Source organism: Pogona vitticeps, chromosome 5 (genome assembly GCF_051106095.1).
Source record: "Pogona vitticeps strain Pit_001003342236 chromosome 5, PviZW2.1, whole genome shotgun sequence".
In the NCBI taxonomy this organism is placed as follows: Eukaryota; Metazoa; Chordata; class Lepidosauria; order Squamata; family Agamidae; genus Pogona; species Pogona vitticeps.
In genome coordinates this window covers 190,571,219-190,697,016 of record NC_135787.1, presented here as the reverse complement: position 1 = coordinate 190,697,016, position 125,798 = coordinate 190,571,219, and the positions used below count along the sequence as shown (strand labels likewise).

Below are 125,798 nucleotides of genomic sequence, written 5' to 3'. Positions count from 1 at the left end.
CATTTGGATCTACCCTGTTTCCCCGAGAATAAGACATAACCTGAAAATAAGCCCTAGTATGATTTTTCAGGATGCTGGTAATATAAGCCCTACCCCCAAAGTAAGCCCCAGGTAAGTTAAACCCCACTCTCCACCCTTGTGCAGCAACCAGAAGATAACATGACTGTAAAACAAAACATCTTCTGAAAATAAGCCCTAACACATTTTTGGGGCAAAAATTTAATATAAGACCTTGACTTATTTTCGGGGAAACACAGTATTTGTCCTACAGATCACAACTGATTCACCTTGAGATGATGTATATGTAGCCCATACAGTTCAACTGGTTTCCAAATATTTTAAACAATTTATATTTATTTGCCTGTGTCCAACTAGTGAAAGAAACATTGAGATGTGAAAAGTTAGTATCTCTGACCTGGAATAGCAGGGGAGCAGAGTGAAAGTCAGTGCCATCAACTACTGCTTAACCTCCAGGGTGCAAGCAAAATTCCCACCAATGTGCAGCTTAGTCTTTGCAAAGCTCCTGCCCTTCCTGCATTACCTGCTTGGTGTTGTCCCAGCTGCCAGTCACACTGGGGTCCTCTGCAACGAAAGCTGCTGTTCTAGATGTTTAAACACTGAAGCACCAAAGCATCACTTGACCGTTTGGGAAGCTCCTGGTCTGATTTGAATACGGCTTTGGGGTTTCTTCCTTTGATTTGGATCGGTTCAGAAAAACAAAATCCTTCCCGCCCTTTGTTTTGTTTTTCTGAATAAATTCTGAATCTGAAGCCCCTCCCTAGTTCTCCGCTTCTAGCCCTTCAGATATTTTGAACATGAACTCGACATCATCCCAGCCAGAAGGATCAACTCTCAGGGGTTCTTGAAGGAGAATGTCAAAAATATATGGAGACCTAACTGCAGCTTCGCGGGGGTGCAGCTTTACTGAATCAGACCCACCCCACACACAAAAAAGCTCTTGAGCAAAGCATAAAAGGAAATTGACACAAAATTTGTGTCTGGGATGAAATCCAGGCAGCGTTGACCTCAAGAAAAAAAAGAGTTTGCATGTCTGAGGAAGATCCTGGATGTGTCTGAACCACAAGCCTATTCTCTTCCTCTGTGTAAGGCAAAGCACAGAGAGATTTGCATGGCCTTTGAGCTTAGAAATAAAATTAGACAGGATCATGGATGATGGAGGGTTGTGTCCATACGGACCCAGAGATTGAAGCCAAATGAAAAGAGCATCCTCTAGTGCTATGAGGTACAACACAGGCTCACAAATATCAAATACCAAAGTCACTAGCATGCCAAAAGACAGAACACGCTTACCAGTGAAAGCAAATCTCCCTCCAATCTCCATCCTACACCTGTGTTGTGGAGAAGTCTTTATTAGGCACGTTCGAACTGTTAAACCCAGAGGTTTGCTGGAACTGCCCCAGCTAAAATGCTGCAGGATTTAGCCCAAAGAAAAACCTTTTCTGAGTGTTTCATATAACTTGCAGCTGGTGTACAAATGAGCAAAATCCTTGCATTTCTGAGTTCCAAGTCAAAGGAGCCGGCTGGCTGGGGCTAAGCTCTGTGACACTGCAAAAGCATTAGGGGTACTGTAGTCCCCTTGTTCATTATGCTCCATACAAGGTGCCTCTTGGGAAACTACAGTACCCCTAATGCTTTGAAGTGCTGCAGAGGAAGAGATTTAAAACTGCAATACATAAATATCTGAAACTTAATTTAAAGCAGTGAGTTTTAAAAGACCCCATGTCTCTCCGTAGCCTCTTGGTTCCCAAAAATCTATCAAAAGAGGCCGTTTAGAGCTACTGAAATGAATCAGCCAGCTCACCCACCTCTAGCTGCTTTTATAATCCACGAAGGGCAAAGATCCAGGATACACCTGGTGACTCTCACCTGTCCAGGGATCCTGGCTGCATCTTCAGGTTCCACAGATTGGAACAAGTTCATTAAAACCAGGTAAGCGAGAGCCGGAATACTTCATACTAGACGCAGAGTGAATAACGGTATGTACTGAACTGAAAACAGCAACATTTTCTTTAATCCAGCAAACACATAAATTGTAATGATAAACGCAGGTGAGCTCTCAAGCCCAGCATCAGCAGCAGCTTGAGGGATTGGGGATGAGAAAGAGAATATTCAAGCTCTATAATGTGCCACCTGAGTCAAAGTCCTGGTGAGACTCAAAAGCTGACCTGCATTACCCACATTTTCTTTTGTAACGTACAGTATTCAAAGATCTGGTGGATTTTTCCATTTCTGGTCCATTGCAGTGTTGTTTTGGGTAGCTGCCGCTTTTGGACGCAAGAGGGCAGCAGAACTCTTCCGAAATAAAGATAGATTATTTATTAAAGATTACTTTTTGCAGCATGAACTTCAGCCCGAACCCTGTTAAGCTGCAAAGCTCACTCGACACGCAAACTCAGAAGACAGTCTGTCACCTCCCAAAGTCATCTGGAAGCTGCCTAATGCTGACCGCGAAATAAAAATCTTTCTGTCTCCTGCTTTCTAGTTTTGGTAGACTTGATGATCTTGAGCTGTGCCATCTGTTTTTAAGGGTTGAATAGTTGTTTTTAATGCTTTTGTCTTTTTTTGTTTTGTATTGTATTATATTTATTGTAACCGTGCAGAGTAGTGCCTTTGCATTCATGACGGCTGGATATAAACGGAAGGAAGGAAGGAAGGAAGAATCAAATCTCTTGTGTTTCTTGGGACCTTCTGAAAATCAGAGCAAACAAGTTTTACTTCTGAACATGGTGATTTCTCAAACAAACCAAAAATACCACGTTGAGTATTTTGGGTTTTTTAGGTTCTTCTTCCCCCACCCCCATCAAACACATTTACGTACTTGCATGGGACGGAACTCGAGATTTTCTGGAGCCTCTTTTTTTTCCTGCTTGATGTTTGTAAGAACAAAACCAAACAATACATGGCAAGGGAGTGAAACTGAAGACCATCAGCCAAAATTCTCTTGTCTGAAAGTAGAGCAGAAGAGAAATTGTGTGCATGTGTGTCCCACTCCCACCCCTCCACACCTATTCCCATGCTCCAGGAGGCTCCTTAAGATGTGACCCATCGCATAACCAGTGAGTTCAAGAAGGGGCATGCGCTGAGGAGCCGGCCAGAAGTGGGGGATGAGGATGAGATTCGCACAGTTTCCCTTTGGTTCCATGTTTAGTCTATAGAATACCAGCCATTGTTTACAACTTTTAAGACCAGATTTGCAAACATCTTGGTTCAACAATATGCTACTCTGGGGCTACTGAAGTACCCTATCCTGGTGCATGAAGGTTGTTGCTGTTTTTTTTAATTATTATTATTATTATTATTATTATTATTATTATTATTATTATTATTATTATTATTATTATTATTATTATTATTATTATTATTATTATTATTATTATTATTATTAATAATAATAATAATAATAATAATAATAATAATAATAATAATAATAATAATAATAATAATAATAATAATAATAATAATATTATAAAATTTATACCCCGCCCCTCTAGACCATGTGTACTCGGGGCGGCTTACAACATAAAATAAATCAATATAAAAATATATAATCATATAAATACAATTGCAATATATGTTCAGTTGTTGTGTCTGACTCTTTGTGACCCCATGGACCAGAGCACGCCAGGCCCTGCTGTCTTCCACTGCCTCCCGGAGTTGGGTCAAAGTCATCTTGGTCGCTTCGGTGACACTGTCCATCCATCTCATCCTCTGTCGTCCCCTTCTCCTCTTGCCTTCACACTTTCCCAACATCAGGGTCTTTTCCAGGGAGTCTTCTCTTCTCATGAGATGGCCAAAGTATGGGAGCCTCAGCTTTAGGATCTGTCCTTCCAGATGCATGAAGGTAAACCAATATAATCACCCCAGATATGCCATATTTCCCTCATGCTTGCATTACCTCCAGCAATCAAGACCCTTTCGTTTCCTTTCTTTTGATTCCTGTTCTGACTTCCTACCCCGCAGAACCCTAGACAGTTTACAATACAAATTTAAAATTGATGCATTTTTTAAAAGCCAGTAAACTATGATACAATATTATTCTTATTGATTTTATCACATTAAAAAAACATTCAAGATGGGAAATTTCACTTACAGTATTTCTGAATTACAGCTCCTAAATTATTCTGAGAGTTGTGGTCCGAGTAAGCAGTATTTCCCATTTCTGGGTCAGAATGTGGTGAAGATGTAAGGATAAAAATTCCTGTATGGTTCTGAGAGAGTTCCAAAGTAGTAGGCATCCTTCAGTCTCGAGAGACTATGGTAACGTGCTCTAGAGCAGTGGTCCCCAATCTTGGGCATCCAGATGTTCTTGGACTACAATTCCCTGAAGCCTTCACCACCGCCTCTGCTGGCCAGGATCTCTGGGAGTTGAAGTCCAAGAACATCTGGAGGACCAAGGTTGGGACCACTGCTCTAGAGCAGTGGTTCTTAACCTTTGTTACTCAGGTGTTTTTGAACTGCAACTCCCAGAAACCCCAGCCAGCAGAGCTGATCGTGAAGGCTTCTGGGAGCTGCAGTCCAAAAACATCTGAGTAACCCAAGGTTAAGAACCAGTGCTCTAGAGGACTTGGAACAACGTCTAGTGTGGCTGAGAAGGCCAATTCGAGAGTGACCATCCCTTCCACACTGAAGACAAATACAATCTGTCCCCTGTCCAGCTCCCTGGTTTTGCTTGTTTCAGGATTGCCTCTTTGCCTCGGCCTGCTGGACCAGGGTCTCTTCAAATTGGGAGAGGCCATGATGCCTCCAGGCTGAATGCTCAGAGGCCAAGGTTTCCCATCTGTTGAGGTCCATTCCTAAGGCCTTCAGATCCCACTTACAGATATCCTTGTATCGCTGCTGTGGTCTCCCTCTGGGGCGATATCCCTGCACTAATTTCTCCATACAGGAGACCTTTGGGAATCTGACCCTCAGTCTTGTTGTAATATCAATATGTAACATGTCTTTCTCTTTAATGGATAACCTTGAAAGGAATCTCATGTGTTCCCTGTAATTAATTAGCCTTATAAATGTAGTCTGTTTCACCCTCTATCTCCACACCCTCCCTCGGACGGTGCGAAGCTACGAGCAAGGCAGAATCTTTTGAGTTTGCCTACTTATCGGCATTACCTTGACTGCTGTTGCTTATTTTGCTCAATTATATGGTATGTAATATGTTTTAGATGTTATGTTTGTTTATTAGGAATTCCCGTATACCTTTTCCCTAAGAGACTTAGATAAAGTATATTTTGAACAACTTATCTCGGTGTCTCGGAAACCTCCTTTAATATATTTTTCAACAAGTCTGAGCCAATATAGACGTCGCTGTTTCAGTTATGTATACATGCTAACAATTCCAAAATAGTCTCATTTATTGGGAAGATGAAGACTTGCTCCTGGGGAGCACAGTATGCCACAGAGACTTAAACAGCACTTAAGCCAGAAGAGCAGTGGGGTAGGAATTATGCTGACAGAACTTGAAAACTGGGGCAGGACAATCAATTCAGGGCAGAGTTTGGAAAACAAAGAGTTTGCACACGTCTCCCAGAATCACCTGTCTTGCACGGCAAGTAAGAGCACTGGCTGAGAGATTCTGGGAGTTTTCAGAATCTGTCAGTAATCTCTCCAAACAGGGAGTCTGATCATAATGATGCCATGATTATGTGCTTTCCTTGGTCGCCTTTAATTAAATCCAGCCTTCCTTCTTGATCTTGCAAAATATCTTTCAAAACACACTTAGCATCCTTCCTGTCTTCGCTGGTCACAGTCTTCCTACCGTATATTCTGCTCTCCAAACAAGAAATGTCTTAAAAGCTTTTCCAGCCTGATTTTTTATTATTATTATGTTTCTTCTGCAACAAGATCGAGGCCAGGATCCTCTCTATCCGTCCCATAAACAGTCAGACTTTCCATGAACCTCATCCCCGACTTAAGGCAAGTAAAAGGCTTCATTCATTTCTGGTTTACATAATATCAACTTGGAGACTACAGGAAGCAGTGAAGTGTTACAGCCTGCATCGTATAAAGTGCAATACTGGCCTCAATTTAGACTACCTTGCTTTATCTTATCTAGAATCCTTCTCTTAATGAGTCCCTCCCCCAACGCTCAATGTTTAAAGAATAAAATCTTACGATTCTCCGTTATGACCTGAGAAAATTATTAAAGGGCTGACATTCCTCTAAAAACAATCACACACACAGACACAGACACACACATGGCAACAAACCCCACCCAGTGAGTACTGTCATCCCCAGGGGGCCACGTTTTTTTCAAAGGAGGATCTCCCACTCTGTGTTTGATCATCCCTTACGCCAGGGGGGCATTCTAAAAGGATGTACCTTCCCCCCCCCCAAGGGCATTCCTGTCCCTCTTCCGCGTCTTTGAAATGACCCATGAACCAAAATATAGCTAGAATATAAGCCTTAGTTGTGTATCTCAGATAAGCACTAAAATCTCACTTTGCTGGGACTGAATAATACAATGGCTCACAATGAGCCTATTCAGACCAGGGGGAAGCGAAACCAACTTGGAGGATCTATCAGGGATCTCATACCGGCTATCCTAAGACTGTAGAAGCTACTTGGAAGGAGGAATGAAACCTTTCAACCGGATAAGAAAGAAGCTCAATTGCCATGATGACTCAACTTCCAGATAACCTCACCTGGATGACTGAGAATCTTCACAGATAAATACCTGACAAGTGTTTAAAGAGAAGATCAAAACGTATGTAAAATTACCAAATCACAAGGTTCTACGACCACCGAAAACTCTTTTATCTATGCTATTTGGCAAGACTGTCTTCCTTTATCTTTGGTGGCTTCTTCTTTTCCATAATTATCGTTATCATGGATATGTACCTGTCTCATGATTGACCTCTTTTCAGTCAGAGCATTCTGCCTGTTGTTGCCTCAAACATTCTAAACTCGCCAGGGCCCTGTTTGTGCAAAAGTTCCAATCCAAGCCCCATCCATAAACCAAGTAAGGACTGCATATTCCTAATATTGCCCTGAAGCCTATGTGACAGGACCCTTTTCCTTATATAGACAATCAAAAACACCATTTCCCCATATATAGTCAAGGTAGATAATTCTTTTCCATCAAAAACATCGCCTTTTCTGCAATCCATGTGGAAGAGACTCCCCAGACAATACAGTAATACAAAACTACAGGGATGAATCTCGCAACAAGCTTTTGGTCACTGCGAATGAACACACACATCAGGTGAGCAACTGTAAATGCAGTGGCTTTGAATTACATGTGATGGAGGACATGAAATGCCCCTGTCAATGGTCTGTTGACAACCCAACCACCCTTCAAGTGAGCTGATCACAGGAGCTCTCGTGCAAAACTCTGGAAGACCACCCCACCCCATATAATTCCCAGGAAAGCAGGATACACAAGTGGAGGCCTACGTAGTCATGTCAGTCCTGAGAACGGGAAGACACTCAGTATTTGTGTTCTGTTTCAAGCATTCATGCCAAGAAGATTAGAAGTTGAAGCCAGCTTCAGCAGTGGATGATCACTTCTGTTTGAGGAATGTTCTAATTTCCCACCTGTGAGTTGAGAAGCAGAGATGGTTTTCCCTTTCATATGTGCTATTAAACCCTGATCTTTTATCTCTGATTTCCTACAAATCTTAGATAAGTTCACCAGCTTCCATCCTGCTCATCATTCTTCAAAGAGTTTCCTTTATATGTTGACATATCCTTTAACTCCTGTATTGAATTGTTTAATCATTATATGGCAGGGATCAAAGCATAATATCCTTGTGTGTGTGTGTGTGTGTGTGTGTGTGTGTGTGTGTGTGTGTGTGTGTGTGTGTGTGTGTGTGTGTGTGTGTGTGTGTGTGTGTGTGTGTGTGTGTGTGTGTGTGTGTGTGTGTGTGTGTGTTGCTATCAAGACGGAAGCAACTTACAGCAAATCTGATACAGCTTTCCAGACAAGTGAGATGTCTTAAGGAGTGTTTTTCCTAGTTCCACTCCACCAGCGAGATTCCATGGCCGAGTGGGGATTTGAACCCTGGTCTCCAGAGTCCTCGTCTATCATTCTACCCACTACACCACACTGGGTTTCACAAAATATCCTTAGGAGATTGTAGTTTCTAAAGGCAAGGAGGTAAAGGACCATAATCAGTGTCTCCTGCATTGATACTAATATTCAGAGCAGAAGCAAACCAGTTTACTATCAACCCAGCCATTCCCTCATTTCCCTCACTAATGCTTCTTAAGCACAAGCTCTAACAATTATTTCTGTTCTCAAGTTCCTCCAGCTAGACTTACAAATCTGGGGCAAACTAGGTATTTTTCTTAACTTCTGCATTTGACGAAGGCCAATGACTACATCTACTTTTTCTGCAATTCCAACACCCACCCTATCTGAGTTTCTCTGTGCTATCTGAAACCTTCAGCTCCAGGCAATGAATTTCCTGCTGACCAAGACTTTATAAGGTCCCAATCACAGCACAATTCATGTAGATGCCCACCAGTGCGAAACGAGATTGGAGGCTATCGTTTGCTTTGTTGTTGCCAGAGTCTTTCAGGTCTTTACTCTGAAGATTCTAGAAACAAAGGTGAGTCCCGCACTGAAAAATATTATTTTAAAACATTGTCCTTCTGGCCCTGGAAGGGGCACAGAGAAGAGCAACAAAGATGATAAGGGGACTGGAGGCTAAATCCTATGAAGAATGACTCAAAGAACTAGGCATGTTTAGCCTAACAAAGAGAAGACTGTAGGGAGAGATATCTTCCAAGATCTGAAGGGTTGCCACAGGGAAGAGGGCATCAATTGATTCTCCATCGTGCCTGAGGGGGTACGACAAGAACCCAAGGGTGGGAACTCATCAGAGGGAGATCCAACCTGGAAATAAGAATTTCCTGATGGTGAGAACCACTAAACGGTGGAACAGCTTGCCTCCCGATGTGGTGGGTGCCCCATCGCTGAAGGTTTTCAGGAAGAGATTGGACAGCCATCTGCCCGGGACGGTATGAGGTCTGAGATGGTTTGAGGTCTCATGTCTTGGGCAAGGGGTTGGACTAGAAGACCTCCAAGGTCCCTTCCAACCCTACGACGATTTCTATGATTCTGTGGCTGCATCCCACAAATAGCTTCCTCGCTTCAAAATCTAAATTCAGGCTCTGGTGTCATGGGGGGGGGGGAATGGTATAGGAACGGAGAACTTTGCCATCCCGGGTGACAGTTCTTTCATCCAACATGAAAACGGCTTTTAAATTCTGTCACACTGCCACGGAACGACTGAAATAGCAAAAGAAGGTCATGAAGATGGTGCATCATGCATCTTATTTTCTTTCCAGGTTTTGTATCTAACTTCTTCCGTTTGCTAAAGCAAAGTAGGTACTTGCTTGGGAGTTTCCCTTTCCCGACACGTTCGATAGCGTCCTCACAGACTTTGCTTACCGCATGTCAGGATTAACTGTATACTTTATCTGTCTTTCAGATTTATCCCTCCACCGTGGTGAACAGCTGGACGATGTTATTGCTCTTTCTGCTCTGTGCGGCCGCCTGTTGTCTCGTGCCTGCAAAGGGCGAGGTGGGGCCTGATTTTACAAATTGCCTTGAGTTTTTCTTGGACAAGATGCCCCCGGAGGCATCTCTTGCCCCACCCAATGCGACCAGGATCTGCCAGTTTTACAAGAACGCCTACCGTTTTGCCACCTTGTACGACAGAGAGAAGCGCATCCCGATCTATTCTGCTTATAAGTGCAAACAGGGAAAGGGTCAGAGGTATGAAGGCTGGATGATAGAACCCCAGGTAAGAGGACATCTCACCTGTCCGCTCCAAAAGCACGTGGACCGTCCGTCTGCCTTGCACTGGGTCTTCCCATTCTGTGCCTGGCCTTTTAGACCAATTTTTTTTTAAGTAGAGATGACAGAATCCTGTTATTTTGTTATGCTGGGATAAATGCAGTGGCCTGAACTGCAGGAGCAAACTTCTCTTAGTTAATGGGTTCCGCCTGGCATTTCTTGGTGAGTACCAACTCAAATAACTGGCATACCATGAGGGATATTAAAGGCCACTTAAGTATAGGACCTTCTTATCCGCAGAATCATTATCCGCTGATTCCCTTATCCACTGATCCCCCCACAGAAAAAGGGGTTCCTACTTTAATGGCAATTCACTACAGCCATTTACGCCATCGCACTTACTCCCGTGTATTAAGCCAACAGGATTCTGGCCGCAGAATTGTAGACTTGGAAAGGAACTGAAAGGGTTGTCTGGCAAGATTTTCTCTAAGGTGACGCACAAGTTCAGATTCTGCCTACCTTCTTAAAATCAACCCAGACCTGCTGCTCTGTTTTAAGAAAACTGATTTTGGGCCTTAATACGTGTCGCCCACTACCTTTCTTTTCCAACCCCATCTCACTGTCTGTTTGCCATGAAGCTAGTTAACAAATAAGGATCCAGAGTAAAGCATCTCCGGCTGTTTTCCTACAAATTCCCAAAGGGTTGCTTTGTCAGGCCTCTGCAGGGAGCAAATTTTGGAACTGTAGAGCAAGAGAGGAGGGGCGTGGGGCTACTCAGGGATGGAGCGGGGCATTGCCCCTTAGGCAATTGACAAGAAGGTGAGATGCAACCATACCCCCCCACCTTTGTGTCTCCTGCTGTCCCTACCACTCTTCTATCCAGGTATGGGAGAGAATGCACTGCCATAGGTAAGCCCCACTGACTCAAAATCTCCTGCTGGTGCCGGTGGAAGATTTGAACCCAAAGCACTCCACTGTCTCAAAAACGGAGATGAAAAGTGGTGTCCTCCCTTCTGTTGTCAATCCGTCTCCTGTTCAGTTTTCCACTTCTGCCCTTAACTTTTCTAATCCCTCATGGGTTTCTATTTTTTTTCCTTCAGTGAGTTTTTCCACAGCACAATGGCATCAACTGAACGTTTGTTTTGCTTGTAGAGCGAGTTCAGGCTTGGTTTCGTTCAGGACCCACTCACCTGCTTTTCTCACAGTTCATGATCTCCTCCAGCACCACCTTCCTCTTCCCTTGTCAGCTTTTTTTTTCATTCCCCAGCTTTCACATGTCTGCATAGCAACACAGTATGGATGACATTAGACTTGGCCTCCAGTGACCTGTTCTTGCTCTTTCCCACTTCCTTCATAGTTGCTCTTCACTTCCTTGTTGTTGTTTAGTCATTAAGTCATGTCCGACTCTTCGTCACCCCATGGACCAGAGCACGCCAGGCCCTCCTGTCGTCCACTGCCTCCCAGAGTTTGGTACCAAATTCACGTTGGTCGCTTTGATGACCCTGTCCAGCCATCTCATCCTCTGTCATCCCCTTCTCCTCTTGCCCTCACACTTTCCTAACATCAGGTGCTTTTCCAGGGAGTCTTCTCTTCTCATGAGATGGCCAAAGGATTGGAGCCTGAGCTTCAGGATCTGTCCTTCCAGGGAGCCCTCAGGGTTGATTTCCTTCAGAATGGATAGGTTTGTTTTCTTTGCAGTCCAGGGGTCTCTCAAGAGCCTCTTCCTGCACCACAATTCAAAAGCATCAATTCTTTGGCAGTCAGTCTTCTTTATAGTCCAGCTCTTACTTTCTACACTTAACTTAGAGGCCTGCTGGCAAGTCTTCATACAATTATAGAAAAACCAGAATATGTCTACCTGGAAATCATAGAATCATGGATTTTATAAGGCCACCAAGTCCACCCCCCATGCTCAATGCTGAAATCCAAATCAATGCATGTTTTTCCGATTTTCTCTTGAATACCCCCAGTGAAGCATTTACTGTCTCCTGAGATAGCTGGTTCCATTGTGGCATCACTCAGATGAGGATTGCCGGGCCTCATAGCTGGATTCTCAGGGGTGTACTTCTCCAGTTCTCCAGATAGGGAAACAAATCTCAGCGTGAGAGATCATGGAGGAGGAATGGGCTTGGATTGTGTGTGTGTGTGTGAGAGAGAGAGAGCTGGCTTTAAAGCTCGGGCACTCATCTCAAGCCATGTCAGCTGGCATCAGGGCCTTCTGTCTTGGCATGAAGTGTGTATGTGTGTATTGTTCCAAATGGCAGACAGGCCCAAAAGCATGCATCACTGGCTCATTTCCCCATTCCCTCCAGTGTGCCACTGGGAATAAGGCAAGGAGTTGTGCACCGGTGTTGTTGTGAGCCTTCTTATTGTACAAGTTCTGGGCACAAGTAGCATGAAGCCTGTAAAGAAACTCTTGCCTGCCATGCTTCTATGACATCACAAGATCCCACCCCCTTATCTGAGATTTCAGATGAGCTGTGCCATCTCAGCGAGTGGGAGACTGCAAACGTGGTCACCCTAGAATAGATGTGACACAGTAGGCGTGCCAGCTGTGAGCTGAGAAAAATTATGCTTTCCTGAGGCTCCCGACAGGGAGACAAATCTCAAACAAATGGCGTTCTCTAAGGGTGTCATCTCCATTGCTGAGCTCAGCTACTTTTTTGGCCAATCTCTACCTACCTCTTGCTGTGTGGATTAGTTCCTCTCTAGTAAGGCCCAGCCATAAGTCATCTGGTATTAAACTGACTTACTGTAACATTCAGTGCTGCCATATGGAATACATTGGTGCCTCTCTTGACGACAATAATCCGTTCTGGTCAAATCGTTGTTAAGCGAAATTGTCATCAAGCGAAAGTTAAAAAAAAACATTGAAATGCACTGAAAACCGGTCAATGCATTCCAATGGGCGAAATACCTCATGGTGCAGCGAAGATCCTCCATAGGGCGGCCATCTTCCGATGCCTTTAAAGTGAAGAATCTGTCCTGAACACAGAGGGGAGCTATTTTGCACAGCGGCAGCCATTTTGAAAACCCGTCAATCATCTGTTTTTGATTGTCATGAAGCGAAAAATTGGTTCCCAAAGCAGGGAACCGGTTGTTGTCAAGCGGATTTTCCCCATTTAAACATCGTTTTGCGATTGCAAAAAATTCATCATAAAGCGGATTCGTCGTGGAGCGGGGTAATCGTCAAGCGGGGCACCACTGTATAAATGTTTATGAACATTATTTAAAAAATAAATGTAAAAATACAAGATTCAAAGGACACGCAGGCACATATGCACAGACATTTGAACATGGTAAACTGTAGTAGAGCAGGACTCCCATATTCATGGGATCATATCTGCTCATTCCTTTATCCATGAGCTGAAAATATTAAAAATATTAAAAGAAACATTCTAGGAATAAATATTTCTAAATATGAAGTTCTCAGAACTGGCCACGAAAGGGAGCCAGAGATCGTGGCATGTTTAGAATCCGTGGGGAGGGACTTGGAATCGATCCCCCGTGGATACGGTGGTCCTGCTGTACAATTTATCTGCATAAAAGGCTTTCCATCCATAAAAGGCTAGACATAGCTCTGACAGCAGTGAAGGCCAACAGGGAAAGGGAAGACAGCTTCACAGCTTCCAAGCATTTTCTGGTGGTTTCAAAGGGATGGCTCCTAACCATGTTTACTTTTCTGCTCATCAGCTTGTAGACCCCAATTTAGGAAAGAGCATGGCGGATGAGTGGGACACCAACATGGCTGCTGCTGAAATAGAAAAGAACCAGGCCGTGTTAGAAGATTACAGGCATGCACTGAACATTGGAAAGGGACACCTGAATCCAGTCTGCCATCAACCTGACGAAGACAGCAGAGCTGCAACGTTCACCTTGACCAACGTCGTGCCGCAGTTTAGCAAGCTGAATCAAGAAGCGTGGGCCAACTACGAGAACCGGATCAAGAAAGAAGCACACGTTTGCAAGGACCTGTATGTCATTACTGGAGTGGTGCCCGGGGATGAGTACATCTCGGACGGCAGGGTGAATAAGCCCAGCCATATCTGGTCCGCGGCCTGCTGCGTGCACGAGAAGGGTCGCCGAACTTCGTGGGCTGCCATCGCAAAGAACGACGAGAACCACGTGAAAGAAGAGAGCCTGGAGAAACTGAAGAAAGAGCTCACCGAACTTTATGGGATGGGGAATGTGGATCTTTTCAATAACGCTTGTAAATAGGGACAGGGCTGCACAAAAGAATAACTGAAAGTGACAATGGACAATAGCCATTCATTCTGATTGTACAGTAGGATCCCCTTATCTGTGGCATTGATATCCACTGATTCACTTATCCACGGTCTGAAAAGACTAAAAATGTTAAAAGAAAAAAATCCTAGAAATATATTGTTCTAAAGGTGAAGTTACCAGAAGTGGCCATTAGAGGGAGGCAGAGACCATGCTATGTATAGAGTTCACTCTTAAAATAGTTTGTTAGAATCCATGTTTTTCAGTATCCACAGATGGTTTGGAACTGATCTACCGTGGATACCGGGGGTCTTACTGTATAGCATATACAATGCAGACAAGCTGAATATTTAGATTTGTGGAAAAGTTAATATACTTCAGAATGGTTTTCTCAACTGTATAATTTAGGCTTAACTTTACCTGGACTGAAATATTTCATCGTCTTTTGTATGTATTTTAATTTCGGTGGCATTCTTGTGGAAATTAAGAGTGAGATCAGATTCATGAAGGAGTAGCTAATTCTTAATAATGAAGCAATGTTGTAAGACGTTTACAAATGTTACTGGATTTTGTCTCGGTCTGTCAAATTGAATATCTTCTTCAGAGCTCGGTAAGAAACCTAGAACATAAACAAGGCTTTCCTTTTAGATTACAGTACTATCAAAACTAAAATATTCGACAACGTCTAAGAGCCTATAAAATTAAAAACTTCTCATTTTTATTTCTGTTTAACCAAGTCAAATTTTGAATTCATTTTTTATTATTATTAAGAATGTTAGGAATCAGTACAAAATCACACATAGACAATTCTTGTTAGTTTTGGCTGGATGACACGGAGATTTAGGTCTCTGGCTGTGAAACCAGAGGTTGGCAGCTTGATTCCCCACGGCGCCCTTCTGGGAGAAGAGCCAGCCTGTGTAGCCTTGGGCCAGCTTCACAGTCCCAGGGTGCCCCCTGGAGGAAGGGAAGGGTAAAGCACTTTTGAATATTCTCTACCTGGAAAACCCAAAAAAATGGGAACATAAATCAGTATGTTTGTGTCGGCACATTTTTATATTATTCATCTACAAATGTTGGGTCTCTGGCTGCAGAGCCAGAGGTCAGGACTTCAATTCCCCACTGTGTATCTCCAAAGAACCAGCCTGTGTGGCCTTGGGCAAGCTGCACCGTTCCAGGGCTCCCCAAAAGAAGGGGGTGGCAAACCACTTCTAAGTACCCTCTACCTAGAAAACCCTGAAAAGAGGCCAACACGGATTTGTCAAGAACAAATCCTGCCCAACTAATTTGATCTCGTTTTTTGATCAGGTCACCTCCTGGATAGACAGAGGGAATGCTGCAGATGTAGTATATCTTGACTTCAGCAAAGCTTTTGACAAAGTGACCCACGATCTCCTGATTAGCAAGCTAACTAGGTGTGGGCTGGATAGATCAAGTGTCAGGTAGACAAACAATGGGCTCTGAATCATGTTCAGAGGATGATGATTAAGAGGTCCTTCTCAAACTGGGAGGAGGTCACCAGTGGGGCACCCCAAGGCTTAGTCGTGGGCCCAGTGCTCTTCAATATTTTTATTAATGACTTGGATGAGGGAGTGGAGGGAATGCTTGTCAAATCTGCAGATGATACCAAATTGGGCAGAATAGCTAATACCCTAGAAGACAGAAACCAGAAGCCGGAAATCTTAGGGATTAAGTCTCAGTCAGGTTTCCCCCAGATCTGGTCAGGTTGATTTTCCTTTCCAAAGGAGATTGAACAATAGCAAAAGAGATGTTCTTATGAACATGGCCAGAAGCAAGCTCTGTACGAGTTTCCTGGGAACAGGTGACCAGTGTGGCCGGAATATACTTCACTGCCAACATGGCCGAGAAAGAGATCTTTCCTATGCCCCAGAACATGCCAAGGAGTCCTCCGGCCACCGAGTAAGTATCACTCTTGATAGGCTTTTATTTATCGCACCTATAAAAAAAATATTTTTAGCATCACTGAAGCAACTAGGAACATGAAATTGTGGGGCTCCTTTCTCTATCAGGTTTCCCCCAATTCTGGTCAGGTCGTTTTTTTTCTTTCCAAAGGAGACGGGAATAGGGGATTGGTTTACTTCTGGCCTGATCTAAATCAGGTCCAAACCCATTTAGTGTCTTGGAGCCTTTCCTTGTTGACCCATCTCAACCTTGGCTGATGGTAGTGCCTTAGAGAAGAAAAGTCTGAAGGTTTTCCCCTTATTCGCTAAGCAGCCTGCTTTACACAGCTGTACCCCCTTCTAAGTAACCCTGCTTAAGACAGGGCTGTCGTGTTCTCCTCCCTTCGGTTCTAAGCAAACGACCGGTAAAGACAGCCACAGACGGAACAAGCAGGAGCTTAGGGTGGGCAGATCGCTTGGGCTTGGTGACTGCCTTTTGAAGGGGTCTCAACACACCATGTAAGGGAATTCGCTGGAGGTCATATACATACTTGAGTGGGAAGGTTTGCAACCTTCTCACGGCAAACCCCAACAAGCGGATTTGCGTACTTCCTGAAGCAAAATGTAGCACTCTCCAAAATCCCACCGTCTTTAGTCAAAGTCCCTGTTACTCCGTCACAGCACCGTCTCCGAGAGCCACATGGACAGGCAAGAACCTGTGTAAAAGGCAAGGTTCTGACGGATGATGTCATTGGCAGGAGTTATTGCCAGCCGTTCTAGAGGACCTGCTCGGAGGTCCAAGCTTGAAGACCACTCAACCAATCACTCTAATTACACGCAAGTGGGAATTTTTCATTAGCAGCAATCTTCCCCTATCATAGGACTGACCAGAAGCAGCAAACTGCTGGTAATTAAAGACTTCCCTCTTCGATCCCAGGGTTCACCCAACTTGCGCACAATAAGACTGATGGCAGGCAAGCTGAATGCAAGTCGGGTGCCCCTTCATCAGAGCAGGGACTCTAATTACCAGCAATATCTACCTGCCTGTCACACCATCTTTATGTTTCCTTGTTGTTTTGACCTTTTTATAACTCAGCACATTCTCAGGGTGTGTGTGTTACAACAAACTTATGCAAACAACACTTTACGGAGGTGTCATTTATTCAAAAGAATTTTGGCCAGGTTTCTCCCTTCTCATTTGCATTGACAGGCTGAGAAATCCCATTAATCTTTGAAAACATTTCTGTGGAATGGTATCACCCCGTGAAGGAAGCCCCTTGTTGACTGGGCAACACCTTTCAGTCTAGGACAGTATAAAGCGACCTGTTGTTATTGCCTTGCATCGCCTTAACACCTAGGAAGCTGAAAGAAGCCCTGCTGAAAACGGTGAGCCATTTCTCCCTTTACTTTCCAATGAAACATTATTAATTTTGCTTATAGCCCAGTTGCTCACTAAATAGGAGCGTGCATTATCTTTGATTCATCTACCTCACTGTTAGCTCACTGTTAACAGATCTCCAGAATTTCACACAATGGGTTTTCCTAATCCTACCTGGAGACATTGTTGTGTAGGGGTCCCCAACCCCCGGTCCGTGACCTAGGCTGGACCGGGCCACGGACACAGATCTCCTGCCCCCCTGGTGAGCGCCTATGTGTGTGAGCGAACTCCGCCCCTGAACTTGCTATGCACATGAGCTCCCCCTGCAAGCACCGCCATGCACTCCCTGCATACGTGCAAGTGCGCTCCACCCCCTGTGAGTGTGCATGCATGTAAGCACCCCCCTGTGCACACTGCCACAGGCATGTATGCCGGCACGCTCCACCCCCCTGTGGGCACGCCACACCCCCACAAGCGTGCCATGCCCCCCCCAAACCAGTCCGCAGTTGGGAAAAGGTTGGGGACCACTGGTGTAGTGGGTAGAGTGTCAGACTAGGACTTAAGAGATCTGGGTTCGAATCCTGCGTAATCTTAAGCTGGGTCACAGAAATTCTTAAGCGGGCACGACAATGGCAAACCAGTCTTCAAATATCTCGTATACCTTGAAAACCCAATCAGACCCATTATAAGTTGGAAACAACTTGATAGGAAGTAACACAAAGAACTGGGCCTGCAGATCCAGGAGTTTGAACACGCAGCTGCAGTTCAGCTCTGCTGCAAAGCATGTTTCTGTTGCTTTCTGCTTTAGTTCTCACGAGCTTTATTTGCCTTCTTCTTGGTTGCATTTTACAGTCATGTGAAAAAGAAAGTACTGTACACCTTCTTTGAATTGCATGGTCTTATGTATCATGGCATCATCAAAATCTTCTGGTCCTTAGCAGGTCAGAAAATTAGGTAAATACAACAAAACCTGACATAGTACTTTGTGTCATGATTGATTTCACTAAAATAACCCCCCCAAGGAACTTTAAAATAGCTCAGTCTGCCTCGGGAATAAAATAGGTCAAATCTCCCAGAATTCCCAGGACAAGAAGGTAACTTTCCAAACAAAAGTTACAAGGGTCACACAGATGTTTTTTTTTTAATCCACCATCGATCTCCTGCAGACCTAAATATGTTTACTAGACCCCAAGGCCACTTAACTTGATGTTAGATTTGACTAGGACAAGGAATGCTGATTATCAGAGCCAGAGATGTTATGACCTCCCATAATTTGTGAATTGCTCCATTTTGGGATTTTGTCAAACCCATTGCGCCTTTCCCCTTGCAAAGTCTGATTTCTCAGTCACAACAGATGGCCACAGTCATGTTTCTTGAAGGCAGCTTTAAGAACAGGTTACCTGCCCAGTCGGGCTCGCTTTTGAACAACCAGGCTTAAGACTACGGAGCCCATGTTCTGCGTCTTCAACTGTACAGTAAGATGGGATATTTTCTGTCTCTCTTTCCAGACCCACCAGCTATTCCAATGGATCCTGCAAATTCCTACGCCTTTCTTGTGAGAGGTATTCATTCTCTTGCAGTCACTGGAGATTTCAAACCTTGTGAGCTTCTGCTCACTGGAGACCGAACCCTTCCCATCCTTGTGGGTCCAGACAAGCAGGTGCTCATTGCCGCGTCCCAGTATGGAAAAGGGCGGATGGTGGTTGCCGCTCATGAAAACATCCTGCAACTTCCCCAGTTCTTGCCATTGGTTAAAAATGCCCTGGAGTGGCTCAGGCCTTCCCCAGGAGCCCAAGTGGGGGTCCACCAAAGCATGGATGCCCTCTCGGAGATGCTCCTCGGCAATGGGGTCAAAGTCCATCCAGGGGCAGCGCTCGGGGACTCCCTCGGGGTCTACTGCATCGATGCCTACGACGATTCACAGGCGGATGAGCTTGTGCGGTTTGTAAAACGAGGTGGTGGGCTGCTCATTGGAGGGCAGGCCTGGCACTGGTCTTCCATGCACGGCCAGGAGAAAGTCCTGCAGGAGTTTCCCGGGAACCGGGTGACCAGTGTGGCCGGAATATATTTCACTGGCAACGTGGGAGAAAACGGGGTCTTTCCTGTGCCCCAGAACATGCCAAGGATTCCCCTGATCACCCAGTAAGTATCGCTCTTGATGTTATTTTATTCACCTGACCTAGAAAAACACCTTTTAGCGTGACAAAAGGAACCACAATCGAGAAATTCTAGGGATTATGGTTCCTCCCAGATCTGGTCTGGTTGGTTCTTCTTGGTGGCCTCCGTGAATCACACCCTGGCAGGCACGGATCGCCCAGGGTGTGGATCACAGGGGTCCACTCGAAGAAGTACAATCACAGTTGGATAACCTGTTGTTTTTCTTTCCGAAAGAAATTGAAAAAGCGCATGGCTTGTGACTTAATCTAAATGATCTGCAACCCAGCCCAGTGTCTTGAAGCCCCTCCCTGGCTGCGGTTACCCACATAAACCTTGTTTGGTGGTAGCACCCTTGGGGGAAAGTGCATTTCTCATAAGCTATTTGTTACCTAGTATTCAGCACAGCATCCCCTTATCTCCTTAGGAGAGTCATTAGGGTCAATGATAAAATTGATTACATTGGCTGGAAAAGAGATTTGGGAGAAGCAGAGGCATAAGACCCCCCTGGGTGTCACACATTCGTAAGTGGGAGGTGCTCTAAAATGAGAGAATGGTGACCATTTTTTCTTGCAACTGTTAATATTCCTTTCGAACAAGCATTTCCACCTCCAGTCTGTGGAAGGAGGCGAGAAAGACCCCCACCAGAAACTGGGCTTTCTTGATTCCTGGCGCCATCTCTCTAGAATGGGTTTCCGGCTGAGATGGGCCTGGCCTTCTCCCTCTCAAGATTCAAGAGATTGCTGAAGACTATGGTTTTTTTAACTGAAGCTTATCAGTGCACCTTCTGGTGAAGGATGCCAAATTGTGTTTGCCCAACCGTCTACTGTTTGTGATGCTGATTCACAAATTTTGTGTCATTTATTGATTTAATGTCTCCCTGGAAAAGACCCTAATGTTAGGAAAGTGTGAAGGCAAGAAGGAGAAAGGGATGACAGAGGACGAGATGGCTGGACAGTGTCATCAAAGTGACCAATATGAACTTGACCCAACTCTGGGAGTCAGTGGAAGACAGGAGGGCCTGGCGTGCTCTGGTCCATGGGGTCACGAAGAGTCGGACACGACTAAACAGCAACAATCATAATTCTATTGTTATTGTCATATGTATTATTTGCATTGTTACCTGTCCAAAGTAGTGTTGTTAAATTCTATATCAGGCGATATAGAATTTAACAAATAATAATAATTTTTTAAATGGATTCATAACCATGGGGAATCTCAAATACTGTATAGGAAATGCAGTAATCTTTCATTGCTCCTTTACCACCTTAAACACTGTTCAGTAACATATTTCTAAACACAGAGTAAATAGCCTTTGGTATACCATCCTCACCTAACTACGGATGTGTATTGGCTTCTGCAACTACATATAGTGGGCTTCCCTCCTTCAGATCACCCTTTAATGTTGCCAAGGTCTATTCTCATTGAGATACCACCATATGTAAGACCTATCCCAGGTCAAAAATGGACATAGTGGTGGGTTTGTAAACCATTTGAAGACCAGTGTTTTAGGCCCACCCAAAGGAAACAAGAGGCTAATTCTGAGGATTCTTCGATTCTTTCCTTGTCATTAGGCATGGACTGGATCTTCAAAATGACTTAAACACTCTTCTGAACGGCGTCCCCGAGTTCCAACTGCAAGACACAGTCCCTTCTCACCTGCTCATCCACGGGGTTTTGGCATTTCCAATCAGCATGACTGATTCCTATGAAACGTTCCTTGGAGCCGCGTATTATGGAAGAGGACGTGTTGTGGTCACTGGACAAGACTTTCTGCTTGACACGCTATCAAATGAAAAGTTTCTACTCAATGCCATCCGCTGGCTTACTGCTAGGAAGGGAGGGAAAGTTGGCCTCGGAGGTGACTTCCAGACACTTTATTCCATCTTAAATCGGGCCAGGATCCCGTGTGAGCTCACCACTCTTAAAGAGGGCCTGAGTGTCTACTGCTGCACAGCCTACAGTGATGAAGAAAAGGAAAAACTCCACGAATTTGTTTCGGAAGGCGGCGGTCTCCTGATCGGAGGGCAGGCTTGGTACTGGAGTAGCGAAAATCCTAGCTCCCAGGCCATGGCTGAATATCCAGGGAACAAAATACTTAACAAGTTTGGAATCGGAATCACTGGGGAAAGTATATCGAGTGAAAGCTATCCAGCAGGCCGGGGCAGAGATGTGGCGTCAAGCTACCACTTTCGGAAAGCGCTCTCCCACTTCAGGGAGCACATCCTGAACAAGAAAGCTCTACAGCCACCCTACTCTGCGTGGCTCAAGATGCTAGCGCCAGATGCCTCCACCTTCTTAGAAATTCCAGCTGCCAACTCCCGTCCTTTCTCTTCTGTTCACGAGGACATGGTGGAGATCGTCCAGATCTGTGGGATTCCTGATGTCAGTGCGAGCAAATCAGTCAGCTCCTCCTCGGATGAAGCCGTTTTACTCCACTTCGCTTGGGGTCTCTACAAGGCCATACCTGAGTTCCAAAACCTAGTCCCCAGCCTGAATCGATATTTCACAGAACCTTTTCCGATAGCTACACCTCAGACCATCAGGATCAATGGTGCAAATGATGGTAAGACAGATCCTTTACAAAGGTTTTAATCTAGTCCATTATAATGTTATATTTCTGTTAATTTCTTTGGTATTCTGCATGGTTTGCGAGCTGACAAGGTCCAACATATTTTTTCGGGGCATTTACCTGATCACATCACTGAACATCTGCCCAGCTATGCAACCAGCACCTTGATAATGAGCAGAAATTTGCCACAAATATGTGTATGGATTTTGCTTACACAACTGTAAATCAGAAGTGAGATTCTGGCCAATAAAGGATCCATTTCCAAGTTCTGCAGCAGCTTCTTTTGAAACTAGACGGAATTATATCTCATTCATTCATTCATTCATTCATTTTGGTACTTATATACTAACTGCCCCATTATTACACAGCATTATTCTAGGTGGTTTACATAAAACCGCAAACAAACAAATGAAAAGATTTAGGAGTGATATTAACCTCACGGGTTGGCTTTCATTCTGCTTTGAGATGACTTTTCGTTTTAGGCAAATACAATGGTACTTCAACTTACGAACGTCTCCACGTACGAACGATTCGAGTTACGAACGGCTCCATTCGCAAAATGTTGCTTCAACTTGCAAATGGTGTCTTGACTTAAGAATCGGAAAAAAAAACTTTCCTGTCCTTTTTTTTTTACCTAAGTTCATCTTGGGTCAAAAGAAGAAAAAATTTAAAAAAATTCTCCCCCTAGTGGTAGAGGACGGATTAACCATCTTTTCATTGCTTCCTACGGGAACTAATGCCTCTACTTATGAACAGCGCCTCGACATATGAACAAAAAACAGCCTGAATGGATTAAATGGTTTCCAGTGCATTCCTATGGGAAATCTTGCCTCAATTTACGAACTTTTTGACGTACGAACACCGTTCCAATACAGATTAAGTTCTTAAGTCGAGGTACCGCTGTAAACATGATTGGTAGATTGAATGCTAATATAACCATGTAGAGTGCCTCTCTGTTTAATTAGTGATCCTGCATGGAGCAGTTAAGTGATCTTTACATAGTAGGGCTGTTCTGCCCTTTTCTAGGAAGTTTGAAAATGTTTCAGTCAACAAGAAGCTAAATAATGATAATATTTTCTATTCTTCTGCGTGGTCTTCTGTGAATGCACACAATAAGGGGTTAAGTCAGCGCCTGCGCTGGTCTTCTCGGAATATTCTAGAGCTCTGCAAGAGAAACATTGTCAACATTATCTATACTGCGCATGCTCCGCCCGCCCAATCCTCAGTTCCATTTCTCCGCCGTGTGGAATGGTTCTTCTTGGTAGAGCTCCTCTACTCTCGCCCTTTTTTTTGCCAAAATTCGTCAGGATTTCCCGGTTCTTCGACCATTGCATGCCTAACGACTTCGTCTCTTGCCTACTGGACTTGTTTTTCCTCAGCGGCTGCTCCGTTTACCGCTTGTGAGTCTCGCCCCTTTTCCCGCCCCTTTCAACGGCTGCTGCGAGTACTCGCCTCTCCTATGCCCCCTCCACCTTCGGGCCCCTTTAGTCGCTGTGTCGTTTGCTCGGGCAAAATCCCTTTCCAGGACGGGCACGACACTTGTCTTTTTTGCCTGGGGGAATCCCATTCCACCCAGAGTTGTGAACACTGCCAGGCGTTTACCAAGGCAGCCCTGAAGGCTCGACAACAGAGGCTAAAATTGCACCTGTGGAATTCAGCCCTGGCTGCCTCCCAGCCTTCGCCTATGGAGATTCCCTCCACCTCAGCCCCCCTTTCTGAGGGTGCTCCGGGCCTTACAGTAGCCAGTAAGTCTTCGGACTTACCTGAAAAGTCTAAGAAGCCTTCTAAGAAGTCTTCGACGTCCAAGCTCGCGCTGCCCGCGAAACCTGTGAAATCTGCAAAACAGGCGAAAACTAAGGCTTCTACAAAGGCAAAGGACGCTGTATCCCAAGCTTTGCCGGGATCTGCCGACCTTCTCTCGCCTTTACTGGAGGATTTGTCGAGAGACAAGGACTCGACGTCGGGGGCGGCTACCCCCCTTCCTCCTCGTCAGCCTGAGCCGGCTATACCCCTTGGCGCTCCCTCTCCGACGCCAAGCCAGCTTGTTCGAGCAACAACAAGCTTGGGTTCTGCCCCGCTTAGCCCCGTGTCTTCCGGGCGGGCTTCACCGGCTCCATCTGTATCGCCGTTACCTCCTCATCCTCCCTCGCCACCGAGGAAGAAGACAGCAAAAAGGAAGCATTGCTCCAGGGATCGCTCTGTCTCACCTCATAGAGACAGCAGAGACAGCCGCAAACGCTCTCGACGTCGCCATAGGTCGACGTCGGTTGACTCCTCCTCGTCCGGCTCCCATCGTCGCCGCCACAAGCGTCGGTACAGACACCGATCCTATTCCTCCTCGACGTCGACATCGACCGACCGCCGTCATCGCCGTCGGAGGGTCAGATACATTTATCTTTCCCCCTCTTCTTCTTCCTCTCCATCGTCGACCCCCCCTAGAAAACATCGACGTCGACATAAGAAGAGAGTAAGGGACGTCGTTCAACCTCCTCCACTACCAGCTCCTCCCACTGCTCCGCCTTCTACGGTTCCGTCGATGCCGACCGCGCCGCCTCCTCCTCCACCTCCTCTTCCTCAACCCGTCCCTCCAGTCATGCCTCAGCCCCCACCTCCACGTCGAACGAGAGGGCATGAGCCTTCATCTGAGGATGATGATGCTTCCTTTTCTTCGCAAGAATCCCAGTCAGAGGAAGAACCACCTCCTCAACCCACGCCTCATGAGCTACCAGTGGGAGAGACGGTGGATTCGGATACGGGCAATCCTCACGATTCCTCACCCTCAGAAGACTTTTCCTCTTACTCACAAATGCTGGCAAGACTAGCCAAGACACTTAAGCTGCGCGTCGACGAACCCGCACCACCAGAAGAAGACCTCATCTTTGGGGATATTAATAAAGAGCGGTCACCACCTCCTAGCCTTTGCTTCCTTCCTACCTTATTGAAGATCATTCAAGAATTTTGGGAACACCCTTCAGCAGCGGTACCGTTACCCAAGAGGACAGAGAACATGTATAAGATTGCTGGGGAGGATGCTAAGTTCCTTTTAAAGCACCCTATCCCAAATTCTCTTATAGTGGAGACCAGCTGCACCAAACCATCAGGAAGGGCGCATGTGGTCCCCACGAACAAGGAGGGAAAAAAGCTTGAGTTGATTGGTAGAAGAATCTACTCTTTAATCGCCTTTATACTAAGAGTCGCTAATTATCAGACCGCCCTAGGAGCATATCAAAAACAGCTGTGGGTAAAAATCTTGCCAGCTTTGCACATGCTGCCAGCAGATGCACGACAAGCCTTTTTAAACACCTATGAGGAAGCCCAGACGGTTTCCAAGCACCAGAGGATTGCAACGAGGCATTCAGTGGAAGCATCAGCTAGAATCCTCGTCACTGCTATTAACCTGCGTCGACATGCTTGGTTACGTGCTGCTAACATCCTTGAGGATGTAAAGGCTAAGGTGGAGGATTTACCATTTGATTCTACTGGTCTTTTCAGCGAAAAGACGGATAACCACCTTGAGGACTTACACAAGGCTAAGAAGACTGCTAAATCCTATTACATTCAGCCACAACCAAAGTTCAACAGATACCAATGGAAACGTTCTTCCAATCAATACAGTCAACCTTCCCAACAGTTCAGACAGTTCAGAGAGGCCTCCCGGTCCGCTTTACCTCAAAATTCTTCCGCTCCATCTACTTACCGTGCGCACCACACGTCGCAGCGTCGTCAGACCTTCAAGCCACCTGCCAAGAAACACAAACAATATCTTTGACTGGCTAGCATACCCCTCACCTGTCATCACAGACATAAGACTTCAGCCATATTATCGAAATTGGTCAGTTATTACAAACGACTCCTGGGTTTTAAGGATTGTTTCCTCCGGCTACCGCCTAGAGTTTACAGAATATCCTCCCTTGGGAAGAGTACAGTATACTGCATCAAACTCTATCCTAGAGGAGGAGGTTCACTCTCTGCTTCAAAAAGGAGCCATTCAAGCAGTACCAACAGCAGATATGCCCAACGGCTTCTATTCAAGATATTTTGCCGTCACCAAAAAGGATGGTGGCATGCGACCCATCTTGGACTTAAGAGACCTAAATACTTACCTGCTCCCTCGTCGATTTCGCATGGTGACGTTGGAGTCCATCACACACCTCCTGAAAAGGAAACACTGGTTTGTTCTCATAGATCTGAAGGACGCCTACTTTCACATTACCATCCATCCAGATCACCGAAGGTTCCTCAGATTCGTCTTCCAGAACACAATTTACCAGTACCTCGCTCTTCCATTCGGCCTCGCCACAGCGCCTCGCACATTCACAAAATGCATGGCTCCTGTGGCGGCTTACCTCAGACTCAACGGCATTCACGTATTCCCATACATCGACGATTGGTTAGTCGTCTCTCCATCCAAGACCAGGGCCTTCAGAGATACCAAGTTCATCCTACGCCTCCTCAACGGCTTGGGACTCACAGTAAATCACAAGAAATCACGCCTTTTCCCATCCAAGGTGGTACACTACATTGGTGCCAAGATAGATGCGCGGAAGGGGCGCATCTTTCTTCCACGTCAACGAATACACAAGATTCACACCGCCATCCGGAAGTTTCACCCGGGTCGTGCCGTATCGGCGAGACATGCCCAACATCTTCTAGGGCTGATGTCCTCCACGACTTCCGCGGTCTCCCACGCTCGTCTAAAACTCAGGTCCTTACAGATATGGCTGTTAACCCTTTTCAATCCTCTCCAGGACCATCAAGGGAAGAAGCTGCTGGTGTCAAAGGAGTTAGTACAACAACTCCAGTGGTGGGCTTTCCCTCCACATTTACAGGTGGGTCGTCCATTCCGCCCTCTACGGCTCACGGCTCAGATTACCACGGATGCGAGCCCCACGGGCTGGGGAGCGCATTGCGGCCACCGTCGTGTCCACGCTCTATGGTCTCATCAGGAAAGGTCATTTCACATCAATCACCTCGAGATTCTAGCAGTCTTCAAAGCACTGAAAGCCTTTTTTCCCCTAGTACGTGGCCGTGGTGTTCAAATAGTCACCGACAACACCACGGCCATGTACTATATCAACAAGCAAGGGGGCACTCACTCTCCATCTCTGCTGTTTCTCACGGTCACTCTCTGGGAATGGTGCTACCAGAACCACATATTCCCAGTAGCAGTTCACCTATCCACGGAGGACAATTTTCTTGCAGACCAGCTCAGTCGTCGTCTAGACCAGATGCACGAATGGGAGCTGGACATGTCGGTGTTCAACCAACTCTGTCAACGTTGGGGCAGGCCTCTTATAGACCTTTTTGCCTCGCACCAGAATGCGAAGTGTCCTCTCTACGCATCCAGAGCGGGGGTAGGCCGCAACTCACTGGGAGACGCATTCATGCTATCTTGGAAGCAGGGCCTGCTTTACGCCTTCCCTCCGTTCCCGCTCATACAGAGAACCTTAGTTCAACTCCATCATCAGTCAGCGGAAGCCATACTTGTAACACCCTTCTGGCCTCGGCAGCCTTGGTTTCCAACGTTGGTAGACATGACAGTGGACTCAGTGCGACTTCCCAGCTTCCCAGCCCTCATCACACAGGATGCGGGAACGGTGTTCCATCCCGACCTCCACACTCTCCGCCTCACAGCGTGGAGGATCTCCCGCAGATCAAGGAGATCTTAGATCAGTCCAAAAAGGCCTCTACTTCCACGTTATATGCCTATAAGTGGAGGAGTTTCATCAAGTTCACTGACTCAAAAGGTTTATCACCTGTCCCAGCTTCGCTTTCTACAGTGCTTCAGTTCCTTCGTTACTTGTTTGACCTTAAGCTATCTGTTGCCACCTTAAAGGTTTACCTCGCTGCAATTGTTTCCTTTCAACCCAGAGAATCACCGTCGTCACGTCTGTTCTCTCATCCCACAGTCAAGGCCTTCCTTAAAGGACTCTCTCACATTAGACCACCAATCAAACCCTTGGTACCCCAGTGGTCTTTGAATTTGGTCCTCAGGGCACTCATGTGCCCTCCCTTTGAACCTCTAACTACTTGTTCTCTAAAGTTACTGTCGTTAAAAGTTTTATTTCTGGTAGCCATTACCTCGGCCCGTCGTGCTAGTGAACTGGCTGCATTGCGAGCAGATCAACCTTTCCTACAATTCTTTAATGATAAAGTCATTCTTCATACGGACGTATCCTTCCTCCCGAAAGTCGTCTCAGAGTTTCATCTGAATCAACCGCTCGTCCTACCTACCTTCTTCTCACAACCCACCAACGAAACAGAACGCATGCTCCACTCTCTAGATGTAAGGAGGGCACTCTCTTTCTATGTCGCATGTACCAAAGAATTCAGGTTATCACCTAAACTTTTTCTATGCTATTTTGGACACAAAAAAGGTTTACCAGCCTCCTCCTCATCTATCTCTCGTTGGCTGGTTTCAGCAATCTCCTTGGCATATGAGTTACAACACAAGCCTCCTCCAGAAGGTCTCCGTGCCCACTCCACTAGGGCAGTGGCCTCCTCTACAGCACTTCTGCGTGGAGTTGATCTTCCTGATATATGCAGAACTGCTACGTGGTCAAGTGTCTCCACATTCATCTCTCACTATAGACTTGACATGAGAGCGAGGAAGGAAACAAGATTTGGGAGAGCTGTCCTTGCATCTGCCCTCCAGTGACGGCCCTCCAACCGGTAAGCCAGCTTGTTAATCACCCCTTATTGTGTGCATTCACAGAAGACCACGCAGAAGAAAGACAGGTTACTTACCTGTAACCATGGTTCTTCCAGTGGTCATTCTGTGAATTCACACAAACCCGCCCGTCCTCCCCACTATCCGTCACTGTATGTCTGCAGATCTCTTGCACATTGTATATGGCGGATAAATGGAACTGAGGATTGGGCGGGCGGAGCATGCGCAGTATAGATAATGTTGACAATGTTTCTCTTGCAGAGCTCTAGAATATTCCGAGAAGACCAGCGCAGGTGCTGACTTAACCCCTTATTGTGTGAATTCACAGAATGACCACTGGAAGAACCATGGTTACAGGTAAGTAACCTGTCTTTTAATGTCAGTCCTAGATTCTGCAACTCTGATTTTAACTAACGTCTTTGGGTTCACCTTGCAGGAGAAGAAGCCTGGAGAAGCACCGGCATGTATGTTCCTCCAGCAAAGACCGTGACTTTACTCTTCCCATCAAAGGCCTCTGGTGCTGAATTTCAGGTAGTATTATTAAGAATTTTAGTTAGGTAATGATGGAAGACGTTTAAGTACCATAGTCAAAATATGAATGGCTGGCTTTAAAGTCTAAAATTGACATGGAGATTTTAATGCACTCCCTTAAGGAATATAATGTAGAATGAAATTGTGGGACAGAAGAAGGAAGTCTTTAGTCACCAAAAAAAATATCTGTAGTTGCTGGACAACATTACTGGCCAGGAGAGATTTTAAAAACTTCTTTCCGGGATGCAGCTCCCACAGCTTCTACTCAATGAAATATATCAGAATTGAAAAAGCCCTGGGAGAGAAATAGGAAGTTTTTAATTTCCAAAAATTGCTTCCTGTGGGTCATCACATCAACTTTCTGTAGGCACTGTTATACAGCAGGACTATGGACAATGTCTTTATTAGTTCAGATCTTTTTATAGACAATAATTTGTAGCAGCAGTCTGACAAACCGAGCATCCCTTTTTCCAGGTACAGATCGGCTGCCATTCTGATAACCTGAGCGATGCCGAGAAGCTGGAACGTCCTCCGGTGGTGATAAGACGATTCCCAGTTACGAGTCAGAGGATGGAGGTGTCCAGCTTGTGGGGTGGCCTCTTGTACATCATTGTGCCAGAGAAGTCTTCCGTGGGCACCATCTCTGTCACCGTAGAAGGCGCGGCAATGGCTCCGTATTTCAAGCACGGTGAGAGAACTTCCCCTGCACGCAACTATGTGAAGGGATGACCGTTTGTGAACTGAAAACTCCGATCTGAATTCAAGGGGATTGTTAGCAGCAAATTTGCCAACTCTACCTCAATGCCCAATCTAAGGCTAGAAGCCATACGTAGCTTGACTGTTTCTGGCTTTATCTTTCCAACATTCTCTGCATAACATACTTTTATAGAGATATTGTAGACTCTTATAAAGCAAAGCTGGGCAAATGCAGAATATAAAGGTGGAAGATGAAGAATGTAACTACACAGACCAATTGTCCGGGCTTCCATCAGTCTAGACCATGCCAGATTGATTCAGCTGGATCTAGACCAATCCTCTTTTCTTTTAAAGGGAAAGAAAAGAAGATTCCTTTCCTACCTCCTCTTCTGTGCTTTGCTTAAGCCACTTAAAGATCTTGAGAAACGGGAAACATTCTTGCCACTCGCCTGCAGAAGAGAAGGGAGGGAAGTTTTCTCTTTTGTTTTAATTGCGGATAACTGACACAGTGTATTGGCAATGTTTCGAAAGGGCTTTTTAAAAAAGGTCCCTTCAAAGCACCGCTGATGCATTAGCAATAGTTAAAAAAAGAAATGCAAAACTTCCCCTCCACAGGGGTGTGCAAAGGAAGCTTCCCATTTCTCATGATCGTTAAATGCCTTCGGCAAAATGACAATCAGCTAGCCACTTTGGTTTGATACCAGCAATCTGGAACGGAAACAAAACAGAGCAATCCTTCTGACTCCAAACAAACAGTAGCCCTAAGGAGGTACCCCAAAAGGTGGAGTTAGGTATCAATCAGGGTGAGCTGGTTCGCAATGACCACAATATCAATGTGGGCTGCCAGGAGGCTGAGCAAACCAACCTGTCCCCAACCCAGACCAAACTGCAGGACAAATGCCCATCTGATCACATCCTAATGTGCTTTTATTGTTATGTGTTCTGGAACTCGAGGAAACAGTTTTCTAGAGATAAAGCATTAGCAACATGTCTGTCTGGTAAAATGATCAAATGTTTAAACCAGCAGGCATTCACTAGAAGAGTCTAAACCAAGGAGAAAAATCTTCAGAATTCCAGTAATTCTCTTGTAGATGGTTTTATTTTCTTATTTGGGTAAAGCCAACATACTTCTGCCCTGTATTCTTTTTTCAGGGTAGACTGGAGGGGCGGGGCGGGGCGGGGCGGGGCGGGGGAGTAGCCATTGTCTACAAATCCAACGTAGAAGTTACTAGGCGCTCCTCGGTGGTAAAGCCAGGTCTAGAGGCACTCCATGTGTCGATAGGGGCTAGGGATGGTATTGGGATTTTGCTGGGTTACCGTGCTCCCTGCGACCCAGCCACTTCCCTACCGGAGCTGGCCAACTTTGTCTCCGCGGCATTGTTGGGATCCCCGAGGCTTTTGGTCTTGGGTGATTTCAACGTGCACGCGGGGGCAGAGACCACGGGGCCAGCTCTTGAGTTCTTGGAAACCATGGCTTCCTTGAACATGTCCCAACATGTCATCGGCCCCACCCACGTGGGTGGCCATACGTTAGACCTGTTTTTTTCCACCAATTGGAGCAAGTGTGGTCTGGTGGTGACTGACCTCGTGTTGGTCCCCTTGTCATGGTCAGATCACCACCTAATAAAATGCAACCTCTCAGTGGCACTCCCCCCTCGCAGGGAGCAAGGACCTATTTCTATGGTCCGACCTTGAAGGCTACTGGACCCTGTTGGATTCCAGGAGGCCATGAGAGGTGATCCGGCTGACCTGGCTGGCGCTCCTATCGAGGCTCTGGTTGACAGCTGGTCCATCGTTGCCACTAGGGCTATAGAGACAATCGCACCTAAACGCCCTCTCCGTCTCAGAGCTCGGCCTGCGCCCTGGTTTAACCAGGAGCTCCGAGTGATGAAGCGACATAGGAGAAGGCTAGAGCGTAGGTGGAGGAAGAACCCGACGGATTACAATTGGATAGCTGTCAGGGTCACAACTAACCTTTACCTGACTAAGGTAAAGGCTGCATGTAGATCATTCTTCGCTAACCGGATAAGCGAAGCGTCCAACCAGCAGGCGGAGTTATTCCGTATAGTGCGTGACCTATCTGGAACTGGTTCAGGTGATAGGCCTCCCCCTAGTTTTTCCCCTGACCAGTTTGCAGCCTTTTAAAAATCTAAAGTGAAGCCATCCGCAGGGAGCGCTCTCCGTTTTTAAAAACAGTGAGTCGAGCAGAGATGTCCAGCGCTCCATCTGACTTTCGATTCTTTTCAGCCTGTAACACCTGATTCCATCTCCAGGGTGCTTGACCGCTGCCGAGCCACCACCTCCTCCTTGGACCCTTGCCCGGCCTGGCTAATCAAAGCAGCCAGGCCGATAACAACAGAATGGGCCACAGTAATAATAAATGAGTCTTTCCTTGAGGGTAGATTTCCATCCGCCCTCAAGGAGACACTCATTAGGCCCATAAGAAAGAAACCTAGCCTGGCGGCGGACAAAATTGGAAATTATAGGCCCGTTGCCAATGTTTCTTTCATGAGCAAAGTGGTCGAGAGGATGGTGGCCGATCAGCTCCAGGCTCACCTGGACGAAACAGATGCCCTGGATCCATTTCAGTCGGGCTTCAGGCCGCGCCATGGTACTGAGACGGCATTGGTCGCCCTGTACGATGACCTGTTGAGGGAGGACGACAGGGGCAAAATCTCCCTGCTGGTCCTCCTCGACATCTTGGCGGCCTTTGATACCGTCGACCACGGTATCCTCCTGGGGAGGCTCTCTGAGTTGGGAATTGGTGGCTCGGCACTTGCCTGGCTCCGTTCCTTCTTGGGGGACCGTCTCCAGAGAGTTCAGCTTGGGGAGAGCGTCTCGGCCCCATGGAGTCTCAATTGTGGGGTTCCACAGGGGTCGATTATCTCCCCAATGCTGTTTAACATCTATATGAGGCCGCTGGGTGGGGTCATTAGGGGATGTGGGGCTTCATGTCATCAATATGCTGATGACACCCAGCTCTACATCTCCTTTTCACCAACTGCAGGTGATGCTGTCCTTTCCCTTCAGCGTTGCCTGGGGGCCGTACTGCAATGGATGCAGGAGAACGGACTGAGGCTGAATCCGGATAAGACGGAAGTTCTGAAGGCGGGTGCCCCCGTGGTAGGTGGCTTGGGTGGCTCTCTCACATTTGGGGGGACCACCTTGGCCGCGAAGAGTGGGGTCCGCAGCCTCGGCATATATTTGGACCCGACGCCCACCATGGAAACTCAGGTGGCGTCGGTAGTCCACACCGCATTTTTCCATCTTTGGCGGATTGCCCGGCTGCGACCCTATCTTGACATGGGGGCGCTCACTACCTTGGTGCATGCGCTCGTAATCTCAAGATTAGATCACTGTAACGCGCTCTACGTGGGGCTGCCTTTGAGGCTGACACGGAAACTTCAGGTGGTGCAGAATGCGGCGGCCAGGCTGCTTACAGGAGTGAGAAAATATCAACACATCTCTCCAACACTGGCCGCATTGCATTGGCTGCCCATCTGTTTCCGTGTCAACTTCAAAGTTTTAATGCTTACTTATAAGGCCCTAAACGGTTTAGGACCTCGATATTTGGCGGAACGCCTCCTCCCAACAAGGTCTACCCGGATCACCCGTGTGAGTCAGGAGGTGAGGCTGAGGAGCCTGACGCCGAGAGAGGCCCGGAAGGAGAAGACACGAAACTGGGCCTTCTCGGCAGTGGCTCGTCGCCTCTGGAACAATCTTCCTCCGGAGATCCGCGCGGCCCCCACACTGGGCACCTTTAAAACCCAATTAAAAACATGGCTGTTTGTTCAGGCCTTCCCTCCAGCCAACTCTTGATTTTTTCTTACTTTTCCTTTTTATTTTTACTGCTGTTCTTGTTTGATTATTATGTATTTGTCTATGTTTTATTATTTGATTTTATATTTGGAAGCCGCCTAGAGTGGTCCGGTGGGCCAGATAGGCGGGGTATAAATTAAATAAATAAATAAATAAAATAAATAAAAGTAAATAATTAAAAATATTTTATAAATGAAGCAGATCAATCACATGAAAATACACCATATTTCTCTTCTCTTTACAACATACTAATCTATAATGAATTATAACAAAGTCCAACTGCTTGCATTTCCAATCAAATAGAACTGGTTGAGTATAAAATAAGTCTCACATTTCTACTGATATATAGCCAGGGAAGCAGTTACATCTGACACTTATAAACCTTGAAAGCAACCCAAAGTGTTCCCAGGACAAAAAGAATCCCAAGGAAGCTACTGGAACCTCCAGAATCGGGAAATCAGAAGCTTTTAGTTGTGTGAAAAGCAGGCAAGGCTGATGATGTCATCAGCCTTGCATGGTGCCATATTGCGCAACAGGATTCTAGCCATTATCCCTCATCTCTCAGATATATGGTTAATCGTTGTTTCCTTTTTGAATACTTGATCAGGTGAAACTAGGGTAAGCGACTGGCAGAACACCATACGCCATTACCCAGCGCCCTGGGCTGAGCTAGAAACTGCCAATATCATCTTCACGGTACCCTCGGATGAGGCCCGCAAAATGGACGATCCAGAGACCCTGCTCTCCACCTGGGCCCGGATGATGAAAGCGGTGGCTGAATTGGCCTCCATCCCTACCGTCTTCCCCAGACCTGAGAGAATTGTGACGGATGTTCAGATATTAGTTGGCAAGTACAAACCAGAAACTAATTCATGTAGTGGAAATGGTAGAACACGTGCAATAAGATTTTCCATTTTGTACAAACCTACTAGGTTCCATTCGTACCAGGTTTTGTGTCTACGTCCTTTAAAATACAAAACAAAACCACGCTACCTAGCTGGAGTTAGCAAGAAACAAGAGTGAGGTATCAATGTACTTTGGTTAAAAGAAATAAAAAGTTAAATGTATATAAAAGCATTGAAGCAAAAAAGCAACCTCCAAATCTTGAGCACTTGTGAAGATTCAGCATTCTCAGATTCTGGCAAGATGAGGGATTAGATTTTTTTTTTTTTAAATGTAATAATCAAAGTTCAAAAGGGTCATCATGGCCTTGGAGTGGAATATGCTGAAAAAGAGCAGGGCTAACTCACTGGAATCATGAATGGGGAAAATCCATACTGCAGCATTTTGTTGCAGGTTGCAAACTCTGTATTCGAAAGACCGCTTGATATTTCCTTGGTGTTTCCACCCTGCCCAGATATGTATGTCTGTGTCTGTAAATAAGGAAAACAGATTTGTATGTTGTATAGCTGGTATGCATGCATAAGCTGGGTGGTAGAATGATTGACAAATGGGTGCTAGAATTTTGGGTGCAGGTCTCAATGCTGATTGGCTTGTGTGTAAGCAAAGCAGAGTGTCTGTTGGTCAGAAGTATGTCTTGGGGCAGCCAGGAAAGAAGTCTGTTGAGAGACTGTTGCCTGGAGTCTGTGTTGCTGTTGTTGTTTAGTCGTTAAGTCATGTCCGACTCTTTGTGACCCCATGGACCAGAGCACACCAGGCCCTCCTGTCTTCCACTGCTTCCCAGAGTTGGGTCAAATTCATGATGGTCGCTTCGATTACCCTGTCCAACCATCTCGTCCTCTGTACTCCCCTTCTCCTCTTGCCTTCACACTTTCCCAACATCAGGGTCTTTTCCAGGGAGTCTTCTCTTCTCATGAGATCGCCGAAGTATTGGAGCCTCAGCTTCAGGATCTGTCCTTCCAGTGAGAATAGTTAATTCTGGAGTCTATGAGAATAGTCAATTCTGAGTCCTGGATGTAGGAGAGTCATTTCTGGGGAACTGTGTGTGTGAATACTGTAGAATATCTATTAGATTAGATATTCTGCCTGCCACCCTGCACTCTGCCCGCCCTTGGCTGCCCCATCAACCACAATGGGCACCAGCTGCCAACATCTCCTGCCATTTCTGTTATGTGCCGTCCTGTCGCTTTCAACTTATGACGATCCTATGAATGAGTGAACTAGAAAAGGCCCCGTCATTCGGGTTGTCTTGTCTGTATGTCAAGATCATTTAGGAACTTGAATTTCTCACTTCCCAACTCATTTTTGACATTAACGTAACACGTTTAAGTTCCATGGGGCTATTTGCCTACTTAGAGATCTCTTCATGAACTTTGCAAATGCAGTTTCACAAAATGAGTCTCTTCTTATTCACAGACAGCATGAGCAATGATAACCACAAAATGCTACAATTTGTGCACCCACGTCCTCAGCCACAGCACCAACACACGAGTTGCTTGTAGAATTGACAAAGCTCATGTATTCTTTTGAATTCAAATTCAGACAAAAATCCAAGTTTTCCTCAACTGGGTGAGGAATCCATAACAAAGAAAAATCAGTTCCACATGCAGAGTCTTCGAAACCCTAAAATAAAATATCAATTCAATTGGAAATACATGAATTCACTATGTGGATTCACCCCTCCAACACACACATACTGTAGAAGAATTACGCCTAGCCCAAGCTTACCAGGACAACAGTTTAATTAGGAACAACAGCTCTGGCCTTTTCAGCTGTCCTGCTTTTTCTGATTCAAATCTCCACTCACAGCCCCTCTCTTCTTTAGTCCCACTCCATTGGGCTGAAACAGCATTTCATAGCGGTTACCATTAACCGTGCTGGAGTAATAGCAAACTTGCATGCACTAACACTGGGTATCAGTGGGAAGAGACTTTCAGCCTAGTGTGTTTGTCTTTTTCCACTAGCTTGATCGCTGAAGTTCTTTCCCCACCTCTGGTCTTTTTTTTTTGGCAAGTCCTCACTTTCTCTTCCTAGATTACTTCCATTGTCTTTGTTATCCACAGCTACTTTCTTCCTCTGACCTCCAACTAAGCAACATGCATGCAGGATCTCTCCCGTGTGCTGAACACTCCATTTCTCTTTTTCTTTTTTTCCTTCTGATTGTATCTACACATGGTAACTGTAAGTAAAGATACCTTTTTCCCTACTTTGAATGCTGCCAGCATGACTTTGTCATGCAAAGCTCTCTGATCAGTTAATTGTAATAAATGAATCAATCAATCAGGCAAGTAAAGCACTACTCTGTTTGTAGAGAAGCCAAGGACAAGCGTGCGAGTTGATGAGACTGAGCTGAGCTCTCCATGTTTCTGTGTTGTTGCATCATACTCTGTTCATTTAAAGGAATAACCAAAATTATCTAATACACAGAAGGAGCCACCTTTTCCTCTTGCTGGAGGAATAATGCCTTCCCCAGGAAACTCCACTTCACTTCCTTCTTCATGATCTTCCATAGTGGTTTTTAAAAGCTCCCTCTCTAGAGAGCTCTGTAATCTACTACAGCCTGGCCTGCTTCCATCACAACAATCATCTGTAATGTTTGGTCTTGGTATATGGGTTTTAGGTTCATGGATTCCCAGGGTTGAAGACTGCCTTATACTTTCGTATAAAGAAACAAAGAGTCAGGATTGCACTTCCTAACTTGAGTCCTTTGACGGCATCTTCCTTCCACAGGTTGGATGCACGCTGGCTACCCGGTCATGGCAAATGTGGAGGCGATACCAGAGATTGTGGACGTCCAGGCCTTCCATACAAAGGGGATCTGGGGCCCTATCCATGAGCTGGGTCACAATCAGCAGAACGAGGGATGGGATTTTCCGCCCCATACCACGGAAGCCACCTGCAATCTCTGGTCTGTTTATGTCAATGAGATGGTGCTCAACATCCCCAGAGGGAAAGCCCATTCAGACCTTCAGCCAGATCTAAGAAAGAAAAGGATTGAGAAATATATACAAGAAGGAGCTCAGCTGAAGAACTTTGAAGAATTCACTGCACTGGAACCCTACTTACAGGTAACAGACAGCAAGAACGTATTAATGCAGAATCTTAAGAGCCTCACTAGACAAGATGTTGGATCCTGTATCTAGAAAGAGTGCTCCTCCAAGTGGCCAAAAAGGCATACCTCTGAAAACATATTAAAAGTGGCAGGCTGTGTGTCATTTGAATTATTATCACCTTCCTTTGCCCTCCTGTCTTCCACTGCCTCCCGGAGTTGGGTCAAATTCATGTTGGTAGTTTCGATGATACTGTCCATCCATCTCGTCCTCTGTCGTCCCCTTCTCCTCTTGCCCTCACATTTTCCCAACATCAGGGTCTTTTCCAGGGAGTCTTCTCTCTTCTCATGAGATGGCCAAAGTATTGGAGCCTCAGCTTCAGGATCTGCCCTGCCAGTGAGCATTCAGGGTGGATTTCCTTCAGAATGGATAGGATTGTTCTCCTTGCAGTCCAGGGGACTCTCAAGAGTCTCCTCCAGTACCGTTGCATACTTACCGTATTTTTTCATGTATAAGACCCCCATTGTATAAAACAACCCCCAATTTTGACCCTTGCCGGAGGTGGAGGCGAAGGAGCAGCCATGCTCAGCTGCCCTTTCACTGCTGATGCCGCTGCCGCACAATCTCCTCCTCCAGTGCATTGCCCCCTTTGGGCAGGGGACAAAGTGGTAGCATAAGCTGGAGATGAGCCCTGCGAGTGGTGCTGGAGGAGGTGATCGGGTGGCGGCAGCAGCAGTCAATGGTCAGCCGCGAGAGATGGCCGAGCGCGGCTGCTCCTTCACCTCCGCCTCCTTCCATGTATAAGACGACCCTCAACTTTTCCTCTAATGGTTTTAGAAAAAAGTGTCATTTTATACATGGAAAAATACGGTAATTGGGAGATATAATGAAGAAGATGGTTGCTAAGAAGAACACAGTGTAAGAAGAGGAATGTGTCATATTCACAAAGGCTTTAGGTACTTAATTGGAAGCCGGTCCAATTTAACTTAATAGGCAACTTACTGATTAACGAATATTTCTAAGATTAGGGTGCAACATTTTAATTTTGCCCCTATTTTCTCCTATTTGGATTTATTTTCAGATAAATTTATTTAAGACTGACGCCTGTCCCCACCCCACCCCTAGTCCGTATTCAGTGTTTTGTCAAACAAGACAGGTCTTTAAGTCTGTCTAGTTTATCCTCCTTTTTGATATAAGAAAATCTAGAGGCAGCTCCCACACAAGAGATCTTGGTCTACTCACTATCTAAAACAGAGAACATCTTGTCACTGGCTGGTTCTTCTGTGGAACCATTAAAATGTTTCTCCTGATCCACAAAACATACCCCTTTGGTCTTTTAAGCCCATTATATTTCATTGAGAAATCACCGAAAGAATAACAGGAGTATCGATATAGAATGAAAGGACGGTCAAGTTGGAAAACGAAGTCATGTCCAACCTTCTGACAAAGCAGAATAGTTACAATGACAACATACAGCAGATGGTTTTGTGAAGCCAGAGGTTGGGGGTTGACTTCCCCCGCTGTGCCTCCAGGAGGGAAGAGCCAGCCTGGGTGACCTTGGGCCAGCTGCGCAGTCCCAGAGCACCCCTAGAGGAAAGGAATGGGAATGCACCTCTGAATATGCTCTACCTGGAAAACCCTGGAAAGGGTCGCCATAAGTCTGAATAGACTTGACAGCACAGGGTTATTATAATCAAGAGTCATCACCGGTCATTAAACAGAATGGTTTTGGAAAGCAGGTTTAAGAAGCCTATTTCCTCTGTAACAAAACAGTGCAATCTACGATTTATCATTCACAAAGCAGTCCAAATGTATCAGGTGCTGAACACCATGTGGTCAGACAGTGACTGCATGCTCATTATATCTAGAAGACAGGAGGAAAGGGGGATATAAAGGAAGAAGGAGAGGAGAGCAAGCCAAGCCAGACACCAGCTCTCATAGCGGACCTGTTCAGAAAGGGTCCAAACTTGCACTGAAGTGAGCAACGGGGGACATCTTGTGCTTTCTGTTCCTCTGCTGCAGTCAGATCCATAATATGATGGTTGCTCCTGCAACTTTACAGTTAGTTGCTGGAGCTAAGGCTGCAACCTCTGCCCACTGAATTCTTTGCCAGGGTATCTTTAATATCTCTTCCAGATTAGAGCCAGCATTCAGTACAATCAACACTTAAGATTTTCTGCACTGCCTTTTGCACCTTTAGGTTTATCTCTGGTACTTTTCGCTACTGTGGGCGGTGCAAAAGAAGAAAGCTATCCTATAGACATTTAATGTTGATTTGGAACACAGATGGGGAGCTCATCGGTTGCCTATAGCCCTTGGTGACCCTAACCTTGGGGATACCCAATCATTTCCCGTAACACTCACCAAAACGGATCAACGCTTTGCTGGGCGGCATGCATCCCCCCCCTCCACTGCCCAGCAACTTAACCTAAGTAGTTATTTCCTCACTAGCGCCACCTCAGACACAGGAATTGTTCTGCCGTCCTTTAGAAAATAATGTAATCTTTATTCTTTTCAGCTTCAGGAGGCGTTTGGGTGGGAACCGTACAAGCGTCTCTTCGCCGAGTACCGAAAGATGACCAGCGTTCCAACCGACAACAAACCCAAGATGAATCTCTGGGCAGAAAAGTTTTCCCAGGCAGTGAGCAAGAATCTAGCCCCTTTCTTTCAAGCTTGGGGGTGGCCCATTGAGGACAACGTTTCTCAGAAGCTGGCCAGAACCTACCCTCCATGGGAAGAAGACCCCATGAAGAAATACCGATCTCACTAAACAACTAAAGAGGAAGCTAAGAAAAATCATGTCGAATTCACCAAAGGATCCTTCCATGGCTTCCACAACTAGCGAAACATTTAAAAAGCACTGTGCTGGCTTTCCTTGGCTTTCTCGTCTTTCTTTTCACCAATCTTCAAATCATTCTTCATACGTTTCAGTTCTTTCCTCTGGATACATTTGTTTTCTAATGTTCTTCTTCACCTGTGGCGACCTGAACTCCATGTAGTAGACCACACGTGGTCAAGCTAGTACAAGGTGGTAGGTCCAATGTCATGGGGGGTTTTTTTCCATGAATCTGGTCCAGATTTTCTTCTTTAAAGGTGCTATCCAAGGTGCTGAAACTTGTAAAGTTCAGAATAACAACCAGAGCAAATTCACTGCCCCCATGACATTGGGGTCACCACCCTGACCAGTGCCAATGGGACAAGAACGGCTACTTCCCATGCTGTGGACTCAAGACTTCTGCCAAGCCAAAACATCGAGGTGTCTGGGGTTCACTGTATCAGTCAAGATGGAGCCTAAATTCAGAACCTAAATTTACAAGCCGTAACACAAATAATTGATTGTGATGAGATCAAGAGGAGTCTCACAACCCTCAAGATGGGCTGCATTGCACCAAAGACTCTCTCTTATAACCAAGACTATGTAGTATCACAATTTGGCTAATTTGTTTGGAAAAACTGCAACTGGTTCCTTGTCTCCCAATTTGATGAGGGTCATGGGCTTGACGAAATTCAATCCATTTTTGGAACCAGTTTCCAGCAGTGTAACTGTGCCACACCTTTGCAATAGAACATGTATTTTAAAGATTGAGAGTATCTCTGTTCATGATTATGCTTTGCTCTGTCTTATACATTCTAGTGATTTTGATTTTACTTTTGTCATGATTCCAACTCCCTCTCCCCATTTCCTAAATTCTATTTTAACGCTTGATCCGACCCCGCAAATTGATTGTATTCTCCTCTTCTGTGTTTTAAAAATATTATTGTGAGCCTTTTGTATCTTCCTCTGGCAGAAGAAAGCATATGAATGCAATAAATAAATTCAATAATCTTACAACCAGCTGTTTACTTGACTGGATTAGTTCCAAGTCCAATTCACCATTATTTAGTTTGCTACCGAACATCTGGAATTGGACCATCTGCTTGTGGAGCCAGGGATCCATGAGTTCAAATTCCCACTGTACCTCCTAGAAGAGGGGCCAGCTGGGATCATCCACAGCATGTGTATGTCCTTAATGGAGTATCTGCCCTGCCAACCGTGTGACCTTATGTCATGAGTGCTTCCGAAGATCTGGACCCGGAAGGGTTAACTGTGGCTGAGGAGAATGTGACAGGTCTCAAATCAACCTTTAGGAATTGTTCACTGCAATTCAGTAGATAAGTTATGACAGGACCAGAATTTAGTGAGCAACATGCACCAAAGTAATACAGCTGGGTTAACTGAGACAGCTGTGGGACAACCAAGTTGATTGGAGCAACCAAGAATAAAGCTAGCCAAGCTAGCAGACACAAGTTGTTGGGTAGTTGGTGGTTGTGTAGTTGAGAGCTGTTTATTTGGTTGATAAGTTTCATTGATTGTGAAAGAAATTTATGCTGCATCGCTGGATGAAGACTTGCTACATTGCAAGAGGAAGGTCCTGGAGGAAGACTATCTCCGTGGTGAGAGGAGAAGACTTCGTGGATGCTGGACTATATTGGTAACAATCTTTGGATACTGAACCTGTAATTTACTATTGCAAACTGAAGAATTACTGTGAAAGACCAGGACTGTGTAAAGACCAAGAGAACTTGTATTTTGTACCTGTATATATGAACTTTAATGTAAATAATTCTACCTACACTACAACAGTGTCTGTTTGGTTTCATCTCTGAGCAGTTCATTTCACCATAGCGCCCCCTGGCGTAGTCTGGTAATGCCGCACCTCTGTCAATTGGTTATGGGCCCAGACAGCGCACCAGACTGCATCCAGGTATAAATTTAAGAATCTATTGAAGAAACTGCTGACCAGAGAGAGAGAGCCAAGTAGTGTGGCGACAGTCTGTGGTAAAAATGGCCAACGAAATGTCTATGGCTGGACTGTGCATAAAGAAGTTGAATGGGGAGAATTATTCAACTTGGCAGCAGAAGGTTCAATTGCTATTACAAAAGGAAGCATTGTGGGACATAGTAGAAAATCCCCCAGCAGTGCTAAATGAGAGAAAAAAGAAACTAAATGCAAAAGCACTGGCGATTATTGGGTTAACTCTAGAGGACCGTCTTCTTATCCAACTGAGAGGCCAAAACTCAGCAAAGAAGGCATGGGAGGATTTAAGGAGACTCTTTGTAAGAGATAACGTTGGAAGCCAGATACAAATTGCCAGAAAACTTTTTCGAACTAGACTGCAAGCTGGAGGGAGTATGCTTCAACATTTAGAGGTAATGAAGTCAATGCTGATGGACTTAAGAGAAAAGAACATCACATTTACAGAAATACAGGAAGCATTTATTATTCTGTCTTCATTGTGTTTAGTCGTTTAGTCGTGTCCGACTCTTCGTGACCCCATGGACCAGAGCACGCCAGGCCCTCCTGTCTTTTACTGCCTCCCGGAGTTGTGTCAGATTCATGTTGGTTGCTTCGCAGACACTGTCCAGCCATCTCATCCTCGGTCGTCCCCTTCTCCTCTTGCCATCACACCTTCCTAACATCAAGGTTTTTTCCAAGGACTCTTTTCTTCTCATGAGATGGCCAAAGTACTGGAGCCTCAGCTTCAGGATCTGTCCTTCAAGTGAGCATTCAGGGTTGATTTCCTTTAGAACTGATAGGTTTGTTCTCCTTGCAGTCCTGTCTTCATTAGATGAGTCATATGATCAGCTGGTGACCAATTTGGAAATTCTTCCTCAAGCAGAGCTAACAGTAATTAATATAACGAGCAAACTTTTGGAAGAAGAGCAAAAGAGGAAAGATAACAAACAACTCCGAGACTCCAAACTCACTAATCACCGTGATAAGCTGAAAGAAAGTGAGGAGGAGGTGGACACAGCTGCGAACATTCATTCTAGAAAACGCTATTTTTCCTGTGGCTCAAGAAAACATCTGATAAAAGATTGTAAATTTAAGAAAGAAAAAGAAAAACAAACAAGACGCAAGAGAGAAACACTAAACCTAACTGAGGAAATTTATAACTCTGAACAACAACAAGAGTGGATTGTTGATTCTGGAGCAACAGCCAGCATGTGTAAGAACAAAAAGCTAATATTTAACTACCAACCTGTATTCAACCAACAAGTATGCTTAGCAGATGGTATTAGTGCTAAAATACTGGGAAGAGGTAAAGTTAAATTGCCTTATATAGCTAAACCAATAGATGTTTTACATGTTCCAAAATTGAAGCATAATTTACTTTCTGTGAGTTCATTAACAAAGAATGGGTTTATCAGCACTTTCTATGAGGATAAATGTATAATAACTAGCAAGAACAATGAAAAATTGAATTGCTATGTTAAAAATAATTTATATAGACTAAACTGTACTAGGGCTAACAATGTCTATGAGAACAAATGTACACACAAAGATTGTATTCATTTATGGCATCAAAGACTAGGACATGCAAACTACAAAACACTGAGAAAAACAATTGAAAACTCAGTAGGAGTTAATTTAAAGCAATGTAATGAATATGTAAATTGTCAAGCATGTCAATTAGCCAAGAGTAAGAAAGCTCCTATAATGAAACATAGTGATGTACAAGTGAAAAATATATTAGATTTGGTGTCAATTGATGTAATAGGACCCAAATGTGCATCATTAGGAGGAGCTAGATACATTCTCTCTATCCAAGACCAAAAGTCCAGGTTTGGATTCTGCTATCTCATGAAAGATAAAAGTACAGTACATGTAGAGTTTGAAAAATGGCTCAAATTTGTAGAGCGCAAAACAGGAAAAAAGGAAAAATTTGTAGAGCGCAAAACAGGAAAAAACTGACAATGGAACGGAGTTTACCAATGCCAAATTTCAGGCAATATTAAGAAAAAATGGTATTACTCACAGGAGAGCCGCTCCCTATACACCTACTCAGAATGCCTTTATTGAAAGAAGGGGCCAAACTCTGCAGAACATGGCTGAGGCAATGATTAGGGGGAGTAAACTGCCTGAGAAATATTGGGGTAAAGCTATACTGTGCGCAAATTTTTATATTAATATTTTTTGGCACAGTGGAATAGACAACACACCTTACACAATTTGGACTGGGAGAAAACCAAATTTAAATTTTTTACACGTTTTTGGATCTCCTGCATGGGTTCACATCCCAAAAGAAATAAGGAGAAAGGGAGAAAAGAAAGCCAAATTAATGTATTTCCTAGGATACCAACAAAATAGGAGAGCATTTAGGTTTTGATTGCCAAATACCAACAAACTTGTAATAAGTAGCAGTGCTTCATTTAACGACCACAGTAACTGGGACAAAATATGTAAACCCCCAGAAACAATAATTAAATTGCCTGAAAGGAATAAAAATAGTGAGGATAGTGGAGATGATAGTGACTCTCAAACAGAGCAGGAAATAAAAAGAGAAGTAGAACCTGTGGAAATGCAATCTGATACAGAAATTCCATCCAACTCAGAAGAGAGGGAAACTCTCGAGGAGGACAGGGAATTACCTAGGAGGTCTAGCAGAGAGAGAAGAACTCCAGACAGGTACAAGCCTGAGACCTATTTCTGTCTCAATGTAGCTGAACCAGAGACATATGATGACATATGCAATATGCCTGAGAAGGAACAAATAAAATGGAAAGAGGCAATGGAGAAAGAGTTAAATTCATTAAAACAACTAAAAGTTTATGAGGAGGTGAAACTGCCTGAAAAATCAAAAGTAATTGGATCCAGATGGGTATTTAAAAGGAAGGTGGATGCCAATGGTAATATGAGGTATAGAGCAAGGCTAGTGGCAAAGGGGTATGCTCAAACATCAAACGACTATGATCAAGTTTTTGCACCGGCTCTAAAACCAGAGACATTGAGATTTGTTTTAACCTATGCAGCCAAACATAATCTCATGACCAGGCATGTTGACATAGAAACAGCCTATTTATATGCTGACCTGAAACACACAATTTATATGGAAATACCACCAGGCATTGAAAATGAAGGTAAATGCTGGATATTGAAGAAAAGCTTATATGGGCTGAGGCAAAGTGGCCATGAATGGAACCAACATTTAACCAAAACTTTAAAAGATAATGGTTTTGTGCAAGGAAAGGCAGACCCTTGTTTATTCATAAATGAGAAAACACAAGCTATAATATTAGTATTTGTTGACGATTTAGCCATATTTACCAAGGATAAGAAAGAAGCTGAAGAAACAATTCAAATGTTAAAGAGACACTACAAATTAAGAGATTTAGGAGAAATAAGTAACTACTTAGGAGTAGAAATAGAAAGAAGTGAGAGAGGATTTAAAATAGCTCAAAAGAGCAAAATATTAAAACTCCTAAAACAATACAAGATGGAAGATTGTAAAGGTGCAGCAACTCATATGAACATTGAGTTTGAGAAAGAACATATTAATGGTCCAGAATGTGATATTGAAATATACAGATCACTGATAGGCAGCTTACTATATTTGAGTAGATGGTCAAGGCCAGATATATCTATAGCTGTGAACTTATTATCAAGGAATGTGAGCAAACCGAATGAAAGGCACTGGCAATCAGCAAAAAGAGTACTAAGGTATTTAAAGGAGGCACAAAATAAAAAGCTAAATTTAGAACCAGAGGGAGAACTTTCTATTACTGCTTATGCAGATGCTAATTATGGGAGTGATTTAATAACCAGAAGATCAACATCAGGCGTGACAGTGCATTTGGGAGGAAGTTTGGTAAGCTGGAAGACAGCTAGACAAAAATTTATATCATTGTCTTCTGCTGAATCTGAATATGCAGCATTATCTGAATTATGTACAGATTTAATTTTCTATAAACAATTGGCACAAGATCTGGGAGTAAATATAAAATCACAAATTAAAATGTTTGAAGATAATCAAGCGGTCATACAAATGGCAAACTCACCAAATGTAAGGAGCAGATCAAAACACACGGATATCAGGTACCAAAATGTTAAGCAAAGTATAGAAAATGGGTTAATAGAACTAGTATACTGTGGAACAGAAAATAATAAAGCTGATTGTTTGACTAAAGTATTGGGGCCAACTAAACATGACAAAGCTTGTGAAATGTTGGGAATGACATAATATATATATGAATGTAAAAAGAACTCTGTATATGCTAGAAGCAATGAAAAATGTAAGTAAATATGTAACAGAATTGCTCTAAACAATTGGAGGAGATTGACAGGTCTCAAATCAACCTTTAGGAATTGTTCATTGCAATTCAGTAGATAAGTTATGACAGGACCAGAATTTAGTGAGCAACATGCACCAAAGTAATACAGCTGGGTTAACTGAGACAGCTGTGGGACAACCAAGTTGATTGGAGCAACCAAGAATAAAGCTAGCCAAGCTAGCAGACACAAGTTGTTGGGTAGTTGGTGGTTGTGTAGCTGAGAGCTGTTTATTTGGTTGATAAGTTTCATTGATTGTGAAAGAAATTTATGCTGCATCGCTGGATGAAGACTTGCTACATTGCAAGAGGAAGGTCCTGGAGGAAGACTATCTCCGTGGTGAGAGGAGAAGACTTCATGGATGCTGGACTATTTATATTGGTAACAATCTTTGGATACTGAACTTGTAATTTACTATTGCAAACTGAAGAATTACTGTGAAAGACCAGGACTGTGTAAAGACCAAGAGAAGTTGTATTTTGTACCTGTATATATGAACTTTAATGTAAATAATTCTACCTACACTACAACAGTGTCCGTTTGGTTTCATCTCTGAGCAGTTCATTTCACCATAGCGCCCCCTGGCGTAGTCTGGTAACGCCGCACCTCTGTCAGAATGTGGAGAGATTGGAAACAGCTGAGCAGCCTCCAGGTTCTCCCTCCACAGCAGACAGGCTTCGGGGCAGGCTTCGGAAAAGACTCAGGGCAAGAAGAGCAGAGGATCGCTCTAAGGCTTTCCACAGGGACCTACGTTCACCTAGTCCTGAGTACTAGCAGAATAGAGAGCTTTCCAACAGCTCAAGGAGCTGTTTTAGTATAAAACAAGCTTCAGTGAAGCCAGAAAACTTTGTGGAAGCAAGGAGTCAAAACCTTGCCTGGCATCCATGTCTCTTGTTCCTGAACTCTGGACCTTGACCCTGGACTGCGCTGGTATTGGACTTTGGACCTTGGCCCTGGACTACGTACTCTGGACTCTGACTGTGTATCTGACCCTGGAATTTGACTTTGGACTGCACTCTGTAAGTTTGTTTCGGGACTCTGGCTTTGCATTCTTGGTATCTCTGACCTTGGACTAGTTTATTGGACTTCAGCTATTGTAACCCCCGGGAACGTGACACCTTAGGCTCAATGGCTCCAAAGTGTCAACAGAAGAGTGAAGGAAACCAATCCTAAGTAGTTTATACCTAGAAAAAATTGTAATCAGCTTGATGACACATGGCTCCTGTTGTGTTGCTAATTTTAAAAAAGGAGGTTTACCAAGTTTAATTTTCAACCATTTGCTCTAGGGATATAGAGATGGAAGTTGGCTTCAGCTTTGGAGACCATGGCTGGAAACGGCCATGGAGTCAGGAGAGAGAGAACGTGAAGCAGCTGTTGGTCCAGTTGGGCATGTTGGGAGTTGCCTCAGTTCCACAACAATGCCTTGGAGCACAACACAGGCCCACACCTTCTCACTTTGCTAGGGAGACGGACATTGTTCCTGGGTGTTTCCATCCGGCTTAATGCTCCACAACGGATGGGGCACGTACAGGTATGCAAGTTGAGTAGGCTTACAAGGCGTCTGCTGGATGCAGAAGGGCGGTATGAGCAGCAACACGAGATCAATAGACACAGCTTAACCTGCCTCTGATGCACCTATAACCACAGGTAGAATCTAGATGGAAGAATAAAGTCAACGTTCCCTCAGAACAATGCCTGTAACCCTGAGGATCCTCGTCACAAGGTCGTTCAAGCTGATAGCTGTTGGGAACATCCATGCGTCACATCCCTGCCACTCTTCTTGGTTCTGATGCAGCCACTTCTCCAGAGAGGCCCTCATAGGATCTGGTGTTTTGTTGCCCATTTCCTCTGCTTCCGCTTGGACCTTGCTAAGGTTTAAATAGGAAGCCCCATTGTTATTATTGAACTTTTTTACCAAGAGTTCCCACCCGTGTTGCTTATAGGCCATTCCTCTTCCTGCAGCCTCCAAGGCCCCCTTCTTCTTGCTCTTTCCTCCACCCCCAGTAATTTAGTTACAGGTTCTTTGATGGTGAGAATTCTTTATGGTGAGGAATTTAGTAAAACTGATTTTTTTTTTTGACAAACCTCCAAGCAAACCTTTGTTTCACCCACAAAAGGTACAACATTGATGCCAATTCCCCAAGTAATTGTAGAGACATCAACATTCCCATCTGCTATGGATCCGTGTTACCAGGGGATGCTGAAACCTCAGGTGATTTTACAAAGCTAACATCCTTGGCCGATTGGGATTCATTGCTAAATTTGATCCTTTCCTTGCAAAATACTTGGAAAAGCAGGATAACATTTCTGTCAGCCTCCAACTATACCTGCTTTCAGGATAAGTGAAATATTTCAGAAGTAACTTAGACAGAACTACTCCCCCAGTGAGTTTCCATGGCCAAGTGGGGAATTGAACCCTGTTCTTTGGAGTCCTAGTCTGTCACTCTACCCACTACACCACACTGAATAGCCTACTACGAATACGCCCTCTTTATTTAAGTCACAGCAGCGCTGGTCTGAACAGGATGGTTGCATGACATACACGTTCTTCCTTGCATGTGAGTGAAGTCACAGCTGAGCAGAAGAGAGAGAGGCGCAGGCAGCGCTTTTGCTGGGTATTGGCGAAGCCGTGTGGCTGCACCGACGTGAGCAGAAAGGAACACGTTGCCTGCCATAGAACGCACAAATGGCAACCAACACAATGAAGGAAGACGTGGAAATGGGAGCCCGGTCCATCTTGAGCATCGTGAAGAATAATGTCAGACTCAGCAAGGAGCAGGTGGAGGGCTTCGGCGACTGTCTCACCAACGTCTTGTGCGAGCGCTTTACGGGCCACTGGTATTCCGAGAAGCCTGTTAAAGGACAGGCGTATAGATGCATAAGGATAAACCGGACAGATCCTGTGGACAGTTCTCTCATGTGAGCTTGCCAGGATGCGGGTGTAGATTATGCAGAGCTATCCTTACCTCAAGAGTTCACTGTATGGATTGACCCTGGCGAAGTCTTGTGCAGGCTTGGTGAGAACAGCCACCCTTTCAATGTGAGTGAGGAATACAGGGGTAGCAAATCGTCTCCAGAGCTGGAGATGTCAGAGTATCCATTCAGAGTCTCCAACTCCCTCAGAGTGCTCTTCCGAAGACGAAGGGTGGGCTAAGCGTTTGGAGAAAATCCAGGCACTGCACAGAAGTCAACCCGGGAGAAGCAATACTGAACAGACTCCACAGTTTTTCTACGTCCCGTCTCCTCTGTGGGTTTGATGGCAACACAATATGGTCACCTACATCCCAGCCTACCAACCCCTTCCTCTCTACTACCTCAACCTCCTCTCGAAGTCGCCTGCCGCCAGGAAACCCAACCCGGACCTGGTGAAACAACTCACGAAAGGATCCTCCAAGTCTTAAGAAGGATGTTGGGCAAATATTTTCGGCCCCCTTAAGCCTTGCCCCAGAGCTTAAGTGGGACAAGGGTCACTCGGAAGAGTCAGGCTTAGTCTTTTCTGACCATGGGGCTCTTACCACAGCTTGGAAAAGTTACTTTTTTGGACTGAAACTCCCAGAATGCTCTACTAGCTTGTGTTAGTCCTCCATACAGAGCATGTTACCATAGTCTCTCGAGACTGAAGGATGCCATTCTCTCACATGTGGGCACACAGATTATTTGCAGGTAGAGGGGGGGATAATATTGTTGTCTGTTTCCCCCCTCTTTGCATATTTCACAGAGAGAGAGAGAGAGAGAGAGAGAGAGAGAGAGAGAGACTTCTATACTGCAATTCCTAGAACAGCTCGCTCAAAGGATTTGAAACCTACTCACTAAATGCCCTGTTATTGTGAGTGGAGGCTGCTTCCATGTGCTGGGACACCTAGATGGGAAAGGATGAAACCTCACCTTTGGTATGAAAATGCAACAAGGAATGCCTTTTTCCACAAGCACCATCTCATTGTTCAAAAAGAGACAAACAACTCATCTGACCCACCAGATTTTTGGAAGCCCATGAAACGAAACAGCCGTTGCCACAGCCTTCTGTGAGTCACACAGATTACGTGAACCGAAAAAAAACTGTTGAGTTAATAATCACCGTGACGGCCGGCTGATGCCGATCCTTTTTCAGGATTTTCCAGGTAGAGAGTACTCAGAAGTGGTTTTCCATTCCCTTCCTCTAGGGGGCACCCTGGGACTGTGTGGGTTGCCCAAGACACAGTGGGGGAATCGAACTCCCAACGTCCCTGGCCAGAGATCTAAACCACCGAGCTATCTAGCCAGCTGTTTCAGTCAATAGAACGGGAAAATATCTTGCCCTCTCACCGGGTTAAGGAGGAGAAAACAGCAATTCTTTGCCAGGATAACACACAAGAAGGAATTAACTTCCCCAACACACTCTGCGCAGGAAAAGGACCCTGTTTGCAAAACTGTACCTGCCATCTTGGCAGAGCTTTGGAGTCCTTTAGCGGCTGGAAAAGCCCATGCAGTCCAATTCTCCTCTCCTTCGTTTCCTAAGCCTTCTCCGTTCCTTTACTTCGCTAGGTCCTCCTGCCAGAGTGCATGGCCCCTTTTTATGCTCAAGGATCCAGCTGATAACATATCAGTCTTTTTTCCTGGACTGCTTAGAAAGGAGATTAAGCCATTTGTGGACCATAAAGCTATCAGTGGTGACTAGTCCTTAAGGGCAGACTGTATAGTAAGTCCAGGGTCCAGAGTGGTAGGTTTTGGAACCCTGCTGTGTACTTAACCACAATCACACAATTTCCTTTCCCCTCCCCCCAAACACACACTGCTGAATGGGACAACCATGTTTCTCCCTGTGAAACAGCATTGCATTATGAGCAGACTGGCCTTTTCTTAATGAATTTATCAGTGCCATGGTATCTGCTTCACTGTTCAAGTACCGTGTTGCTAACAGACACCCTTAAATTCATTCTGTACCTTTTGTATTTTACTTCCCTCTCCAACAGCGCTGTTTATTATCCTCTCTCCCATAAAAATCTGTCAACCAACACCTTATCCATCTGATGAGGTAAGTGGACACCTATGTCATTATAAACCTGAGGAAGTGCCAGCAGCATCAACAAGACCGTGTTGTTTCCTCATCATCGACTGAGGTGGTTGTGACGTTCCTGCTCTTTTCAGGAATATTAAAGAAGTAGGTATTGTATTTGTTGCATTTTTCCTTTACTGAACTAATCTTGGTCTCCATTGTTTCCTCTGTTAATTGACAAACAGATGCAGTCTTACACAGGTCAACTCAGAAGCAACTTCAGCTCTATTCAACGAAAGCGACTCTCAAGTAGGTGTATCTAGAATTGCTTCATAAGGGGATTTTTAAAAAAAGTATTTAGGATCGATGTTAATTATTTTCTCATCAATGTTTAATCCCATAGTTCTAACTCAACATGTCATGAGAAAGTAGTAAAAGGGGGCTCATTACAGGTAGAAAAATGCTGAATATTCTCTCTGGAATTGTTGCCCTCTTTCACCACACACACATTTGCTTAATGCTGTTCTTTTTTCCTTCTTCATTCTTAGCAACTCAGTAGCTGAGCCCAATTTCTAAGAGCTGAAACTGTTATTTCAATGACCTTTGCTTTCTAAAAAAAAATCATTCTTTTTTGGGGGGTGCTTTTTTTTTAATCAAAAGAGAGAAAAAATTCTCACTATTGCCAGAGTGTGGAAGGGCAGAAAATCAATTAATAAATGGATGTGTGTTATGTACTGTCAAGTTGTTTCTGACTTACGGTGACCTGAATAGAGTTTCTGAGGTATTGGGAGGGACTGAAAGAGTAGTTCGGGAAAATCCTCATAGGTTGGGGTTTGTTGCAGTGCGAATGTGGCTGAATTGACTGAAGACAAAGCAATTCAAATATAAACGAGAATCCTGGTGCATAAGAGCAAACACACCAGCCTGCGGGAGGCATAGGGTCAGGCCACCCCTGCTGGTTGTGGGATTGCTTGTGTGACCAATCATGAAACCAAAAACTGGCAAAGCACAAAAACCCCTGGCACCATGGCCTTTAAATCTGTAGCTTTCTCGCACCAAAATTCAGGTCGCGTTTTCCGAGAGGGGGGAAAAATCAGGACAGCATTTCGTTTTTCTTTCACAGAGCTTCAACATGGAATGGTTGCATGTGATTCATGCTGAAGTTATAAAGCATGAATAATAAAGTTTATCTAGTTCATTCTTTCAATTTCCTTCAGATTTCCCTTTTCGGCACTTTTAGTGGGTGTAACAACAACAACAGCAATTCTGTGCTCTCGGGTTCGTTCCAACGTACAACCAGGGAAGTGATTCGGTGATCTGTCAACAATATTGACTGAAGCGTCACTTAAGGAGTTCAACTACTGGCATTAACAAGCTGTTTCTGAGAGGAACCATAATCCACTGGTTCTTAACCTTGGGTTACTCAGGAGTTTTGGACTGCAACTCCCAGAAGCCTTTACCACCAGCTGTCCTGACTGGGATTTCTGGGAGTTGCAGTTCAAAAGCATCCGAGTAACAAAGGTTAAGAACCACTGCCATAATCAGTTTGGAAGAACCTATCTTGAAAGTGGTAAGGTGCTTATACATTCATTTTTAAAAATGGATAGCTATTTGATCAGCTCATAACTCTCAGACCTCACACCTGCTCATTATATATAAAACGACTTAAACCAACGAAAAACATTGATTCACCGGCCTCAGTATAGCCTAACTTGACTGACAAAGTCTTTCTGCCATTTCAGGCAGGGTTTTCCCCAGCCCTACCCAGAGATCCAATTAACTGAACCAATTAACATGTCGTTCAGATCCGGTGAAACAGGCATTACAAAATCATACCAAGTAATTGCAATCTTTCTACTTTGGATCTCATGAGCTTTACTGACGATTTCAAATATTCCATCATAATTGTGGATTTTTGTTGTTGCTGCTGGTGGGAATGTAATATCAAATATTTCATTTAAGTTTCATGAATGTTTCATTCATTCATTAATAGTTCATTAAATCCCCAAAGGGAATCCTAGATTATTGAAAAAAGTAATTGCATCATATTTAAGGACTTCTGCAATGAAAGTTGCAACATTTTTTCAGCCCAGAAAACAGGGAAGTTATTTTTCTGGACAACTGAGGTATTCTGAGAGATCTATCTATCTATCATTTCCATTTCTATACCAACCCATTACTCTTATCACTCTCTGGGCAGTTCACAACATACAATAAAACCGTACAATAAAAAGCACTTCGTAATAAATACAATTCCCAGTGTGATGTAGTGGACAGACTGACAGATTAGGACACTCGAGAACAGGGTTCAAATCCCCGCTCAGCCATGGAAAATCACTGGGGAAGTCGAACTGGTAAAACCATTCTTTAAATATCTCAGTTACCTTGAAAGCTCTATTAGGGTCACTAGAAGTCGATCCCAACTTGCTAGCAAAGCACGCACACACAATAAATACAAAAAAAGCTAATTAAAACAATAAGCCTGCCTTTCAACAGAAATACATACATTGTAATCAAAGAAAAGTCAGTTTCCCAGTTTCTTGGCTCTGCTGATTCTTGGACAAGTCCCAAATAAAGAATGCCAGTCCCCTTCATACTCATTCCCAAGGAGTTAAATAGCTCACTATGTGGAGGCAATGTTTCAAACACTTTATGAGGAATTTGGGTTTCGAAGCCTGCTAGCTTTTGAGAAAATGTCTATTTAAGAGCAGCTTGACGGGAAGAGGTAAGTGGAAGCCATCCACCTGTTTCATTTGGGTTGAAGATGCTATTTTTAGATGTCCCTGTTACCTCTCCGTGTCATCTCAGGTTTCTATATGTCAGTTTCAAGAGCCATTGCAAGCCATGATCACCCACATTACTCTATTCTCAGTCTCTATATACAATGTTAAAGCTGGACACGGAAGAAAGCTGATACGAAGGTTGATTCATTTCATATATGGTGCTGCAGGAGAGGAACCACTGGCCACTCAAAATCAAAACAAGTGGGTCCTGTATCAAATCAAATTCTCTAAAAGCAAAAAATGATGAAACTGGGGCGGCCTTATTTTATGACCATCCTGAGAAGACAAGACAATGATGCTAGGAGAAGTTGAAGGCAGCAGGAAGTGAGAAAGACCAGCCATGGGTCATACTGACTTATTAAAGGAAGTTTGCAAAGAAATTTCTTTGAATTATGTCAGCCTCACCTGACAGAAATTAGGACTCTGTGGAAAGAGTGTTATTTGGCACTCTATGTAGGAAGTGTGTGTGTGTGTTGTGTGTGTGTGTGTAAACAGATTATAATATCTCCTTTCTTAATCTTTCTAAATAGATGTGGAACACCAAAAACCATATAAGTCAACAAGGGGAATGTGAAGTGCTCCATGAACTCTTGCGTAATTTTGAATTATAATGCTTTTCTTTTATACAAACACATCTGTTCATTGCCAGGAAGGGAGTGTCACATGCCATTTGCCTCCTAAAGGAATTGGGGGTGGGGAATAGAGGAATTTAAAGATAAGGAAAAGTCATGAGAAAAACAATGCTGACATTCGCTGATCTGCAAAGGTGACTGTTCCCATGAAGATGCTTATTCGTAAAAGCAAAATAATAGTAAGCAAAGTGTAATGCTTAAAGCACTCTCTGGGAGGCTTACAATTTAATTATGCATGTTGCACATAACAACAAACGCTGCTGACGGTGGAATTCTCTAGCCAGATACAGGTCTGAATTTGGAGAGATACATCTGCTCACATGCAATGTCCGGTGCTGAGTCACATCACTTTTCCACACTGTGGATCACGCACACGCCTGCAGCACCATTCACTATGTGTACTTACTGTGTGTAAACAACTAAGTGTAAAAGGCATCAGCACCACAGTGTCAAACGAGCACTGCCTGAGTTTGCTTCCTCGAGTGTGTGGTTCAGGCATTCTGGGCTTGCTCGGTGTCAGCCTTGTTTTGAGTCACTGTGAAGAAAGATAAGGGGACTGCGGTTTACTCCTTTGTAGAGGGAGACCAGCCCATTCCACAGCGTGCAACAGCTGTTCTGCTGATTTAGGAGCCTTGAAGCAGAACAAGCTGGACCATTTGTGCAATGTTAAACAAAAACGGGTCAAAGATTTTAAAACAATATATAATGGAGAAGCAGAATGGAAATGATTCTCAGAATAAAGGACTGCAATTAACGGTGAGTACAACAGAAGGGCGTTATGACAAAAGCATGGATAAGTAAAGCAGAAATATTAGATACTCTTTGGAGCTCAGCAAGAGCCTGTTTGATGGGGCGAGACCAGAAACCAATAAATTTTAAAAATGTGCTAGGGTGCGGGATTGTGCTCGCAGACCAGTTCCCCAAAGGCAATAAAAGGACATCATCCTGCATGCCCTGTATCAAATATATCATACATTGTTTTTAAGGAAATATTTTTTAAAAATGTTGGTTTTGAGAAAAGAGCTAATATGGCGAGTAGAGAGTCTTGCCAATTTTTACTTGGCAAAGATCATTTTTTAATTTTATTTGTTTCATTTGTGGGCCGGCTTTCTCCCGGATAATGCAGCTTATAAGTGACCAAGGCAGCTCACAATATTAAAAGAACAGAACTAAAAACATAGTTAGGTATTTAAAAAAATTAAACGGTATGCTAATTAAAGAAGAATTGAATAATTAAAAGTGAGTGAATGTTAGGCATTCAGGGACTTGATCCTAATTGTTAAAAGCCTGAGTGAAGAGATGGGTCTTCAGCTTTTCTTTTTTCCGGAAGGATAAGGGGAAGGGGCCCTTCCTGATCTCCCGAGGGAGAGCGTTCCATTGCCTGGGAGCTGCCACCGAGAAGGCCCTTCCTCGGGTGCCCCCATCAGCTGGGCTTGGGCTGGCAATGGGACCGAGAGGAGAGCCACGTGACCACGGAAACGGTCTACGGACAAACGCTGGCTCTACGGCTTGGAGACGGGGATGAGCACTGTTGTGTCTTGGGATCAACCTTGCTGTGTCCTTCCAGGTTTTCGTAGTAGCCTGGTGGATGCAACAGCAGCTGTTACGGATAACTTCCCTCCCTCCAATTAGCATGGATGCGGGGTAATTGGGGTGGGGGGACGGAAACCTTCAACGAGAGGCGGGGTTTTATGTATATATATGCGTATGTGTATGCATGCTCTTTTATCCAGTAAATCGTGTGGAATTACTGCTGTGTCCTGATTCTTCTTTGGGCATCCAGCGCCACAACTTAACAAGCACCATGCCCTAGAGTCAGACACAACTGGACTAAATGTCAAGGGCAACCTTTACCTTTATTCTTGATATTCAGAAAACCGTTAATGAACTTTGTTTAAAGTTATTTCCTGAACGTTCAGAACCCTTTTATTGCTGTCAGGGCACAGTAAACACCGAGTGTGCTATTTGACATGTTGTAATTTTTCACGACTGCAGTCAACATTTATACTTAAGTTTTCGTTGACAGCAGCTTTCTAAGAGGGTAACCTATTCAGTACTAATTATGCCACTTAGAGAGTATGAATTATTTCATTTTTCTTATTTTAGACTGATACTAATAGATCTCCTTGGAACAACATGGTTAATGTGTTTATGGTTTGTTTCTGTTTCAAATATTGGCCATTAACTGTAATCCAGTTTATCTGTCTATCTTAGCACTGTGTATTTTGGCTCCAAGATACTTGCTTCCAATTCCCCCCCCCCATCTTTTTTGTTTCTAAGAGAGCAGCAGCTGCATGGCTGTGATGTTAAACATTCAAAGCACAAAGCAAGTCTTCTTCTGTGGAAATTCTGCCTGCCTAAGGGTGATGATGTCACTCACAGGAGTGGATTAAAGGTAAAGGTTCTCCTTGACAATTTTTGTCCAGTCCTGTCCAACTCTAGGGTGCACTGCTCATCCCCGTTTCCAAGCCATAGAGCCAACGTTTATCCAAAGACCGTTTCTGTCGTCACGTGGTCAGCGCGACTAGACATGGAATGCTGTTACCTTCCCACCGAGCTGGTCCCTATTTATCTACTCGCTTTTTAACATGCTTTTGAACAGTAGGTTGGCAGGAGCTGAGACTAGCGACGGGAGCTCCCTCCGTCACATGGCTTCGATCTTATGACTGCAGGTCTTCTGACCTTGCAGCCCAGAGGCTTCTGCCTGCAGCACCACCACATCCACAGGGGTGGATTACCAGCAATTAAAAAGTTCCTGCTTTGAGTTTGGGGGATCACTCCACTTTCCTGCAATCACTGTATTTGTGGGCAAGTTGGGCGAACCCTGGGATCAAAGTGCAAACTCTTCAATTTGCAGCAACCTTCCCCTACTAGATGATGATACCAGAAGCAGCAAATTGCTGGTAATTAAAAGAGTGCCTGCTTCAGGCCTAGAGTTCACCCAACTTGTGCACAATAAGACGGATGGCAGGCAAGCTTAATGCAAGTCAGGTGGGTGCCCCTTCATCAGAGCAGGCACTCTTGATTACCAGCAACCTCCCCCTGCCTGTCACATTGTTTTGACCTTTTTAACCACCCCACTGAGCTTAAAGCACTCTCTGTAGGGTTTACAATATGGTTATGCAAGCAACACTTTACAAAGTTCTAATTTATTCATTGGAACTGTAGCCAAAGTTTCTGCTTTTCAGTTGAGTGGAGGTGCCTACAGACAAGGGCCCTTGAGTTCATTCCTTGCAGTGGTGCACTTTCGTTTTTGGCTTTCTGAGAAATCCCATTAAACCTTCAAGCCGTTTCTGTGGAACTGTATCACCCTCTTGAGCAAATACCTTGTGACTGGTCAACACTTTTCAGTCTAAGGCAATATAAAGAGCCCATATCTTATTGCCTAGCATCCCCTCAGTAGATAACTTCAGGAAGCTGAAGAATCCCTGCTGAAAACGGTGAGCCATTTCTTCCTTTTCTTTCCAATGAAACATTATTATAATTTTGCTTATAGCTCAGTTTCTCACTAAATAGGAAGGTGTCCTATCATTGATTCATTCGCTCACTATTCACTCATTGTCGGAGAGTCTCCAGAATTTCAGGCAATGGAGACCTTCAGAGTCAGTGTGGTGTAGCGGATAGAGTGTCAGACTAGGACTCAGGAGATCTGGGTTTGAATCCCCTCTGGGTCACGGAAATTCTTAAGAGGGCATATGGCAATGGCAAACCAGTCTTCAAATATCTCGTATACCTTGAAAACCCAATCCGACCCATCATAAGTTGGAAACAACTTTGATAGGAAGTAACACAGAGAACCAGGCCTGCAGATCCAGGAGTTTGGACATGCGACTGAAGTTCAGCTCTTCTGCAAAGCATATTTCTTGGGTTTGCTTTTTGGTTTAGTTCTCACGAGCTTTATTTGATATCTTCTTGGTTGCATTTTTATCCTGCTTTTTCCACAGTAGTTTGAAGGGAGCCTCCCTGGGTATCTTCTTCCTGCCTTTAACCTCACAAGAACCCTGTGAGATGGATCAAGGCATGAAGAAAACACCACTGACTCAGGGTTGCTCCTTGACTTTTACTAGCTAAGCCTGGAGGTTCCAACATTCAACAGTCAGACCTTGGTAATTCCCAGTACAAGAAATTAGCTTTCCAAACCACAGTTTAAAGTGTCACACAGGTGTATTTTTAAACCAGCATCATTCAGGACTGAACTCTTAAATTAAATCTGACTAGGACAGGGAATTTCTTAATAAATGCTGATTGTCAGGGCAAACGTTTTTGTTACCTTCCGTAATTTGCAAATTTGCTTGCCCCCTTTTGAGATTTCTCGTGCCTTCATGCCCTTCCTCTTGAAAGTCTGATTTCTCAGACACAACAGATGGGCCGCAGTCATCTCTCTTCAACCCTAAAGGGAAGGCAGCTTTAAGAACAGGTTACCTGCCCAGTCAGATTCCCTTTTGAACAACCACACTTAAGACTGTGCTACACCATCCTGTCTCTTCAACTATAAGATGGGATTTTTTTCTCTCTCTCTCTTTCAGATCCACCTCTAGTCTGGCCGTTCCAATGGATCCCACAAGTTCCTATGCCTTTCTAGTGAGAGACATTCGGTCCCTTGATGTCACTGGAAATTTCAATCCTTGTGAGCTTCTGCTGACTGGAGACCAAGCCTTCCCAGTCCTTGTAAGTTCCACGAGACAGCCGCTCATTGCCGCATCCCAGTACGGAAAAGGGCGGATGGTGGTTGCCGCTCATGAAAACATCCTGCAACTTCCCCAGTTCTTGCCATTGGTTAAAAATGCCCTGGAGTGGCTCAGGCCCTCCCCAAGAGCCCAGGTGGGAGTCCACCAAAGCATGGATGCCCTCTCAGAGATGCTTCTGGGCAATGGCGTCAAAGTCCATCCGGGGGCAGCACTCGGGGACTCCCTTGGGGTCTACTGCATCGATGCCTACGACGATTCACAGGCGGATGACCTTGTGCGGTTTATAAAAAGAGGTGGTGGGCTGCTCATTGGAGGGCAGGCCTGGCACTGGTCTTCCATGCACAGCCAGGAGAAAGTCCTGCAGGAGTTTCCCGGGAACCGGGTGACCAGCGTGGCCGGAATATACTTCACTGCCAACGTGGGAGAGAATGGGGTCTTTCCTGTGCCCCGGAACATGCCAAGGATTCCCCTGATCACCCAGTAAGTATCCCTTTTGATTTAATGTATCATCCTCAGTTCTGTTGGAAGGCAGATATGAGGTTCCTAGCAATGCACACTATATATGCTGTCTATTGGTGGACCAGTGCCCAGCTAAAGTCAAGTTGGTTTTCCTTTCCAAAATGAGATGGGGGGGGAACCTTGGTTTACTTCTCACTTGGTCTAAACCAGACCGAACCCATTCCAGGGCCTTGATGCCTCTCTCCCTGGCTCTGGTATGATTTACCCACCTAGACCTTGGTTGGTGATGGTGCCCTTGGGAAAAAGTGCATTTCCCAGCGACTTTTGGTTAGCTAGGATTCTGCACAACATCACACCATGTGATGGGGGGATTTGTTTTCCCCTGCCCTGCTCCTGGCTTTCAAGCAACACTGGTGTATGGCACAGATCCTGCAGTCCCCGCTCTCCGCATGGCATAGGAGAGAAAGGAGGAAGGGTGTGAGATTTCAGGACAGTTGAATGAACAGAGGGCGTAGAAAGAGAGCCAGAGAACAATGTGGGGGTTGCAATACCTGCTTTGCGGCTGAAGGATCCTTTCCAAGCAAGTCTGGAAAAAAAAATCATCAAGCAGGTATTAATTTAATAACAGGAAGCAAGATTAGCTCTTCGTGGTATGTATTCCCAAGATGTCTTCTTTTTTCTCCCCCCCAATAGAAGTACAACTCCTCCATTCATAGCCAAGGGAAACCATGGAAAGTCTTTTGTAGCTACTTTCCCACCTTAAAACTGGCTGTTGGTACACTTTCTTCACCTGCCATCACTATGTGCAACTGCACCTACCCCGTTTCCCCGAAAAAAAGACGGGGCTTTATATTAATTTTTGCTCCAAAAACACATTATGACTTATTTTCAGGGGATGTTTTATTTTTTACATGTACAACAATCTGCATTTATGCAAATACAGTCGTGTCATCTTCTTCTGGTGGCTGCACGAGGGTGGAGGGCAGGATTTCACTTAACTGGGGCTTATTTTTGGGGTATTGCTTCTTTGACGAGCATCTTCAAAAATCATACTAGGGCTTATTTTCAGGTTAGGTCTTATTTTAGGGGAAACAGGTTGGTTCTCCTGTTTCAGATCATCCTTCAATTGTTGCCAAGGACTGAGTTATGCATTTAAGCAGCAGCATTATACTCGTGGATGTTATCGTATGTATGGTATTAAACAGTGCAACAAGGTGTACCTTATCACTTGAAAGCAGCAGTTCCCCACCTCTATTTTGCAACGAAAACAACTTTCAACATGTGGCATTTAGAATAACTTTACACAGTTTGGATTATCCCAACAGATGCTTCCAAACAAGAAAAAAAAAATAAGGAAAAAGCAGAGTTTAATCAACTTTTTTCCCCAAGCAAGGGGGTAGAGCAAGGCAGACAGAACAGCTTCCTCTTGATGGCAGCTGCTTTAGCAGAGCCATCAGGCTGAGCAATAAAATTGATTTGATCAGCTGCAAAAAGGACAGGGGAGAGGCAGAGGCTTAAGAGCCAAGGGTGTAATGCATTGGTAGGTGATATGTTCTCTTAAAAGGGTAGTCCAAGAATCATCTTTGGGAACCACCTTGTCTTGCAAATTCTTAAAATTCATTTTGAATGTGCATTTCCACTCTTAGTCTATTGTTATTGTGATGCCATCATCCTTGAGACCTGCCCCAGGGAACAAGAGGCTAACTCTGAGGATTCTTCATTTTCATTTCCTTGGAAATTAGGCATGGACTGGACCTTCAAAATGATTTAAACACTCTTCTGAACGGCGTCCCCGAGTTCCAACTGCAAGACAGCGTCCCTTCTCGCCTGCTCATCCACGGGGTTTTGGCATTTCCAATCAGCATGACCGATTCCTATGAAACCTTCCTTGGAGCTGCGTATTACGGAAGGGGTCGTGTTGTGGTTGTAGCACATGAATGTCTTCTTGACCCTCTGCCAACGGAAACGTTTCTACTCAATGCCATCGGCTGGCTTACTGCTAAGAAGGGAGGGAAAGTTGGTCTCGGAGGTGGCTTCCAGACACTTTATTCCCTCTTAAATCAGGCCAGGATCCCGTGTGAGCTCACCACTCTTAAAGAGGGCCTGAGTGTCTACTGCTGCACAGCCTACAGTGATGAAGAAAAGGAAAAAATCCACGAATTTGTTTCGGAAGGCGGCGGTCTCCTGATCGGAGGGCAGGCTTGGTACTGGAGTAGTCAAAATCCTAGCTCCCGGGCCATGGCTGAATATCCAGGGAACAAAATACTAAACAAGTTTGGAATTGGAATTACTGGGGAAAGTATATCGAGTGAAAGCTATCCAGCAGGCCGGGGCAGAGATGTGGCGTCAAGCTACCACTTTCGGAAAGCGCTCTCCCACTTCAGGGAGCACATCCTGAACAAGAACGCTCTACAGCCACCCTACTCTGCGTGGCTCAAGATGCTAGCGCCAGATGCCTCCACCTTCTTAGAAATTCCAGCTGCCAACTCCCGTCCTTTCTCTTCTGTTCACGAGGACATGGTGGAGATCGTCCAGATCCGTGGGATTCCTGATGTCAGTGCGAGCAACTCAATCAGCTCCTCCTCGGATGAAGCCGTTTTACTCCACTTCGCTTGGGGACTCTACAATGTTGGGTCAATGGCGCAAACTATCTGGATCAATGGCACAAACGATGGTAAGGCAGATCCTTTTTAAAAGGTGGTCATCTAGTTCATCATCATGTTTTATCTCTATTATTTCTTTGGTGTCCTGCTTGCTTCACTAGCTGAGAAGGTTCCGATAGCACCTTTTCTGGGCATGTGCCTGATCACGTGACTGGACAAATTTCCCAGTCATGCAATAAGCAGCAGTTTGCCACCTCTAATCTAGGGAGTTTAAAATCATTTCAGCTACCAATAGGTTAAATAAATGATAAAAGGTTCTGTTTAATGTCTGCCATAGATTCTACAACTCACTGATTTTAAATAACCTCTTTTGGTTTGGCTCACAGGAGAAGAAGCATGGAGAAGCACGAGGATGTATGTTCCTCCAGGAAAGACCGTGACCTTGATCTTCCCATCTGAGGCCACCGGTGCTAAATTTCAGGTAGCGTTATGTCAATATTTGAAATTTAGGGTTTTATGAGAATCTAAAAGGATCATGGAGGGGGGAGCCCTTAAAAGGTAAAGGTTCCCCTTGACATTGTTGTCCAGTCATGTCCGACTCTAGGGCGCGGTGCTCATCCTGTTTTCAAGCCATAGAGCCAGCGCTTGTCCGAAGAGTTTCCATTGCCACGTGGCCAGCGTGACTAGGGAATGCCATTTTACCTTCCCACTGAGGTGGTACCTATTTATCTACTCGCATTTGCATGCTTTCGAACTGCTAGGTTGGCGAGGAGCTGGGACAAAGCAACAGGAGCTCACTCCGTTGCATGGATTCGATCTTACGACTGCTGGTCTTCTGACCCTGCAGCACAGAGGCTTCTGTGGTTTAGCCCGCAGCGCCACCACGTCCCTGAACCCTTAAAAGCAATGTGCAATTAAGAACTACAGCTTGGAACTGCTATTATGAATCGTATCATAACACTTTAAGTGTACTCAAACCAATTGACCATAGATCAGGACTATGTACACAATTTTATGACAGCTAAACATTGAATATCTTGCACTGAAATAGCACCATATTTTGGAAAAATATGACTAAGTACTAAAAACAAAGGTACCATTGTCCTAACGTTAAAAGATAGTCTAAATCAGTGCTCCCCAACCTTTTCCCAACTGTGGACCTTTTGGGGAGGGGTGGCATGCCCACAGGGCAGTAGAGCTTGCACACATACATGTGCATAGCACGCTCACAGTGGGGCAGAAAGTGTTCACGTGCATGCACGTGACTGCACTCGCAGGGGGGTAGGAGATATGTGTCCGCGGCCTGGTCCTAGATAGGCTGTGGACCGGGGGTTGGGGACCTCTGGTCTAAATAATATTATGTAAACAATTTTGCCAACTTTAGGGAACAGATCAGGATCTGAGTCAATGTAGATTTGTATTAGATAAGAACATGCAGAAATTGATACCATTTAAAATCCTTTGTTAGTAAAACAAGAAGAAATGAATACAATTAAGAACAGTTCTGAATGTGTTGATAAGGCACAACTTTTCTTTGGCATCCTTCACTCTCGAGAGACTATGGTAACGTATGGAGGAGCTGGAGGGTCCTCTCCAGAGCACGAAGCCTGGGTAAAATAACATGGAGAACAGGCTGTTACCCAAGCAGCAAATCCCCCCTCTCCATGTCGCTGAAATGGTCCAATGGAAAGGCAAGAGCCAATACAACTGGTTCCAGCGACATCACAGGAGTTGACAGAATGACACAAACTGCCTCCGGGACTCCGGCTCCAGATTTTGCCTCGAGTTTTACTCCTGAAGCCTTTTCCATCGGTGGATATAGCCACAAGGCAGTGGAGGTTTGAAATTGGAGTTTTCCTTCTTTTACTCAGTGGGTAAACTAAAGTCGATCTCCAAGTTTTGAAGCCCATGGCCACCTTTAAGGTAAGAATCAGCTAGGCACACTCCTTATTTTACCAACTTTGGAGATAGTTTAAGATACTGCAGTTACACACACACACACAAAAGAATAGTAGCCTGGCCACTAGATGGCAGTGACAGAGTTTAACTTCTTTGGTTCCATGATCACTGGGAGGAAAGCGATGACAAACCTAGACAGCATCTTAAAGAGCAGAGACATCACCTTGCCGACAAAGGTCCACATAGTCAAAGCTATGGTTTTTCCAGTCGTGATGTATGGAAGTGAGAGCTGGACCATAAAGAAGGCTGACCACCGAAGAATGGATGCTTTTGAGTTGTGGTGCTGGAGGAGACTCTTGAGAGTCCCCTGGACTGCAAAGAAAACAAACCTAACCATTTTGAAAGAAATCAACCCTGCGTGCTCACTGGAAGGACAGATCCTGAAGCTGTAACCCAGTGAGCTGGCAAAGGGACCTGCAACTTTTGTAAGCACAACGGAGAATCCAAAAAACGTCTGCACTTCCCACCCTCTGAAAAGAGCCGACGGGACAGCGGTGTGCCCCATTCTGCGCAATTATATCTGTCCGCTCTGCGGGGCCCACAGCCGACAAGGCCCACGCGCTGAAATATTCAGGCACTCATCATAACTCTGTGCTGCTTCTGTTGGTCTCCTGCATCTCGGTGCCTTGTTCCGGCGCTGTGCTCCTGCAACCTAGCTACCAGCCAGGTGCTCCCGCCTCTGCTTGGTCACAACGAACTGAGTTTTCTTTAGACTCGATACCCTGCATGGCAGACAGGGTCTTGGCGCCCTTGTCCCCTGGTGAGAGGCTTCCTGGGAAATCTTGGACTTTGACAGAGCTATTTAAATTGACATTCATTTGAACTCCCCAATGACACTTAACATATCTATGAGGCTGTTGGGGGAGGTTGGCAGGAGCTTTGGAGCTTTGTGTCACCAATATGAGGATGACACTCAGCTCTGTCTCTCCTTCCATCCTTCTGCAGAGGATGCCGTCCCATTCCTTGAGCACTGTCTGGATGCCGTGCTGGGACAGATGAGGGACAATAGACTGAGGCTGAACCTGGGCATGGAAATCCTGCGAGTGGGGGCCCCTAGTGTCTGGGTGCCTCCCTCTCCCTTTTTGGGGGGAAAGCTACTCTTTCCATGAAGGATGAAGTGCGCAGCTTGGGCATACTCCTGGACCCAGCACTGTCAATGGCATCCCAGTGTCATCAGTTCAGCTAAAGAAGATCTGGAATCTGAGGGTTTAATTACAGCTGGGCAATTAGAAGCACAGACAGCTGAATCACCACCAGATTCTCCTCCCCAGTAGCCGGAGTGAGGGATAAGCTTCGGCAAAGACTCATGACACGAAGGTCAGAGGTTCGCATGAATGTTTCCCACAGGAACATCAGGTCAACCAGTCCTGAGTTTTAACAGGATGGAAGGCTTTGGAGTTTGATGACTGTTTTTGCTATATAATCTGCACCTAGAAGGCTTGGAAGCTTGTGGAAGCAACAAGTCAATACTCTGGCTTGCATCCACGCTCTTGCTTATCTTGGACCTTGTTCTCTAGACCCTTGGCTTTGAACTCTGACTTCTGACTATGGTTTGTGTTTTGGTTTTGGCATTTTGGTATCTGCTTTGAATCTTCTGGACTTCTGATACTGGGCTGGCTTATTGGACTTTTGTCTGTTGAAACCCCTGGGAGCGTGACACCCAGATAGCGTCGGTGGTCCGCACTGCCTATTTCCATGTAAGGTGGATTGCCCTACCTTGACACCGGGTCTCTCACCACACTGGTTCATCCACCGGTAGGCTCAAGGTTAGACTACTGCAGTGCTCTCTACGTCAGGGCTGCCCTTGAGGTTGTTACAGAGACTCCTACGCATCCAGAACTTGGCAGCCAGATTGTTGATTGATGTTAAGAAATACGAACACATTTCCCCCACCTTGGCCGCCTTACACTGGTTACCTGTTCACTTCCGTGCCAGCTTCAAAGTGCTGCTAACCCATAAGGCCCTAAATGGTTTGGGACCTCAATATCTGGTCAAGTGCCTCCTTCTGATCAGTTCTGTCCAGCCTGTAAGATCTTCACAGGCTGGACGGTTGAGAGTTCTGACCCCGAGGGAGGCCTGAAAAATGACGACCAGAAACCAGGCCATCTTGGTGGTCACCCATGGTTGGGGAGACGACTTGAGCGCAGATGGAGGAAATATCGCTGCGACTGTGACCAAACACAGCTTAGAGCCCATTATCGGGCCTACTCTGTGGCAATACGGCTGGCGAAACGCCAGTATTTCTCCAGCCGTATCGCTTCCTCGAGTGGTCCGGGACCTTCTTCAACCTAATGGTTCGGTGGAGGTCCTGGACTCCTCAGTGGCTCACTGTAACGAATTTGTTACACACTTTGAGGGAAAAATTGCTCAGATTCGCAAAGATTTGGACTCCACTGTTGATGCAGAGCCCATGGTTGTGTCCAGTGCTCCGGACTTATGTCATAATTTATTGGATGAGTTTCAGTTGTTGCGACCTGAGGATGTGGACAGGGTGCTTGGATCGGTTCGTGCCACCACTACACAACTCGACCCTTGCCCATCATGGCTAATAAAGAAATCTGCCAGGGGAGTTTGCACCTGGATCCTGGAGGTCATCAACTCCTCGTTAAGAGAGGGAGTGGTTCCTGCCCCATTAAAGGAGGCAGTGATTCGCCCACTCCTAAAAAAACCTAATCTGGATCCAGCTCTAGTGAACAACTATCGTCCAATAGCAAACCTCCCTTTTCTGGGCAAGGTGTTGGAACGTGTGGTGGTTGAGCAGCTCCAGGCTCTCCTGGATGAAACGGATTATCTAGATCCATTTCAATCAGGTTTCAGGCCGGGTTATGGGACGGAAACTACCTTGGTCGCCCTGTATGACGACCTTTGCCGGGAGAAAGATAGGGGTAATGCATCCCTGTTGATTCTCCTGGACCTCTCAGCGGCTTTCGACACCATCGACCATGGTGTCCTTCTGGACAGACTGGCTGGGATGGGAATTGGAGGCACTGTTTTACAGTGGTTCCGTTCCTACCTGGCTGAACGAGTCCAGAAGGTGGTGCTGGGGGACAGTAGCTCTGACCCATGGCGGTTGCGTCATGGGGTTCCTCAGGGCTCGATACTGTCCCCCATGCTGTTCAATATCTACATGAAACCGCTGGGGGAGGTCGTTAGGAGGTTTGGGCTGAGGAGTCAGCAATATGCTGACGACACCCAGCTCTACCTCTCATTTTCTACCAATCCAGGTGTGGCAGTCACCGTTCTGAACTTGTGCCTGGACTCGATAATGGTCTGGATGAGGGTCAATAAACTGAGGCTCAATCCAGACAAGTCTGAAGTGCTGCTGGTAGGTGCCCCGCCAGATAGGTTAAAGGGCCATCTCCCTACCTTAGACGGGATCACACTCCCCCTAAAGGATAGGGTCCGCAGCTTGGGGGTGCTCCTTGACCCCAGTCTGACCTTGGAAGCCCAGGTGGACTCGGTGTCCAGGGGTGCCTTCTTACAGCTGCGGAGAATATATCAACTTCGCCCTTACCTGGATGAGCGGAGCCTGGCAGCAGTCACTCATGCACTGGTAACAACCAGACTGGATTACTGCAATGCGCTATACGTGGGGCAGCCTTTGAAGACGGTCCGACGACTGCAACTGGCACAGAACCGGGCTGCGCGGCTGGTAAGTGGTGCCGCCGCACGGACTCATATCACGCCGGTTCTGAAAAATTTACACTGGCTGCCGGTTGCTGCTTGGGCCCAATTCAAAGTGCTTACTTTGACATATAAAGCCCTAAACGGCTTAGGACCTGGTTACCTAAAGGACCGCCTTTTTCCATATGTGCCTGCCCGTCCACTAAGATCAGGCCAGGAGGCCCTTCTGAAGGTGCCATCCCTGAAAGAGGTGAAGGGGATGGCATGTCGGAATAGGGCCTTCTCGGTTGTTGCCCCCCAACTTTGGAACACCCTCCCTAGAGAGATCCACCTGGCTCCGACACTCTTGGCCTTTCGGCACCAGGCAAAGACCTTTCTGTTCACCCAGCATTTTAATTAATTAATTTTAATGTTTTAATTGTTTTAAGAAATATTTTAATATATGGTATTTTATACTGTTTCTTAAAATGTTTTTAATGTTTTTAGGTTTTAATGTTGTACGCCGCCCAGAAGCCACTGGCAATGGTGCGGCTAAAAAATATTGTAAATAAATAAATAAAATAGTCTCCTGCCCAAAATTAAAGAAATTATTTAAAAAACGTGGCTATTCAGATAGGCCTTCTCTGATCTTAAAACACCCTGATATAATAGTGGCTTCGATAATTAACATCCAACCTACCGCCATGTTTCCATTTCATTTCATTTTATTTTATTATGCTTTAGGTCGTTTTTAGTGTAATTTCTCCAATACATTTTACATTTTATTTAGATGTTGTTGATTACCCTTGTTATTAAGTGATTGTTTGTCCTGTTTGTAAACAGCCCAGTGTGGCTTGGCAGCCATATGGGTGATATAAAAATCAAATAAATAGATAAATAAAATGAACTTTCTTTCCCAAGAAGCTCCTTTGATATCCCCTTTCTCAGGATGTTTCTCCTGATACTGTTTCAGGAAGAAGCCTGCATATTTTATTGTTGTATCATGCGTTTGCTAAAGGTAGGGAAGGTCCTCAGACAGGCACTGTCTTTCCATGGTTGGTTGAGGAACGCTATACACTGGAGTTTGCTATACATAGGAAATTCATTGACTATCTTTATAGAATTGCTAAATTCTAGTATATATTATTATATCTCAAAGCTGCAATGCACAAGTTCTACATGACAGGATGATGGATAATGTCTATATTAATTCAACTTTTTTTAAACAAATAATATTGTGCAATATTAGCCTCATGAACCCAGCTATCCAGTTTTTCCAGGTACAGATCGGCTGCCATTCTGATAACTTGAGCAATGCCGAGAAGCTGGAACGTCCTCCGGTGGTGGTAAGACGATTCCCAGTTACGAGTCAGAGGATGGAGGTGTCCAGCTTGTGGGGCGGCCTCTTGTACATCATTGTGCCAAAGAAGTCTTCCGTGGGCGCCATCTCTGTCACCGTGGAAGGCGCGGCGATGGCTCCGTATTTCAAGCACGGTGAGAGAACGTCCTCTGCACACAAATATGTGAAGGGCTGGCCGTTTGTGAACTGAAAACTCCTGTCTGAATTCAAGTGGATTGTTAGCAGCAAATTGCTACCTCAATGCCCAATCTAAGGCTAGAAGCCATACGTAGCTTGCCTGTTTCTTGACCAGCACAGCAATTAGAGAAGAAAGGTTTAGGAACTCACTCCTTGGGAAGTGGGCATCAATTGGGGAAGGCTGGTTCACAATGGCATGTACACCAGTGTGGTTACAAAACAAACCAGCCCTGAACACAACTGTGGGACAAACGCCCATCCAATCACATCCTAAGGTGCTTTTATTGTGGTATGTTCTGGACCGTGAGGGAACGGTCTTCTAGATAAAGCATACACAATAGGCACAGCACTAGTCTATCTGACAGAATTAATAAACTAAAACCAGCAGGCATTGACTTGAAGCGTCTAAACCAAGGAAGAAAATCCTCAGAATGGCTGTAATCGGTCGTGTACTTGGTTTTTTCTTATTTTGATATCTGCTTAATTTTCTTATTCCGATAAAGCCGACATAATTCGATCCTGTATTATTTTTCAGGCCCTGCTTCAGGAGCTTAAAATAGTTTTTAAAAATTATAAATGAAACAGGTCAATCACATTAAAATATACCACATTCTTCGTTCTACAACATACTAAATTACAATAAATTAAAATAAAATCCAGTTGCTTACTATTTCCAATCAAATAGAATTGGTTGAGAAAAAAGGAGAGTCCTGATATATAGATAACCAGGGAAGCAGTTATATCTGACACTTATAAACCTTGAAAGTCACCTAAAAAAGGTTCCTTCGACAAAAAGAATCCCAAGGAAGCCACTGGAGCCACCCGAGTTGGGAAATCAGAAGCTTTTACTGTAGTTGTGTGAAAAGCAGGCCAGGCTGATGATGTCATCAGCCTTGCATGGTGTCCAGTTGCACAACAGGATTCCTGCCATTATGCAGTGGGAGTGTCATTTTAATCAGCCCTGATCCCATCCGGTGGGATTGTCACACTTCCCTATCCCTTAATAGTTCAACTCTCAGATATACTGTTAATCGTTCTTTTCTTTTTGAATACTTGATCAGGTGAAACTAGGGTAAGCGACTGGCAGAACACCATACGCCATTACCCAGCGCCCTGGGCTGAGCTAGAAACAGCGAATATCATCTTGACGGTGCCCTCAGACGAGGCACGCAAAATGGAGGATCCAGAGACCCTGCTCTCCACTTGGGCCCGGATGATGAAAGCAGTGGCCGAATTGGCCTCCATTCCTCCAGTCTTCCCCAGACCTGAGAGAATCGTGACGGATGTTCAGATATCAGCTGGCAAGTACAACCCAGAAACCAGTTCATGTCATGGAAATGGCAGAATGCATGTAATCAGTTTTCCCATTTTGTCCAAACCTACTAGATTCCGTCCCAAGAGATTCAAATCTACAAGGACGCCAGATTTTTTTTTTTCTCCTGAATATTCTTCAAATTTTTATGGGAGGTTTTCTCTTTTGTTGTGCTTTTTAAAAAAGCACAACAAAACTATATCAAACAACCTAACTGGTGTTAAAAAGAAACAAGTGTGAGGGATCAGCGTACTTTGGTTGGCAGAAATAAGAAGTCAAATAGATGGAAAGACAAACAAAACTGCACCCCTCACAAACCTAGACCAATTAAGTGAGGGTTTAGGAATTTCAATGACTCTAGCATGCTGAGTACTTAAATAAAAATTAGTGTTTGCCTTGAATTTGGAATGTTGTGCTTCTGTACCCATGATTCAAAAAGCTAGGAAATGGCCCAATATTGCTGCGTAATATTCTGCCTGCATTGCCAGGAGGAAAAAGAATGCCAAGCTTTACATGGCAAAAGGCAACCTGAATGTTGACAGCACCCATGGCAGCAGTCAAGATGGTCTATAAGACCCCTGCTTGTACTTGCTACCATTTACAAGGTGACACCAAGTGAAGGGGAAACCCAGAACCGACTCCTTTTTATATCACTTAGCCACTTCTTACCTAAACGCAAAGCAATGCTCACAGCTGTTTTTCAGCAGTTGTAAATGGGAGTCATCTGGGGACTGCCTTCCACCATTAAAAAAAAAAAAGAAATAGTATGAATGTTTTGAATGAAATGCACTTGAAGACAAAGAGTCAGGATTGCACTTCCTACTTTGAGTCCTTTTGACGGCATCTTTCTTCCACAGGTTGGATGCACTCTGGCTACCCGGTCATGGCAAATGTGGAGGCGATACAAGAGATTGTGGACGTCCAGGCCTTCCATACAAAGGGGATCTGGGGCCCTATCCATGAGCTGGGTCACAATCAGCAGAACAGGGGATGGGATTTTCCACCCCATACCACTGAAGCCACCTGCAATCTCTGGTCTGTTTATGTCAACGAGACGGTGCTCAACATCCCCAGAGGGAAAGCCCATTCAGAACTTCGGCCAGATGTAAGAAAGAAAAGGATTGAGAAATATATACAAGAAGGAGCACAGCTGGAGAACTTTGAAAGTTTCACTGCACTGGAACCCTACTTACAGGTAATCTGAATCAATCAATTTATTGTCATTGAAAGTATATACACCGTATACAAATACAACGAAATTCACAAATACTCAGAGACCAGACCAAACACACACACACACACACACATACTCAAAACAATCCCTATATCCCAGAACCCTGCCTAAAACTCATAGTATCCACACAACATGCAACACAACAGACCAATAATAGTAATACAGTCCAAAAACTCACTGCTGGTAATTCTTAAGTTCCTTATTTAGTTGCATTATAGCTCTAGGATAAAAACTGTTCAAAACAGAGAACTAGAATGTATTAATGGAGAATCTTAGAGTCTCTCACCAGACAAGATGTTTGATTCCATAACTAGAAGGAGCGTTCCCTCCAAGTGCCCAAAAGGTGTATCTCTGAAAACACATTGGAAGTGTGTGATTTGAGGTATCATTCATGTTGTGTCTTAAGATCAACTCTGCTATTGTCCTTTCCAGGTTTTAGTAGCAGCCCACTGCCGGAACCTGGGAGGGACAGCGGCTGTTGGGAATAGCTTCCCTCCCTCTAATTAGCATAGATGCTGAGTAATTGTGTATGTGTGTGTGCGTGTTCGAGTTTTTAAGTAAAGTCATGTGGAATTACTGCTGGGTTGTGACTCTTATTTGGCGTTAAATTCCACTATTTAACAATTCATATCAACTTTCCTTGCATATCTTAATTGGGAGACATAACAAAGAGGGTAGATGCTAAGAACGCATCGTAAGTACAGGAATGCATCGTATTCAGTAATGCTTTAGATACTTAATTGGAAGCAGCCCCCATTGAACTTAATAGGCAACTTACTGATGAACAAAATATTTCTAGCATTAGGGTGCAACAGTTTATTTTTGCCTCTATTTTCTCCAGTTGAATCAGATTTATTTTCAGATGTATTTAGTTTACCCTTCTGAAAAAGAAGACAGCTCTCCTATACACATTTGTATTAAATATCCTCCGCCTTACACACAGGAATTGTTCTGCTGTCCTTTGGAAAATAATGTAATCTTTATTCTTTTCAGCTTCAGGAGGCGTTTGGGTGGGAGCCATACAAGCGTCTCTTCGCCGAGTACCGAAAGATGACCAGGGTTCCAACCGACAACAAACCCAAGATGAATCTCTGGGCAGAAAAGTTTTCCCAGGCCGTGAGCAAGAATCTAGCCCCTTTCTTTCAAGCCTGGGGGTGGCCCATTGAGGACAACATTTCTCAGCAGCTGGCCAGAACCTATCCTCCATGGAAAGAAGACCCCATGATGAAGTACTGGAGATGAAGAAAAGTCACCTCTAATTCACCAAAGGACAATTCAGTTTTTCAGAATTTTTGATACATTCAGAAACCACGATCACAGATTCCCTTAGCCTTCTCCAAAGTTAACATACTGTATGTATACCTTCTAATGATTCTGCATCGGACCCAAGTTTCTCCTCTGGATAAATTTGTTTTCCAGTGTCCTCCTTAAGCTGTAGCGACCTAAACTGCAGTATTCTATCGCTTGGCCAAGCTAGTAGAAAGTGGTGAGTCCAACATCATGGGGGCCATGAATCTGGTCCAGATTTTCTTCTGTCCTTTTAAAGGTGCTATCCAAGGTGCTAAAACATGTAAAGTTCAGAATAATAACCAGAGCAAATTCACTGCCCCCATGACATTGGGGTCACTACCCTGACCAGCGCCAATGGGATGGACCCAGCACTTCTGCCAAGCCGAAACATGGGGGTGTCTGGGGTTCAATGTATCAGTCAAGACGGAGACTACATTTAGGCTGTAACCTAGGCATAATTATCAGTAACATAAATAACTGATCATGATTGATGAGATATAACCAAGAGGATTTCACAACCCTTAAGATAAACTGCATTACACTGTGGACTCCCTCTTATGGCAAAGGCTAGGTAGGATCATAATTTGGCTACAACGGACTATTTCATTGGCATAGGGCACCACCTCCATTTACTCTCCAACTTGGGTGACACTGGAATTGCTATGTAATTTGGTGGTGAAACACTTGAAAAGCTTATATCTTAGCCTCTATGAAATGTTAAGCACGTCGTTCTTATGTATCCTTTCCAGGAGTTTGATTTGCCTCTAATTAAGATGCCGGGATTTGCCTCTAATTAAGATGCAGAGCGTCCTCAGTCTGGAAACAATGCAACCGGTTCCTTGCCTCCCGGATTGATAAGGGTCATGGGCTTCACAAAATTCAATTCATTTTTGGAAGCGGTTTCCACCAACCTAAAATGTGCCATGCTTTTGCAACTGAACATAATTTTAATGTTTAATTTTAATGATTAATTTTTTATGATTGAGAGTTCAGTATCTCTGTTCATGATTCTGCTTTGCTCCATCTTATACTTTCTAGTGATTTTGATTTTATTTTGTCACGATTCCAACTCCCTCTCCCCTTTTCCTTAATTCTATTTTAACACTTGATCCGACCCTGCAAATTGATTGTATTCTCCTCTTCTGTTTTTAAAATATTACTGTGAGCCTTTTGTATCTCACTTTGGCAGAAGGAAGCATAAGTAAATTCAGTAATTTTACAACCAGCTGTTTACCTGACTGGATTAGTTCCAAGTCAAATTTGCCATTATTTAGTTTGCTACCGAGCACCTGGAATTACTGTCACTCCGTGGATTCTCTGAATTAGATGCTGATGACTGATGGGCTACAGTCTTAGCTAGACTATTTACCTTCATAAACACCTCTGGCATTTTCCCTCATGTCTGGATAACAAGTAATGTTGCTCTTATTTTTGAAAAAAGGAGATCCAATTGATTCGTGTCACCAATATACTGATGACACCCAGCTCTACATCTCCCTTTTTTCCATCTGCAGTGGATGCCGTTCCGTCCCTTGGGTGCTGCCTGGGGGCCGTTCTGCAAGGGATGCAGTCAAATGGACTAAGGTTGAACCCGGACAAGATGGAGGTCCTGCAGGTGGTGGCCCCCGATGTCAGTGGTTAGGGAACTCCCTCTCTTTTGGGGTGTGTGTGACTCTGACAGGCCTAGAATAGCTCTATGAGAATGGATGAATCAAAGTTTGTAGAAAGAGTCCAAACATCTACTTCAGCTGTGCAAGTAACAAGCTGACCAGTCTGATATAACGCAGCCGCGGAAACAAAATGCTGAGGTAAAACCCTGGAGAACCTAATCTCTGATTAGCCAATAGGAGCAATAAAGTTGATAGCCTCTGAGCATTTGGTTGTTGTTTCGAATGAGGAGAGACAGAAGGAGACACTCTGAAGGACTGATTTATGATGCTGGATATTGCTAAGGACTCTGGATACGTGCTATGGTAACTGGACTGAATTTAAATGCTTTATTGTGTACAACTATTGGAATGGACTAAGACAACTCTGTATGTATGACTCTAACACTACTACAAACAATACAGTTTTTGTTTACCGTAATGGACTCTCATTCCTCTACTTGTCTGCATACTGGTGCCTGAATTGGATAAAACTCTGCTAGGGCTAAGGAACAGGCACTGCCTAACCCTAAAGTCTCTATCAGACTCTCACCACAAAGTATTCGGTTCACAGTCTGGGGGTCCATCTTGACCCGGCGTTTCTTACCATGGAGACCCAGATAGCGTCTGTGGTTTGGTCTGCCCACTTACACCTTCGGTGGATCGCCCAGCTGCGTCCCTAGCTAGACATGGGGGCGCTCACCACGCTGGTCCATGCACTTGTAGTCTCAAAAATAGACTACTGTAATGCTCTCTACGTGGGGCTTCCATTGAGACGGATGCGGAAGCATCAGAGGGTCCAGAACACGGCGGCCAGGCTATTAATGGGGTGAAAAGATTTCACCCTATTTCCCCCACTCTGGCCGCCTTACACTGGCTACCTATCCACTTCCTTATTGATTTCAAGGTGTTAACCATGGACCTCGATACCTGGCAGAGCGCCGCCTCCTGCCCAGTTCTACCCGTATTACCCACTCCAGTCAGAGTGGGCGGCTGAGGGGCCTAACGCCAAGAGAGGACCGGTGGGAAAAAAAACAGAAATCAGGCCTTCTCAGCAGTAAACCTCCCTGTTTTTTGACCTTGGCTTGTTGACCATTCATCGTAATTGTGAGTTTGATTTGGAAGCACAAAACTGGTATTTGTAACTCTAAGTTTATGGCCGTGTCGGAGTCTTTTAAATGCTGTGTGTACTGCAATAGCAAGGTGCCTCTATCCGATGGAGACTCGCAGTGTTTTGTTGTTGTTGTTGTTGTTTTGTCTCGGCGAAGAACACCAGCCTGCCTCCTGTAGTTTTTGCAAAGCTTTTACTAAGCCCCCGTTGAAGCAGAGACTACAGAGATTACATTCCCATTTGTGGGGGGAAAATATCTCTGCTCTGCTGTGAAGGCAAGAAGAACAGTGTGCCGTCCTCCGAGTCACAGAATACAGTGACTGAAAGCGGATGCGCAGAAGGAATATTAATAGAGATAGATCAGGAGGAAGTGATACCCCAGAAACCGTCAGAAGTGTGTTTGGCAGATGAAGGAGGGGAGGAGTTGGACTTGATATTGTGGGAGGATATAAAAGGGGAGGAAAACGCGGGCGAGTTCAGACTGGCAACGGACGGACGGGGAGTTGGGAGGAACCGTAAGTCACGGGGTACAGACTGAACCTATGCGCGATTATGAAGAGGCGTCCGGAATCTTAAAGGACTTCCCCAACTTGCAGTTAGGAGGAGGGTTGTTACCCGATCCCTCGCTAACCGATACGAAGGGACGTGGATTCGACCCGTTAGAATGGACAGTGGTCATCTACCCCAGAAGCCACCCTGGGGGAGGAAAGTGATCAGACCTGGTCCCTCTTTGCAACAGAAACCACCAGAGGGCGATTGGGCCCGGCATCCGTGTTGTGGGACGGTCTGCGTGGTACGGAGTGCCCCCCTGAGGCCTCTGACAGACCGGGAACGTTTTGGCCCAGCTCCCTTTTGAGAAAGACTGGAAGACCCCCAGATGTTAAGAGTCAAGAAATACAAGATTTTACCCGAAATAAGTTTATTAGACCCGTTTGATTCTGTTGAGCTCAATGCTGTTACCAATAAAGAAGTTGATGTTAAAAGTTCAGAACAGCCTCCGAATCTTTTTCCCGCCTTTACCACCAGCGCACCCCCGGCCGAAGACGAACTTCGTTACATCTACTCAGTCTACAATGGAGCCGCCCGGATGGTCTGCCAGCTGAATATTACAAAGAATTAGAAAATGTATTTCTCAAACCATGTAAGAAACTCTCGGAATTTGTAGAAGGGAGAATTGCCACCAACGTGCAGGAATGAAAATAAATAAAAAGAAAACAAAAATACTTGTTAAAAATATGAGAGAACAAGAATGACAGAAATTAATAGAAAGGAGTAACTTTCAAGAAGAGAGTTAGATACTTATGGATCCAAATCACAAAGAAAACGAGTCCATTATTCAAAGACAATTATATCAAGTTGATTAAAGAGATACAGACTAGTATGGAGAGATGGAACAAATTACAGCTATCGCTGATGGGAAGAATAGCAATCATTAAAATGAACGTTCTACCTAAAATTCGGTATTTATTTCAGACAATCCCTATAATATTAAAACAGTCCTTTTCCCAAGAACTTAACAAGATAATCATGAGATCTGTGTGGCAAGGTAAAAAAAAAAGAATTAAAATTAAAGCAACGCAAGATGCCAAACAAAGAACAGGTTTTGGTTTCCCAGATTGAGTGTTGTATCACAGAACCTGTGCACTAGGTCTGGATAAAGGAACGGATAACTTTAGATAATGATAGACTACTCAAGCTGGAAGGACATGATATACAGTTAGGTTGGCATGCTTTTCTATGGTACAAAAAAAAGATAAGGAGCAGAAAAGTTTCAGCTCACATATAGTAAGAGCTCTACTAGGGGCTTGGAAAAAGATCATCCAGCAGATTTACCCCCCCCCCAAAAAAAAACACACACACACCAGGCTGGGTTTCACCTATAGAGGCCTTCACACAACCTAATCTCATGACAGAAGCGAAACTTCTAAGATATCTAGGTTTATTTTTAAAAGGATTGTGAGTTAAAGTCTAAAGAAGAGTTAGAGACACAAAACATATATCTAGACTGGTGGCCCAGAGCACAAGTGGAATCTGGGTATAGAAAAGATAATATAGATACTTGATAAACTTCTGCTGGGCTCAAATGATGAAGTAATTAAGAAAATGTATGATTATTTGCTAGAAATTAAAATGCAAGATGAGATGGTCAAAAATGATTAGGTGGGCACAAAATATAGGACGCAATACTGATATTGATCAACGGCTGCAAATATGGAAAAATAACATAAAGCTCACAAAATCGGTAAATTTCAATGAGAACGTAAGATCTTTTATAGGTGGCATATTACTCTGGAAAAACTGTCAGAGATTTATACAGAGGTGTCAAATGTTTGTTGGAAGTGTGAAGCACAGAAGGGAAGCTTTTACCATATGTGGTGGACTTGTAGAGTAGCGAAACAGTATTGGATAGCAGTACATACTGTTACAAAAAATATTGCTTTGCAATGTTCCACTAACCCCAGAATTGTTTTTACTGAGCATTATACCAAACAATATAGATAAGACAAAAAACTACCTAGTTATATATATAGTCACTGCAGCCAGAATTCATTATGCTAAGAATTGAAAGAAATCGGAGATACCAAAACAAGAGGAACTTATTGAGAACATATGGGAAGCGGCAGAAATGGATATTCTGTCTGAAGTGTTGAAAGACTGTCCAATATAAAAGGCAACTGAACGATGGGATTTATTATACAAATGGCTTGAGTCCCCAGATAGCGTTCGAGTAACATAGATTTAAACTAAGATGTAACTGTAAGTTGAAACCAGGAGGGAAATTAAATTATAGAAAGGCAGAAAGTCGACTTGATATCGCAACATGAACAGACTGGATTATTGTATATTCTGTGTTCTCCTACCCCCCCATTTCCAGCCCTCATATCCCCTTTTACCTTCTGTAATTCCTTACCTTATCCCTAGTTGTTAAAAAATAAAAGACATTAAATAAAAAAATACAATGGAGCCATCGCATGCTCCTCCTTCTGGAGCTTCTCCGGCTGCGGGTCGTTCTCTGTCCGAGAGTAGGATGCTGGCAAAATCTGCATCCTCAGGCTCGAGGTCGATGGCTTTGGTATCGACATCGAAGCCTCCCTCGGGCTCGACACCGAAGAAGAAGAAGACCTCTTCTAAGATGGCTAAACCTCCAACTCTGTCTTCCCCGCCCGGGGAAGTCTCTTCATAATAGCTTGGTCGAGGTTCAACCTGAGACTCGGACCAGACCTGGTTCTCCTCAAGGCTCGGTCATGGAAGTGCCCCACAAAAAAAGCAGAAGATGCAGTACCTTGACCCTGATCATGCTCGGCATCGAGGCTATTATCCACCAAGAGGCTTCAGTTTTGAAGGCCCTCTGTTCCCGATGCCATACAACCTGGCCTCGTACTTCAGGGCTCGACATTGGCCAGCTTACTATGAGGCCACAATCATCTTGCTGCCATTTGGGTGTCTTCCTGTCCATTCTGCTAAGTGGGATCCTAGACCTTTGCCCCAAGAGCAAAGATATAGATATATATGTACATATATAGGATGTCATTTTTGTATATTTGTAAGTTATACATTGGGAAAATTTTTTAAAAGGAAAATCAAGAAGAAAAAAAAGCACTGAAAGGTATAGTTAGTAAAATGTACATCCTGAGACCATGGTCTCTTCTTTATCATCCTCTCTAAAGGTAAGCAAGCCAGTTGAGCAATGCTCTTTGTCCTTCACAGCCAGGTAGAAAGTTGCCCTGATATTACACAACTGACATGACCCAACAGATGGGCTGATAAACACCAACAACACAATCCAATGGCAAGTTACATGCACGTAGATCTACTGATTATAGAGTAGGCTCACGGCACAGTCCTATACATGTTTACTCAGAAGTCTCTCACCGAGTTCAACCGACCTTTTTCCCAACAACTGCATGACATTTCCTAGGATGTCAGACACCTATTCATTGAGACATCATAATGCTCCTGGTTTTGCATGGGGTTTAGCACACTTGAAATTGATTTAAAAATATCCGCCTGCACAAAGCACAGCTAAGCACAGTTTTTGGTTAGAAAGCAAGTTTGGAAAGGGGTTGTTGATTGTAACCAGATTATAAATGTGAATTATTTTGAATCATTTTGGCATGTGTGAATAATGCCTGTGTCAGAGTAAATTGTGTCTGTGGGGTTTGTCAAATATGGGATGCTAACATTACGGGTCTCAGACTGCAGAATACCCTGCAGATACTAATCTCTTACTTTTTTTTTCCTCTCTGTAACATCGATTTAGCACTATGCCCATTTGAAATACATAAAAAATTAGTCTAAAAAGTAAAATGTTATATTTATAGAAGCCCTGCATGTGTTCATTAGTTTCGTTGCTCCTTCTCCATCAGCATTCCAGATATCTGGGAAGGTCTTAAAAGACTGAAGATTGTGATCGCATAGGAGGGAAGGGCAGAGATTTAACTCTTTCCTTGAAGACCGACGGGATGCTGTCTTTCCATCAGATCAGAGCAAGGCTGACTTTTCTAAACCAAAAAAAGCAGGAACAGCAGGAGCGATGAGGAGGAAATCATCTGCACTAATTAGCTGCACTTCTAATGGGCCATCCAAAGCTGCCATGAGGCTCCTCAAGAGGCTAATGGGGGGGGGGAAGGTCAGGGGGGGGGAAGCATAGTAACCTGAGGAGAAGGAGGGCAGTTATTGTTGCTGGGCTTAGAAAACGCTACTGAGCATATTGGCTTGTCTGGGTAGGGGGAAAGAGCTTAGAGCTTTTTTTTTCCATGTCTGTCAGCTCATCGCCCTTGCTTGATATTTCCGTGTAAACTCTTGAGGAAAAGGCACGATGACACGAGAATAAAAACTGACCCAAAAGGACATATACACAAACATAAAGCCTCATGACGTTAAATCAGTTTTGAAAGCTCCAATCCAGCTCCACATTCATTTCAACCATGTAGCCAAACCCTCAGAGAAATATAAAGATTTTGGTATGTGTTGACTATTTCTCTTATTGAGGTCATTTATAAGGCTTTAACATTTTTTAACATTCATTTTTTAAGTGTATAAAATATAGGTCCTCAGTCACACACACACACACACACACACACGTTTATTGTCCTATTTGCTTGGTTTTTATAAGTTTTGTGATGAGTTAATAAGGTCTTGAGCCACATAATGGTTTATAAGGCTATGCCTCATATGTACATATTTATCATTTTGTTTACTTTTAAGCTTCTGAGGAAGGTCCTCCTGAAACGCATTAAGCAATAAGGTTTTTAAAGCTTTTCAATACGCAATAAAGACACTACACATTGGACTATTTCAGCGATGTGGAGAGGGGGGATTTGCTGCTTGGGTAACAGCCTATCCTCCATATTATTTTACCCAGGCTTCTTGCTCTGGAGAGGACACTCCAGTTTCGCATACAGCGTCAAAGTCCTCCATACAGAGCACATTACCATTGTCTCTCAAGACTGAAAGATGCCTATGAATGAATTGTTACCTATTCCAGACATCCTGAAATGGTTTCGCCTTGTATCCTTCCGTTTTTATTTGATGAGCCAGTTCCCTACAACTTAAAAAAACACACCACACAAAGATGCACCAGCTGAGATGATTTAGATTCAGGATGTCGGGGCTATTTATGGTGCGAGTCTGATAAGAAGAATGCCTCAAAAACGTTCTCATCTTCAGACATATCCATAGGCCTTCATCCTGGATCAAATCACTTTCATCCATCGATAAGAGTCTGGGTGGGGCTTTCTCACCCCAGTGTCTCAACATGCCTAAAGCAAGATTCATCGGAGCCGTAAGAAGCACTTCTCAGAAAGGATACTCTTTATTATTTTGGGCATACTTCAATAGAACCTCTTTTTAAAATAATCTCTCTCTCAAAGTAATCTCTTCTAATTATTTCCTCTTTCTTCTTCTTCTGTTCCTCCTCCTCCTCCTCCTTCTCTGAGGGGCTCGTTCCATTCGTGGTAAGACGCCTGTCTGTGGGAGCTGCTTTCTAGCTGTGAGATCTGAGACAAATCTACCGTCGGGGTCAACCCGGAGGAACTTCTCACAAGACTTGAGCTCATCGATTCTCGGCTCTTCCGAACTTTGGTTTGCCAGAAAACCTTTACAGCAGCCCTGTTAAAAAGTCACAACCAAAGAGTCACACAAACCCTCAGCCCAATTCGATCTGGTTTTGCATTATCTTTAATCAGGACTGAAGAGAGAAAAATTCAAGAGGCACGAATAAAATATATTTGAACCAGTGTTCTTTTTTCTTTTTTACATCGTTGCAGGGATGGGCACGCATAGAAAGGCCCGTTGTCCTCCATCCACAAACCTCGGTAGACCACAACCACTCTTTTTCTAAAACCTGACTCCCACCCCTGTAATATTGCCTGTGGTCAAAGAGATTTTGGGCTGAACCTCCCTGACTTAAAGCAATTGCACAAGGCCAATTGTGCAGTCAGTGACAGGTACAATAATGTTATTTTCCAAATTGCCCCCACTGCGTGCCCAAATCCTCCCAACTGGGAAACTGGCTGCATGATCAGTGGGGCAAGACAGCTAAGCTAGGGAGAAAGGGGGAGAAAATAGCTTGTGTCATTGTCCATGCAAGCAGGATTTTCTGCCTTAAGACTTCTTCTGCCTTCTCCTTCTGTAACCCTGACTACAAGAGAAAGAGACAGGGCTGAGGGTCCATTAGAACCCCCATATCCACGGGGGAACTGTTCCAAGCCCAACCTCTCTGTGGATGCTGATAACAAATGTGATATACAGTATAGCATGGTCTCTGGCTCCTTCTAGTGGCCAGCTCGGGTAACTTCCTTTTACAAATAGATATTTCTAGGATTTTCCGTTTAATATTTTCAGGCCGCGGATAAGTGAATCAGCGGATACTGATCCCGTGGTAAGGGGGTCCCACTATATACATTATGAGCAATGGTATCATTTCCAAACCATTTGCACGGACCATATATAAGAACGTACGAAGCTACCTTTGACCGACTCAGCCCACTGACCTGCTTGGCTCAATGCTCTTCATGCTCTAACTATAGCAGCACCTTGCCAGGACCATCAGAGAAGAGCTTTTACCAGACATACCCAGAGAGGCCAGTCATTATAACAGGGATGTTGGGCTCCACCCCTTCCCAAATACCCACTTCTGCACCTTTTCAGTTGCACAGAGAGAGTGCTGTGTAAGTGCACTATTTCCACTTTAAAGTAATTCTCCTCTGGTCATTGGTCAGATGTTATACTGATGTTGGAACCTTTGGCCGAATTCTCCTGTACTTCCCCCCCTATTCTCAGAGCTTCTAGTCCCCTCTACAGCCTTCCTTGACTATGTAGACAGCCTTCCACAGATCCTCTCTTTCATTCTTCTAGCTTTCAAAAATGACTTCCTCTCCTACCTAGCGGTCTTAGGATCCCTTTCTGGGACCGTCATCTCTCAAAAGACCTCTTCCTTCCTGTCCTTTTTTATTTTTCATTTCAAGTACACTGTTAGAAATGCATCACTTCCCTTCACTTCCAAATAAGTGGGTCTTAGGTATGTCTTGTTTGTCCACGGGTATCACAGCTTTGGCAAGTGATTTTCAAAAAGTAACTTGCTACCGTTGCAATTTGAAAAGCCTCCTCCAGCCATTAGTTACTGTGGTAATTGCCATTGTTAAAAAGTAACTATATACTTCCATGTTCACAGGTTACCTGTGATGTCCTGGGTCAAGTTCAAGGTTTGACGGCTCACGAGAAAGCCATTCATGGTTTTGGACCCTGTCACTTGTCGGAGCATCTTTTCCCAAGATCATCTACATGAGCCACCAGATCCCTCCCCCAGACAATGCCCCTCCAGGTGGTCACTCCGAAGGAGGCCAGAAAATCAGCAATGAGAAGTGGCACCAGACTTTTGAAATTGGTTCCTGATCGGGCCGTGCCTGGCCCCCTCCCACCCCATTTTAAAGTGGTTGCTTTAGACTCTGAGCTTCAGCGACACTTTTGAGTACAAACTCATCTGAATTTTCTTTGTCTTGTGCCCTGCCATCATAATATGGAGAACACCAGCCTGTTGTGGGGTTTGATGACCAAATGGATTTGTTTGTTTTGTTTCCTTTTATGGTTTTCTCGTTGCTGCTTTTATTGTGGCTTGTTTGGTTTTCTTATATTGTGAACGGCTCAGAATAGTGGATTGCATTAATGGGGTGGTATATAAATCAATGAAATAAATCAATTTCTCAAAAGCAACCAAGTAGTTCTTTCTCATTACTTAAAGAAACCAGAATGCTATAAAGCTGCTTGCTGGCTTGTGGGACAAACCAAACAGCTCTCACCCATCTGGTCATCAGCTCAACACCCACAGATCACATGGCACAGCTTAAGCCGGCACTTGAACCATACAGTATTCCTCCTCCATCATTAGTCAATCCATGCCTCTCTTATGAAAACTTAAAAAATGGTAGCTGCTCTGCAAAAGGAATAAAGTTGTTTTTTTACTAAGTTCCGTGTGGCTGAAAAAAATAAATTGTACCCACAAAATCTGAAACGAAGACATTACAATGCTTTGTGCTTTTGTTTAATATCTCGTTTTGCTATTGATGGAGCAAACAAACAAAGCAGCCTTCCTGGAAAGAGTAATGCAATAAAATAATGCCTTAAGTTACTGAAAAGGAATTAGTTATCCTAGGAAAGTAATTCAAGTAGCTATTTATTTATATGTTGTAACTTTGAAGTTCTAAATATGCACCTTTGGTTTTATATTTGTACCTGAAAGACACCTTCTGTAATTCACACATCATCCCACACGTTAACCTGACGAGAAATACAATTATCATGGCATACAACAGGAAAAGCAAGTGGATTGCAGTTCTTAATAACTACACACCTAGCCCCCATTTACTCACCAATTAAAAAGTACGAAGATTATTGCGAAGAGCACACCAACGCAAATAATAATTCCAGTTACAAGGACAAACACCAGTACTGCATTTGCGCTTGGCTTTCGAGACCGCCTCGTTTCCAATTCTGAAGAGAAGCAGAACATTTATGACTGTTATAAAAAATCTTCTGAGAGGCAGAATATTAAACATTATGAATAAAAAGTCAGAGCAGTTACAAGATCAGTTCCCTACTATAATCCTCAGTAAAACTGATCTGAGAGTATCCTGAGTGTATAATTTGGGGGGGGGGGATAACATGGCAATAACACCAGAATAATTAAACGTATGGCATCAAAAGAAATGACACACTACACACATAATACTTCCACAACATCAGCAGTACTTTGGTCAAACCAGATGTTTGATAACACACGTTAACCCTTCAGGACGTTTACATAAAAGAATTTAATGACTTTGTAAGCTAAAAGCAGGTTAACTTACTAGACATATCATAGCAACTTCAAAACAGCACAAAAATGAATATGTCTTTAAAATAGGTTTAGATAAATGAAAAAATAAATAACTGGCGTTGGGGTCTACATATCCTTGCCCATGGCTCAATACATCACAATTAAGCATCTCTTGCTCTAACTGGGGATCGTTCTTATTTATTTAGCACAGTTTCCTCAGACCCTGGCTTAAGCTGGTAATATTATAAAGTGATGGCATCTTAGAATTATGACTTCTAAAGCCTTGAATGGTTTGGGACCTCATTCTCGCTGGAGCTCCCCTTCCCAAGAATATCTACTCTGTCCACCCGATACTCACTATGGAGGGTGTTTGTCCCGAGAGATGTAAAGGAAACCAACACTAGGAACAAGACAAGAATTGTTTACAGAATTCTATGGCAAGAACATACATCACTTTTTCGCAACCTGTATGTTATCGTTTGTAATTGATGTTACTTTAGTCTTCTTTATGTGTTCTACGGGGTTGTGTAGGACAGGAAGCAACAGTTAGAACTGGATATGGAACAACTGATTGGTTCAAATTTGGGAAATGAGTATGACAAGCCTGTATATTGTCTCCCTGCCTATTTAACGTATATGCAGAATACATCATGCAAAAGGCAGGACTGGAGGACTCCCAAAACGGAATTAAGATTGCCGAAAGAAATATCAACAACCTCCGATATGCAGACAGTACCACTCTGATGGCAGAAAGTGAGGAGGAATTAAAGAACCTCTTAATGAGGGTGAAAGAGGAGAGCGCCAAAACTGGTCTGAAGCTCAACATCAAAAAAGCTAAGATCATGGCCACCGGTCCCATCACGTCCGGCAAATAGAAGGGGAAAATATGAAGGTAGTGACAGATTTTACTTTCTTGGGCTCCATGATCAATGCAGATGGTGACAGCAGCCACAAAATTAAAAGATGCCTGCTTCTTGGGAGGAAAGCAATGACAAACCTAGAGAGCATCTTAAAAAGCAGAGACATCATCTTGCCGACCAAAGTCCACATAGTCAAATGTATGGTTTTTCCTGTAGTGCTGTATGCAAGTGAGAGCTGGACCATAAAGAAGGCTGACTGTCGAAGAATTGATGCTTTTGAATTGTGGTGTTGGAGGAGATCCTTGAGAGTCTCCTGGACTGTAAGGAGAACAAACCTATCCGTTCAGAAGTAAATCAACCCTGAGTGCTCACTGGAAGGACAGATCCTGAAGCTGAGGCTCTAAATACTTTGGCCATCTCATGAGAAGACTCCCTGGAAATGACCCTGATTTTGGGAAAGTGCGAAGGCAAGAGGGGAAGGGAATGACAGAGGACGAGATGGCTGGACAGTGTCATCGAAGCTATCAACATGAATTTGATCCAACTCCGGGAGGCAGTGGAAGACAAGAGAGCCTGGCATGCTCTGCTCCGTGGGGTCATGAAGAGTCGACCCGACCTAACAACTAAACAACAACAACATATTTGTTATATTTGTTTATTCTGTTACGATTTATTGTAATTTGGTGGAGATATTTGTCAGGAGTCAGAGGAAAGTAGCTTTTTCTCTCAGCGTTGATTAATGGGGAATACAGGTATTTATTCTGAGTATTTTTTTGTCTGGTTGTTTATAATGTGCAAACCACCCTAAGTGATGATTTCACTACATTGGGCAGTCCAGAAGCTTTATTTTTTTCAAAGAGTTTGTGCAAAGAAATGCCAACGCAGCTTTTTCCTTGGGAACAAACTCACTGAAATGAAGGGGGGTGTGTTTTAGGCCAAGAGGAAGAAGCCCCATAGGCTATTAAAACACTGCTTGCACCAAGCAGGATTCTTGCCCTTGAAAAGATTTCCTCAGACTATGAGCAGAAGTAACACAGAATACAGGCCTTAAACAGCAGCCAGTTTAGTTAATAACCATACCAGAGAGCAGAGTAAGGCACTCCCCGATTCTAATTTCTATCAACATAAATTTGGGCAGTCAAGCAATTTATTCCAACGAATGGGATATTCTACAGCTCTGCAGCTTAGGTCCAGGCCAACAGAAGGACTGCATCTCCCCATATGAGCCTTCTTGGCATTTAAGATCACAAAAACCTTTAAAATGTCCGGCTGTTGTATAGCTTAAGTTATAATTTTGGATGGGAGGGGGAGAGGTGGAAGGACTCCCCATCTTTCCCAGCCCCTACCCACCCACCCCTCGTTATCTGCTGCCGGCGCTGGAGCGCAGTCCTCGCCCCCTCTTGCCACGGCGGCAGCTGCTTGGTGATCCCCCATGCTCGCCCAGCCCACATGGAGCCCAGAATGGCAGCGCAAGCCGAGCGCCACCCCCTGAGCCAGGCAGGAGGAAGCAGAGCCTGAGCGCATTGATGGGGAAGGAGAGCGCCCGGAGTGTGTGTGTTCAAAGTCCCTTTTGGGGACTCCAACTCCCACACTCCCCAGACTTGAACTTATGACCCTTGGGGGAGGGGAGGCTGCCTCGTTCAGCTTTGTCCGGTGCCTCTTTCCCCCTGCCTGCGCCGGAGCCTTGTTTGGGCGTCCAAGACTAGCAAGGTTACCTCTGAGCCTGTGCAGTGTGTGAGCAGCCACAGGGTAGGTTCAGGTTTATTTGCTTTGCTCCCAATCGGAAGTACAATTTGAAGAATATTACCTGTGAAGTTTTATGCATATGTGATTGCTAATACAGACCTTCTGTGAAAAGTTGGCTCCTCCGATAAATATGTTGTGTAGTTAATAAAGATTATAAGGTAATTGTTGTTGTGGGTTTTTCAGGCTCTTTGGCCGTGTTCTGAAGGTTGTTCTTCCTAACATTTAACCAGTCTCTGTGGCCGGCATCTTCAGAGGACAGCACTCTGTGCTCTGGTGTAGTTGGCTTGGGAGTGGAGTATTTATGGCTGTGAGATAGGCTTTTGTCCTTTTCTGGAGATGGATGATTAGTGTGTCTTGTTGTGGGTGTATTGTTGTGATAAAGAGGAGAGATTATCTGTCACTTGGGATTTGTGTTTATGATACAGGTGTGATATTAAAAAAGGGTTTTCCCTTTTTTCTACTTTGTTTTTGTTTTACGTACACATTTTTCCGTAAGCCGTCCAGATAGAAACCCAATAAATTCTCCAAAAGGTTGGCCTAATGTATCTCTCTAAATATTTTAAAGACTTCCATAAACTTACCATCAGTTGAATATACTGTATATTTTACAGATGCAATCAACTCTTCATCTTCCGTCGTATCACACTCGAAAGCAACTGGGTGAGTATCTCTGTGCACTTCCAGAACAGCTGAATCGTTAGGAATAATGAGTGATTGCTATCAATTCAAAGGCGACAAGAAAGACAAAGTTGAATTAACTCATAATTTAGTAGGCACTGTGCTAAAATCTTCTGACAATTTGGAAACGGGGTGGTGGTGCTAGATCTCATCTGCTTTTTGCATCAAGTATCCATTTCCCATGCAATTAAAGTTCTCAAGAAAGTCTGGTTTCAAAGTAAGCTTTAGCTTCAAAGCTTACTTTGAAAAGATCTACTGGATATGCTCAGTGGTTAAGGTCTCTGGCTGCAGGTTGGAAGTTCGATTCTCCACTGTGCCTCCTTGAGAGGGTCTGGGCTCAATGATCCGTAACTCCCTCTTCAAGCTCTGCAGTTCTATTGCTCTTATTCTAAGTTTATTTCAATAATACAAATAAATGATATTATGAGACAAGCCAGCGGGGCTAGGAACCTCTGTTTGAAACCAATGGTTCTTTTATAAATAAAAAAACGAATCAAAGGGGGAGAGGAAGCACTTGACAGTCAAAAGAAGAAACTAAAGGGAAAGCCATTCTCAAAAATGCCAGAGTTATTATGCGTGGTGCCATTCCAAAATACACAATTCTTCCAGGGGATTCTGCACTCACAAATCTACTACGGTACCTTTCTCATGCTCCTTTCTCCCCCAATAAACACTCAAAGGAGATCTTGTATTCTGAAATATTGTGGATGTAACGAATAACTCCAACATTTAGCAAGCTGTTTCGGCCAAGGTTTCCCAGGAGGACTTAGCGTACTACAATCTATTGTTTCCTCTCTTTCCATGACCTCCAGGGTCCTAGAACAGGAATATCTATGACTAAAATTAAGGAAAAGGGGCAGGGTTCTCTCAGCATTGAGCCTATACGCTTAGTGTCGAGCAGAAGAAAAAACAGAGGTTTAGCAAGGAGGCACTGGATAAAGAATTTAATAATTCAGGTTTTTTATGCTTTTTGATTTCTATACTTTGTCCTTCAGGTAGCTGTTTCTGTAATTTAGACGACAATCTCTTTCTGCGAATAGGTGCATTGTTTTGTACATCTCCGTGATTGATCTGGCTTGTCCAGAGTCAAAGATAACGTAAGTTGCAAATAGTGAGCACTAAGGAAAATCAGGATTTAACGAGGAAGACATTAGAAATAAAAGATTAAGATAGTTAACCTCCTTTGGCATAGAAATGAGGTCTATAGAGAACCTCATCAGGCCAAATATTCACAAAACACAGCATAAAACGCGCCATTCAGAAACCATTGGTAATTGCGTACAATTTTTTGTAAACAAACAAACAAACATAGAATTAAGTAGTCACCTGGTCTGGAATTAACATTTTCCAAGTATACTGAAATCGATTCTCTGGAGGCACAAAAATACAAGGCATCTTCACGCTTTCAAGAGTTTCAGCAAGAGGCTTGCCCCCTGCAAGAGAGAGTTTTTCCACTTACGCTGTGCTGGAACTAAATAAAATCCTATTATTGTAGGCGTCATAATATCAGGATTATTCCAATAACAAGTGCAAACCCTGAAAAATATCATTTTAACTGGAATGAATATAACGTTGTTTGCTAATAGACTAATATTAAAAACTACTGAAGGTATCTCGTTCTCTAGGAAGTAGGAAAGGAAAATGCCCGTTTTAGCTGACCCAAATGATCATAGAATCACAGAAAAGTGAAGTTGGAAAGGGCCTACAAGGCCATCAAGTCCAACCCCCTGCTCAAGACAGGAATACAATCAAAGATCGTGAATTGTTGAACAGACAACCTAACTGAAGTCAAATACAAATTTATTTGGTACTTACAACCACAATCTGGTGGCCCTTTGCACTCTTCAATACGCACAATACACTTTTTTTCATTTACAGGACAACCGTTGGTTAATATAACTTCTCGCATGCCAATGCCTTTGATTAGAACAGAAATAGTAAAATTACATCTGCACATATTTTTTTGTTTCTAGCCCTTTCTTCATCTCTTTTTCTAATGGATGCTGCTGCAGTTCACTTCCTCAACTCAGGAGAAGCTCATCTTCTAAGTGTTCCAGCAAACCAATTTCCTTTTGCAGCTCAGATTCATATACTCCACCTATTTTGCCAAAGAACTCCATATCATGGTGATCCCGTCATCTGACAATGTAAACACACTCTCTTTTTATAACAGATCTTGAACTGCCAATTTACCCATTGCTTAAAAACAAACAGGCAAACTAAAATTTAAATAAATAAAATTAGCTTGCAGCAGCCCTTCAAGGGACTTCAACTTGTATCTGGGGCATTGTTGACATTTTTTTCAGTAGGAAAAAAAATACTGTACCATGCTGAATTTCTCTTAGGTGTCTCAAAAAAGTATGAACTGTTATTGAACAAAGTCTTCAGCTGTCCTACCGATCTCACCTTGTTAGGCTTCAAAAGATATACCGGATTTTTCCGTGTATAAGACACCCCCATGTATAAGATCCCCCCCCCACTTTTCTAATCTAAAATTAAGAAACCTAAGTGGGGCTTAGCAAGTGTAGGGGGAAAGGGATCAAAGCGCTGCAGGATCACTTTGATCCCTGCTTTCCCCTCCACTTGTTTTTGTTCTCGCTTCAGCTTACTTCCATGTATAAGACAACCCTCATTTTTTAGCCTAAAGATTTTAGCCAAAAGTAGTCTTATACACGGAAAAATATGGTACATCATTGTGGGGGAAAAATGACTATTGCTATGGTCTGTCGTTTGAACATTTACTCTTTTATTCCCTACCATTGCATGGTGCCTGCTGGAAGCAAAATACGTATTTTTGACTTATTAGGGAACCAAACAAGGAAATGGTGAAACTTAACATAGAAAAAAAATGGTGTGTTCAGAAAAATTGCAAGTCTTTGTTTGTCTTACAGTATTTTAAGCTCATTTGTTTAAGTTCATTTTATTTTAAGCTCATTCGAGAAAACAACAGCGACAAAACTCTTACGCGAAGGCCATCTACCTCTTGTTCCCGGGTGGCAACCATTAACATACTAGAGCCAGCGTGGTGTAGTAAACAAGACTGCCGGTCTAGGATTCAGATCCCCACTCAGTCATGAAACTCGCGGGGTGGTGGCTCTGGTAAAACCTTGAACCTCTCCCATAACCTTGAAACCCCTATGATGGTCACCGTTGACTCAGATGCAATTTAACGGCATTTAATACGCAACTCAGTCATGCCTGACCTTTTATTACTGATGTACTTAGAAAGCCTGCCGTGCACGGTAATAAATGGAGGGAAGAAAATCATTAAAATAGTTAGAAGAAGAAGAAGAAACACTTGCCCCCAGCTGTCCACATCGTACAACTTTTGCTGGATTAATTGCTGGATATATAACCATAATCAAAATTTTCTGAGGCTGCTTGGACTCTACTATGTTACTCTGATATCCTCCACTTCAGGAATTTTAAATTTTCCAAAGACAGAAAACAAGAGACAGCCCTATACATGTCTTTTCTTTCATATTTAGTAAATAAGCTGCACCGGGTTTGACTGCCACGACTCCCTAGTAAACAGGCAGGGCATTGAGGTCATTGAAAACGAAGATTGTTCCATGCTATTAAAATCTTAAGACATCGACATTTCACTTAAGGACTTTATGTTATTTTCAATGCAAATAATACATTTTTCCTCCTCTGCCAAAATATTTATCTTGCCAATAAATACCGAATAACTTGAGTTTCATTTATAGAAATGCTTAGTTTACTGTACAACGCAGTAATAGAATTTTTTAACGATCTTTTTGTGACCTAGAGATAAACAGAGCAAAATGTATTTCAGTACTGCATTAATCTGTTTGGAAATGGTAGTGGTGGGAGAGATAAAATATTCTGCATTTTCTCATCCTTGGAGTACAAACCGCTATATTTTGTTATGGTTTTTCGGCAGTATTATAATTGGAGAAATGTCGGGAGAGATGCTGAAAAATGGCCCAATCTGATTTTAAAAACAGAGCTGAAAATGTCTCGTTTCAAATTTGCAAAGAACAAAGGTATATGTGATGAGAAATTCAGACCTCTACTAAAGATGTATCTGTGGGCCATTTCTTTCACTCACATGTAGAGTGTAGAAATGGTAGGTTTTTTAAAAAGAGGGGAGGGGAGAGAGTTAACCAAGAATATTAATCTTGTTTGGACTACTGTAACACATTCAACTGCCTTTGAAGACAGTTTGGAAACTTCAACTGGAGGAAAATGCTACAGATTCACTCTTAACTGAAGGATGTACGAGGGGGTGCTGATAAGTATTGAACTTTTCCCAGAAAAAATTGAGCTAGGAAGCTATAAATTGCAGGGTCTATTGGCCAATTTGTCTGTATTCAATGGTGCAAAAATCGACTACCTATGATTTTAACTTATCTTTCATGTTCAGGTCTAAAGTGAACATGGCAGCAGCTCCAGAAAAGTTCAATGTGGAATTGGATGGGACCATAATCAAGTTCCTGTTTCTCCAAGGTAAAGGTGCAAAGCAGATCCATGATGAAATGTCACAAACTATCGGTGACAGTAGCCCTTCATATGCAACGTTGGGTTGTCAATTTTAAAACTGGCCATTTCAGTGTTGAAAGTGAGAAACCCAGTGGAAGGCCTGTTTCTGTCTCTGTGCCTGCAAATGTGAAAGCCATCCATGACATGATCATGGAGGACCGCCAAATATCAGCCAAAAGTATTGCAACATATCTGAGAATATCATGGTGAGAGAGTTGGTGCCATTATCCCCAACGACTTGGAAATGAGAAAGCTGGCAGCAAAGTGGATCCCCCAACTTTTGACGACTGAACAAAAGAGGAAACGTGTGGAGTCATCGGTGGCTGTTTTGGAACATTTTGCAAGAAATGAGTCAGATTTCCAGGCAACTGGTAACTGGTGATGAGACATGGATCTACTGTTATGATCCTGAGACAAAGGAACAGTCTAAGGAATGGAGGCACAGTAGTTCCCCCAGGCCAAAGAAGTTCTGAGTACAAAGGTTGGTGCAGAAGCAAGTGGCAACAGTTTTTTGGGATAAGAAGGGAGTTCTGCTGGTGGACAACCTCCAACAGGGTTCAACCATCAATGCAAAACATTACTGTGCTTTATTGACGAAGTTGAGACAAAACATCAAGGAAAAACGTTGAGGAAAGCTCTCCAAAGGTGTCATCCTGTTGCATGAGAACGCCTTGTCACACACTGCAGGTGAAAGAATGGCAAAACTGATGTCCTTAAGGCTTTGAAGTGATGCCCCATCCACCCTATTCTCCCGACCTGGCTCCTTCTGACTATTATCTGTTCCCCAAACTCAAAAAACACTTAAAGGGACAACGATTTGGGAGTGTTCCGGAGGCAACTAATGCTGCAAATGAGTGGTCACACCAGCAGTCGGAAGAATTTTATTTGCAGGGACTTAAGAAGCTGCAGGACAGATGTCGCAAGTGCACTGACTTCCTGGGGGAATATGTAGAATAGTGTGGCAGTTCCTGAGGAAAACTGCCTTTAGTACTATTTTTTTTCCAATTTAAGTAACTCAAGGACCTCTCCATGGGAAAATATAAATAACATGCACAATCTGGCTTAAACATAATATTGAAACTTCCCCCCACCAACTTACACTATTTTTCAGATTTTTCCCCCCTTACCACATGTAACTGTGCATGGTCCAAATTCTACTTCTTTGGGATGCGTCTGATTATGATGTTCAACTAAAAAAAAGACACCAAGTTAACCAAAGGCTGATTACAAAACATAAAGTTGCTTCATTATAGGAAAACATACTCCTTGGTTCTTCTCTAATGCTTTTCACCTGAAAAATGAAGCTTCTCTACTTAGGGGCTCACACTGGGCATGTTCATGACAACTGCATAGCTGTTCCCATGGTTCGGCGCCCTGCCTCCTCAGGCAGATGCCCCACTCATCAGAGGCAATGCTTCAACTTCCCTGCCCCAACTCCTCCAGATGCTGCCTAAGAGTGGTCACCTGCCAGGGGAGGCAAGGCGCCAAACTGCAGCTGTGCAGCTATTGGATGAACCAAGATGAACCGCCAATTCGTGCCTACAGAATCATAGAGTTGCCAGGTGCCTAGAAGGCCACTGAGTCCAATCCCCTGCTTAATCCTGGAACCCAAACCAAAGCAGATCTAACAGGTGGTTGTCCAATTTCCTCTTGAAGGCCTCCAGCATTGGAGCACTCCCCACCTCCTCCCAAGGTTATTGGTTCTATCGTTGTGCTATTCTTAACAGGTTTTTTTTCCTGATATTCAGCCTAAATCTGGCTTCCTGTAACTTCAGCCCATTGTTGTATGTCCTGCACTCAGGGATGATCGAGAACAGATCCTGCCCATCTCCTCTCTGCCTCCATGTCTACTTCAGACTTAGTAATGTAATTTATTTACTGAGGCAAATTCAGCAAGGCCTACTCTTCATCGCTGTATGATCTCCTGCGCCTTAAACGTAGTTTGTGAGGCCATTTCAAAATAATTCCATAGTCACAGTATTGTCTTTACTCCACACAGATGCACACATATTAGTCTCCCAGTAAGCATCATGCGCTAAACGTGTTAGCTGAAAACCTACCTGTTTCTGTCTAATTTCAAACATACAATGCCTTTAAGTACTAGTTTTTTCACAATTTAAGTAACTCAAGGACCATGACGTAAATTTCTCAATGTTACAGTACAAAACGAAGTCATAGCTTTATGTATTTCCTTTTACGAGTCTGATGAGGTGTATTTCAGTCTCTCCTCTCTTCCACCCATTCTTCTGTGCATTGCAGAAAAGAGCAAAACCATTGACAAGTGTTCAAATATATGCTTCTAAAATGAAAGGACAGGATAGGAGTGGCTTCGGTTATTTACAATTTCCAGTGTTTTCTTGCATTTCAAGGGGGCGGGAAGTCAAAATGTATTTAATGCCCAAAGAATGCCAGTATGAGAAGTTCTAACTCAAGCAGTAGCAGATCCCTTACATTCAACCTAGCTAACATACCTTCAGTCAAGAAATGACCAATAAAATCCAAAATAAAATCCAAAATAAAGCCAGGACCTAATTAGCAGGAGGAACATAGTTGAGACAATCCTTAGGACATCTTTTACTTTCGCAGTACAGTCCCATTTTATACATTTTTGCCCAGAACACACCCTCGTGGATCCTGATGGGACTCATGCCCAAGTAAATAAACCTTCAACTGCTCTCTTCATGTTGTCACATCTGAACTAGCAGGGTTGTGACACACTAGAGCAGACATAATAGCCACCATGTGCCCAGCTGTGGTATTTGGAGCCACAAGCTTGAGACTGGAACCAAATAAAATTAGAGATACTAAAATCGAGGACCGCGAGTCATTACTCTGCATCCGGTTTTAAATGACACACTGATTCACCTTTACAGGAAGCAAGTGCTGGGTTCTTGCCTGCTTCCAATGCCAAATCCAAAATGTTAATACTAACTGTGAAAGGCGAGAGGACAGTATAGAAGCTCTCATTGGAGTGCCATCCGTCTGTAGGGTCTTCTAAAGAGGTGCAGACCACCCCTCCACCAACCCCTCGTGAGAGCATACCTCAGGGAATGGACACCTGAGAATTGGAGGAAAACCTATGAGGTTTAACTGTAGCTACACAGACTGAAGGGAAATTGGCGGGAAGAGAGGGGGAGGTCCGCAATAGAGGAGGGAATGGGGGAAATAAAAGGGGAGAGAGACAGCATACTGGGGGGTCAGGAACTTATCTGGGTCAAGGACCCATGGACGGAAAAGTGGGAAAAGATAAAGGTACCCCGGGAAGAAGCAGATTATCGCCGGAGAAGGGGACTACCCCAACGACCGTCCTATTGGGGGGAGTCTGAGGCACGAGAGTGGAGAAAGAGACTAAGAGAAGAAAAGGAGGCAGTGGCCTGAGAAGCCGAGGAACGCAGAGCATGGCGTGTGGAAGAAGAAGAGGACAGAGAGGGGGAATCGCTCTGGAAAGAGGGTGGTGATGAGGAGACCCTGCTGTTGTTAAGAAGTGAAGGAGAGGAACAATTTAACCCGAGTTATGTCCCTTTCCTACTCAGACCATGGGAGGTTAAATCCTTAAACCCCTTTGAACCCGGTGTCTGGTTGCCCATACGGTGCCCGTTGGCACCGCAAGAGAAGTTGCAAAGAGAACCGTTAAAATGAAACAATAAACCCAACTTTGGATTTCACTTTAAAAACGACTCCTGTTTTATTTGAAAAAGGTGCAGAGGCTAGAGTCGAACCTATAAGGCCATTAACAGTTTGAGACCTCATTAAATGCTGAACATCCCTCCTTACATGGTTTCAATAATATTTTGTAAGCCACCCAGAGTAGTAGCATGGCACTAACTTCAATCTTAATGAAGTGCTTTGAGCAGCTAGTTCGGAAATATATTATCTCCTGCCTTCCTGATTCCTTTGATGGGCTTCAGTTTGCTTATAAAGAAAATAGATCAACTGAGGATGCGATTAATACAGTGCTTTATATGGTTTTATCCCACTTGGAAACACAAGGGAATTATGTAAGAATGCTGTTTGCGGACTTTAGCTCTGCTTTTAATACCATTATACTCCACAGATTAATAGTCAAACTTAAAGATCTAGATTTTCCAGATTCTATCTTTTTGTGGATTTTGGATTTTTTAACAAATCGTCCACAAAGGGTTAAACTGAATGACTACATCTCTACTGACAAGATACTCAGCACTGGCACTCCACAAGGTTGTGTCCTCAGTCCACTACTGTTCTCCATTTATTCATCAGATTGCACCAATAACCATCCCAGTAATAGGATTATCAAATTTGCAGACAACACTACACTAGTAGGACTTATTTCCGGGGATGATGAGTCGGCGTATCGGGATGAGGTATTACAGCTATCCCGTTGGTGCAAAAAAAAGTCTTCTATTTAACATCCAAAAAACTAAGGAATTTATAGTGGACTATAGGAAAAAAAGAGCAGACATTCAGCCACTGTATATAGACGGAGTTTGTGTGGAACAGGTGGTTGAATGTAAGTTTCTTGGGACCATCATAACAAATGACCTGACTTGGAGTGCGAACACCGCTGCGTTAATCAGGAAGGCGCAACAACGGTTGTATTTTCTAAGGATTCTTAGAAAACAACAATTGACTGAGAGTCTGTTAACCACCTTCTATCGGAGTTCGATTGAGAGCATATTATCCTACTGTCTCTGTGTATGGTTCACGAGCTGCACAGTGGCAGAGAAAAAGGCAATTCAAAGGGTGATTAAGACGGCCCAAAACATCATTGGCTGTTCACTCCCCTCTTTGGAAGAATTGTGTAAGGACAGATGTAAGAGGAAGATATCTAACATACTGAAAGACTCCTCTCATCCGGGACATCAGCTCTTTAAACTATTACCATCGAGAAGGAGATTCAGGGTATTGAAAGCAAGGACAAGCAGATGCAAGAACAGCTTCTACCGAAGTGCAGTATTGAGTTTAAATGTGGGGTCATAAGTTTTTGGTGGAATTTTAATTGCTGGGAGAAACGGGGTATCTACATTTGTATGGTGAGTGTTGTGAATATTTTAACTTTTTTTGTAGTGGTGTTGTCCAGTTTTTACCTTGGGGAAGAGCACCTCATTTCGTTGCACCCACTTGTGAGTGCAATGACAAATAAATTTCTTATGTCTTATGTCTTAAATGGGCGAGTTATAAATCTAAATAAATAAATAAAATGTTAACACTGAGCTTTTTAAGGAGACCTTTAAGAACATCTTCCCCTTATATGAATGTTTTGCTGATCTATTGTTTCCAATTCTATCTTGATCTTGCTGTCTTCTGACTGATTTCTTCATTCTTAGTCAGAGTGGTGGGGTGTGTGAAAGTTTTAATCATTGTAAACTCCCCAGAGTAGTGGCTTGTCGCTAGATGGGTGATATATAAATGCAACCAATAAATTAAAAAGAATATAAAGTAACCAAAATTACTGACTTCCTGTGGACCACTCATTTTCTCTCAACCTGAACTACCTTACAGGGTTGTTCTGAGCCTATCAAATAGCATGCAACACTTTGGAGGACAGGTGGGTGGGACATGTTATGAACGGATTTCTCCAGGAATTAGTAACATTACCCATTTGCACGGTCCAAAAGTAAACTCATTTCTCTCAAAACGAAGGAGAAAGGACATTACATCCACATTTTCTATTCAGGAGAAAAAGAACAGAAATTTTTGATCCTGCTCTAGTCACAGATGGATTCAGTATTATCCATGCTTAATTTGAAGTCCATCTCTGAAGTTAACAGATTGGTGTTAACTTTCCACATTCAGTGCATTATTTGGAGTTCTGAAAATTATTCTCCTTTCCAATGGATCACTTTCGGCTTTATAATTAAGTTCCTTTACAAACATCTTCTCTCTGCCTCATTGAATGCCTATGAAATTTATGGGAGGAGAAGAATGAAGAAGCCTTACATCCTCTGGAGGGAAGGATTAAGTGTTCCCGAAAGCATAAATCTTATTTGACTGTGTAAATATTTGGCCCAAGACATGAAGCATCATCCACTAGAAGGAATGCTGTATATTCCCTCCACAAAAACCCAGCTCTCCACTTCCCTAAAGTGGATAATAACAAAAGTTCTGTAGAAATTACTCAGAGCAATGCGATGGAGGAGGAGGGCCCTGAGGGCATGGACTGAAACCTTTAGAGGAAAGGGAAAGCAATCTGAAAGAAAAAGCATGTTAGAAGCACCAGCTTTATACCACACATGCTTGTAAACCTATTGTACTTTTGCGGGGTCAAGCCGAAGCATCTGCAAAATTGAAGCCACCCCCACCACCCAAATCTCTGCATCCTGCCATTGTTGGCTCCTCTCCAAGCCTGCGAACCCCCCAGCAGGCTCAAAAGGTTTTGACCTTCCTATTGAGCCACTCACCCTTCTTCATGTCTTCCTCTGCTTTCAGCAACTCTACTACAGCGGCCGAGATCACAGTTTCTAGAGAGATGCCCTCCTTAGTGGAGTGCAAGGGCTCTGCCAGAAGGTTGAGGAGCAAGACCAGTAAGAGGGCCAGCGTCCATGCCCCTCTGGTCTCACGCCATCCCATTTTCCCTGCCTTGCACCTCCTGCGGTCCTTTCCCCGAGCCAAGCTGGCACGGAAGGGCTCCAAGCAAGCAAGAACCGCCGTCACCACCTGGGGAACCATTGAGGTGTCACAATGAGGTCGCTTCGGAATTCTGAGAGTGACTGTCAGCACAAACAAAACACAGCTTTCTAAGTGGTAGCGCCCGTAGATCCCTTTCCCCACCCAGAGACCCTCTTCTTCGCCTTCTTCCTTGGGGGGGAGGAAGAGAGAGGCAGCAGAATGACCTACTGTTTTCAACGAATCCCTCAAAAATGGCACGGTTCTTGACGCAGGGAATGCCCAAAGTTACTCCTCTCTCAACAAAAACACAGACCGAGACCTTCACCCGGTCCGGCTGGGCAAGGAATCTCTCAGGACCAGTGTTCCCTCCTCCCAAACGACACGGGGTATACAGTCAACTGTATGGGTGTGCCCTCCATTTTAAGCTGCACAATGAGATGGTTTTGGCCTCCATACATTTCCATCACTTATTCACTTCCCAAAACTGAGGATAGGCCTACTTTAGTGAAAAATGACCATCGTTTGCACTGGATACCGTTCTGTATCCAGGGAGTCTTCCCCCAAAATAATGACATCACGTGCATTTCCTCCTCACTTGGTGCTGTCAGTGGCTACTTCCACGAAGCCCTCAAAATGACAATAGTGGAGGAGCAGGGTTGATGACTTATTTAGAGGGATTTTAAAAAAAAAGCTGTTATCACATTAGGCTATATATTAAGATACAATTTATGTCATCATGTCAAAGAGAACATGTGAAGAGACCGGGAAATCTAGCCAACCAGAAAACTTGCTCAAGTTTAAAGCAAGAATGGCTTTCACATATTGTAGAAACTAAATGGCCATCTTTGTGTGGAAAAAACACAGTGTTTTCAAGTGTGCCATTTGTGTTGAAGCAAAAATTCAGTCCTGATTAAAAGAAATTCTTCAAAAAAAAGTCTGTTGAAACAGCGCAGGCTTACGCTTTTAGTTTATTATAAATTTTAACATCAAAGTACTTTTTATTGAAAATATGCGCTGGATAAGCTGCATGAAAGTTTGTGTCGTGCGGTAGCTTGAATTTCAAATCTTTTTCCCCAAGCATCAAAAGTTCTGGGAAAAATGCTCAGAATTCTTGAAAATAACAGTAATCAAAAGTTCTGGGAAAAATGCTCAGAATTGTTAAAAATAACAGTAACGTTTGCATCAGATGTAGACAGGGAGATGAGGAACTGGTGAGTAACATGATCAGCTTGGGTATTTCGTTCTTCTGGTTATTAGTTTATCCTTTCTCTCTCTCCTGTTAAAGAAAAAAAATGTTCTCCCTTATTGCTCATTTTTCCTTCTCCTGTATTTAAGGACAAACTTGAGGAGGTTAGTCCATGATTTCTTCCCAATACATTCACAACCACGGAAACCAACCGGGTCCTTATACACACGTCTAGCTTTTAATCTTGATTTCATCCTGAACTAAACTACAGCAACAACAAAGATTTGGAACTTCTTCCCCTATTTATATCCCACTATGAACATCCAGAGTGCCTAATTACTCCTAATTATAGTGGTCAGCTCACCTCATTAGTGACACACACTTAATACCATGAATTTTCTACAGGAAAAGTTTTCAAATTTTCAAATACAGATTTTTCAAATCCTTCATACATGGAACCATCTGAAAACATCCAGAGCAATACATGAAGGTTCAAGGTTTTTATTATTTTCTTCATTTCAGAATATTCCAGATTCCCTTGACTTTCCTCTCCCTCCATCATCAGAAAACTGTTTTTATAAGCTTCCAAAGTGTACCTTAAACATTTAAAGAATTTTTTCCCTCTTCTAATGGAAGATCCATTTCAACAGAAATAAAGCATGGCTGAGGGCATCACTTCCACCCGCTGGGATGAGCAGATAGTTGTCTTTTCTCTGCTCGGCTGAATCTAAATAATGTTTGAAATGATATTCCTTCCCCTTTGAAAACTCTAATTCTCCTCAATGTTTTTAGGAAACACACGAGGAAAGCTGGTTGGGTTGTATGATTGGGACACTTTGGTGCCTACGGAAGTTATAGCTGACCCCCCTTTGTTACAAGCTAATAAAAATCATTCTGTTTTGGAAGTTCAGACTCCTCGTATTGCTGCTTACATCGGTGAACCGCCTAAAACTCCATTTGAACCTTTTGACAGCACCTTTGCTCTTCTCACTTGAGTCATTTCCCTAATCACACCTACGCATGCGTACACACACACATGCGCACGTGCACACCGATGCTCCCAGGCTTTTTCAGCTGAACATCTCACTCTCTCGGTGATCGGCTTTTCTCCAAAGACTACTGAAATTAAAATAAAACTAAGAATGAAGAGACTGGCAGTGGAATGTTCAATTAATCCAGAAACTGATCTCATTATTCCATGTCTATTTACCCTTGACTAATGAAGGCGCAGGACTTTCGTCATCAGGAACTACTACAAAGCAAAGAGCAGGTGACTTCGGGGAAAAAACCCACCTTAATGCGAAAATCCTCCATACGGCCACCATTTTCGCTGCCCGGTAAGCGAGGAATCTGGGCAAAAACACAGTGGGTGGCCATTATATTTACCCAGCGGCCATTCTGGAACCACCGATCAGCTGTTGGGAAAACATTGCTATGCAAAAATTGATAAGTGAAACAGCTTACTGATCATTGCAAACCGATTTTTTCCCATGTAAATCATCGCAATTCGATCGCTTTTGCGATCGCAAAAACTTAATCGCTATGAGGATTCATCATTAAACAGGGCGGCCGTTAAGCAAGGCACCACTGTATTTCAGGGATTTAAAAAAAATCTTTTTAATAATACCAGACAGCAGATAAGTAAAACGGTATATAACAATCCCGGTGATTGTTATCAAGTCTCACTTTATATTGAACGATGAAACATTTTGCTATAAACAGCTATCTATACTACAGTATTAATATTCTTTTTATGTGAAAAATATTAAGAGACTATTAAGTACTCATACTGAAACCTTATAAAACAGGATTTTCTCTATCATCTCCCCCAACTTTGCCCCATTCCCTCCCTCTCTCTTCCTCTTCTACCTACCACCTATCCCCACTTTCCTTCCCAACCTCGTTTCCCCCCATCAAAAACAGTGAGGTGACCTAGCCTCCGGCTCCTACGACTGGGCTATTCCATGTGGGTTACGCCAGGGAGGCCAAAAGGAATCTCACCACTCTCATAACCTGCCTTACTGCACATGGATATAAATAAATAAGCATGTTTGTTATTTCATAACCAGAAAGCCCTGAATTTCAAAGCAGGTGAAGGTCTTCCCACATTCCATGCATTGATGTGTTTTCTCCCCAGTGTCCTTTGATGGGAATGTAGACTGTCACTTCAGCAGAAGCTCTTTCCACATTCCATTCACGTAAAGCATTTCTCCCCTGTGTGGATCCTTCCATATTTTCTTTATGATCCACTGTCACTGAAACATTGACTTATTTATTTATTTATTTATTTTTGGACTTATATACCGCCCCATAGCGCTACAAGCACTCTCCGGGCGGTTTACAATTTCATTATACAGGCTACACATTGCCCCCCAGCAAGCTGGGCACTCATTTTACCGACCTCGGAAGGATAGAAGGCTGAGTCAACCTTGAGCCGGCTACCTGGGATTTGAACCCCAGGTCGTGAGCACAGTTTTAGCTGCAGTACAGCGTTTTAACCACTGCACCACGAGGCTCTTTTCACTCAGGTAAAGAACACAATGGTAAGAACACTCGGGAAACTACTGAGTCAGAAACAGGAAAAAAAGACGTTTGGAAATCAAAGAAGACCAGTAACGGTCACCAGAGAAGTCCCTGAATCAAAATGCCCGAAACAGAGGAGAGACCATATAAATGTACGGAATGTGGAAAGTGCTTCAGTCAGAGCGGTCACTTGAGTAGACATCAAAGGATCCACACTGGGGAGAAACCATATAAATGCGTGGAATGTGGAAAGAGCTTCAGTGACAGTGGATCATATAGAAACCATCAAAGAATCCATAGAGGGGAGAAACCATTTAAGTGCAAGGAATATGTGGAAAGAGCTTCAGTCAGACCAGTCCTCCCCAGGCCTCGCTCCCTCCTAGTCCTTCTGTTTTGTTCCAAAAGTCGGTCTCCAAAGCAGACCCAACGAAGGGCACAGGTCTCAGACAGCAACCTAAATGTTTCTGGGGCCCAAACAGTCCGTTTTTGTGTGAATAGCTAAGGATTCGGGTCTTCCTGAAGATTTTTGTAAATCATTTGAAAACGGACTGTTTGAACTAGTGCGGAAGCCCGTCTAGGAACATGTGACCATACAGGTAATGCTTAAGTCATGAGAAGAAATGCTGTTTAGACAGAAGTTGTAAACCAGTTTACAGTTTTTATGCATGGATTTAACTTCTAAATCGAGATTTAAATTTTAGACAGTCCCCAACACACCCTGATGCTTTAAAGATTCAAATATATACCATGAAGTGCTGGAGGGGGGGGGGTTATATGTGTTTTCATTCTTCTTGTATCTGTCAAGTTGCACCCAACAGTATTTTCAAGGCAGGCAAAATGTTCACACTTACTCTTGCCCCCCCCCCACACACACACATATCCCAGTAGGGGCATTTTACCCGAGAGACTGAGAGAGGAGCCAGTATGACTGGACTCGGTTACTGGGCTGGCTGTGGGCTGGCCAGAGAGGAGAGGAGCCATTATTAGCCTGCAGTGGTGGAGGAGGGCATCAAAATGGCGCAGTATGAAGAAGGAGGGGAGACTGCCAGGAAGGGCCCCTAACTGAGGTGCTGAGGGAGATGGGAGTGGTCAGAGAGGCTGCATTTTGGTAATGGCGCTTTACAGAGACTATTATTCACATTGGGGCAGATCAATGTATTAAGCCTGGTGAAGAGATGAAGTGGACAAAAAGTGAGATAAAATGGAAGGAGATAACGCACCAGCCAATCAGCTCCTAACTGTAATTTTTCAGGAGGAGACTGCAGAAAGGAAGCCATTGAGAGGACAGCCCGGTGCTACCTCCTCTGCACCAGGCGGTTCCTCTCTTTCTTTTATTTCTCTCCCCCCCTCCCCTTTCTGCCCTCATTTCGTCCTCCTTTGTTTTCTTGCTCTTTCTTGTTCTTTTTAGCCCCACTCTGGCTATTACACACCTAAAATCGTTGCAGCTCGTTAAAGCTTTTATCTTTAACTGAGCTGACAAAATGGCTTTCTCAGGACGCGGAGCTCAGCAAAGCGAGCGGAGCAAGCGGCAGGGAGACTACCCACGAGCGAGCGTACGAGCAAATAGAGTCCATGCTGGGCCCGAATTGCAGGTTTAAGTCTTGGCTGGTCGGTGGAGTTAGAAGAACAACGTGCATGACCAAGGGGAATTGCGGTTAGTGGCTGCTGGAGATTGGCGAGGAGGGAGTGGAAAACCAGGGAGAGCCTGGAACTCATTGGAGTCCCGCCTATGGTATGCAGCTGCAGGACGCCGGTGAAACTTGGAGACGCTCGGGGGTTTCCCAGGGAAGGTGGTGTAGCCCACGGTTTGGCTTGGGAGAGACCGGAGAATTTGCTGTGGAGGTTGAGAACTTCCCAAAAGAGCTGGAGAAACCCAATTTAAATCTTCCCGGTTGTGGAATCCCAGGGGGTTGCAATTACAAAACACAATGTTGCACCTTGAGAAAACTGCCCTCTGCTACTGCTTTGTTGTCTCCATTTCCTCCCTGATGAAAGACTCGAACCATACCCCTTTTATAAGAACTGTACTTTTAACTGTACTTTTAACTCCACGCCTCAAATCTCCAGGACGTTTTATACACCAGGACGAACAACAGTCCAAGTCCAAGTCAGAGAGAGGCGGAAAAGGACTATATGAGGACTATACGAGGGGTAACCCAACCTTAACTTAACTTATTTCAATTTAATTTATTCTATTTTTATTCTTATGTCTTTTCTTAGATATTACTGCCTTTCAGATATTATATGTTAAATTGTAATAATTGCTTTATTATATGTTAATTGTTATTATCATATTATTGTTTCATTGTTTGCTGTATTATTCCATTTCTTTAGTGCATTCTCTTCAATTCTTCCTCCCCCCCCTTTTTTTTGACATGGAGAGGAGGGCCTGTTTCCCCAGCGAGGGTTTTAACATCGGTGTGGTTTTGGGTAGAGGGAGATATGGCGGTGACACAGTGCCCACCCGTGTTAGAAGAACAGTGAACAGATGTCTGAAGGCAGTTCACTGTTCTGAAACTGTGACCAACTGCCAAAATTGAGGTAGGCAGACTAGCTAGCCCTCCACTCTGAAGCTGATCCTGTTGAACGCCAGGTCTGTATCCAACAAATCCCAGCTCATACAAGATCTGATTCTGGAGGAGGATGCAGACTTGGTGTGCATAACTGAGACCTGGATGAGCGGGGAAGGAGGGGTTTTTCTGACCCTTTCCTGTCCCCCGGGTTATGCAGTCCAGCACCAGGGAAGACTGGAGGGGCGGGGGGGGAGTTGCCATTGTCCATAGAAAATCTTTAGAGGTTACAAGGCGCTCCTCGGTTGTGAAGCCAGGTTTGGAGGCCCTTCATGTGCGGATTGGGGCTAGGGATGGTATTGGGATCATGCTGAGTTACCGCACTCCCTGTGACCCAGCCACCTCCCTACCGGAGCTGGCGGACTTCGTCTCTGTGGCACTTTTGAAGTCCCCGAGACTTTTGGTCCTGGGTGACTTCAACATCCATCCAGAGGCAGTTATCCTGTCCAGCTCTTGAGTTCTTGGAAACCATGGCTTCCTTGAACTTGTCCCAACATGTCAATGGCCCCATGCACATGGGTGGCCATATGCTTGACCTGTTTTTTTCCAACGAGTGTAGTGAGCGTGGTCTGATGGTGACTGACCTTGTGTCAGTCCCCTTGTCATGGTCAGACAATTACTTAATAAAATGTAACCTCACAATGGCACTTCCTCTCCTCAGGGAGCAGGGACCTATTTTGATGGTCTGCCCTCGAAGGTTACTGGATCCAATGAGATTCCAGGATACCAGCGGTATCTGTCTGGCACTCCTGTTGAAGCTCTGGTTGACGATTGGTTCTCCGCTGCTACTAGGGCTGTCGACACAATCGCACCCAAACGCCCTCTCCGGAGCAGAGCTCAGCTAGGACCCTGGTACAATCAATCAGGATCTATGAGCAATGAAGCGAATAAGGAGATGGATAGAGTGTGCCTGGAGAAAGAAACCGACTGATTATAATAAGATAGCTGTCAGGATCGCAACTAACCTTTACCTAACCAAGATAAAGGCTGCTAGAAGATCTCACATCACTGACCGGATAAGCGAAGCCTCCAACCAGCAGGCGGAACTTTTCCGTATAGTTCACGATCTACCTGGAATTGGTCTAGGTGAACGGCCTCCCACTAGCATCTCACCTGACCAATTTGCAGCATTTTTTAAATCTAAGGTGGAGGCCATCCGCCGTGACCTTTCTCCTTTTTTAAACACAATGGATCAAGCAGAGATGTCCAGCGCTCCGTCCTGCCCAGTAATTCTTGACTCCTTTCAGCCTGTGACACCAGATTTGGTGGACAAGGTGCTTGATCGCTGTCAGGCCTCCACCTCTTCTCTCGACCCTTGCCCGGCCTGGCTAATCAAAGCAGCCAAGCCTGTAACAACTGAATGGGCCACTGCAATAATGAATGGGTCTCTTCAGGAGGGCAAGGTTCCCCTTGCCCTCAAGGAGACACTCATTAGGCCCATTAGGAAGAAACTAAATTTGGCAGTGGACGACATTGGAAATTATAGGCCCGTCGCCAATGTTTCTTTCCTCAGCAAGGTGGTTGAGAGGGTGGTGGCAGATCAGCTTCAGACACTTCTGGACGAAACCAATGCTCTGGACCCATTCCAATCGGGCTTCAGGCCGCGCTATAGTACGGAGACGGCACTGGTTGCACTGATAGATGACCTGTTGAGAGAGGCTGACAGGGGGAGTATGTCCTTATTGGTCCTCCTCAATATCTCAGCTGCCTTTGATACCGTTTGACCACGGTATCCTCCTGGGGAGGCTCTCCGAGTTGGGAGTCGGTGGCCTGGCACTCACCTGGCTCTGTTCCTTCTTGGAGGACCATCCCCAGAATACAGCTTGGGGAGAGGGTCTCGGCCCCGTGGAGCCTCAACTGTGGGGTCCTGCAGGGGTCGATCATCTCTCCAATGCTGTTTAACATCTATATGAGGCCGCTGGGTGGGGTCATCAGGAGGTGCGGGGCATCGTGCCATCAGTACGCTGATGACACACAGCTCTACATCTCCTTTTCACCTACCTCAGTGGATGCTGTTCTGTCCCTTCAGTGCTGCTTGGAGACTGTTCTGGAATGGATTCAATCGAATGTGTTGAGGCTGAACCCGGACAAGACGGAGGTCTTGAGGGTGGGTGGCCCTTCCATTAGTGGCATAGGTGACTCTCTCTCTTTTGGGGAGATGACTCTTGCCGCAAAGAGTGAGGTCTGCAGCTTGGGGATACATCTGGACCCGGAAACCCAGGTGGTGTCTGTGGTCCACTCCGCCTACTTCCATCTATGGCAGATTGCCCAGCTGCAACCATATCTTGATCGGGGGGCCCTCACTACTCTAGTCCATGCGCTCGTAATCTCGAGATTAGACCACTTTAATACACTGTACGTGGAGCTGCCTTTAAGGTTGGCGCAGAAGCTTCAGGGGGTCCATAATGCAGCAGCCAGACTTCTAAGTGGGTGAGGAAATATCAGCATATCTCCCCCACACTGGCTGCCTTGCACTGGTTACCCATTCATTTCCGAGCTGACTTTAAAGTGCTTATGATTACTTATAAAGCCCTAAACGGTTTGGGACCTCAATATTTGGCACGCAGTCTTCTTCCATCAAGATCTACCCGAATCACCCGCCAGAGCCAGCAGGGACGGCTGAGGGGCCTGACGCCGAGGGAGGCATGGAAGGAAAAAACAAGAAACCGGGCCTTGTCGGCCGTGGCCCCTCAGCTGTGGAACACCCTACCAACAGAAATTCGGCTGGCGCCCTCAATGGGTGTGTTTAAAAGCCAGTTAAAAACCTGGCTATTTAAACAGGCCTTCCCTCCAGTCAATTAAGTGATTTCATCCATAGTCCTTTTTCTCTTTCCTTATGCATGCCATTTTGGCAATGTTCTGCTTTCTAATCAAGTGCTAATATTGTAACTATAATTGTAAATAATTCAAAAAAATTTATGATTTTATATTTGTTCATATTGTTGTGTTTTACTTGTAAGCCGCCCTGAGTAGACGCTGTCTAGAGGGGCGGGGTAGAAATCGAATAAATAAATAAATAAATAAACAAACATTGGCTGTTGAATTATCTCCTTACACTTTATCTCATCACCGTGCTTAATACATCTGCCACATTTTTTGCATCCTTGTTGTATGGATTTACAGTACCATTTTTCATGCTGCCATGGGACCATGATTTCTGTACTCAGGGTGAGACTGAGATGTATGCTTCTACTTACATGTCCATAAAGAAATGTTATTATATTTTAAAAGATTTTTTTAACGTAGCCCTTGAAACTAAGGATGAAAAGGCAACACAGTTTGACAGATTTTTTCAGTAAGAAAACAAAGTCAGATTCTTCTGTTTTATCAGAATTGGACTTGGGAGGTTCGATACAGTCACTAGCACAACAAATCCAGCCTGAAGAAAGCAGCACGTCAATTGAAATAGAAAATCACAACTTCAATATTGTAAATAGTCTTCCTGCATGCTGGTTAGCCGCCTAGAGTGGTCCTCTCGGACCAAATAGGTGGGGTATAAATTTTAATTTAAAATATATATATAAAAATTTTAAGGAAAAATATGAAGGACTGGGAATTTCTAACAAAAGGTTAGGTTGTGAGTATTGTGCAAAATATGATTTCATAAAAGAGAAAGGTGTTCATGTGTTAAAAGAGTGGAAAGGTTTTCAGATTGAGGCTTCAGGGAAAAACAGTGGTACAACAAGCTTCTCTATGGAAAAAAATGAAAGAACATTTTTCATCAAAGGCTCATAACATTTGTAAAGACAACTTCAAAATACGTGAGCAGGATATTATAACAAACATAGTAGATACAATGAATAAAAAATATTTCAGTACTACCTGTAGAGTACTTAATACAGTTTACAGCCAGTAAAAAAGATGTAAACTATTTTCAGACATAGAAAATGAGATTTAAATGCAAATGAAAAATGTATTAGATATGGGAATAGGATTGCATTCATGTAAAACTGCTGTGAAAATAGTTGATTTTATTGCAAAGGAAATTAAAAAAGAAATATTTACTATAATTATTGAAAACGGTAAGAAAATATGTTTGATTATTGACAAAGCTTCAACAAATACCTTGCAAACCAGTTATTATACTTTTCTTTAAAATTGAGGACTCAGTTTCATCTCCAACAATTTTTGTTGAGCTAGCTGAATTGGAGAAACAAGATGCAGAGACAGTATGTTCTTCAGCTATGGAAAGTTTAAATAAACTTGGGCTTACTAAGAACTACTTACAAAAAAAAATGTAATAGGATTTTGCTCTGATGGTGCAAGTGTTATGCTTGGGAGAAAATCTGGAGTGAGCACTAGGATTAAAAAAAAGACTTTCCAAACATAATAATATGGCACTGTTTAAAGAACTATCGCCTCCAACTTGTTTTAGATTACTCAATAAAGGAAATAAAGCAAGTAAATCATTTCAAAATATTCATTGATAAAATATATACTATTTTTCATCAATCCAGTAAGAACCAGATTGAATTTACCAAAATATCAGAACAACTTGGAATTGAAATTATAAAGATTGGTGGAGTTTTGGGACCAAGATGGGTTGCCTGTAGTTTAAGGTCAACCCTAGCTGTGTGGCACGCTTATCCTGCGCTACGCTACATCACTGTTTTTCTTCAAATGCAAAGTACTTGGGTATGGCTACCCATCTTAAAAATATTTTTTTCCACCGATTTGGCATTGATGATTGATATTTTAAACTTTGGTCTCTTCTGGAGATCTGCAGAACTTCTTGGCCAGCCAGCAAAAAGTAAGTTTACATTTGTTCTCCTGTGTGGGTGGTGGGTTTTATTGCATAAGTCTCATTTTTATTTTTACTTTTGGGGGAACTGCAGTGGTTTTCTTTGTCTGGCTAGGTCTTGCTTTGGGATTTTAATTTTTTTTCCTTGCTATTGCTTTCCTTGGGTGGGAGAGAATCCTGCAGGAGTCTCATTTTAATTTTTTTCCTGGGAGAATTTGGATCTGCTATTGCATTGGTTCTGTGTGGGAGAAACGTGCAGAAATGTGATTTACAATTTTGAGTACCCTGCAGGGGAAACTTACGGGGTACAGTAGCTTCTGTTTGGGGGGGGGTTGAATGCAAAAGTCTGATGCCAAGTTTGATTTTTTTTTTTATTTTTTTTTTTACTGTAAGGATCCTTTCTGTCGTGTGGTATGGTGTGGCCTTCAGGGGACTTCTCCAGAACTTCTGGGACAGCAAAAGGTAGGTCTGTATTTCTTCTCCTGTGTTGTGGGGGAGGTAATGCCAAGTTTTATTATTTTAGGCATCCTGTTTTGGTGAGGTTGGTGTGGTATGGTCTTCAGTGACGTTGGCGTTTTCCAGAACTTTTTAGAGAGCAAAAGGTAGTTATGCATTTCTTCTCCTGTTTTTTTTTGGGGGGGGGGGGAGGTTAGGCCAAGTTTAATTTTTTTTCCTTTGGTAAGGCATCCTCCTGCAGTTCGTGTGGGCATTCGTGTGGTGTGGCCTGCAGTGGAGTTCTGGGACAGCAAAAGGTTGGTCTGCATTTGTTCTGTGTTTTTTTCCTTGGCTTGTCCTGGGGGGGTGTTATGCCACTTGTTTGTCCAGAGCAGTTTTGGCCAGGTGTGGGAAGGTGTGTGGGAAGGTGAAGCGGATGTAAAGCACTGCCTTTTGTTTTTTTTAACGTAGCAACAGCTGACATGGGTCCCAAGAAGCCTGCTTCTGCTGAGGTTGGGAAGATGACCAAGGAGATCACCCTGGAGATGAAAAAGGAGATCCTCCGGAAGTACGATGGAGGCAAGCGCATCGCGGACATTGCCAGAGAGTACGGCAGGAATCCATCTACCATCAGTACCATAGTGATGATGAGGGAGAAGATCCTTGCCACAGATGCAGCGAAGGGTGTCACCAGGATCGCAAAGAACCGGCCAGCTGTCCTGTAGGAGGTGGAGAAGTTGTTGGTCATCTGGATGCAGGAGAAGCAGCGTGCCGGGGACACAGTGACTGAGGTTATCATCTGTGAGAACACCAGGGCCTTGTATGCAGACTTTGTGGAGCAACAGCCAGGAACCTCAGCCGAGCCAGAAGAGTTCAAGGCAAGCAGAGGCTGGTTTGACCGCTTCAAGACCAGTTCCGGCATACGCAGCATGGTCAGGCACGGAGAGGCTGCCAGCTCCGATGGTACTGCAGCTGAGGAATTTGCCACGGAGTTCCTGGAGGAAGTGTCGATAGAGGGCTACCGTCCAGTGCAGTTCTTCAACTATGACGAGACCGGGCTATTTTGGAAGAGGATGCACAAAAGGACCTTCCTGACGCAAGAGGAGAGCAAGCTGCTGGGCCACAAAGCCCATGAAGGACCATCTCACCCTCCTCTTCTGTGCCAACGCCAGCGGGGACCTGAAGATTAAGCCCTTGCTTGTCTACCACTCAGAGAATCCATGGGCTTTCAAGAAGCACAAGGTTAAGGGTGATGTGGCGATCCAATGCCAAGGCTTGGGTCACACGCACCCTGTTTGTGGACTGGGTCAATCACGCTTTTGGCGCAGCTGTGAAGTGTTACCTTGTGGAGAAGGACCTGCCACTGAAGGCCTTGCTCCTCATGGACAATGCTCCTGCCCATCCTCCAGGCCTTCAGGACAACTTGTTGCAGGAATTTAGCTTTATCAAGATAATGTTCCTGCCGCCTAACACCACCCCAGTACTCCAGCTGATGGATCAGCAGGTCATCGCCAACTTTAAGAAGAGCTACATGAAGGAGCTTTTCTGGGAGTGCTTCAAGGTGACCGAGGCCACCGTGAATTTTGGAAGGAGCACTTTGATATCATCGGCTGCCTCAAGATGATCGCCAGGGCCTGGGACAGCATCAGTCAGAGGAACTTGAACTCTGCGTGGCGCCCGCTCTGGCCAGACTGTGTGGCTACTGGTGTTTCTGCACCTGCACCAGAGTCCACGGTGATGCAGGACATTGTGGCCTTGGGGAGGAACATGGGCCTCGAGGTCACAGAGGACATTCCTGAACTGGTGGAGGGCCACGACCAGGAACTGTCCACCCAGGAGCTGGTCGAGATGCAGGCACAGGCTATGGAGGAGCAGGAAGAAGAGCCAGAGGAGGAACAGCTGTCCACCAGGGACCTGAAAAATTTCCTGCTCTGCTGGCAGTTTGTGCAGACTATAGCGCAGCAGCACCACCCGGACACGGCTCTGGCACATAACTTTTCAAACTCCTATGATGAAAGGATCGTGTCCCCTTTCAGAGGAATGCTCAAAAGGCGGCAGAAGCAGCTGACCACGGAGAGGTTCCTCACAAAGAGGCCAAGACAGAAAGAGGAACCTGCTCAATAACTGTTTGTCAGGTATTTAATATTAAAAATCTTCCTTTAAACATACAGTTGTGTTCAAAATTATTCAGCCCCCAATGCTGTAAAGGGGTTTAGGGACTATAGTGTACATTTGGAATTGTATTCAGAATGAAATCCTACAAGGACGCTTTAAAGAACCAAATGCAACTAAAATAACATCAATTGTTTATGTAATACAGTAGTAAATGTTTCTTTTGTGGTTTCTTCATTGCCACAATTATTCAACCCCTTAAAGACTACCACTCTGAAAAAGAGAGGTTCATTCAGGTGTTTTCGATCAGGTATTGAAAACACCTGTGGATGTCACCGAGCACCAATCAAGCATAATAAGCACCAATTAGGCAGCTTTAAAATGACTGTGATACTCAGCTCCTTCTAGACATTTACTGGTGTGGTTACAAACATGGTGAAGTCAAGAGAATGGTCCAGGAAGACAAGAGAAGAGGTGATTTGTCTTCACAGGAAGGGCAATGGCTATAAGAAGATTGCAAAGAAGTTAAACATACCAAGAGACACCATAGGAAGCATCATTCGCAAATTCAAGGCAAAGGGCACTGTTGAAATGCTACCTGGTCGTGGAAGAAAGAAGATGCTGACTTCGACTGCTGTGCGCTACCTAAAGCGTAGAGTGGTGAAAAGTCCCCGTGTGACTGCTGAGGAACTGAAAAAAGATTTGTCAGATGTGGGTATAGAAGTTTCAGCTCAGACAATAAGGCGCACACTGCGTAATGAAGGTCTCCATGCCAGAACCCCCAGGTTTGCTGTCTCCCAAGAATAAGAAGTCGACTGCAGTATGCCAAAAGTCATGTGGGCAAACCACAAAAGTTGTGGGATAGTGTTCTGTGGACTGATGAAACAAAATTAGAACTGTTTGGGCCCATGGATCAACGCTATGTTTGGAGGAGGAAGAACAAGGCATATGACGAAAAGAACACCTTGCCTACTGTGAAGCATGGCGGAGGGTCAATAATGCTTTGGGGCTGTTTTGCTTCTGCAGGTACAGGGAAGCTTCAGCGTGTACAAGGTACCATGAATTCTCTTCAGTACCAGGAGATATTGGATGAAAATGTGATGCAGTCCGTCACACACCTGAGGCTTGGGAGACGTTGGACCTTTCAACAGGACAATGATCCCAAGCATACCTCCAAGTCCACTAGAGCATGGTTGCAGAGGAAAGGCTGGAACATTTTGGAGTGGCCATCGCAGTCACCAGACTTAAATCCGATTGAGAACCTCTGGTGGGACTTAAAGAAAGCAGTTGCAGTGCGCAAGCCTAAGAATTTGACTGAACTGGAGGCTTTTGCCCATGAAGAATGGGCGAAGATACCCATAGATCGCTGCAAGACACTTGTGTCAAGCTATGCTTCACGTTTAAAAGCTGTTATAACTGTAAAAGGATGTTGTACTAAGTACTAAGATTGAATGTCACTTGGGGGTTGAATAAAAACTAATAATGATGTGAGCACAGAAAAGACATTTGTGGTTATTTCATTATAAACTTAAGGTTATATTTCTCTGACCTACAAGTGCCTCTTTCATGTAAATGTAAGCAAGATGACTGAATGATCAAAATCAATGTCAAAATGGCCAAAACATTCAATTTCAGTGGGGGCTGAATAATTTTGAACACAACTGTAATCTAGTTGTCTGTACTTTTACTGTTCTTATTGCAGTATTTAATGTGTGAATTATTAAACTACCTTTCGGTATTATCTTTTGGTATAGTTAAAATGGTCATTAGGACATAGATCCTGTTATTTTATTTGAATCCCACCACTGCCCATGTGGCAGGAGCTGCAGGAAAAAAATTCAGCATTGGAGGCGCAGAGGTTAGCTAAACAACCTTCTTAGCCAAGCGGAGTTCAACTGTGCAGATTGGCCAGGGAATCTAGAAGTCATAAGAGGGGTAGATTAACGGTTATGGTGCAGGAACGAATGCAGAGATTTGCTGCCCTTGAGTCTGCCCAGGTCACAGAGGTTTCCGCTACGTGCAACACAGAGGGGGTGTCCCGTACTTCAAGGGACTGCAATGTGGAGAAACAACGGTCATTGGCCCCGGGGGTGTCTGAACCAGCATCCGTCTGCCAAGAGGCACAGGAGGAGATAGAGGAGGCCAGCACCAACACCCCACATCTTTGTGAGGACCCTTGCAGGGCCACCACATTGTCCGGTGAGTTTGTAGCTATACCAGGCACACAGACACCTCTGTCCGCATGGCCATGGGCCAGCGGTACTCCAGTGGGTTGCACCACAAACACATCTTACACCTCAATGAGCATGGGGTTACCTACCATGGCTAGGCCTTACGCCAATCCCCATTTTAGTGGTTGGGGCATGCCTTATGTTGCCCCTTCTATGCAGCCTCAGCCTGAGAATCCAGTTAGTATGGCGTCTTGGCCTTATTCAACCGTCCCCAATTCAGGTTATAACACGGTACCTCTTGGGACTTTGCCATATGGGGATTATTCCATGCTCTTAGGGGGCCACGTAACCCCAGCTACTAAAGAAAAAAATTGGTGGGGAGAGTACATCGACGTGTTCAACCTTCTCAGTAGAAAGGTTGAGAAAAAAAGATTTGGACAAGGAGGACGAGAAGGAGAAAGAAAAGTGGATAAAGAAAAAGCCGAATAGGACATGGGCTAATTGGACACCAGGGTTTTAATTTATGCGGCCGTCATTGTCAAAGCACAGCCCTGGAGGGATCAGGCCCTCTTTCAATACATAGATATTATGTATTTAGGGAATATACAGACTTTGCTGGTCAGGCTTGGCTACAGTACCACCAGGTGTTCCGCATGCAGAGTGCCATCCAGCCAAATTTATACCAGGAGAAACCCCAGCCGGGTCTTTGGCTCCAACACATTACACCGGCTAAGGTCTAACGCGGGTGACCAGTTCTGAATAGGAAAATGGCATTGACACAGGTTACCCACTCTGGCATAGGACAGCTGGTTCAACCCCATCTGCCTTGCTTTCAATTCAACTCTAGGGGATTTTATAACAAAAAGCCGTGCAGGTTCAGGCACGAATGCCTTACCTGTGGAGGACAGCATGCAAATTCCTCCTGCTTTAGGGCAGGTGACCAAAAAAACCAAACAACAGCGGGGGCAACCCTGGAAAAGGGACCCAACCCAATTAGGGTCCAGGCTTTATAGAAATGGTTGAGGTTTTATCCTCGCAAGGCAGTGAGTATGACCAGGAAGTGCTGGGGGGGCAAACTGGCAAAATGTGACATTAGAACAGCATTTAGGCTTTTGCCTGTTCATCCCCATGACTTCAACTTGCTGGGCTTCCAATTTGGGGGCACCTTCTATGCGGACAGGTCTCCACCCATGGGCTGCTCCGTGTCGTGTGCCGCTTTTGAGAAATTTAGTACATTTAGAAGAAAGGAAAATTAGAAGCAGGGTGCAATGCGATTCAACGGCTCATTACCTTGACGATTTCCTTTTCTGTGGGAAAGGGAGCTCAGGTAGATGCATTTTCAGGCTGAATACATTCCAAACATTGGCCAAAGAGCTAGGGCTGCCACTAGCCAAGGGACAAGACAGAAGGTCCGGCCGCATCACTAACTTTTTTGGGTATAGAATGCAACACGGTTCAGCAAACCTCTAGGTTACCTCAGAATAAGTTGGTTGACCTTAGGTCTAGGGTAGACTCCTTTACTGCATAAGACAAAGGTGTCACTTAAGGATCTGCAGGAAATAGTTGACCACTTAAACTTTGCCTGAAGGGTTGTGGCACCAGGTTGAGCATTTCTCAAGTGCCTGTGTGCAGCCATGAGGGGTCTCATGCAGCTAATGCATAGGACTAGGGTAATGTGAGGCATGAAGGAAGATCTCCCTGTTTGGAGTCAATTCCTTGAGAAATTTAATGGAGATCTGAGATGAGTCTGAAGGCAGATTTTCAGGTGAACTCTGATGCTGCCGGATACCTAGGTTTCGGGATTCATTTCCGAGGCAAGTAGTGTTCAGGCACATGGCTGGAATCCTGGCAGCAGAGTGGCATTATGAGAGACCCAATCTTGGAATTCTTTCCAATTGTGGGCGCACTCTGGCTTTGGGTGGAGGAATGGTCAAATTCAGTGGTCAGTTTCTGGTGCGACAACCAGGCGGTTGTTTATATCATAAACAACCTTATGGCGCAATCAGGACGGGTCATGGCCCTCATTAGAGCCTTTACATTGCGGGCATTGCAGTTCAATATATTAGTGCATGCCTGCCATGTTCCGGGCATAGATAATAGAATAGCTGATGCTCTATCATGCCAACAGATCGAGCGGTTCAGGGAGGTAGCACCAGAAGCCAGGGAGCTGCCAGACGTTCTTCCTCCGGAGGTCTGGCAGATTGGCCTGAGGACGCATCCAGAGCAATAGGGCTGGCCCTGGCATCCAGGACACGGAATGGCTACTCTGCCATGAGTACAGAGTTTCTGGAGTTCAGGAGGATAGTCGATCTGGAGCAGGCTTGGCCAGCCCCAATCGAACACCTATAGCAATTTACTGTGTATCTTTATAGGAAAGGGTTAGCACCGGGCACTATAAAAGGTAAGCTGGCGGCTTTAGCATTCCACCCAAAATTAATGGTTACAAGGATCGCTCAGGGAATTATCAAATTAGAAAAATGTTAGAGGGATGGTCCAAAGAGAGGGGTACAGCGAGGGACACTAGAGCACCAATATCACCTTCCCTGTTGGAGCGTGTATGTGAGCAGTGGGTGTTAATGTGCAGGGACAAGTACGAAATAAGATTATTCCATGCTGCATCCCTTATAGCCTTTTTCAGTTTCCTCAGGATTAGCGAACTGGTAGCTGGGGGTAAAGTAGACAAATCTAGGTTAGTTCTTCAATGACCGGATGTTAACGTCCGGGATGAGAAAATAGAGCTTGCAATTAGACGGTCCAAGGCCGATCAAATGGGCAAAGGTAAGCAGTTACTATTGTAGTATATGGGATTGAACTGTAGATGGGCAGAGTTGCACAACAATCTCATCTGTCATTTCTATAAGCATGGGGAGGAGGTGGATGAAAGGAAATGTAAAATATAGGTAGCGTGGTATAGGTCTTATCACTGGCTGATAATGGTCTATATGTACTTGAATTAAATTTATGGTACATGAGTACACAAAGCTTTAAGTCTCTCCATTTGTTAAAGTCAGTGGTAATGGCTCTTAATGCCACTGTTGACTGCTGTTCACTTTACATGGTTCAAATGTTGTTCTGTTATAGTTTATTAAATATTTTATTACACTATTTGGTTCAAAATATATTTTCCCTGTTTTACCCCTCTAAAAATTATGTGCGTCTTAAGATCAGGAGCGTCTTATGGAGCAAAAAAATACGGTATTTACAGAAACTAAGCTACCTGCAGAACATAAGGTTATTGGTAGCAAGTGGGTGTTTAAAAGAAAATTACAAAATGATAGAAATTATAGATATAAGGGAAGATTAGTAGCACAAGGCTTTACTCAAAAGAAAAATGTGCATTATGATGAAATTTTTCCCCCACGGTAAGATCTGAAACAGTAAGAATGGCATTAGCCTTAGCAGTGACAAAAGACTATCTAATCCATCATTACGACATTACAACTGCATATTTGAATGCAGATCTGAAAGAAGAATTATACATTGCAAAGGCACCAGGCTTTGAAGGTAGAAAACCAGAGCTAGTTTATAGATTAAACAAAGCCATTTATGGATTAAAACAATCAGCTAGAAATTGGAATAATTGTCTACATAAGGTATTGGTAAAATTGGGATATAATAATAGTCTGGCAGATCCTTGTCTTTATATTAAGAAAAATGGAAATGACTTGAACATATAGTTAGCCTACGTAGATGACATTTGTTTCATGACAAAAAGTCAGAACCAAATAGAGCTGTTTGAGAAACAATTAAAAAAGGAATTTAAATTAAAAAGTTTGGGACCAATACAAAATTACCTAGGTGTACAAATACAGAAAACAAAACAAGTGCTCGTATTGAGTCAAGAGTTGAAAATTAAACAAATGTTGGAAAAGTATTGTATGGAAGAATGTAAATGTGTAAGCACTCCCACGACAATACACTTTCAGAAGAGCAATGAAAACAGTAAAGAAAGAGTTGAAAATTAAACAAATGTTGGAAAAGTATTGTATGGAAGAATGTACATGTGTAAGCACTCCCATGACAATACACTTTCAGAAGAGCAATGAAAACAGTAAAGATTTTGAAAATCAGGAATTATATCATTCAGCTATCTAATGTACTTAGCAAATTGGACACGTCCAGACATAGCAGCTTCTGTGAATATCCTGAGTAGATATGTGGCAAGACCAAGTATAAAACATTGGCAAGGAGTAAAAAGAATCTTTAGATATCTGAAAGGAACATATAATTACCATTTGATATTAAAACCATCAGAAGAATTAAAACTAACTGCTTTTGTAGATAGTGATTGGGCCAATGATGAAATAGATAGAAAGTCAATGTCTGGGTTTATAATAAAGCTAGGAAACAATCTAGTTGGATGGAAGTCCAGAAAACAGAATTCTGTAGCCACATCAACTGCAGAAGCAGAATTTGCCGCTGTCAGTTATGTTCAGAGTTGACCTGGTACAAACAGTTAGTAAAAGATTTAAAAATTGAAACAAATGGTGCAGTATAAGTTATGGAGAATAACACTACATGCATACACATGGCTGTAACAGAAAAAGTGAAAAACAGCAGTGAACATGTGGGTATAAAATACCATAATGCAAGGGAAGCGATAAAAGAAAAATTGATTGAATTAGAGGATTGCCAGACAGAAGAAAATATAGTAGATATTTTAACTAAACCTTTGAATACTCAAGAGCATGAAAAATGCGTACAAGAGATGGGAATATGTTTTGTTCAGACATAAAAATTAGGAGGGTGTCAGGATACTGTAATTTTTGTAGGCCTGAACCTGGATTAACTGCTGAGTCATAAAGACTCATGAGGGCTGACTCATGTATGATGCAATGCCTACTGTGACTGGACACAGATAGACATGCATAAGTATATATGCGTACTCTGTACAGTAGATGTACCTCCTGTTCAGATGAGTGTTACGCTGCCGGACTGCACTGCTGTATATAGCCTGTAAATACACACTGGTGTTGGTGAAGATGCCTGCATGTGCGTGATTCTTTCGGACTGCCTGGACTGGACTTTATTCTCCTAACTCTGCTACCATTTCCGCGTTCTTGCGCTAACATTCCCAGATCCCCCTTTCCTTGGGTTTCTGCTTTTATTGTTAACACTTACACCTTATGAGACCTTTTAGGGGAGGGGGTAACCAAATCCTATCAGTTTTTCCCAACATAGCCCTAATGCTATGGAATTGGGGAAGCTACAATCCAAAACTATTTGGAGTGTTTCTCTTGGCTTGCAAAGCTTCCTCTTGGCTTTGAAAACTGGGGAAATTCCAGCAGGATCCTAAACATGCCTATTCAGAAGTAAACTTTACTGAGTTTAATTGAACCTGCCTCCAGGTTCTATGGGGCTCATGCATGGACTTTGACACTTCTTACAACAACCCAGAGCTGTTGCCCCCTATATGTTTAGAGGCACCTTGTTGTGAGGATGAATCAGAGAGTGAGCCACCCCCTCAAACACCTAGGGTAGAACAAACAAGGGAGACACTAAAATCAGAATGGGAAATAGAGAACAAGGGAAAGAGCAAGTGGCAGAAAACACGCGCTGGAGAAAAGGAAAGTGATCGCGCGGAGGAGATAGGGATGACACGAGACAGAGAAAGCCACGAGAGTGAAAGGCGGTTAGATCCGTTAGAAACAGCCAAGGGAGGAGCGAAGGAGGAGCTAGGAGGTGTGAGGGAAAGGATTGACGCCTTTCTGACAACCGAAGAAGGCGTCTGTTCTAAAGAGACTGAGAAAGTAACCATTATTAATGAAAACCTAACAAAGAAACTAGATAAAGAAACTCAGGTATTCTCCATGCTCAGAAAAAGAACATCAACAAACGTAGATGAAGGAGGAGAGGAGATACTGGCCAAAGATAAAGTGAGACCCATAATACCAGGATTAAGCCTGGAGAAATGGACGGTATTAGTCTACCCCAAGGGCAGGGGTCCGAAGCGTCAGTAGATCCAGCCCCAGCAAAAGAGAAAATGACAGAGGGAAAATGGGCCCACCACCCCTGTTGCGGGACCATATGTGCGGTCCGCAGTGGATACTTGAGACCACCAACCGAACAGGAGAAGTTGGGAAAAACTTATTACTAAGAGATAATAGCAACAAAAAATCCCTTATGTGGTTCTGGGAGTGTTCTCCCCCCCCAATTGTCATTACACAGTTCTATTGAGTTAAACAAAGAAGAAATTACAAATTCTGTTAATAAAAGTTCCTTTATTAATAATTGCGACTCGTCTTTTGTGTAGCCTGAAGAGGAACAACTTAAGGTAAACAACGAACCTGCTTAATTGCGAAACAAGAGAGATTGATAAACTTGCTCACTGAACAACAAAATTTAATTCTTTCTCAGATGGCAAAAAAATTCCGAGAAAAAAGAAACAAAAGAGGAAATTGTTACGAGAAACCCTAGGGTGGCAGGTCCCACTCCTATTAGATTGCAAAAGCTGACCGCTGAAGATGATCCAGAGGCATATTTGAATACATTCGAGGGAGTGGCTTTAGCTGCTGGATGGCCAAAGGAGCAAAGGACTTTAATATTGACTCCTTGCTTATCTGGAAACTTGCAAGAAATAATAGATACTTTATCACCTACTGAAGCTTTGCAATATAACAAAGTAAAATCAACTATTCTTCAAACTTTAAATTTAACCGAATAAAGAATACCAGAAAATATTTAGGAGTTTGAAGTTGAAAGCTGGAGTTCATCCCCAGACTTTGGTACAGAAGATGAAAGCTAACTTAATGAGGTGGATTAGACCAGAAGAAAAGACAAAAGAACAGATACTCGATGAAATAGTAATGTAACAATTAATAACAACTTTTTTCTGGAGGATCTGGAGGCTGCTGGCTCGGTGCCCCCCCTTCCTGACGTGCTTGTCTCGACCGCATGGCTGATGCTGGAGCCAAGATTGCCGGGTCTCCTGTGGCTGGTGGTGGTGGTTCTGAGGTCCGGGAGCCCTGCGAGTCTCAGGCTGTTGGTGAGGTGGAGAGGACCATCCCAGGCTCCAGAAATAAGAGGGAAGGGGGAAGAAAAAAGAGCTGACTGTTGCGGATTCTGGCTGGGCGGTTGCCATGTTGGTTTTCCTAACGGCAGCCTCCCTTCTAGGACTGGACTGCTCAGCCTGTTCTTTATGGACTATCTACAGAGACGCCACAATTCCTCCCCAAGGAAGGGGAAAAGTCAGGGACTGAACATTTCTCTGCCTGGATTTCATTGGCCCTGATGCTGCCCACGCTCACTACTAAGACCTATGTGATACATCCCGTGAGTAACATCCTCACTCCGACATCTTTACTGTTATTAATATCAATCTTAACAGTCCTGTCAATAACGCCTATAACACCAAGACCAGTAAAACTCAAAAGGACAAGATTACAAGGTGGAGGAGGACAGACCTGGATTATATGTGGGGGTAACCTCTTGGGTGTTCTTTTTAAATTTAATTTTATATGTGGGGTTTTTTGTAATTGGGATTTTTATTTATAATGTTTTATAATATTGTATTTGTTTTTGCACTTTTTTGTTAAGTTGTGGTACTATTTAGGGTTTTTGCTCTTTTCACTTTCTTTTTTCTTTTCTGTCTGATATGGAGTGGAAGGCCTGTTTGCCCAGCAAGGGGCCTTTGAACATCCCGGTGATCACGGGTAGAGGGAGATATGACATTGGCACAGCCTCCGCTCGTGTCAGAAGAACGATGAACAGATGCTTGAAGGCTGTTCATTGTTCTGCGACTGTGACCAACCCTCAGTATCGAGGTAGCCAGACCAGCCAGCCCTCCACTCTAAAGTTGGTGCTGTTGAATGCCAGGTCTGTATCCAACAAGGCCCAGGTGATTCACGATCTTATCCTCGAGAAGGATGCAGACCTGGCATGCATAACCGAGACATGGATTGGTGGAGAGAGGGGTCCTCCCCTGGCTCTAGTCTGTCTGCCCGGTTATGCTGTCCAGCACCAGGGTAGACTAGAGGAGCGGGGGGGGAGTGGCCATTGTTTATAAATCCAGCTTGGAGGTTATTAGGCGCTCCTCAGTGGTAAAGCCAGGTCTAGAGGCACTCCACGTGTCGATTGGGGCCAGGGATGGTATTGGGATTTTGCTGGGTTACCGTGCTTCCCGCGACCCAGCCACTTCCCTTCCAAAACTGGCCAACTTTGTCTCTGCGGCACTGTTGGGATCCCCGAGGCTTCTGGTCTTGGGTGATTTCAATGTGCACGCGGGGGAAGAGATTGCGGGGGAAGAGATTGCGGGGGCAGCTCTTGAGTTCTTGGAAACCATGGCTTCCTTCAACGTCCCAACATGTCAAGGGCCCCACCCACGTGGGTGGTCATACGTTGGACCTGGCCTTTTCCTCTAGTTGGAGCGAGTGTGATCTGATGGTGATGGACCTTGTGTCAGTCCCCTTGTCATGGTCAGATCACCACCTAATAAAATGTAACCTCACAGTGGCTCTCCCCTCTCGCAGGGAGTAGGGACCTATTTCTACGGTCCGCCCTTGAAGACTACTGGATCCTGTTGGATTCCAGGATGCCACAAGAGGGATTACGGCGGACCTGGCTAGCGCTCCTGTTGATGCTCTGGTTGACAGCTGGTTCACCACTGCCACTAGGGCCATAGGCACGATCGCGCCTAAACGCCCTCTCCTCCATAGAGCTCGGCCTGCGCCCTGGTTTAACCAGGACCTTCGAGCAATGAAGCGAATGAGAAGGCTAGAGCATGGAGGAAGAACCCAACGGATCATAATTGGATAGCTGTTAAGGTCACAATTAACCTTTACCTGAATAAGGTAAAGGCTGCATGTCGATCATTTTTCGCTAACCGGATAAGTGAAGAGTCAAACCAGCAGGCGGAGCTATTCCATATAGTGCATGACCTATCCGGAACAGGTTCGGGTGATAGGCCTCCCCCTAGTTTTTCACCTGACCAGTTTGCAGCTTTCTTTAAATCTAAAGTGGAAGCCATCCGCCAGGAGCTCTCTCCTTTCTTGAATACAGTGAGTCAAGCTGAAATGTCCAGCGCTCCATCCTGTCTGGTAATTTTTGATTCCTTTCAGCCTGTGATGCCTGACTCTTTGAACAAGGTGCTTGACCGCTGTCGAGCCACCACCTCCTCCCTTGATCCTTGCCAGCCCCTGGCTAATCAAAGCAGCCAGGCCGAAAACAACAGAATGGGCCACAGTAATAATAAATGAGTCTTTCCTTGAGGGTAGATTTCCATCCGCCCTCAAGGAGACACTCATTAGTCCCATAAGAAAGAAACTTAATATGGTGGCGGACGAAATTGGCAATTATAGGCCCGTCGCCAATGTTTCTTTCATGAGCAAAGTGGTTGAGAGGGTGGTCGCTGACCAGCTTCAGGCCCACTTGGATGAAACAGATGACCTGGATCCACTTCAGTCGGGCTTCAGGCCACGCTATGGTACAGAGACAGCATTGGTCGACTTGTATGATGACCTATTGAGGGAGGCTGACAAGGGCAAAATGTCTGTTGGTCCTCCTCGACATCTTGGCGGCCTTCGATACCGTCGACCACGGTATCCTCCTGGGGAGGCTCTCTGAGTTGGGAATTGGTGGCTTGGTGCTTGCCTGGCTCCGTTCCTTCTTGGAGGACTGACCCCAGAAAGTACAGCTTGGGTAGAGTGTTTCGGCCCCATGGATGGCAATTTTAATTGTACTTTAATCGTATTTTAATCATTTTATATTTTATTGTATCGAATTTTAATTGTTGTAAGCCGCCCAGAGACCTGTGGGTAGAGTGGGCAGCATATAAATTAAATAAATAAATTGTAGA

The 125,798-nt window shown here is 44.2% G+C and overlaps 5 protein-coding genes and 1 pseudogene across 5 annotated transcripts; 5 read left to right on the top strand and 1 right to left on the bottom strand.

The window, feature by feature from the left end:
• The first annotated feature begins 9,402 nt into the window (after window positions 1-9,402).
• LOC110088003 (endonuclease domain-containing 1 protein-like) lies at window positions 9,403-14,473 on the top strand. Its single transcript, XM_020810032.3, has 2 exons — window positions 9,403-9,767; window positions 13,454-14,473. Exons 1-2 carry the CDS (start codon window positions 9,486-9,488, stop codon window positions 13,976-13,978), a joined length of 807 nt encoding a protein of 268 aa, XP_020665691.3. The 5' UTR covers window positions 9,403-9,485; the 3' UTR covers window positions 13,979-14,473.
• A 4,304-nt stretch (window positions 14,474-18,777) lies between these two features.
• LOC110088004 (TRPM8 channel-associated factor homolog) lies at window positions 18,778-42,653 on the top strand. Its single transcript, XM_020810033.3, has 7 exons — window positions 18,778-19,402; window positions 20,989-21,980; window positions 29,093-29,187; window positions 29,662-29,875; window positions 34,310-34,549; window positions 37,333-37,670; window positions 40,171-42,653. The coding sequence occupies exons 1-7, from the start codon at window positions 18,786-18,788 to the stop codon at window positions 40,420-40,422; spliced, it is 2,748 nt and encodes a 915-aa protein (XP_020665692.3). The 5' UTR covers window positions 18,778-18,785; the 3' UTR covers window positions 40,423-42,653.
• Window positions 42,654-49,430: 6,777 nt separating this feature from the next.
• LOC140707649 (protein BTG3-like) lies at window positions 49,431-50,145 on the top strand (annotated as a pseudogene).
• Window positions 50,146-58,557: 8,412 nt separating this feature from the next.
• Window positions 58,558-76,044, top strand: LOC110088005 (TRPM8 channel-associated factor homolog). The gene is made up of 7 exons (XM_020810034.3): window positions 58,558-60,299; window positions 62,021-62,952; window positions 63,268-63,362; window positions 69,724-69,937; window positions 71,042-71,281; window positions 72,150-72,487; window positions 73,520-76,044. The coding sequence occupies exons 1-7, from the start codon at window positions 59,683-59,685 to the stop codon at window positions 73,766-73,768; spliced, it is 2,685 nt and encodes an 894-aa protein (XP_020665693.3). The 5' UTR covers window positions 58,558-59,682; the 3' UTR covers window positions 73,769-76,044.
• A 6,325-nt stretch (window positions 76,045-82,369) lies between these two features.
• Window positions 82,370-100,327, bottom strand: LOC110088007 (sperm acrosome membrane-associated protein 1). The gene is made up of 7 exons (XM_020810035.3): window positions 100,060-100,327; window positions 94,807-94,869; window positions 90,989-91,090; window positions 90,500-90,606; window positions 89,077-89,212; window positions 85,444-85,564; window positions 82,370-82,684 (listed from the first exon to the last, which is right to left on the bottom strand). The coding sequence occupies exons 1-7, from the start codon at window positions 100,325-100,327 to the stop codon at window positions 82,456-82,458; spliced, it is 1,026 nt and encodes a 341-aa protein (XP_020665694.3). The 3' UTR covers window positions 82,370-82,455.
• Window positions 100,328-108,907: 8,580 nt separating this feature from the next.
• Window positions 108,908-112,447, top strand: KIAA1586 (KIAA1586 ortholog). The gene is given in 5 exon segments (XM_078376810.1): window positions 108,908-110,620; window positions 110,622-110,772; window positions 110,775-110,852; window positions 110,855-111,181; window positions 112,235-112,447. Coding segments are annotated over 5 exon segments (945 nt in total). The 5' UTR covers window positions 108,908-110,444.
• The last annotated feature ends 13,351 nt before the right edge of the window (window positions 112,448-125,798 follow it).

Coding starts and splice junctions, on each gene's coding strand:
- LOC110088004 (XM_020810033.3), top strand. CDS start 18,786: ATGGATCCTGCAAATTCCTACGCCTTTCTTGTGAGAGGTATTCATTCT. Junction 19,403..20,988: donor AGGATTCCCCTGATCACCCA/GTAAGTATCGCT, acceptor CCTTGTCATTAG/GCATGGACTGGATCTTCAAA. Junction 34,550..37,332: donor GGATGTTCAGATATTAGTTG/GCAAGTACAAAC, acceptor TTCCTTCCACAG/GTTGGATGCACGCTGGCTAC.
- LOC110088007 (XM_020810035.3), bottom strand. CDS start 100,327: ATGGTTCCCCAGGTGGTGACGGCGGTTCTTGCTTGCTTGGAGCCCTTC. Junction 94,870..100,059: donor AGAGGAAGACATGAAGAAGG/GTGAGTGGCTCA, acceptor TCTTTTTTTTAG/TTGAACATCATAATCAGACG. Junction 90,607..90,988: donor AGGGCCACCAGATTGTGGTT/GTAAGTACCAAA, acceptor TCTCTCTTGCAG/GGGGCAAGCCTCTTGCTGAA.
- LOC110088003 (XM_020810032.3), top strand. CDS start 9,486: ATGTTATTGCTCTTTCTGCTCTGTGCGGCCGCCTGTTGTCTCGTGCCT. Junction 9,768..13,453: donor GCTGGATGATAGAACCCCAG/GTAAGAGGACAT, acceptor TCTGCTCATCAG/CTTGTAGACCCCAATTTAGG.
- LOC110088005 (XM_020810034.3), top strand. CDS start 59,683: ATGGATCCCACAAGTTCCTATGCCTTTCTAGTGAGAGACATTCGGTCC. Junction 60,300..62,020: donor AGGATTCCCCTGATCACCCA/GTAAGTATCCCT, acceptor CTTGGAAATTAG/GCATGGACTGGACCTTCAAA. Junction 69,938..71,041: donor GGCTCCGTATTTCAAGCACG/GTGAGAGAACGT, acceptor ATACTTGATCAG/GTGAAACTAGGGTAAGCGAC.